At 35.1% G+C, this 144,179-nt stretch overlaps 3 protein-coding genes across 6 annotated transcripts in view; 1 reads left to right on the top strand and 2 right to left on the bottom strand.

Moving 5' to 3' along the window:
- LOC136034574 (tetraspanin-15-like) overlaps nucleotides 1–50,353 on the bottom strand; it is a 117,292-nt gene extending 66,939 nt beyond the window's left edge. The window contains exons 1-4 of one of the 4 annotated variants that reach the window (XM_065715819.1): nucleotides 50,017–50,179; nucleotides 20,848–20,928; nucleotides 11,093–11,194; nucleotides 1–53 (exon numbers count right to left, since the gene is read on the bottom strand). The exon at nucleotides 1–53 is cut by the window's left edge and continues 22 nt beyond it. In XM_065715819.1, the coding sequence (XP_065571891.1) occupies nucleotides 1–53; nucleotides 11,093–11,194; nucleotides 20,848–20,928; nucleotides 50,017–50,103 (323 nt within the window). In that variant the 5' untranslated portion in view covers nucleotides 50,104–50,179. Of the gene's footprint in view, nucleotides 54–11,092; nucleotides 11,195–20,847; nucleotides 20,929–50,016 lie in introns of all 4 variants that reach the window. The other 3 variants (XM_065715820.1, XM_065715817.1, XM_065715818.1) reach the window with 3 other exon arrangements.
- Nucleotides 50,354–75,600: 25,247 nt separating this feature from the next.
- LOC136034571 (ubiquitin carboxyl-terminal hydrolase 10-like) lies at nucleotides 75,601–115,572 on the bottom strand. Its single transcript, XM_065715814.1, has 9 exons — nucleotides 115,422–115,572; nucleotides 108,789–108,948; nucleotides 101,469–102,173; nucleotides 97,759–98,070; nucleotides 92,790–92,994; nucleotides 89,576–89,807; nucleotides 87,779–88,030; nucleotides 86,545–86,782; nucleotides 75,601–77,616 (listed from the first exon to the last, which is right to left on the bottom strand). The coding sequence occupies exons 1-9, from the start codon at nucleotides 115,452–115,454 to the stop codon at nucleotides 77,366–77,368; spliced, it is 2,388 nt and encodes a 795-aa protein (XP_065571886.1). The 5' UTR covers nucleotides 115,455–115,572; the 3' UTR covers nucleotides 75,601–77,365.
- Nucleotides 115,573–115,577: 5 nt separating this feature from the next.
- On the top strand, nucleotides 115,578–137,757 carry LOC136034573 (small nuclear ribonucleoprotein-associated protein B-like). Its single transcript, XM_065715816.1, has 5 exons — nucleotides 115,578–115,723; nucleotides 120,898–121,093; nucleotides 126,327–126,497; nucleotides 130,713–130,889; nucleotides 137,659–137,757. The coding sequence occupies exons 1-5, from the start codon at nucleotides 115,721–115,723 to the stop codon at nucleotides 137,679–137,681; spliced, it is 570 nt and encodes a 189-aa protein (XP_065571888.1). The 5' UTR covers nucleotides 115,578–115,720; the 3' UTR covers nucleotides 137,682–137,757.
- The last annotated feature ends 6,422 nt before the right edge of the window (nucleotides 137,758–144,179 follow it).

Raw genomic sequence — 144,179 nt, 5'->3', positions numbered from 1 at the left:
GTTGCTATTCCTCCGATTTCTATTGCCATGCATATAGCTGTTAAGATCAAAAACTAAAAATAGAGGAAGCAAGTTAAAGATTGAATTAAAATATTAGTTAAAATAGGTTAGTTTGAACATTTTAATTCGTGTGTAAGACAATAACAGTTGTAAAATATAAAAAGAACCTAAGTACACACATGAGCAGACGTACATCCTTAGAATACGTTGGTATTACAGAATAACAAATCTTAAATATCACGGAAAACACAAGGGATTGCTATTTTGAAGGGCCGATTTCCCTGTACAGGAAACAGGTTTTGGCATCGGTGTAATTCAGTCAAAATCCTGGGCAAACCGAGGTCTGTGAGGGGTGGTCCCCTCCACTGCCCCTTAGAAAGTTACAATCCTGGATTTTGGCACAAAGTGCCACATAGGGTCGTAGACTTGTGCAATTTGAGCAACCAATGACTTTAAGGATTTAGGAATGAATTAGTGCATTCAACATTGAAAGTGTTTAGGCCGGTAGAATAATAAAATTATGAAACTCAAACCATCAAATTCAGCATACCAGAGAACCCTACTGTAGTTGTTTCAAGTTCCTATCTGCAAAAACGTGGAATTTCGTATTTCTTGCCAGAAGAAAGATCATGTATACGTGTTTATTTGTCTTTTTCTTTATTTTCAAGGGTCATCGTATCGACCCAGTGGTCCTTGATTTTTGGGAGAAGGCTCATCCAAACGGAAATTAGAAGTTATAGTGACCTTGTCAAGTGATCCTGGTTTTCTCAAAATCGTCCGATCAAAATTCTGAGATAGCCATTTTGTTCAGCATAGTTCGGCCTATCTCCAAAGGCCGAATAACTAGGCCTTTGGAGATATCGTTACCGCCCACAACCCCTGGAAAAAGGTTTTTTCCAGTCATTTTTAAGCCTATTTTAGCACCCTGAACTCGCAAAACCTCTAAAAATTCATTCATTTTGCTCACACTTTCATCTAATATGCTTAAATCATCAGAATAATCTAAGTCCAGGAGCGTTTTTCCTCCCCATTTGATTCCGTGGTCTCCAATTGCCTTTCCTGTGCTCCTTAAGACGAAGTCCATCAGAATGATCCATATAAAGGGGGAAAGAACACAACCCTGCTTAACTCCTGATTTAATACAAAACCAGTTGCTAACCTCATTTCCTACCTTAACCGCAGTAGTATTATTCTCGTACATAGCACAAATCACTTTAATGTATGTTTCTGGTATATCATATAAGGATAAGACCTTTGCTAACGCTCTTCTATCAACAGAATCGAAAGCTTGCTCATAATCGATAAAACTGAGGACCAAAGGTGTTTGACAACGAAGGGACTTCTCAATTATTAACCTAAGAAGGAAAACTTGGTCGACACATCCTCTACTTTTCCTAAAACCGCATTGCTCTTCCCTTAAAACTTTGTCTACAGCATCTCTCAGTCTAAAAAGTATCATATTATTCAGTAATTTGTTACCTACAGAGACCAGACTAATGCCTCGATAATTACGACACTCACTCTTGTCACCTCTCTTATACAGTGGTTTAATTAAGGTTTTCCTAAAATCATTGAGTACTTCCCCTTTTTCAAAAATCATGGTCATAATCTTCACTAGCTTATTCCTATATATGAGCTCTCAAACAGTTCCCTCTATGATATTCTAGTTCTGTAGCGCGTCTGCGTGTGATATATCATCTCCTGTCATATTACTTTTACCTAAGGCTTCCGAGGCCTTATTTCAAGGGCCTCCGAGGGCATCTTTACTAAACTCACGAACATATAAGCTGTGCCACGAAAAACACTAACTTCTAGTACACATATTTCGAAGTCAGTGTCAACCCTATTCAATTACAATAATTCATATTATTTTTATACATAAATCTTACATTATTATATCGACATACTAACAGAAAATTTTCTTAAAGGTAATTAATGATAGCCAAATTTTTAAAGGGTTGTCCTAATAAAACTGGGTTTTGACTATCTTCAGTTGCATTAGTAATGCCAGCTTCGTCTTTACGTCTGTCAGCTCAGTGCAACGACCGGATTAAAAGAAGTCTCTGAGCCAATATATTATAGCAGCTACCAGTCCAGTCAAGTAACTGGATGAAAAGTAGTCTCTGAACCAACGTGCTACAGCAGCTACCCGTCCAGTCCAATCAACAAAACTAAATTGGTTTGAATTTCAGGCTTGATGACTTGACTTGAAGACTCTTGCATGATGATTGACTTACCCCTTCACATTGACTTGGTGAATGTGTATGCGGCAGTTCATTCCTACTTTGCTACAGCAGCTACCCGTCCCTCCCAATCCACAAAACTAAATTGATTTGAATTTAAGGCTTGATGACTTGAGTTGAAGACTCTTGCATGATGATTGGCTTACTCCTTCACATTGACTTGGTGAATGTGTATGCGGCAGTTCATTCCTACTTTGCTACAGCAGCTACCCGTCCAGTCCAATCCACAAAACTAAATTGATTTTAATTCAAGGCTTGATGACTTGACTTGAAGACTCTTGCATGATGATTGACTTACCCCTTCACATTGACTTGGTGAATGTGTATGCGGCAGTTCATTCCTACCTTGCTACAGCAGCTACCCGTCCAGTCCAATCCACAAAACTAAATTGATTTGAATTTAAGATTTTATGACTTGACTTGAAGACTCTTGCATGATGATTGACTTACCCCTTCACATTGACTTGGTGAATGTGTATGCGGCAGTTCATTCCTACCTTGCTACAGCAGCTACCCGTCCAGTCCAATCCACAAAACTAAATTGATTTGAATTTAAGATTTGATGACTTGACTTGAAGACTCTTGCATGATGATTGACTTACCCCTTCACATTGACTTGGTGAATATGTATGCGGCAGTTCATTCCTACTTTGCTACAGCAGCTACCCGTCCAGTCCAATCCACAAAACTAAATTGATATGAATTTCAGGCTTGATGACTTGACTTGAAGACTCTTGCATGATGATTGACTTACCCCTTCACATTGACTTGGTGAATATGTATGCGGCAGTTCATTCCTACTTTGCTACAGCAGCTACCCATCCAGTCCAATCCACAAAACTAAATTGATATGAATTTCAGGCTTGATGACTTGACTTGAAGACTCTTGCATGATGATTGGCTTACTCCTTCACATTGACTTGGTGAATGTGTATGCGGCAGTTCATTCCTACTTTGCTACAGCAGCTACCCGTCCAGTCCAATCCACAAAACTAAATTGATTTTAATTCAAGGCTTGATGACTTGACTTGAAGACTCTTGCATGATGATTGACTTACCCCTTCACATTGACTTGGTGAATGTGTATGTGGCAGTTCATTCCTACCTTGCTACAGCAGCTACCCGTCCAGTCCAATCCACAAAACTAAATTGATTTGAATTTAAGATTTTATGACTTGACTTGAAGACTCTTGCATGATGATTGACTTACCCCTTCACATTGACTTGGTGAATATGTATGCGGCAGTTCATTCCTACTTTGCTACAGCAGCTACCCGTCCAGTCCAATCCACAAAACTAAATTGATGTGAATTTCAGGCTTGATGACTTGACTTGAAGACTCTTGCATGATGATTGACTTACCCCTTCACATCGACTTGGTGAATATGTATGCGGCAGTTCATTCCTACTTTGCTACAGCAGCTACCCATCCAGTCCAATCCACAAAACTAAATTGATATGAATTTCAGGCTTGATGACTTGACTTGAAGACTCTTGCATGATGATTGGCTTACTCCTTCACATTGACTTGGTGAATGTGTATGCGGCAGTTCATTCCTACTTTGCTACAGCAACTACCCGTCCAGTCCAATCCACAAAACTAAATTGATTTGAATTCAAGGCTTGATGACTTGACTTGAAGACTCTTGCATGATGATTGACTTACCCCTTCACATTGACTTGGTGAATGTGTATGTGGCAGTTCATTCCTACCTTGCTACAGCAGCTACCCGTCCAGTCCAATCCACAAAACTAAATTGATTTGAATTTAAGATTTTATGACTTGACTTGAAGACTCTTGCATGATGATTGACTTACCCCTTCACATCGACTTGGTGAATGTGTATGCGGCAGTTCATTCCTACTTTGCTACAGCAGCTACCCGTCCAGTCCAATCCACAAAACTAAATTGATGTGAATTTCAGGCTTGATGACTTGACTTGAAGACTCTTGCATGGTGATTGACTTACCCCTTCACATTGACTTGGTGAATGTGTATGCGGCAGTTCATTCCTACTTTGAATAGTTGACCATTTATGCAACATAAATCTGCTGCAAAACACGGATGAAATTTGACGGATCACGCAAAAACATCCTTTTTTTGTTAAAACACTGTAGTGTGAACCTTGGGTAAATTGATTTAAACGATGTTAACCCGTACGGGTTTTGAACGCAATAGTTACAGACTTTGTTTTTACTTGTCTCTATAAAATATTTATTTTTTCATGAATATGGGACATTTCAAAGAGTTCAGAATAAAAAAAAGGTGCTTTGTTAAGGTGCTTATAAATGAATATTTTCTATTTACCATAAATAGTGCTTAATTATTGTTTAGGAGCCTTATCATCCGTTTTAAAATAAGTGTGTCATCACGTCAAAAATGAAAATCATGAGGTTAAATTTCGTACGCTCCAAATAATTTGACTTGCCTTTTCAAATTATATATGTTTGTTAAACTAATGTTTTGAATAATTATTTTAGAGGCACGTTTGTGAAGATGGCTATCTTGAGTAAATAAATAAGACAACTAAAATGAAATTTTTCATTATTCTCTGATATAAAACACATAAATTAGTAAAAAAAATAAAAAAGGTATCTTGTATTATGGATATAATCCATAATATCTGTTATTTTGAGAAGTTCAATCCATAATACAACTCAAAAAACATAATCTATTATATTTTCTTTTATGGACAAGTAAATTGGCTTTTCAGCATGTTGTTTCTCATAAGTGTGTCATCACGTCAAAATGAAAAGCATAAGCTTTAATTTTGCACGCTTCGTGTGCTTTTAATTGCCTTTTTGAATTATTTACTATGTTGGGTAAGATAAACCAAAATTTATTGACAAAATATTTTGCACTAACATGAATTCCCCGAACAGTGAGCTTTAAACTAATAGTTAAGATAATTAATGAATTATTAAAGTAATAAACCAGGGTTCCTGTCGATGGCCTTGCCTTTTTTTACCCCTTGACTAGAAATCGTATTGGTACTTCATGGATAATGCACCCTAAATATAAAAGTTTCAATGTTTTCCTCTATTTGATATGTTTTTACTAGTTTGATGAAGAAAAAATTATTAACATTACCATAAAAAAAAATAGAAAGAAGAGAGGTTGCAATATAAACATCAAGATCAAGAAAACTGCAAATATCGAAAAATACTGCCGATATCGATTTTGACATATTTACTTGAGATCATTAATATGTAAAAGTAGAAGTTTCGTATGTTTGATTTAAAAAAAAGGATGCTGAACACTTTCCAATCATTCAAGTCCTATAGGATCTTGTTTTTTTACTGAAATATTGGCAAAGAAATTCCAAAGTATTACCACAGAACTAAACTTAGAAAATTAATTTATGTATATAGTGCTTTTTCATGATTTCTATACTCTAAAGCTCATATCACAGGAATGCACTGCCAAGAGTTAAATCCTCAGGTCCTTAAGGCAATGCTCTCTCTGAAACAATCGATTTAACGTGTTTCCAGTCTAAAAAGAACGCGTATATAAATGCAATTCAGTATATATATATATATATATATATATATATATATATATATATATATATATATATATATATATATATATAACTTTGAACTGACGAAATTACTACGTATATGAGGGGGGGGGGGCTTCTTAATACCTCATTCTTCTCGCTACGGTTTTTTAGTACTTAAGAAAGCTTGTTATTGTTCTAATTAAACAACCCTTGTGTTTCAGGAGTCGTTCGTAAAGAATTTGGATAACAAGTCAACTTTAGCTTCAAGACCCAGGCATTAAGGAAGGAGCAACCCCCTCGTATGCGTAATAATCTCTGTTCGTATTACTTTTTAATGTTACTCTCTTTTTTCAGTACAAAAAAAAACTGTTTTTTATATTTAGTTTCTGACTGTTTTTTTTTTTAATAATGCTGGGAAATATGACTCACCCGCCACAGAACGATCCACTACACAATTCAAACCCAATAAAAATTTGCCCAGGACAATTGTCATTAACATCTACATATGTAAAATTGATCCAGCAAAGAGAAAATAAGACAAATAAAAAGAATTTGTATAGGAATTCTGGCAAATTCCCCCAGCGTAAAATTTCTTCTGAAATGTTCATCACCCGAAAAACTTCCCTCCCCATAGAAAACTTTCCCGGTGAAAATTCCCCAGGCATAAAATTCATCATCCCCCCAGCTGAAAAATGTATGCTTACTTCCCACTAACAAATACTGTAGCCTATGTAAACAGTGGGCAAATTTTTATAACTTAAAGATCTTTCCCCAGGGGCTGTGCGTGTCATATTGTCTCTAGAAATACAATTATGCTGACCTTTCAATTATGCTGAGCGATATAACTGTCTCAAAATTTTATTCGAACGACTTCGAATTTTTTGGTCGCTTATAAAGGGAACTAGAACTTCTAATTTCAGTTCAAATGAGCCCCCTCCTGATATTCTAGGGCCATTGGCTCGATATGATCGCCCCTGGTGAAAAAAAAATGAAACAAGCAAATAAACATATATGTGTGATCTCTCTTTTGGCATAAAATGCAAAATTCAACATTTTTAAAGATAAAAGTTTGAAACCTCTACAGTTAGGTTTTCTAATAAGTTGAATCTGATTGTGTGGTTTTCATTAAAATTCTTTGACTTTTAGGGGGTGTTTTCCCCCTTATTTGAAAATCAGGCAAATGTACTCAGGCTCGTAGTCTTTGATGAGTAATGCTAGGCTTAATAAATATTATGTATTTGGAATCAGCATAATAAGCCGTTTCTTTTGATATATCTATTGAAATCAAAATCTGTTTTTTAGAGTTCTGGTTACTATTGAGCGCGTCGCTCCTTACTTACAGTTTAATATTCAAACCGAAGGAGAGTAGAGCAACAACATTTAAAACTTGCACAGGGAACATGCGCCTTAAACAAACTTTGAAGAAAATGGATTCATTGTTGGTGGTGATTGTCGTGCATGAATCCTGTGGTGGAAAACTCCAGAATTTCGGATTTTTTTCTTCATATTTTTGAGCACGGGGAATATTAATAATGTCAATATTGTTGATAGCTTCAAGGGGAAGAAGATGAAGGTGGCCACCCCCCCCCCCCCTAGAAGACCAAGGCTACGTAAAAGTTTAAAATTTTGGAAATTCAAAGTCCTTAATGTTTGGTAAAAATTTAATCAAAATTTGTTTTAGTAGTTTGTAGATTAAATTACGAGCCATCATGGCATTAATATAAACAATGGAACATCACGTGAACCTTACTTATATACTTAAAGGACCTAATACTTAATACTTAAGGATGTTATACTTAAACATATACCTTATATTTTTAAATATATACCTTATATATAATTTATACCTTAATATATCTATATATATAAAAATAAGTTGTCTGTCTGTGGATGTGTGGATGGGTCAGGTGACGTCACCTGAAAAAACTGGATCAGGTGACGTCAAAACTGAAAAAACTAAAAAAAGGCAAAAACTACAAAAAAAACTAAAAACTAATAAAAAAAATAAAAAAGCTAAAAAACTAAAAAAAACTATAAAGGTAAAAACCAATAAAAAACTAAAAAAAAAACTGAAAAAACTAAAAAAAGGCAAAAACTACAAAAAAAAACTAAAAACTAATAAAAAAAGTAAAAAAGCTAAAAAACTAAAAAAACTAAAAAAACTAAAAAAAGGTAAAAAACTAAAAAAAATAAAAAATAAAAAAAAACTAAAAAAAAGGAAAAAACTGAAAAATAAGCTAAAATAAAGGTAAAAACCAATAAAAAACTAAAAAGAAAAAAAGGAAAAAACTAATAAATGACGACACTCAAAGAGAAAGCGACCAGGACAAAAGGAATGTTCGATTAGCAATCAACAAAGCACCGGGACACAGGGAGTATAAATGACGACCAGGACATAAGTAAAAAAAAAAACTATCTATATATATAAAAATAAGTTGTCAAACTAAAAAAAGGCAAAAACTACAAAAAAAACTAAAAACTAATAAAAAAGCTAAAAAACTAAAAAAACTAAAAAAAAGGCAAAAACTCTAAAAAACTAAAAAAAACTAAAAAAGGTAAAAACTAAAAGAACTAAAAAAGAAAAAAATAAATGACGACACTCAAAGAGAAAGCGACCAGGACAAAAGGAATGTTCGATTAGCAATCAACAAAGCACCGGGACATAGGGAGTATAAATGACGACCAGGACATAAGTAAAAAAAAAATTAACAAAACTAAAAAGAAGGTAAAAACTACAAAAAAACTAAAAAGAAAAAAAAACTAAAAACTAATAAAAAAACTAAAAAATCTAAAAATCTAAATAAACTAAAAAAGAAAAAAAAAGGAAAAAAATAAAGGAGAAAAACAAAACTAAAAAACGAATGTATATACAGACCGGTACACCGGGATACAAATGACGACCGGGACACAGGGAATATAAATGACGACCGGGACACAGGGACACAACTACAACGGGGACACCGGGGGAAACAGGGGGATATAAATGACGACCGGGACAAAAAAACTAAAAAGAAAAAAAAACTAAAAACTAATAAAAAAACTAAAAAATCTAAAAATCTAAATAAGCTAAAAAAGAAAAAAAAGGAAAAAAATAAAGGAGAAAAACAAAACTAAAAAACGAATGTATATACAGACCGGGACACCGGGATACAAATGACGACCGGGACACAGGGAATATAAATGACGACCGGGACACAGGGACACAACTACAACGGGGACACCGGAGGAAACAGGGGGATGTAAATGACGACCGGGACACCGGGACAGGGAATGGTCGATTAGCAATCACCATCAACAAAGCTCAAGGGCAATCATTAGAATCATGAGGTATAGATCTGAATACAGATTGTTTTCCCATGGACCATTATATGTTGCATGTTCAAGAGTCGGTAAACCTGACAATCTATTTATATGCAAAGACAATGGGACAGCAAAGAATGTTGTATATTCGCAAGTTTTACGTAGTTAAAACCATATATATATATATATCTATCTATATTCACAGGTGGGACATAGGGACACAACTACAATGGCGCGTAACTATTATGGCGCGTAACGACTTACGCGCGCGGGGGGGCTTGGGGGGGCGCGAAGCGCCCCCACCAACTAGGTGTTGGGGTGGCGCGAAGCGCCACCCCAACAGCTAGTATATATATATATATATATATATATATATTATATATATATATATATATATATATATATATATATATACACTTTTATAATATACTTTAGTATATATACTTTAAATATATACCTTATATGTTATACCTAATGCTTAAAGGATGGTGGAAATGTAATCCAATTCGATGAATTGTTTATGTGGAAACTTAATCAACCATCTATGTTTCAAAAAATTAGAAATAAAATTAGAAAAAAGTTAGAAATTAGAAACAGAAGGAAATTAAATTTTTTAATGGAAAAGAACTGTATATGCAGTTTTTGATATTAGCAGGCATTTGGTATTAGCATTTAAAAAAAAAAAGAAAAGAAAAAGAAACGCTGATGAAAAACCAGCGAAAAGTAAGATACAAACATATGACATCAAACAGCTTAAGAAGAAGTAGGAACGCCGACAAAATGTAATATTGCCCTATAACCTTCATACTTTTTTAAACAACCAGAAGAAAATCTTTTAAAAACCGTGATTTTCAGCCGTGAAATAACCTGATATGGGTCAAGGGGCAAATTTTGATGTTGTTCGTACTTTAAGTTTATAAGTGTGTTTTAGAATGCTCTTTGCCAGTTTGGAATTTGAAAAAAAAATTCAATGTTCTGTGGCAAAGAGTTCGTGAGCATGTTTTTTAATCCTTATTTTTAGTTAAAATCCTGATGGTTTAGCAAATTAAACTGTCAGTCAAAGGCTTTCAAGCTAAAATCCTTGTTTTAGGAAATATCCTCATGGTTCAACAAATGAATCAGCAAATCAAAAGCTTTTAAAATCTCAAACAAAATAAAATAAATATTGTAATGGGTCAGTTTGACTTCTGTGAAGATGACTTTTGAAACAAGTATTGTGAATCTAGTGGAAAAAATGAGAAATATTGTGATCGTGTTAAAACTGTTTTTGTTGGTTTCCTATTCAGCATTTAAAGAAGAGGGGTGGAAGGGGGAGTAATTAAAGTGATGACAAAATGTAGTGAAATTATTCAAAAGGTATTGAAGCTGATCGGGAGGCTGGGTTGAGAAAGAGAAGTTCTCCTTCCCTACACACGGCCGGATTTAAAACTTTGACGCTTCTAGGCCCAAGCGTTTTTGCCGCTCCTTTTTTGCGAGATTTTCGGGGAAGTCCCTGTAAATTTGGGAAGAGTGGAATCACTGAAATAAACGATACTGATGAGCCAAAAGTAATGAAAGAAAGTGGAGATACTTATCTAATAGCTGCCGCTCTTGGGACACATCTGACAGTTTATAGGTGACCATGGAATTTCTGTGTTGTTTTAAAATTACTTTTAAGTGAATAGGTTCAGCTGGCACTTTGACGATAAATGACATTGGTCCAGTTTTTGTTAAGAAAAAATCACTCAATGATAATTTATTGTGCCTCAAAGCAATGTGTTGTTTTAACTCTTTTAAAATTCCTGTGTTGTTTTAAAATCACTTTTCAGTAAATAGGTACAGCGGTGGCGGAATACACCTGGCACTTTGAAATCACATTAGTCCAGTTTTTTTTTTTTTTTTAAATCACTTGGTGATAATTTATTGCCCCCCAAAGCATTATGTACCCCTAGGCACGACCCTATTGATAAATCCAAGAATGTCCCTAGACAAGTTCCTTTTCTGACTTTTTATTTTTTATGCAACTTGTTTCGATTTAAGCTGCAACACTTTTTAAAGACTACTTACCATTTTTAAAGTGCATAATGTCTCAGTTGTAGATCCGATCCATCCAATTAATCCAGTGAAGAAAAGTAAAAAGCCAAGTGCCATTACGGTATACGAAAATACCTGAAAGATAACGAAAGGATGTTAAGACTAATTACCGAAATACTTATCCATTAATAATATTCCTATGCCAAGAAATCGCAAATAGCAATCCTGATTTTAGTGGATTTTTATCCATATTGCTTTTTCATCATTTCTGAAAAAAGCGCTCTCGTCGAATTTTTTTGCTTTGCTATCTTTTCTTTCTTATTCAAAGAAAAGTTCTACGGATGAAGGATGACAGATTACCAAAGATTGTCCTTTTTGGCCAACTGTCTGGGGCTACACGGAAAGCAGGTCGCCCTTGTCAGGGTTGGGAGGATGTCATAAATAAAGATTTAAAGGAAATGGAAACTTCCTGGGAGGGTGTAAAGAGGGAGGCTTTAAATAGATTAGGTTGGAGGAGGAGCGTGCGTAGCTGTGTTGGCCTCAGGTGGCTTGGTGCTGCAGTGAGTTATTAGTAGTAGTAGTAGTAGTAGTATTTTAATAAATAATTAATCAGCATTTAAATTACTATTATTATCATGTATGCACATGTGTCTGACTGTAGTCCTGACTGTACTGTAGTGTATGTGTGAACTGTAGTCCTGTGTTAAAAACCGATAAGAAAGAGGGGGTAGCCTCTGTGAATGAAATATTCAGTTCATAGCAAATTCATAATACTTGGCTACAAAGTGGGGAACTATGCTACAGATTTTTTTTTTCACGCACAAGCATGAAGAAAATGAATCCACTTATTTCTTAGGCCATGACTTTCAATTTTGTATTGGTGAGGGATTCTTCAGACAAATCTTCGGGGGAATTCCTATGCGTTCAAATATAGTTACAAGAAACTAACAATATCGTATTTGATTCATGCAAAAAGAAGAAATTAACCAATGACTGAATTTGAGAATACGGCATATTTCTTATAATAACCCGTCATAACTAAAAATTAACAAAAAAGGGAAATGTCTTATGCATTGTAAAAGATTAGCACCATCTGAGGCATATATTTTTGTTTCTTTTCTTTAGTCAGGGTTTCAAAGAAGCTAGTAAATGATCTTTGTTGACTTTGAAAAAAAATACCGTAGAATATAAATTAATTTCATAAACTGTGATTGAGCTATTCCTGTAGCAACAATTTCTCGCATTTTCGATTGAAATAAGAAAGAAACAGATGTGACGAATGGCTAATTTAATACCTTGTTAGGATATCCCCAAACAACCTAAAAAGTACTACTCTTTATAATTTTATCCGACTTAGCTGACTTATCATGGCATCTAAGCCGATATTATTTGTTTCTTGGAGAAATGCGACCTCGAATTTTTTCAATCTTTTTATGTTATCGAATTTCTAAGAAATTCTTTTTTCCAATAAAATTTGAAAATGCTCATAAAATTTTTTTTTTCAAGAGTTGAAATTGATCTATACCAGATTAAAAATTGGTTTCTACGAAAATATTTGATACTTTAAGAAAAAGATGGCCTATTTGTCAAATTTGATTGATACACTTTAATTTCATCAAGAGAATTTTAGAACTATGTACTATTTTGATATATAAAAGGAAGAGATACAAGTATTTATTTTTAGGAACGCCCAGGTGCAAATATCGAGTGGCCTCTGCCCTCTCCATGTGTCTTTTCACTCTTAAAAGACAACTCATCAAAGCACAAAGTTACCTGGGGCTGAAAAATCTGCACACGCTCTTTCTCTTTTCTGCTCACAGCTCCACTTTTGAACTTCCTTCTTTTCATTTCCTTCTTCCTTTAAATCTTTCCTTGTGACCTCTTCCCGCACCGTTTGATGGTGTCTCGTTCTTCATTGCACACCACCTGAATTTTCAAAAAAAAAATGGTTCGCCACCTACCTTCATCCATAACAAATGACCCAACTATCTTAAGTTTTCTTTCATTGAAGCCTAAGAAACTGGGATCGAACCAAATTCTTCCTTCATTACTGTAGCAGTGATCTTTACTTTTAACATTTAATTTAAAGTTTTTTAACATGATCTTTAATTTTTCTTAGCATCGCGTCAATTTTTTCTTTACAATAAATTGTAAACTTACAATAAAATGATTCTGAGTAGATTATTGTATCTAAAAAATCGTAGCAGTGTACAATTTCAGATAGCCTAATCTTGATCTTTTCTGTTCGTCCCTATAACTCTATGTAAATTTCCTCAAGTCACAACTATCTCCGTTGGTCTGTTTTACGGAGCCACATTGCTCTTTTTAGTAACAAGTGTGCGGCTAGAATTCTACTATCATCGCTTTTCCAACCTAAACAAGACTTGGAAGCTTTCTTATTTATGATGAGTCCCAGTCTCTGCCTATATGCCCCATTATTCATATAACTAAATAGACTTTATATCACCTAATTCCATGTTTTCCATGCCTGTAAGAGTTTCTGAAATTTCTAGCAAGTTCAGTGTCTAAATTCATTGATCGTAATACCCATATGTTAGCTGTCTTTAAATTTCATAATGTTCTTGTCACAATTTGTATATTTTTCAAATAAAATAAAAACTAAATAAAGCGTTAGGGCCTTAGCAAAAAATGCTAGGATCTCCTGTTCAATGTAGGTTTAGTTCTATCCTCTGCAAATTTCATTGCATATCACTGCATGTCGCTGAGTAGAACAATGCATTCCTATCAACAAAAGTCGATACCCTGCATAAGAAATTCCGGCTTACTACATCTGACTAATTATGTGATATTTCTGCAAATATTATATTACGATGCAAAACCAACTCATAATAGAATGACAATTCAAGGACTGTTTCATGCCAAGAGTTCAAAAAAGACGACAAAACGAAACCAGAAGGACTGTCCATTAAAAATCCTCTGTAATGTCGTGTCATTAAAAAGGTTATAATTTATGCAAGGGTCACTCCTCACAGCCAACCCAAAGATCATGAACAATTTATAAGAATGGAAACTGGTGCTAATATTGAAAAGAAAAATCCCCAACGCCATCTAGAGTTTGACAACCTAATTGCTGCATACTCGTTTTTTGGAGGTGCTTTGAAATGCAATACAGAGGGAAGGGGGCGAAAAAAGTAGAATTCTGTCCCTAATAGACCTTCTAGACTAAATTCAGCCTACTTTACCAGCCAAAATTTGTCCAAGTCAACCCACGCCTACTTCTCTGTACATTATTGTGACTTAAAATAACCCTTGAAAATAAAAATGCGGGTTGATTAACACTAATCGGGAAATTTAAATTTTAATCCATTTTCGCTATACATTGGTGATATTTACGTCTAATTCTCTTTTAAATTTTCTTCTTTTTTAATAAAGCCACCAGACGCCATAGCGCATGTCGTGCTACTAGTTTTCAATTCCTATTTGTCGATGCTAAATGACCGACGACCCAACTCATAGAAGTTCCTCGTTTTCTTTAGGCCACCCTGTAACGCTGTTTGTGGTCATGATTCTTGTTAAGCAAGCGTGTGAAAGTTTCACCCTGACGCTACAATAAGGTTACGCAGACAGGGTCATCTTTCTGGGGATAGAGACAAAAATAGAAGCTTGAGAAAGAAAAGATCCCCACAAAAATTTTATTGCGCTGGGTCAGATCCAGTCTTTTTTGCTTCCTATATTATTTGTCTGTTTAAATTGTTTTGAAGAATTTACCACTCACCCACGGAATAAATTCTTATATGTGTGCCTGTCATTTTGAGTAAAACCAATACCTACATTTTATGAAAATCAGTTCTACCCCACGCACATAATAGTTGATAATTTCATAAAAAAAAGTCCGTAAATTTTTTAATGCAATGTGTTTTTTCTTGGTTTGAAGATAACGCCTGTACCGAGGGGTCGATCTCTCTCTCTCTCTCTCTCCAAAATCATGTACACCAGTTGGCGCTTTCCAAATGCCACGGAACTGTGCCGAGAGTTTTGGGAAGTGTTACTGTCAAGCATTTTGGGGACTATTGCCAAGTGTGCCGGAACTGCGCCAAGCGTGATTCAACTATATGGCAAATATGGCGTTCCGGGATGTTTACTAAGCGGTGAGAACTCCGCGCCCCCTCAGCTTGTACAATAGAAACAGGACCTTGAAATAGCAAAATATCGTTTTGAGAACCTTGCATCAGCACTAATTTGTTCCCAAACGTCTACTAATCTTATCCCTTTACATTTTCCTTCAAATATCTTACAGAAAGGGAAATTGCTGTTCGAAATTTCCGTCTTTTAAGCTTCCACAGTTTCCAAAAAATGATACGTTAAATCTTTACTCTGATTGGTTAATCGTAAAATTTACGCACAAAAGTCGAACACTGTTGAACTCAACAATCGTGAACGAGATAAATTATTGGGGCTGTAATGTTCGTAATTTGGGATTTATTCACAAACATGACTGTATTGTGGTACGGCTAGTAGCGCGCAACAAGAAAGTAGTAGAGGAGTTTCAGTTCCGATGACAACACCCTTTCCAGATTTTTTATGGCAGGTTTTTTTTATGTCGGTCTGCCTGTCGGTCTGTCTGTCGGTCCAGGTTTTGCTACTTTAGGCACTTCCAGGTAAGCTAGGACGATGAAATTTGGCAAACGCATCAGGGACCGGACCAGATTAAATTAGAAATAGTCGTTTCCCCGATTTGACCATCTGGGGGGGGGGAGTGGGAGGCCCGTTAATTCGGAAAAAATAGAAAAAATGAAATATTTTTAACTTATGAGCGGGTGATGGGATCTTAATGAAATTTGATGTTTGGAATGATATTGTGTCTCAGAGCTCTTATTTTAAATCCCGACTGGATCTGATGACATTGGGGGGAGTTGGAGAGGGGAAACCTAAAATCTTGGAAAACACTTAGAGTGGAGGGATCGGGATGAAACTTGATGGTAAAAATAAGCACAAGTCCCAGATACATGATTGACATAATCGGAACGGATCCGCTTTCTTTGGGGTAGTTGGGGGGGGGGGGGTAATTCTAAAAATTAGAAAAAATGAGGTATTTTTAACTTACGAACGGGTGATCGGATCTCAATGAAATTTGATATTTGGAAGGATATCGTGTCTCAGAGCTCTTATTTTAAATCCCGACCGGATCTGGTGACATTGGAGGGAGTTGGGAGGGGGAAACCTAAAACTTGGAAAACACTTAGTGGAGGGATCGGGATGAAACTTGGTGGGAAAAATAAGCACAAGTCCTAGATACATGATTGACATAACCGGAACGGATCTGCTCTCTTTGGGGTAGTTAGGGGAGGGGTTAATTCTGAAAAATTAGAAAAAATGAGGTATTTTTAACTTACGAACGGGTGATTGGATCTCAATGAAATTTGATATTTAGAAGGATATCGTGTCTCAAAGCTCTTTTTTTAAATCCTGACCGGATCTGGTGACATTGGAGGAAGTGTGGGGTGGGGGAACCTAAAATCATGGGAAACGCTTAGATTGGAGGGATCGGGATGAAACTTGGTGGGGAAAATAAGCAGAAGTCTTACATACGTGATTTACATAATTGGAACGGATCCGCTCTATTGGGGGGGGGGTTAATTCTGAAAAATAAGAAAAATGACGTATTTTTAACTTACGAAGGAGTGATCGGATCTTCATGAAACTTCATATTTAGAAGGAACTCGTAACTCAGATCTCTTATTTTAAATCTTAACCGGGTCAAGCGTAATTGGAGGGGGGCAGTTGGGGGGACCGGAAATCTTAGAAAAAACTTAAAGCGGTGAAACCAGGATGAAATCAGAATAGAAACCTGTCTAAGATACGTGACTGACACAACCAGACCGGATCTGCTCTCTTTGGTGGAATTGGGAGGGGGGTAATTTTGAAAATTGAGGTATTTGTAACTTACGAAAGGGTTACCAGATCTTAATGAAATTGGATATATAGAAGGATCGTGTGCTTTAAAGTTCTAATTTTATATTCCGACCAGATCCTATGACATTGGGGGGACTTGGAGGGGGAAATTGGAATTCTTGGAAAACGTGAAAATTGGGGTATTTTTATCTTACGAATAGATGATCGGATCTTGATGAAATTTGATTTTTAGAAGGAATTCATGTCTCAGAGCTCTTATTTCAAATACCGGCCAGATCTTTTGACATTGGGGGGAGTTGGAGGGGGAAATCTTGGAAAAACACTTGGAGTGGAGGAATCGGGATGAAGGTTGGTGGATAGAATAAAAAAATGTCCTTGATACGTGATTGACAAAATCGTACTGGATTCGCTCTCTTTGGAGGAGTTGGGGGGAGGGTTTCAGTGATTTGGCGAGTTTGGTTCTTCTGGACGTGCTAAGACGATGAAAATTGGTAAGCGTGTCAGGGAGCTGCACAATTTGACTTAATAAAGTTGTTATCCCAGATTCAACCATCTGGAGGGCTACAGGGAGAGGAAAATTTTGAAAAAACTAGGTATTTATAACTTACGAATGGGTGATCGAATCTTAATGAATTTTGATATTTAGAAGGACATCGTGACTCAGAGCTCTTATTTTAAATCCTGACCGACATTAAGCCTCTTATTTTCCTTTTTAAATCAATCTATTGATTCATAGAATTTTGTTAGAGCTCATACCATATGATCTCTTGGCTCTTAGCTCTTCTCGCCTCGTCACAAGTGCCATATGAGCTCTTAGCTCTTGTTCTGTATTCCATGTGTTTTTTGTGCACTTATCTTTCATTCTTACTTTTTTCCCACATTCCTCCCATTTTCTGTATTCTATTTTCCTGTGTTTATTTCTGTGTTCCCTTATTTTTGCTAGTAGAAGTAGAACTCACTTTTTCAAGTTGAAGTAACTTCTCCCGTGCTTCAAATAGAGTTTGGGAAGAAATCTAAAGAAAAAAAATGGGGAATAAAACAGAAATACCTTCCAAATAAACAATAATATGAGTCATTGTCGTTCAGTTTTAAACATGGGATCGATAACTGGTCAGTGGAATCATTTGTGCATTGATTCTTCCGTAACGTCTCACTGACTTTGATGCCCAACTTGACCTGTCTTTGTCTAGCTCGCATCAAACAATTAATAAATATGGAACAACCAGGTGTGCAAAATAGACCAATAATAAATAATACTTGTTGGCTGCTAAAGCCAGGTTGGAATTAGTTACTAGGGTCAGGCGTCTTGAAGAAAGCCTTGAGGGGAAAACAAGTGTTATTGACACGTGAAATTACGTAAACAAGGAACTGGTTGCTATGGCTTTGGCATATGTAAACAATCAACTATTACATAACAACCAGGTGCACGTAATAGATCAATAATCAGTAATACTTGCTGGGTACTAGGGCGTAGTGACTTGTCTGATACACTTTCCCCTATGGCAACGGAAATATGTAGACATTAGACGTTATTAATAATGTTGTTTGAATTTCCACAAGTAAATATTTGACTACCGTCTTGAAACATCTTAAGAACGTCTTGAAGAAAATTTTCTCAAAAAACGTCTTGAAATGCCTAGAAACGTCTTGAAAAATGTTTTGAAGGCTTTCAAGGCCCAAATGATTTAAGGCCCATCTCAAAGACATCGATCTTCTCTAAAGTCCTGAAAGGAATTGTTTTCAAATGACTCTTAGAAGATATTGGCGATCCGCTTAATCCGCCCATCTCAAAGACATTGATCTTCTCTAAAGTCCTGGAAGGAATTGTTTTCAAATGACTCTTAGAAGATATTGGCGATCCGCTTAATCCTCGTCAATACGGCTTCCGTTCAGGCCACAATACTGTGCTCTACCTGGTTCGCCTCATTAGAGACATCCTGGAGCCATTAGGAGCCGAGACATCTGGAGAAAGACGGCACTTATATTGACTGCATCATCGTGAACTCCGTGAAAGTGTTTGACTTGCTCGACCACACAGTTGGTATCAACGAGGCAACATCTCTTAATGCAAGGCAAATCGTCTTACGAATGGTTCGCAGTTTTTTTGACGAACCGAAAACAGAATGTTCAACTTCAAAATGGCGAAGTATCTGAACTCAGGGAGCTGACATGCGGTGCGGCACAAGGGTGGAAGCTAGACCCTTTAGTTTTTCTCATAGTAATCAAAAAGCTTCTGCGCGAAAGCACTGAACGCTACAGATGACCTCTCCACTCTCCTCCCCAGACTACTTCACAGAACATACAGCAAGATTCGTTCCTTACAGCAATGCAAAAGATCGAAGAAGAAGCAAACCAAGTAAAGCTCACATTCAGCCAGGAGAAAACTCTCTTATTCAGGGTTAACTTCCTTAAACAGCCAGTTCCAGACCCGCCATGCAATGAGCCGAAATCTATAAAATTGGTGAAGATTCTAGGTGTCCACCTGGACTCTGACCTCAAATGGAACACCCACGTATCATATATTGTCTCTAAAATCGCCTACCTCTTAACATCTTTCGCCTACCTTCGCCGTTTTGGCTTGACAATTCAGATCATGGTTGTATGCTACAAATCTTACATTAGACCGAACACAGAATGTGCTTGCCCAGTGCGGCACAGCGCACGGATCATCAACCAAAGCGACAAAACATAAAGATTGCAGAAAAGGGCCTGCAAAATAATATTGTGGGTGATTATGGTGACTACGAGACTAGCATCAAAGTTCTAAAGCTGGAGTCCCTTAAAGAGAGAAGGCATAAATTGGTTGTGGACTTCGGTCGAAAAATCCCTGACTTGGAAACACACCGTGATCTTCTTCCGGCTTTTGAGACACGCCAAACTCAACATTCCACTAGGCTCAGAGAGAGAACAAAAAACGATGCAAAGCTGGAACAACCACCGATCCACTCATCAGAGCGGTAACTGAAGTCATTTGGTCCGTACTTCGTAAATCATTATAATGGTGACTTGAAAAATAATTCTTAATAAACTATATGTAAATAATTTAATTTTGTAAGTGTTTTAAATCGTTTTTGACCTCCGCTGTTTTCTTTGTAATTGACAAGATTATTAAGGCAAAATAAAGTGAATTGTCTTCAAGGCAAAAATGTGTTATTGTATAATGTCTTCAAGGAAAAATGTGTTAAAAGTGTCTTGAAACGTCTTGAAAAATGTCTTGAAGTGAAAAAAGAGTAAAATTGCTACTATTCAATTTTTTGAAAATAAAAATGTTTCGAAATCGAAAAATGTTTTTTCTTGTTAAATGTATTACTAGATTACCACTCCTCACTTTAGGGGATCAATTTTTTTACAGCCGGGGGTTCCTCACTTGATTAGCGGGCCTGAAAAAAGATGTCTTGAAGAAAGTTTGAATTGTTCTTAAATATTTGAATAGGTAAACAATTAACTTTTACGTAACATCCTTGAAAAAATTTTTAAGAAAAACTCCCACCTTAGTATTACGTAACAACCTGGTGTACATAATCAATAATACTGGCTGTTTGCAAGGACCCGGAACTGGTTGCTAGGACGCTGGGATCGGAACTGGAAACCCTCCACTACTCTAGAAGTTCTTATATATATAGGTTTTTATCCATCTGTTGAGGAAAATTTATTTAACCTCAACAGAATGACATGATTGGTACAAGAGACTGACATGACCAGGATAAATATTTTTTTTTTCCTTATTTGGATAGCAATTATTGTCTAATTCAGGTTCTATGAAGTTTTCACTATATTTATTTTCTTGTTAAATGTTTTACTAGATTACCACTCCTCACTTTAGGGGATCAATTTTTTTACAGCCGGGGGTTCCTCACTTGATTAGCGGGCCTGAAAAAAGATGTCTTGAAGAAAGTTTGAATCAGGATTCTCACCTTTGTTTCAGCGACAAATTCACTTCCTACGGTTGTTGCGAGCACCCATGCCATGTAACTCAGAATAATGCAAGCAACAATCTGAAAAAAAAAAACAAAAATAAATTGAAATCTTTTTGCAAAATATGTAGTCCCTCATATGGGACTTATTTTAGGGAGCTCGAAATTTTAGGCAGTAGAAATGTATAAGAAAATTAGACAGAATAGACGACATATACAGTTAATGTAAGATTATTACATGAAAATGGGGCCACCCTTCATTTAACTGTTAAAATGACGAAATCAACGAAAAACTTCATATTTTCATTGTGTTATATATCTATAAATGGAAATTTTCCATATTTGAAAACGTCCATTGAAATTATACAGGTCCCACGAAGTCTTTCCTTGATTTCTTTTACCAGCTGACTAACATCCATCACATCAGCTTTTTAAATATATTCTACAAAGGTTTGATAAGAAAAGATCTACACTTGCTAAAAACTGAAATGCTGCGCAATTAACTTTTTGGTTTTTGATTAGCTAGCCAAAGAGCTCATTTACAAAAATTAAAAAACATATTGCAATTGAGTAATAATCATAAATACAAAAAACCAGCATACATATCTCTTTCTAATGATTACTAATTTGTTGACAAACATTCCTAAATGTTGTATTACATGGCCCCTTTAGATTTCTGGATATTTAGAAATATGAAGTAGTCTCCATCAGTGGCGGTTTAAGGCCTGGAGGGGGGAATAGTATCCCCTCTTTACGTCCTACAACGGCCCTCTCAGGGTGTACCTTTGGAGTTACCAATCCCTCGTATCCTCTTTCTACGTTTTAGGACAGGCCTATCAGCTGTACTAGTGGAGTTATCAATCCCTCGCGTCTGGTCTTCGATATAAGAAGAGTTTGACATAGACAATTTGAAATGGTTTCTACGTAAATTTGAGAGGTTATTAGGAAACGATTGCATCAAGCGAATATTTTTGTAAAGGGGTATAGGACAATAGGTTGCTAAATTGGTTAAAAATTTTCAGACTTAAATCAAGGATTTGTCTTGAAACTGGCCTGTTCTAAGTAAATATTTGATATTACATGCTAGAAACAAGGTTGAACCAAGGAATCTACCCCGAAAAACCTTCCTTGATTTTGAAAACTGAAGGGATTTTTAACATGTTCATATTAGAATTGGACGTGATATTCTGGGAATGAGGTTGACATAGACATTTTGAAATGATTTCTACGTAAATTTGACAGGTTATTAGCAAATGGTTTGGTCAAGGGAATATTTTTGGAAGGGGGTCATGGAACAAAAGGTTTTTAAATTAGTAAAAATTTGAGACTTAAATCAAGAATTATATTGTAACTGTCCTGTATTTAAAGAAACTTTTGATGTTACATGCTAGAAAGAAACCTGAATCAAAGAATATGTCCTGAGAAACCCTACTTGATTTTAAAATTTGAAGGGATTATTAACAGGTTCATATTAGATTTGGACAGGGTGTATTGGTAGAGGTTAACATAGTCAATTGAAATGATTTATTAACAAATGGTCTTGTCAATGGTACATCATTTGAAGGGGTCATAGGACAGTGGGATGTTAAATAGAGAAAAAATAGGCAACTCAAATCAAGGATTTGTCATGTATCTCGCTTACTTTACGGAAATCTTTAATATTACATTCTAGAAGTAAGCTAGAATCAAGGATTGTACCCTAATAAACCTATCTTGCTTTTAAATTTGATGAAATTATTAACAGATTCATATGAAAATTGGACATGGTATACTACTAATGAGATTGATATAGGCCATTGAAATGATTTACACGTAAATTTGACAGGTTATTAGCAAACAGTTTTGTCAAGTGAATATTTTTTGAGGGGGAACCACAGGACAATAGATTGCAATATCGGTAAAAATTGCAGACTTAAATTAAAGATTTACTTGCAATTGGCTTGTTTTAAGGAAATGTTTGATGTTACATGCTAGGAACAATGAATGTACCCTGAGAAATCTTCCTTAATTTTGCAAATTGAAGGAATTTTTTGAACATATTCATATTAGAATTGGCCACGGTATTGGTTGGCAATGAGATTGACATGGACAATTTCCAATAATTTCTATGTAAATTTGAGAGGTTATTGGCAAATGGTTCAGGCAAGTGAATATTTTTTGAAGGGGGCCATAGGACCAAAGGCTGTTGACTTAGTAAAGATTTCAGACCTAAATCGAGGATTTGTGTTGCAACTGGTCTGTTTTAAGGAAATGTTTGATGTTATATGCTAGAAACAAGGGTGAATCACGGATTGTATTATGAGAAACCTTCCTTAATTTTTAAATTTGAAGGTATTATTAAAAGGTTTATATTAGAAACGGATATGGTATACTTGTAATGAACTTAATATAGGCTATTTAAATGAATTATACGTGAGTTTCACAGGTTATTAACAAACCGTTCTGTCAAGTGAATATTTTTGGAAGGGGAACTGTATGACAATAGGTTGTTAAATTGGTAAAAATTGTAGACTTAAATCTAGAATTTGTCTTATAACTGCCTTGTTTTAAGGAAATGTTTGATGTTACATGCTTTTGAAAATTGAAGGGATTCTTAACATAATCATACTAGAGGACATGGTATGGCGGTAGTGAGGTTGACAAGAACAATCTGAAATTATTCCTACGGCAATTTGAGGGGTTATTAGCAAATGGCTCTGTAAAGTGAATATTTTTGGAAGGGGGCCATAGAACAACACGTTGTTAAATTGGTAAAAATTTTAGACTTATATTAAGAATTTGTCTTGCAACTGGCTAGTTCTAAGGAAATATATGATGTTACATGCTAGAAACAAGGTTGAATCGTGGAATGTATCCTGAGAAATCTTCCTTGATTTGGATAATTGAAGGAATTTTTAACAGGTTCATATTAGAATTGGACTTTTTACTCACCTTTGTATAAATCTTCCCCCAGATTGTGATGCCTAAAAACAAATTATAAGGCCTATATACCCTCTTAAGGCCTTATCCAGATTTTTCTTCGGGGGGGGGGGAGGGGTTACGCACGATTTTTTGGGGGGTTGGGTTACACGAAAAAAAACGCAAAAAAAAATGTTTATATCCATTTTCATTACATTTTAACGAGTCAGGCAAACATTTCAGAGGAGAGGGGGTTAAAAAGTTTTAGAAAGCCATTTTGTTTAACATAGTTCAAAGGTTCAATAAATATGGTTTTGATGATGATAAAATCCTCTATAGTCCCTATGGAAGGACTTTACGTGGTATTGGGCGTATCAGTATCGCAAGTATCGTAGCGAATCACAGCCCTTAGTGACCAAAAGTTAAAAAACGCGTACAGAAATAATCTACCAAGTAAAATAAATTGCGATCTGACACTGATTCACGAATGTTAACTATTATTTCGGTTCGTCTTAAAATTAAAAGTTTATTGCGAAAAGAAATTTATGGTGATTTCAAAAAAAAAGCCTAAAACCCCTTAAAAATGGCGTCGAATCGAAATGAAAATCACACCATTGGAATCAGCATGATCGAAAACCTTGAATAAGGAAATTACGATCCCCCTCCTTGAACAACAAGGAAAATCACTTTTTTGCATGGGTAGAACTTTTGCATGTGTCTCTCGTTTTTTTTTTTTTTTTTTTTTTTTTTTCACCAGGGCTAGCGAATGACCAGAACATCATAAAGAGATGTTTAATGGCTTATTTGAACGGAAAATAAATTTTTAAGTGCCTTTTTAAGTGACCGAAAAGATTGGAGGGCAACCTTCCTAAATACCCCCTCCCCCAAAGTCGTCCTATGAAAATTTCGAGATAGCAATTTTGTTTAACATAGTTCAAAGGTCGAATGACTATGGTTTTGATGATGATGTACCCTCCATAGTCCCTGGGGAAGGGATGTATGTGGTATCAGGCGTATCGGTGTCGCACGTATCGGTAGCAAACCACAGCTCATAGTAGACATAAGCTAAAAATCGTATTTAAAGAAAAATTTTCCTAGTGAAGAAAAATTGCCATCTAACACTAATTCACGCATATTAACTATCGATTACCGTCGGTTCGTCTATATCGGTTCGTCTTAAAAGTTAAAGTATATTGCGAAAAGAAATTTATGGTGGTTTAAAAAAAAATCCTAAAACCCCTAAAAAATGGGGTCAGATTGAAATGAAATTGTACCATTGGAATCAGCATTGTTGAAAAACATGACTATAGAATTACAGTCACCCTCTTTGAGCAATAAGGAAAATCACTTTTTTGTATGGGTAGTACTGATCTGTCTCCCATTTTTTCTTTTTTTTTACCAGGGCTAACGGATAACCAGATTAAATTCTCTAATGCCTTTTTTAGTGACCGAAAAGACTGGAGGGCAACTAGCTCTTGCTCCCGAAAGGCCCCCTCCCCCCAAAGCCGTTCTATAAAAATTTTGAGACAGCCATTTTGTTTAACATAGTTCAAAGGTCCAATAAATATGGATTTGATGATTAAATGACCCTACGTAGTCCCTGGGGAAAAGCTGGACATGGTATCGGGTGTATCGGTATCTCACGTCTTGTTAGCGAACCACAGCCCATAGTAACTCAAAGTTAAAAACGCGTTTAACATCAGATGTAAAAAAAATAACATCTGACATTGATTCACGAATGGTATTTATTATTTCAGGCTCTCGTATTGGTCCTTTCATAACCAAAACGAGAGCCAGTCAATGAACTTGGCCATTGTGCACATTTGATACCAAATAAACGTAAAAAAATAAGGCAACAATCTTAAAATGGATTGCTGCTTTATCTTAAAAAAAATTGATCTTAAAAGGGATTGACCATATTTCTATTCTGTAAAAAGTGTCCTTAATTGGTTTGCTTTTACTGTACAAAAACTCCTGAAGTGCCTTAGGTGTTAAACACCTTTGGTCCTCAGTTTTATAGATTATGAGCCAGCGTTCGATTCTGTTGACAGAAGAGCTTTAGCAAAGGTCTTATCCTTGTATGGTATACCAGACGAATAAACTAAAGTGATTAGTACTATGTACGAGAATAACACTGCTGCGGTTAAGGTAGGAAATGAGGTTAGCAGCTGGTTTTGTATTAAATCAGGATTTAAGCAGGGTTCGGTTCTACCCCCTTTATATGGATCATTTTGATGGACTTTGCCTTAAGGAGACAGGAAAAACAATGGGAGACCACAGAATAAAATGGAGAGGGAAAACTCCTCAGGACTTAGATTATGCTGATGATTTAATCATCCTAGATGAAAGTTTGAGCGAAATGAATGAGCTTTGCGAGTTCAGGGTGCTAGAATAGATTTGAAAATTAATATTAAGAAGAATAAGTCACTAAGGCTAAGAATACGTGAAGATGAAAAGGTGACGTTGGGTAACGAAAAGATCTATCAGGTGGACAGCTTCACTTACCTTGGTAGTATTATTAGCAAAGACGTTGGGAGCAGTGAAAATGTTAATAGCATAACAGCCAAGGCTCAGGGCGTTTTGTCACAGTTAAGAAAAAGTTTGGAAGAACAGGAAGATAAGTCTGCAAACCAAGATTAGAATGTTGGAAGGTACAGTGATGACAATGGTCAAATATGGCTCTGAATCATGGGCGCTTTTAAAAGCGGATGAAGACTTAATAGATTTTTTCCAAAGAAATTGCCTACGGATTGTTCTGGGTTTCCGGCTGGCTGACCGTATTTCAAACAGTAGCCTGTGCGAAAAATGTGGTTCTATCCCACTTTCTAGGGCTATAATGAAAACAAGGTCGAGATGGCTATAGCGCGCTCTGTGGATAAAGGATGACAGGTTGCCGAAGATTGTCCTTTTCAGCCGACCGTCTAGGGCTAAGTGGAAGGCAGGTCATCCTCGTCTGGGTTGGGAAGGTGTCATAAAGAAAAATTTAAAAGAAACACGAACTTTCTGGGAGGGTGTAAAAAGGAAGGCTATGAATACATTGGGATAAAAGAGGAGCGTGTGTAGCTGTGTTGGCCTCAGGTGGCTTGGTGCTGCGATAAGTTGTTGTTAGTAGTAATAGTAGTAGTTTTCAGTTAAGCGCTAGTTACATATTGATAAAAAATTAAAGTATAAAAGTATAGGGTAACATATTTATTTGGTTTATTTGTACTATTTTTATTGGTAAATATTAGATAGGCTGTGAAGTAATAATTTTTGTTCGTTTTAAGTTTTAACTTCGCTCTTTACTTCCCTCGGAAAAACTTTGTTTGTTTTTTAATTAATGCATGGGTAGTACCAGAACATCACAGAGATGTTTAATGGCACATATGGCACATTTGAATGAAAATTAATTTTTGTCGTGCATTTCCTAAGTGACCAAAAAGATTGAAGGGCAACTAGCCCCTCTTGCCTAAAGGTTCCCTCCCCCAAAGTCCTCTTATAAAAGTTTTGAGATAGCCATTTTGTTTAAAATAGTTCAAAGATCCAATAAATATGGTTTTAATGATGATATGGCCCCTCCATAGTCCCTGAGGAAGGGCTCTACGTGGTGTCGGGTGTATCGGTATCATACCTATCAACAGCAAACCACAGCCCATGGTAACCAAAATTAAAAAATACGTTTTGAAAAATAATTGCCTAGTGAAAAAAATTGCCATCTGACACTGACTCAGGAATGGTAACTATTATTTCGGTTCGGTTCGAAGAAAAGTCTGAAACCTCTGGAAAACGGCGTCAGATCAAAATGAAAAGGGTACCAAAACATATATATTTTTGTAAAGCATGGAAAAGAAACTTTCTGTTTGTAACTGTCGAGGTTTTCTGCAGTTTCCTTTAGAGTTGTCTTATCTCCCCTAGATCGGTGATGATTAATTATAACAAAAATTGACTGAAAGTAACGAGTGGCGTAAGAACTTGAAACAAACAGAAATTATTTAGTGTAAATAAAAAAGATCATGGCAGTGTTGTTTTTACAATAAATTTTAATCAAAAACGAGCAAAAATTAATTTTAAAAAATGAAGTTTTTCCGAGGGAAGTAAAGAGCAAAGTTGAAACTTAAAACGAACAAAAAATATTACTTCATAACCTATCTAATATATATATATATATATATATATATATATATATATATATATATATATATATATATATATATATATATATATAACAATAGTAAAAATAAACCAACTAATTACGTTTCCCTATGCTTTTAGGATTATAGAAAACTAGCGCTTTACTGAAAACACAAAAGTCAAGTATACAAACAGGAATATTTATTTGAGAGTCAAAATTGAGTATGTAGCCTGACAACAATAAATGAATCTATAAAGCTTTTCATAGTCTTACACCAGTTGTGATACCAGTAACTTTAAGTATAAAATTAAGATTATCTTAAAAACTTAAGTGCAAAGTTAAATATATTTTTAATAGCCGCGACGTAAACGAACAGCATACAGAAATATTGGATTGATTTATCAGGTAGCATTTTGGTATCACCAGCTATAATACCAATAGTGTATTATACAGTCTAACATAATAGTGTATTATAGTGTGATATACAGTCTTAAATTGTAAGAAATAGGCTTTAGAATTACTTGAAATGAAGATTAAATAAGACATAATATGAACACAGGAAACGCAATTATTTCTCTCTGTACAACAGTAAATTTCAAGCTATGTTACAAATTCTAAAGCTAGTCTATAGTTCTAATACTATCAAGATAAATTTACGAACTTGTACACAAACTGGTCATGACATGTCCTTTCCAGAACCAAAACGAGAGCCAGTCATTGAACTGATTGAACTGAGCTCATTGTGCAGAAGTGATGCCAAATTAAACAAAAAAACAACAATCTAAGAATGCTTTATTTTTATACTGTTAATAGTTTCTTTAAATGGTTTACTCTTACCGAACAAAAACTCCTATATTATTTTGTGTATTCAGTAAAACGCTAGTTTTCCATAATCCTAAAAGCATAGAGAAATATAATTAGTTGGTTTATTTGTACTATTTTTGTTGATATATATTATATAGGATGTGAAGTAATAATTTTTGTTCGTTTTAAGTTTCAACTTCGCTTATTTCACTATTATACCGTCTAGCCGTTTATTATACCGCCTAGTATACCGTCATCTTCCAGATCCTCGGCAATTTTATCCATGACATCCATTTCACATCTGCTTAGTTCATATTTTAATGCTTTCTCCACTGTCTTTACATTCTTTTTGTTTTCATATGGTGTATCAATCAGGTAATTTTTGTGCAAGTCCTTCTCCTCTCTATTAAACAGAAAGCTTTTTCACTAATATTCCTAGCTGCAATCCTAACTCCCTTACCTAAGACACCAGCACCTTAAGAAATTTCACAAATTGTTTTTCTAAAATTATTCCAACCACCTTCCACATTGTCAAATCTTAAACTCTCAGGTTTACTATTCAACAGTTTCTGAAAAGTTTCTGTCAAATTCTCATCCTGGAGTCTACCAACATTATAACTTCCCGGGAGGTAGCTACCCTTCCGAAATTTCAGCTTTAAATTAACCCTAGACACTACTAGATGGCGATCTTTACTTTTAACATCAAAAACAGCACTCCTATATACCCTAGTATCTTGTATTGATCCTCCCGGTCTTCCGTTTAATGTAACATAATCAGTAAGGTTTGTTGTCTTACCATCACATGAATACCATGTTAACTTATGGACCATTTTATTACCAGACACCGTATTAGTTATAATTAGATCCTTATACCGACAAAATTGCAAAAGTCCGTAGCCATTATTGTTTTCTTTTCCTACACCAACTTTACTAAGGTTAGGCTACCATTTACCCCTATTTCTACCGACCTGTGCGTTAAGATCTCCCAGTAAAAACATCATATTTCGACCTGGGACCCTGTCTATTTGCTCCTGTAACTGTATGTAAAATTCATCCGTGTCACTAGTGTCTCCGTCAGTCGGTCCTACAGGGGCATATAGCCTACTGCTATAACTGATACCCTGAAATTTTCAGTCATAAAATGAGTAATTAGTATTCTATTATTAATACCTTCCTAGCCTAAAAAAGAAGTAGCAGCTTCCTTATTCATCATGATCCCTACTCCCTGTTTATGAACTCCATCATTCCTGCCTGAGCAAACAAGTTCTACATCACCTAATTTCATGCTTCCTACCCATGAGATATGAGTTTCTGAAACTCCTGATAAGTTCAGTTCGAATCGTCTGAATTCGTCAGTCAAAATATCAATGCGATAGTCATTTTTTAACGTCGTAACATTCCAAATTCCAATTTTTTTTATTTTTGATTATGATTCGTATCATCTTAGAAATGCCGATAAGCTAGTAAACGAGAAGAGAAATACAGTGAATGCAGCTCATGTGTTATGTGACATAGGATTATACCATTGTTATATACTGTTCCCCCTAATACTGTCTATTCCGGATAGCATTAGTGGCTCTGAATTGGTTTCATCATTTGAATCCCAAGACAAAGGGTTTCTCCTCAGTCGAGATGCAGGGTGGGTGCAGGTTCGATGTGGCTACTGTGTCACATTTTTTTGGTCTTTTGATTATGTGATTTAATTAAATACCTGAGCTAGTGCGCACAGGTCATTTGGTCTTCTAGAAGAGGTTATGTTTATATTTCATTGTTTTATTACTCTTGTGCATTATTGAAAATAAAGATGTCATTCAATTTGATTGCAAAAACTATAGTTTGAAAATAAAAATCAACCTATGTTGCAATATATTCAGTAATGGAGTTAAATGAAATTATTTCAAAGAACAATAATATAAGGTAAAAAATTGCTTATTTTATTTATGTAGTTTTTTTTTACCCACAAAAAACAGAAACAGTTTTGAAGTTTGTTCTTAGAATACGGTATTTATTTTTTTTAGTTTATTTTCATGCTTTGACTGAACACACATTCAAAGGACCAGACCTTCGGGCCTGGTCCCCACTCAAAAATTTCAAGATGTGTTAGATTTCGCCAGTAATTTATTGCATATTCTATGTGAATTGCTTTTTCTTGCTAGTTTCCAACCTACCCCTTCAAAATACATTTTTGCATACTCCTGACCAAACAGTTTAGACACCCGATAGCCGAAGTGTATACCTACTGCTTAAAGCGAGCAAACTTCACCAGGTTTATTGTAAGCCAGACCAATTTACGATTTAAGATGAGTATCAATTACCCTCAAGTTTTGCCCAAAATTATATATTACCACTTATTTTCTAGATGTAAAAAAATAACAATAGCTGATTCAAGGTCAACTAAAACAGCAGGGTCTATATTTTGAACTGATACAATTATTGTCTTTCCTTGATGAATAAAAAAACACAATAAAACCACTATCCTACTCTCTATTTCCAGAAAACATAAACAGAATAAAAGCGATTTGACACAATTAAATTCCGATCAGATAACATCTTCTTGTTCTAAGAATTCAGTTCAAAAATTTAATGCTGGGAGATATTCAATATCAAAACTGAGGTATCTATATATCGGGCTGAAAATTAATACCCGATATTAAAACGTAAATATCGATACGGGAAAAGATATTTGGAACTTTCTGTTTATTTCCAGTTTTTTCAACCATAGGAAAAGCCATTTTAACATATTACTCGTTACTATGTACTGTAAATTTGAAGTTCTAGGGAGGAGGCAGCTCCCCCTTCCCTTTCCCCCCTTTCCTTATCCCATGCCTTACTTCTTTTCTGCCAAAAAATAAAATAGCTTTAATTTAAAAAAACTAATAAACAAGCTGAGAAAAGTTGGACTAGCTCAGGGCAGAAGTTATGAAAAACTTCATCATAGAAGTAAATAAAAACAAAAAACAACAAATCAAGAGTCAGTGGACGCAAAAAGTTTTCAAAAACCAACATTTCCAGTACTTGTATATAGAGGCGCCATTTAGGAGGGGGGTAGGGGTGGGCAAATGCCCACCCCAAATTTTCCCGTGGGACCAAGCTTCCACCACAAAGGGCCCTTTGCCGGCCATAATAATTCATTACGTCCAACGTAATCCATTCTGTCCAATTGATTGGAAATTACTGCACGCCTATTAACCATTAACATATTAATGTTCCGACCCTTGGGGTCGGATCAGAATCCGCGACAAACAAGGGAAATTTCGTCGAGACGTGCAATCTTCTCGCAGAGTACTCTCCTACGCTCTTCAGCAAGCTGCAGAGATTGTACGGTCACTACACATCCCCTGAATACAAGAACGATCTTATTTCGGTGATCGGTTCCAGGCTTCAGCGCACGACAGTATAAGAATTAAAAAGCGCCAAAGACTTTGCAGTGTCGACGAAACGAAGGACAACTCGAAGAAAGAGCAGCTCGCCATTCTTCTTAGGTACTTCGACGAAGGATAAGTAAAAGAAAGACCGATCGGATGCTATCACATGAAGAGCCTGGATGCTGAAAGTCTAGCAAATTTCATTCATGACACAGTGATAAGAATTGGACTCGATTGGAACTACTGTGTCACACAGTGCTATGACAGAGCAAGCGCAACGAGTGGACTATTCTCCGGTGTTCAAGCTCGTTTGAGAGCGAAATCGCCACAGGCAATCTACATTCATTGCCATGCACAGAAGCAAAATTTGGTCATTACGAGCTGCGTTGAATCTGTCGGCACTGTTGGTTCTTTTTTCTCACTGGTCCAGACTCTATACACATTCATTTCCAACAACAACACTCGGCATCAGTTCTTTGTTGATGCCCAGAAAGCTGCCAAACTGCCAGTTTGGGAGCTGGAAAGAAGTGCTGCCACACGATGGTCTTACTGGTATCGATCTATATCGAAGGTTAGACTCCGATATGAATGCAGTTAGCTGTACTGTCCGCTATAAGCGAGGGAGCCGACGGCGAAGCACGGGCAGAGGCAGCTGGGCTCCAGAATAAGATGGAATCGTTCTTTGTTTTATCTTACTATTGCACTACATAGAAGCAATTATGCGAGCGACGACCTCGCTGTCTCAGCAGCTCCAGGCCGTCGACTTGGTTATTTCCTGATCGCGCACCCTGATTCAGGCCACAAGAAGCGAACTCACCAACCTGCGTTCAAACGCTTCAGTCGTATCGCTTTTCGAAAAGGCCAAAGATTTTGCAACAGAACTCGAAATCGAAGTACCTGCTGTGAATGAACCCGCGACTAGACCCTCCTCTGTTGGTCAGAAAGGACGACTTCGAAGAACTCAAAAGATCACCAAGCATCTGAAACAATTTGTGACAACTTCGACGCTAGGAAAGAACTTCATCGAATCTGGCAATCGGACTACAACTTTGGCGGATGAAATGAAGCGAGAGTACTTCGAGACTTTCGACGGTCTACTAGCCGGATTTGACAGAAGGTTCACAGATAACTTGCCAGTGCTGAGCACACTTGAAGCCTTGGATCCAAGCTCGACCAAGTTTATGGACACAAAGTTGCTCAAGCGTTTCTCTGCTCTTTACGGCGAGCTGGATATCGACGAAATTCTTCTCGGATCTCAAGCTGACATTGCCAAGCGTTTCTTGCTGGATGAGAAGAAAAAGCTGGAAAACTTACTAGACATTGTCGACCATCTTCAGGCATTACCAGTGGCTTACTCAGAAGTAATTAAAGTACTTCGTATTGCTGCCACACTTCCTGTGATAACAGCGAGCAATGAGCGGTTGTTTTCTAGCCTAGAAACAGTGAAAAACTACCTGCGATCTATAACAGAAGATAATCGTCTCAGTCACCTCCTTTTGATATATACAGAGAAGGATTTAGTAAAAAGATTTGGACTGCGGCCAGGTTGTTGACGATTTTGCAAAGATGAAACCTCAACGGTTCCCCTTGTTACTTTGAGTGTTGTAATATTTTTTTCTGTCGTTATGTTTTTCCTTTTTGTAAATATATTTGATCTGGATTTCTACTGAAGGAAAACCGAGATTTAAGTTACAACCCTCAGAATAACAATGGAGGTTACTTTCACCGACGTATTGTTTACTTAAATAAGAAAGTTTCTTTCTGAAGAAGGCCAGTCTGTAGTCTGGTTGAATTTTCCACTTTAAGTTTAATCACTTAACCTCGTTGATTGTAATCTTCGTTGTTAGAATTAATCTCAGAGGTTAGTGTGGCTGAATTCCATATTCGGTTACAGTACATTTCCAAGCAACACACGGGTGCTGGAAATACGTTTTTTACTTAGAATATTCGATCGATGTGCTGCCAATACCCGCATTTTTTCTTACACAACACGAAGTGAATCGGGGGGGGGGCAGATGGAGTTCATGCCCACCCCAAGATTTGTCCCAAATGGCACCTCTGCTTGTATAGTCCAGGGACAAAGTGAGGGCCCATTATTTTTTTTCGGAAAAAAACAGTCAATGACGGATATTTATCCTAGTTTTGTGTATTTTTGAATCAGGGTAATCCCTGGGTTAAAACCCTCGATGAACATGAAGGGGACTTTGGGTTGAAAACCAAAACTATGCAAGATGCTTTGACAAAAGTGGGGGCAGCTTTGAATAGAGTCAGAACCGTCGAATTATGTGCTAATATGGGAAATCACTAGGAAATTCTTTAGGTTTTAGAAAGGCTATGTCGAAGACCCTTGTGTGTACGTATCTGAAGCGATATTTCAAACTTTTGGGATTTTCCTACTATCACCTCTACAAGTACAGGCTCCACTGATAATAAGTGAACTCTCAGCTTTAACTCCAGTAATAAGTTTAAATAGCTCCCTCAGCCATATATTACTGGTTAGCCCCAACTTCACAACGTATTTCAACTCCAACTCCTAAAATGAAACTCATCACTAATCTGGGGGAATTTGATATGATAAGCCGCGAAAGGTTGCTGAAACAGCAGATTTGGAGAGGTCATACTTGTGGAGGTGAAATTCTGGAAATCGAGACTAAACCCTTTCAGATTTCTGCAAAAATTAATAGTTAGGTCTTATTTCCTCGACCTTGCAGCTTTTCATTGAATTTTACAATAAAAACGAACTAAATGTTGCACATATCATTTCACATATCATTTGTTTAATAGCATTGCCATGTTCTAAACCAGTGACAAGTTTAATAGGATAAAGTGGTTAAAAATCAGCATGTAAAACTATACTCTTTTTTTTATTCAAGGCTGATTTTGTTTGGCTCTAATAGTCATTGACAACTATTAAAATTGACAGAGAATGACTAATCAGAAATTGCTGAAAAATTGAGTATTTTTTAGCATGATATATTCGCAATCGATGCTTGAATGAATTCTTCACGCGTTTCAATAATATGAGTTTTTGGCTTTTTTATCCTTTAAATTTTACGTACGTATTTATGTGTGCCTCAGGCAGCTTTAAACCTCATTGAGTTGTTAGTAGTAGTAGTTTGACTTTCACGATTTCTTTAAAAATTGGGTAGCATTGGACATTAGCTAATTAGGGCAGACACATATCTAGAAAAAATTTAAAGTTTACGGAGGGAGGGTCTTTTGTAGATCCTTTTTATATTAAAGATAACTTATTATTATATATTTAAAAAGGGTGGCCAGCGTTTACTCCCTTTTGGAAAAAACCCCCCAGCGTTTACCCCCTCGTCCCCCCCGGAAAATATGTCAAATAAAAATAAACTCAAATAAAATTCTCAAATTTGGAAAGCCTTGTTTTCCACGGGGGATATTTTTTGGGGTATTTTCGGGGGAGGGGAGGGGGTATTTTCCGCGGCAGTGGGGGGATTTTGACATTTTGTACTAATTCTTTAAAAATGATTCCTGAAACAGAATGGTGGTTTAATTAGAATGATAAGCTTTGTTTTAAAATTAAAAAAAAAAACTTTAGATCAAAGAGTAAGGTCTTGTGATGGAGGCAACTCCTTTTTTATACGTAATAATTCATATACGTATTTGTGGAATTCTAGAAATTCATATATTTATAGGTGAAATTCTGGAAATCGAGATTAAACCCTTTCAGATGTCTGCAAAAATTAATAGTTAGGTCTTATTTCAATGACCTTACAGCTTTTCATTGAATTTTACAACAGAAACGAACTAAATGTTGTACATATCATGCATTCGTTTAGCAGCATTGCCATGTTCTAAACCAGTGACAAGTTTAATAGGATAAAGTGGTTAAAAATCAGCATATAAAACTATACTTTTTTTCTAGTCAAGGTTGATTTTGTTTGGCTCTAAAAGTCATTACAAATATTAAAATTGACAGAGTGACTAATCAGAAATCGCTGAAAAATTGATTATTTTTTAGCATGATTTACTCGTAATCGATGCTTGAATGAATTCTTCACGAGTTTCAATAATACAAGATTTGGATTTTTTTTTATCCTTTAACTTTTACGTACGTATCTATGTGCCCCAGACGGCTTGGTGCTTCATTGAGTTGTTAGTAGTAGTAGTTTGACTTACACGATTTCTTTACAAATTGGGTAGCATTGGACATTAGCTATTAGGGCAGAAACATACCCCCAGCGTTTACCCCACCCCCAATGAATATCCCCCCGGAAAATCAATCAAATAAAAATGAACTCAAATAAAATGCTCAAATTTGGGAAGCTTTGTTTTCCACAGGGGTATTTTCTGTGGGGGAGGGGGATTTTGAAATTTTGTCCTAGTTCTTTAAGAGTTATTTCTGAAACACAATGGCCGTTTAATTAGAATAATAAGCTTTGTTTCAAAATTCTATGAAAAAAACTTTAGTGTAAAGAGCGAGGTGTTGAGAAGGATACAATCCCTTTTATACACTTAATAATATCTGTTCGTTTTAAGTTTTGATGTTGCTCCTTACTTTCAGTTGAAATTGTTTTAAATTTAATTTCTGATTGATTTTAAATAATACCGTGAAATCTGGCTCTCTTTCCATGACCAATTCAGGCTCTTGTGCATTATACTCCAATCACTCCAGTTTACGATGTGTAAAACTCGAGAACAAACCGGTTTCTTCGTTAGTTTCTTCGTTATTTCAGAAAAAAAATTGGGATATATATTTACACATTAGAGGAGGGGGGGGTAAAGTAAAGTACGTCTCCATGCAAAACGCTTTAGGTACAATTATTCTGCAAATTATGGAGTAAAAATTTGTTTTCAGACGTCAAACTGTCAAAACACCTTACCCCCTCCCTTGTGTCCAAATATATAGCCCAAATTATATATTTCCCATCTATTCTGTCACTTGTCTTTGGCTTGTCTCACGCTAAGCTGAAAGAAATGAAGGAAGAAGCCGGTTCGTTCTCGAGTTTTACAGAGCGTAATCTTGAGTGAGTAGTGTATAATATACAAGTACCATAATTCCTTCCCCCTACAGAACAAAAAAAAACTTATTTTCCTTATTTTCCACATTCTCATTTTCCCTTATTTTCCACAGGGGGGTATTTTCCGGGGGGGGGGTGTTTACCAGGGGGCATTTTTTGCGGGGGTATTGTCCTCGGGGAAGGGTATTTTACGGGGGTATTTTCGGCAGAGGGTATTTTTCTTGGGGGGGGGGGTTAAACGCCAGGAAGGGCTATTTTCTACAGGGGGGTATTTTCCGGGGGCAGGGTAAACGTCTAGAACCGTTTAAAAAGATTTTCTTGTTTAAATTACCTAGTTAATGAATTGTTATGTTGAAACTGAAGAACATTACAAATAATGGCAAGATAGTGGCCATTAAGAACAACTGTCCTATTTTGATTTGCCCACGTTGCCCACGTTGCGTTACTGGATGTAGTAAAGGCATATATTTAACATGAAATATATTCAGTGTCCATGATTCTTAATATCATAGGACTGAACAACCAAAAGCAATTCTTCGGTATAGAAATATATTCATTGTAGATTTTATCAAGGTATTTAATTCGTGTTTGTAGGCAGCTTTTGCCTTAAATAGTTAAGGAAATCTTTGGTGGTTCAATGAATCCTGTTGCATGCAATTCCTGACAAAATTTGCACATAGCAGACGCTGGTGACAATCGTTTACAAAAAGAGACAATGTCCACCATAAAATATTTATTGGGAAAAGTGATAGTGGGATTCAGAAATTTTGACTTTTTTTAGAAAATTGACTTTTTTTTTCTTTTTTCAAATGGTGTAGATTGCTTCTGCGTTTTACAATCCATTTTTGATTTTATGCCTATTGTGGTTTTTGAATCGCTATATTCTGCTCAAAATTATGTGTCTACTTAGGGATTTCCTTTAGAATTTCATGCCAAATCACTTATTTGACGACCAACAGACCGACGATGCCAACATTTGCGCATTAGTTCACCAACAAAAACTGTTGACAGCTACATTGAGCAATAAAGAGGGCTATGCAATGTGTAGCCCAGTTGTACTAAATATTTCAGTTTAGTCAGATTTAATAATTTAGTGAAAAAAGATGGTTTTCTTGAATACAATGGGATGACATTTTCCTAAACTTAACGAAGTTCGTGATTTACGCAATGTAGCACCCGAAAAAAAAATACTGTCTGTAAGAACCACTTTCGATCGATTGAAAATTCAGACGCGAAAACGAGCCAAAAAGCCATGTGGCACTAATCGTTCTTTCCTTTCTATTATATTAAGATTTTATACAAAACTAATGATTGTTTCTTTTCAACTTTCTTTATGGTCACAAAAATATAATTAAAATGACTCAACAAACCGCAAACGCATGTAGCATTTAAAAGAAACAAAGACATTTTTCTGTAGTCACGCAAGGGTGTCAGCAAATACGAACATGTGGGGATAGTGAAAGTTGTAGTTTGCCTTTATATTCATGTCAATGAAAGGACCCAGCCGTCAAAAATAGCCCATGACATTGAAAAATTCTAATTTGACGGAGAGCCTATGCTAATGTTGCCACTTTAACAGAATTCGTGTTTTGCACTGGTGCAATGAGCATGGAAAAGTGATAAGATAATTGGTGTTTTGATATGGGTTTATTAGAAACTAACTGCTGATTGTGCCACTGAAAGTGCATTGTTTCCAAGTAGAATTAGAAAATTTCAAAAAACTCAATATTCATTTGCTAAAATCAGAATATCCCTCAAAGGCTTAAGTCCAGATTCGACTTGAAATTGCCTTCAAGTAAGCAGATACTATTGTGTTTAAATTGCCAGTGTTGTCAACTCGCGAAAATTTAAGGGGAGGGGTGGCGAATGTATTTTTCAAAACCTAAGAGGCAAATTTGTCGTTTTCTTCAATTTTTTCAATGCAAATACCAAGAAATTACATTTTGGATTGAAAATACCCCTCAAAATAGGTACTTTCAAAATATAGCGGGGAGGACAAAAAAGGGGCTCATACCCCCCAATCGATGCCACTGTAAAATTTCTCTTAATCATTATAAAAAAGACACTGCCAGAATTCTATCCAGATCAAAGGTGATTTTTAGAAAGAACATACAAAATTTTAGAAGACACACATACATACACAAATATTAGCTTAGTACACATACTATTGGTAAATTATAAATATGATTTCTGACTAAAGCAATGAACCCAATAAGGAAAAGACCAATGAGGCCACTTTAGATGAGTGAGCGAAGTAATTACAGAGGCATAGCTTGATTTCTAAGGGAAAGACATCACTTAGCATGAAGATACTTAATGGACTAGAAATGTTGCATATAAAGTTTAGAGACGAACTGCTTGCTTTTAAATAGAATAAAAGATGTATCCATCAAATCTCATAGACACGCTTCAATTAGGCGTGTCTGAACAAGCAGATCTCATTAGTTTTGAGTTTGAAATTAAAAGAACATAAACTGAACATAAATTTAATACGTTTTAGCGAAACAAACCTTAGTGAAGGTCCCATTCTTATATGATATGCCAGATAGAGCACTGAAGTAGTTGGTGCCATGTACAAAATGTTTTTTCAGTAGTTAAAGTATCAAGTGAGGTTAATAGATTATCTAATGCGGAATCAAGAGTTAAGCAGGGTTGTTTCTCATCCTTGTTTATATGGATTATCTTAATGGGCTTTGTTTTAAAAAACAAAGCACAGACTATGGGAGTGTTTGGAATAAAACTAACTCTGCTTATGCGGATGGATCGGCCTATATATATATATATATATATATATATATATATATATATATATATATATATATATATATATATATATATATATATAGCGAGATCGGATAAATATAGTGTGGATCTGCCGTAAAGTATAGCGGGTCTGCATGCAAGATGTGTTAGCTAAAATTATTCTGCCTATTATGAAGTAATAATTGTTTTTTACCTTCACGCCGTCCAAATACTTTACCCCCCCCCCCTAATGTGCAAATATATTGCTCAAATTGTTTAAGTCTAATGTATCCTGTCCCCCGTCACTTGTTTTCTACCGAGCGTAGGCTAATTGTCTCTTAATACAGATGGATGAAACCGGTTTGTTCTCGAGTTTTACACAGAGTGATTCTTGAGTGGGGTCACTATAACAGATAAGTACCAACAACTGCTTAAGATGCCTCACACTAAGCCGTTTGATAAAGCACCCAACTTTTAATCAGATTCTCATGGATGAAAAAATCTTGGAAAGGTGTTACGCTAGATAAATGAAACTTCAGGGATGGATCAACAGCCCACATTTGAAATTAAAATGGAAAAAGAACAATTTCTGTATACAAAATTAACAAAATACTTCAAAATACTATTTTGCAACCTGGTTTCAAATATTAAGAATTCATTAATTTTAAATTTACCCATCAAAATTTATGTTAATATTTAGAATCATCACAAACATTCATTTTGGTACCTTCTGAGATTTGATTAAAATCTTAGGTATTTGATAAAATGACTGGTTGTATTACCTAACTGCATCTTATTAAAGAGTAAATAATAATCATATCTTATTTTCTATTTTAATCAATTAATTTCATTTCACGAACTATACATTTGAATTGCAGCAGAAAAACAAAGACGAGCTGCTATCATCAATGCAAATAGTGAATTATTTTGAAATTGGGAAAAAGTAGTCTTTGTACAACGAGATAACGAAATACTTCTTTCATAAAACTATTCCAAAATTTCAGCCTTTATAAAAATTAAATAAAAAAAAACAAGTTTTTTTAACTGAAAGTAAGGAGCGACATTAAAACTTAAAACGAACAGAAATTACTTCGTATATGAAAGAGGCTGCTTCCTCATCAACGCCCCGCTCTTTACGCTAAAGTTTGACTCTGTCTCTCAATTCTTCTTTTTAAAACAGTAAAAAACTTTAGCGTAAAGAGCTATCCTATTTTCTAAAATAACGCAAATTTTCTCAGGCTCGTAACTTTTGATGGGTAAGACTAAATTTGATGAAACCTATATGTTTAAAATCAGCATTAAAATGCGATTCTTTTGATGTAGGTATTGGTATCAAAATTCCATTTTTTAGAGTTTTGGTTACTATTGAGCCGGGTCGCTCCTTACTACAGTTCGTTACCACGAACTGTTTGAAAAACAAAACAAAAAAAACAAACGACAAAACACCACTTGGGATGTGAGTGTGGCCTACTTTCAGTGTGTGTATAATCGTGCAAAGGTGTCAGTAAATTGAAACATCTGCAAGGTGGTGAAAGTTAGTCTAAACATATGAATATCAAGAAAGGGAAGCGGGACTAGGAAAATAACCTTTGACTTTCAAAAGTCAAATTTATGCTTATATCAGACATGCAGAGCTAATTGATGAGATTTGAGAATATATTATTTTGAAAGATAAACGAATCTGTTCGAAGTTCAGAGAAGATAGCTCTCTTTTTTCGTAGTAATAAAATTCTTAGCATGGTTTTCTCGATACATCTATGATTTCCAGTGTTGGGCCCACATCCCACCAGTGGGACCTGGCAACATTTTGGCGGGTCCTGTGCAGCACGTGCAGCCCTTATCTGACTATACTTTAGAGCCTTAATTTTGAATAAAACGGAAAAATCATGTGAATGACGTCACATTTAAATGCATATATTGTATAAAACATATATTGTATAAAAGGTGTTGTTTTCAGGCGTAATTTTTCTTTAAAATAAAATATGTCTAGAGGGCAACCCCAAAAAGACACTAGATTAACGGTTTTTAAGCTTCATTTACACTTTTTCTCCTTCTTCATCATGAGAAAAGCACCTACAATCCTAAACGGGATCCTTTTGGCCTTCACCTGCATGTTTTCACAGTCATAATACGCATAATACATTGCAGATACGCTGCGTACATTAAGATATTCATGATACATTTCATGACAATATATATATATTGTGATTTTCTCGTCGGAAGTCCAAGCACTTGAGTTGCCTGTTTCCCGCAATTTAAGGCTTACATGCCGGCTGGCACCAATATGGCTCTTCCTGCTCATTCTAGCTCTCTTCTGCACAAGGTAACAATAATCAAAATTAAAATATTATTTTTCGACAAAGAAAAAAATAGTAAAATTACATAATCATCGATCGACCCCACAGAGCGTGTCATTAATATCAAATAAGTTTTTGAAATATCAGTTGTCTGTCTGTAAAATGCTTTTTCGACAGAAAAGGGTAAAGGTGCATCCACAATCAGGTTAGCATTTGGCGGAACTTTATACTTCTGAGGTAGGTCATTCAGTTTGTAAATTCCAGGGGTAGCTGTCATGTATTCAAAGAGGACGTGTTGCAAGGTGTATTTAGCCAAGCTGCTTCCATCTGCGTTCTTTTCGTCTCGGCAATACTGCTAAGTTTTTATTTTGAAATAAGCCCAAGTGTATTCAAATAAGCTACTTTGAATGTTGGAAACAAAGCTTGAGAAAGCTTTCTATAAGGATGGTGGTTTATAATTGCATCTTAAAGCGTGATTGAACACTTTTGATCAAGTTGTGGGTTGATAAACTTTGCCGTCTCTTCAGACGTTTTTACGATAATTGATGCCTACATGACTAGGAACAGACCAGAAAACCATTGCTATCTTAATCTTCAATAAATAATCAAGCAGCTTTCTTAAATCCTTCAAATGAGCGTCCCTTGTATTCCATGTTATAGACTATATAAGTTTAAGAGCAGTTTGACAATCCAAGAAGATGGCTACTTTACATAAGTGGGAAGGTATATTGTTGACGGCCTTCTGTGATTCAACTAATGCTGCCAGTTCAGCCGTCAAAACTGTGGAGTCCACTGGAAGAGGCGATGGAAATGCAGGTACCTGTTGTCTCTTCAAAATAACTCTCGAAAAAACACTCCTTTGAATGTTTATCTAAAAAAGAAAATTATCCATAGCACGTGTTCACCAATGCATAAGCAGAAACCTTATGTTTATTTTAAATACAGTTTTGATCGTTTCAGCAGAAAGGAATATTCACCTCCTGTCTGGAATAGAACCGGATATTCATCCTAAGGAACACGTTTTGTTTTATTGAGAAGTTTGAAACCCGGCTGCCGAGAGGAAATTTGACTTCTATCAAACTTACCTTAAAAATCGCTGTTTGTTTTGGGTGTTAAATTAGATAGGAAATTCAAATTAACAATGCATCTATTTTTTTGAGAGGCAACGCTAGAGCGTTGCGTATAGTAACGGCCATACGTCTCCAATGGTTTATATATTCACTATTATTATTTTCAGAGGCAATTAAGTGGTAGGGATGTTCGTAAAAACTTCCGAGGGGAATCATTCGGAAGCCAACTAGCCTACCCCACGCCCTTTTTTCTCCAGAATTTATCTAATAAAAATTTTGAGATAGTGAATGGTCTTTCGAATGGTCAAGGAGGTATCTGGAATTATTGCTGCTGTGGCGGGTTTATTCCTTACTAGGGATTCATCACTATAAACAAGTAGATGACTCTTGAAATTTGTAGCTTTTTCTTTAAAATTAAGATCTTATTAATTTATTAAATAAAAAAAACAAGTTTTTTAAATGAAAGTAAGGAGCGACATTAAAACTTAAAACGAACAGAAATTACTCCGTATATGAAAGGGGCTTTTCCTTCTCAACGCCCCGCTCTTTATGCTAAAGTTTGACTCTTTCTCTTAACTCTACATTTTAAAACAGTAAAAAACTTTAGCGTAAAGAGCGGGGCGTTGAGAAGGAAAATCCCCTCAAAAAACTCTAATAAACACAGTATTGATAACAATGGATACAGCAACAGGATCAAATTTTTATGGTTATCCAATTATGTAGAATTCGTCGAGTTCAATATTACCTATCAAAAATTATGAACCTGAGAAAATAAACCTAATTTTTAAAACGGGAAAACACCCCAAAACATCATGAGATCTTAATGAAAATTACGCCATCAGATTCAGCATATCAGAGAACGCTACAGTTGAGTGCTGGACCCTAGTTTTGTTCAGAACTTGGTCCTTGCATAAGTCTTTCGTGGGATGGAATGTTTTGATGTGTATAGCTTCATAAAAGTTTCCTGGGGAAAGCATTTAGTCAAGCGAGTTTGAAAGGGATCTCGAATTTCACAGGGATCGACAGCAGTAGTTGCTGCTTCAAAACGCTTCAGAACTGTCCAAGGGAAATTAAAGCCCTAGTGCGATAGGTGGACTCTTAAACTTCAATTTACAGATACTTGAGAGAGGATATTTGAGTCTTTGGTGCCTACAAAAATCAAGACAAGCCTAGACAGTCGGAAAATCTTCACTTTATGCTGATTCCAGATACATCATATTTATCAAGTTTATTCCTATCCTCCAATAGCAATTCAACTGTTCAGAGACGTGTATGACTAAGTTCATAAAACAAATCAGAGAAATATTTTGAAAAGAGGATTTGCTAGAGGCTTTGGTTTTAATCCACCATTCAGCCGATTGAAGTTACTTTTTCGTGTTGGTATTTGTTCTTGAAAATATTTTCTTTTTTCGGAACACATTTACAAGTTTTTTGTTACTATAGGCTTCAGTTCGATCTTTACTAGGTTTCGGCGGATATCACAGTCACGAAAAGGCTATTCTATGCAACGGAGTTAGTTAAACTCGTTAATAAGCCCCCCTCCCTCTGACCGGATTAAAAATCATGGGTCTAATGCTGCGTATAACATCGAACTTGCTAGGCTTAGAGCAATAAAATCACGGAATGAGAAACCCCTGTTTGCCTAGTGAGCCAAAGGAATTGTCTTGTTAAAGAAGTTGCTTCAGCGCGAAAAAAGACAGAAAAAAAAACAGGTTTCTTTTAACTGAAAGTAAGGAGTGACACCAAAACGTTAAATGAACAGAAATTATTCCGTATACGAAAGGGGCCGTCCCCTCCTCGACACCCCGCTCTTTAAGCATAAGTTTTTTATTGTTTCAAAAAGTAGATTTGTGAGAAAGTCAAACTTTAGTGTAAAGAGCGGGGAGTTGACGAAGGGACAGCCCCTTTCATATGCGAGATAATTGCTGTTCGTTTCAAGTTTTAATATCGCTGCTTACTTTCAGTTAAAAAAAACACTTGTTTTGGTATTTAATTTCTGAACGTTTCTGAATTAATGCAGATCTTGGCTCACTGTACATGAAATATTAAAGAAATTTGCATATTAATTTTAATTTTTTGGGTAAATGGTTTTTCTCAAAATTTGATCGGACGATATAGAGAAAAAAGGGGTAGGGGAAGGGGCTTAGTTGCCCTACATTTTTCGGTTATTTAAAAAGGCCACTAAAACCTTTAATTTTAATTCCGAACGTTTTTATTAGTATTAAATATACGTAACTTACGAATTAGCTTACGTTACGAACTTCTGTATTCGTATATTTTATTACGTGTATGAGGGGGTTCGCCTCATCGTCATTAAACCTCTCTTTACGCTAAAGTTGAATTTTGTTCCAATTCGTTAAGGATGACCCCTGAATCACAAAGGTCGTTTAACTAGAATAAATAGCTCTCTTGAAATTACTAAAAATACTTCAGCGTAAAGCGCGAGATATTGAGGAGGGGACGAACCCCCTCATATACGTAATAATTTCTGTTCGTTTTAAGTTTCAATGCTACTCCTTACTTTCAGTTGAAAAAACTTGTTTTTATTTAATTCTTAATTGTTTTTTAAATAATACAGCGCCTCCTTCACGGAAATTCTCTTTCCCCATGAAAGATTACTCCATGGAAAGATCCTCCCACGGAGCCCCCGACCTTCCCTGCCAGAAAAATCCACCCGAAAACGTCTGTATGCTACAAAATAACCAATGCTATACGAAAACAAGAGCTAAGAGCTCATATGGCACTTGTGGCGAGGTCGGAAGAGCCAAGAGCCAAGAGTTAATATGGCATGAGCTCTAGCAAAATTCTAAGAATCAATAGAATGATTTAAAAGGAAAATCAGAGGCTTAATGCCGGTTGAGATTTAAAATAAGAGCTCTGAGACACAAGGCCCTTCTAAATGTGAAAATTCATTAAGATCCGAACACCCACTTGTAAGTTAAAAATACCTCATTTTTCTAATTTTTCCTCTCCTTTCAGCCCCCCAGATGGTCAAATCGGGGAAAACAACTTTATTAAGTCAATTTGTGCAGGTCCCTAACACGCCTACCAATTTTCATCGTCCTACCATATCCAGAAGCACCAAACTCGCGAAAGCACTGGACCCCCCCCCCCCCTAGCTCTCCCAAAGAGAGGGGATCTAGTCCGACTACGTCAATCACGTATCTACGACATTTGCTTATTCTACCCACCAAGTTTCACCAAGATCACCCATTCGCAAGATAAAGATACCTCAATTTTCACGTTTTCCAAGATATCCGGTTTCCCCCTCAAACTCCCCCCAATGTCACTAGATCTGGTTGGGATTTAAAATAAGAGCTCTGAAGCACGAGATCCTTTCTAAGTATAAAATTTCATGAAGATCTTAATTTATCGGGTTAATTTTTAACCTGTTCTTAAGCTACAAGTACCTCATTTTTTCGAAATACCCCCCCCCCCCCCCCAAAGAGAGTAGATCTGGTCCGGTTATGCCAGTCACGTATCTGGAACTTGCGCTTATTCTTCCCACCAAATTTCATCCTGATCTTTCCACTCTAAGCCTTTTCGAAGATTTCCGGTTCCCCCATCCAAACTCCCCCAATGACACTGGATCCGGTCGGGATTTAGGATGAGATATCTAAGTTACGAGGTCCTTCTAAATAAGAAATTTTATTAAGATCCAATCACTCCTTCGTAAGTTAAAGGACCTCATTTTTTCTAGTTTTTCAGAACTAACCCTCCCCCAACTCCCCCAAAGAGAGCAGATCCGTTCCGGTTATGTCAATGACGTATCTAGGACTTGTGGTTAGTTTTTCCATCAAGTTCATCCCGATCCCTACACTCTAAGCGTTTTCCAAGATTTTAGGTTTCCCCCTCCAACTCCCCCCAATGTCACCGGAACCGGTCGGAATTTAAAGCAAAAGCTCTGAAACAAGATATCTTTCCAAAGATCAAATTTTATCAAGACCAGATGACCTGTTCGTAAGTTAAAATACCTCATTTTTTTCTAATTTTTCCAAATTAACCGTCCTCCCACTCCCCCCAGATGGGGGGAAACGAATATTTCTAATTTAGTCTGTTCTGATCCCTGATGCGTCTGCCGAATTTTATCGTTCTAGCTTATCGGAAAGTGCCTAAACTAGCAAAACTGGGACCGACAGACAGACAGACCGACAGAATTTGCAATCGCTATGTCATTTGGTTAATACCAACTGCCACAAAAATGGGCGAATTTCATAGCTTGCAGCCCTTCCCCCAGGGATTGTGGGGGAATAAGTCGTCCTCAAAGACATAGTTATTGGATTTTTCGACTATGCTGAACAAAATGGCTATCCCAAAGTTTTGAACCTGTAAATTTGGGAAAAGATAAGCGTGGGAGGGGGCCTAGCTGCCCTCCAATTTTTTTGGTCACTTAAAAAGAGTACTATACCTCTTAATTACCGTTCAAATGAGCCCTCTAGCGACATTCGAGGACCACTGGGTCAATTCCACATTTTTGCAGGTAGGAGCTTGAAACCTCTGCCGTTAAGTTCTCTGATACGCTGAATCTGATGGTGTGATTTTCATTAAGATTTCATGACTTCTATGGGGTGTTTCCCCTTTTTTCGAAAATAAGGCAAATTTTCTGGGGCTCGTAGCTTTTGGTGGGTAAGATTAAACTTGAAGAAACTTGTATATTCAAAACACAGTATAAAAATCCCATTCTTTCGATATATCTAGTGGTATCAAAATTTCGTTTTTTAGAATTTCGGTTACCATTGAGCCGGGTCGCTCCTTACTTACAGCTCGTTACAGCGAACTGTTTGACACAAGTTCTCGAGTTTTATTATATAACCGATAGGTGCAGAATTGACTTAAAAGCTTTATGTTAACACCTTATTTCAAATGGCTTGGTAAAGTGGGCAGTATGCAGCTAAGGATATAGTTTTATTGTATTTTAATGTAAAATATTCTACTATACTCAATAATGACATGAAAGTTGTTTAAAGCAATGGCCGTGTGTTTACAACTATATCCAAGATTTTCGCTAGGGGGGGGGGGTTAAGGCAACACCCCATCATGGACTGCGTCTAAGAACAAACATTTTGGGGAGAGGGACTCAGACCGTTGACTTCCTTGGAAATGACTTTGTATACTAGTCTTAAAGTTGACATCTTTGGATACGAAATGGTTTTAACAAGGGCTACATAGATTGTGATTTTTACAAAGGAAAATATCCAGAATTCCAAATATCAAAAAGAACTAATATTGGTACTATTTCTTATAGCCACCCCACTCAAGTTCTTGGTCTGACAAAACCGGTTTCTTTCTGTATGTACTCGGTGATTATCAGCTTAGCGCGAGAGAATGTGCATACACTACACTGTAGGAATGTTTTAATTAAATATTTTTGTTTATATTTTAGTTATGTTAGGTCACAGCGTAGATACCAATATATACCAATATTGGTATCTAAGCTGTGGGTTAGGTTAGGCTACGTTAGAAACCATCTAATATAATGTGCTATGGGGGCCTGATTTCTATATGTCTCTTTTGTAGCTTCCATAATTTTTTACTAAAGTGTTTTATTTTCATCATACTTAAATATATTTCATCAGGATTAACTTCACTTCTTGAGTGGGGTAGCTGTAAGAGATCAATACCCAAATAGCAATAGTGTGACACACTCAAATTTGATATTGATAGATCACAATGCACAGAACCTTTAATGCAGGCATATATAATGTTTCTTTTTTTGGGGGGAGGGGGGACTTAATAATAATAAAAGAAAATTATTGATAATTTAAATAAGAAGTGTCCTGCAGTTTCGAAAAACGTTGGATTTCAGGGGGTGGGGCTGCCCTCTGTCTAAGTTTCTTCGTTGATGCTTATTACCGATTTTATTTATTTGCAAATTCGGTACTTGTTAATTATAGTGACTACACCAGTATTTAGGCAGCGTGAAGTTAAAAAATAATGCTTACTTCATAATATGCAGAATAATTGTAGCTAACACATTTTGCATGCAGACCCGCTTTAATTCCCGGTCAATGTTCCTATTACCTAAACAATTGTTCAGGGTCATAAAACTATTGTTAATAGATGCATTTTGACTTTTGGAACATCTTTTCTCTCTTGCAAAATTACCGCAAACTCACCGTTATGGAGTTACTATATATTTGCACATTAGGGGGGGGGGGGTAAAGTATAGCATATATTAAATACAGCAATGGTTAGTTTACGTATTTAATATATGCTATGCTTTACCCCCACCCCCCTGATGTGCAAATATATAGCCCAAATTTGTGTCTAAACTATTACAGATCCGCGATTCCAAATATCCGGTCAACGAAAACGGAAATGATTGCAATTCTATATGTGTAAATACAGGATATTTGGGCCGGAATAACTCCATAACGGTGAGTTTGCAGTAAATTGCAAGAGTGAAAAGATGTTCCAAAAGTCAAAATGCATCTATTAACAATAGTTTCATGACCCTGAACAATTTTTTAGGTAATAGGAACATTGACCTAATTCCCCCCCCCCATTGTGCAAATATATAGCCCGAATTATAAAAGTCCAATGCATTCTGTCATTCGTCATTTGTTTTTCGGGTTCTCTTTTTGTCACAGTAACTTAGGCACAAGGGTTAAAACAAGAGAGCCGCATTGGGAAAATAAATGGGAAATATATAATTGGGTTCCATTTGCACATTGGGGGGGGGTAAAGTATAGCGGGTCTGCATGCAAAAATTGCTAGCTACGATTATTCTGCATATTATGAGGTAAGAATTGTTATCCAGATTCGAGGACATGATCCCTTTCTGAGTTAGTGATTCAACTATAAACCAACCACGGTTTAGATTTCCCCAGTAGTTTTTCCGTATATGGTCACAATTCCGAAATCCTGTCTTTGAAGAACAAGAAAAAAACTTACAAACACTGCAACACACACTGCAGTCAGTACGTATCTAATCCATCCCATTTCATATTTCTTAATTCTGAACACTTTTTTGATATCCATTCTGTTTCAAATCCTATTGCTACTATGTTAAACACATGCAATAGGCACGTTAAAAACTAATACTGGTGGAGAGATAAGCGAAAATTTCATTCCGAAAAGCCTTCAAGCGGGTGGCCTCGCTATTTTTGTTACAGATGGTAAAACTGCCTAATTAACAATTTACTTGATTATTCATTTTCACCAGTAATCACCGTACGTGATTACTCTCCTGAATGATTCTTGTGTGATTTTACTAATTTTCTTTCTGAACATAGAAGATTAGAGCTTGCTTCTGAAACAACATTTGCTTGCCGTTTTTAATATATTTCCTTTATGAAAGGAAGTAACAGAACAAAGAGGTGGAAAAGTAAACAAAAGACTTTATACAACACGGACACCGAATAGTGCTAAGAAAAAGTCTTCTGTGTTAATCAGTGGCATCAATTTGTGGAAATTAGGGGGAGGGCAAAAATCTATGTTCAGAATCTAAGAGGTGGGTGTTAGTTTAATTTGCTGTTCAATTTTTTGTAATTGAAGTACAGAAAAACGTTTTTTAGTGATAATCCGGAAAAAAAGATGTTTTTTAAAATTGGAGGGGGAGGTGGTCCCCCTCCAATTGACACCATTGGTGTTTACATATGATATTTTTTTCTTATAAATAATCTTCAGTGATATTGTTTTACTAAATAAATATTATTAAATTTATCTTAGATCCTTTCAAACAGTTCGTGGTAACGAACTGTAGTAAGGAGCGACCCGGCTCAATAGTAAACGAAACTCTAAAAAATGGAATTTCAATGCTAAAAGATATATCAAAAGAATCAGATTTTTATGCTGATTTTAAATATATAAGTTTCATCAAATTTAGTCTTTGTCATCAGAAGTTACGAGCCTGAGAAAATTTGCCTTATTTTAGAAAATAGGGGATAACACCCCCTAAAAGTCATAGGATCTTAACGAAAATCGCACCATCGGATTCAGCGTATCAGAGAACCCTATAGAAAAAATTTCAAGGTCCAATCTACAAAAATGTGGAATTTCGTATTTTTTGCCAGAAGACAAATCACGGGTGCGTGTTTATTTGTTTTTTTGTTTTTTTTGTTTTTTTTCCCCAGGGGTCATCGTATCGACCAAGTGGTCCTAGAATGTCGCAAGAGGGCTCATTCTAACGGAAATGAAAAGTTCTAGTGCCCTTTTTAAGTGACCATAAAAATTGGAGGGCACCTAGGCCCCCTCCCACGCTCATTTTTTTACGAAAGTCAACGGATCAAAATTTTTAGATAGCCATTTTGTTCCGCATAGTCTAAAACCATAATAACTATGTCTTTGGGGATGACATACCCCCCACAGTCCCTGGGAGAGGGGCTGCAAGTTACAAACTTTGGCCAATGTTTACATACAGTAATGGTTACTGGGAAGTGTACCGACGTTATCAGGGGGATTTTTTTGGTTTGGGTGTGGGGCTCAGGGGAGGGGGCTATATGGGAGGATCTTCTCTTGGAGGAATATTTCATGGGGGAAGAGAAATTCAATCAAAAGGGCGCAGGACTTTCTAGCATTACTATAAAAAAACAAACAATGAAAATATAAACATGAAAAAGTTTTTTCAATTGAAAGTAACGAGTAGCATCAAAACTTAAAACGAACAGAGATTATTACGCATATGAGGGGTTCTAAAAATACATTAGCATAAAGAGCGAGGTATTTAGGAGGAGATAAATACTTCACTCTTTATGCTAAAATTTTTTTAAGTAATTTCAACTATTTATTCTACGGCCTTTCTGATTCGGGGGTCATTCTTAAAGAATTGGGACAAAACAAGATTTAGTTTGAAGAGCGAGGTATTAACGAGGGGACCAACCCCCTCATATATATAATCAAAAATACAAGAATATAAAAGTTTGTTGCGTAAGTTAATTCTTAAGTTGCGTATTTTTTACTAATAAAAACGTTCGTTAAAAATTAAAAGATCTAGTTGCCTTTTTAAGTAACCGAAAAATTGGAGGACAACTAGGCCTCCTTCCCCACCCCTTATTTCTCAAAATCGTCTGATCAAAACTAAGAGAAAGCCATTTAGCCAAAAAAAGAATTAATATGCAAATTTCATTTTAATAATTTATGTACGGAGAGCCAAAATCAGACTTGCATTAATTCAAAAACTTTCAGAAACTAAATAAAAAAAAACAAGTTTTTTGAAATGAAAGTAAGGAGCGACATTAAAACTTAAAACGAACAGAAATTACTCCTTATATGAAAGGGGTTTTTCCTCCTCGACGGCCCGCTCCTTGCGCTAAAGTTTGATTCTTTCTCGCAACTCTACTTTTTAAAACAATAAAAAACTTTAGCGTAAAGAGCGGGGCGTCGAGGAGGAAAAACCCCTTTCATATAAGGAGTAATTTCTGTTCGTTTTAAGTTTTAATGTCGCTCCTTACTTTCATTTCAAAAAACTTGTTTTTTTTTATTTAATTTTTACCAAAGTTCATATGCTATTTTTGAAGCAAGCTCCGGTTTATGTGGGTTGTTTATGTATTTATTTGTAGCTTAGATAGTAGTAGCGTCAAATCATGAAAATGTAGAGGGGTAAATGTAGAGGGGTAATTTTTGAAATCTAGGGGAGGAGATTTGTTTATTTCCATGAAAATGCCAAAAAAAAAGTATTCTTCAAAATCTAGAGTGGGACTGCAGGGAGGAAAATCCCCAATTAACACCTATGGAATGTAGATTGTTTAATTTGAAATAACCCTTTCCCTGGCTTTTTGTATGACCAGTTCCTTTTTTTTAATTCATCCAATGCCAAAATGAAATATAAACTTCGGACAGTTTCAGCAACCATTTATATGATGCTACTTTTAGATTACCTTGAAAACGGCTACTTGAAGCACATACCTTTTTGACGAAACTGCTTCTCTATTACAAAGCTGCATGAGAACGAAATCTTCTTTTTTCTTAGTGGGGGGACCTAGGGGGCGGGGGACCTGAGTTCGTTGCATTGAGTCTAAATCATTACATAACGCTGAGGGCAAACAATTATGAATCTCGCAGAAGGTCTTCAAGTTTTTTATGTGATGGCTGAACCCTCTAGAAGTGTTTTTGGAGTGGTTCTGGACTCTGCCCCTATAGGTACAGAAGAAAATGATAAATATTCGTATATAAATTTTATTAAAGCATAGCCACTGGAAGCCCTTTTCCCACCTGCTAATTGAAAAAATTAAAACAGACGAAACTAAGTGGTCTTTAAACTAGCCAAATAGAGTTGGGGACTACAAGCATAAAAAAAGAAAGAAAACTGTAGTATTTGCTCTTTTGTAAGATCCAAAAGAAAATGTTTTGTTCCCTCCTTCAAAAACGGAATTTTAAGCGCTTTTAAAATAGAGACCTCAAATAGAGACATTGTTTTAAATAGAGATACTGGAAGTATTCCTATAAACCCGATTTACAACAGCTTAATATTAAAAGATTCAAGTAAAATATTTCCTCAGGTTAAATTAAGGTCATCTGACTTGATTTTTAATAAAAATCACGTCAGTAGGCAAGTTAAATCAATCGCTAAGCAGAAAATTCTTGCCCAACCTAACTGTTGGATAGTGTTTATTCTGGCCTAGTTTTTCTGGTTTGTTTCATTCAGTGTTACTTTTGCTCTGTGGGAGTTTTCTTCAAAAGGTTAGTTTTCTTCTTTTTTCGGACACTGAAGACGGCTTGGGGGAGGTTCTTGCTGGAACCTTTATTTTTGTCATTTTCGCTTTTTTGTCCACTGGCTGACATTACCCCACTATTCTTGGCTAATTAATTTTATTTGTGGCTAATTAATATTTTTCTTGTTCGTCGTACGAAATGAAAAGAAAAACGTGCACCCCCTTAGTCCCTTTGATTATCAGAAACCCACCGAAAGAAATTTTTCTGGTATAATATAAAATTGACTTTACGTAGTGAATCTCACTGACAACATGGCTCTTACTTGATACAACTAATGCTGGCAAACTATCGCAGCACCAGGGCGCTTGAGGCCAATAAAGGTGAGTCTTCCCTCCACGATATTCCTATCATCTTTGAATACTTTTATTATGACCATTTTGCATCCCACTCAAGGCTGTTTTGCTTTTCGTTTGGCCTAGCTGAATAAATAAAATCTCAAAAAAATTAAACTATAAAACGATACATAATCGTGTTGATCTTACTTTCATTATAGGCCTAAAAATTTGGACGACCGAGCATTCACTCACACCAAGGACATCCAGAAGTTAGGCGACTCTGTGCTTTGTATTTTTGATAACCCTGTATTTAGGGCTATATCTAGAGGAGAGGTAGGTTACGGCTTTGAGCCACTCCCCCTCACCAATATTTGTCTAATCTGAAATCGGTCGTAAAATGCAGATAAAAAGACTAATTCACCTAAAAGAAAAATTATTCTCAGGCTCATAAGAGTTCATACAAATACAGGTAAAAAAAAACTCTTACCTCCCCCCCCCCAATAAAGAAATTAACCCTTCTGCCTCTGAATAAAAATCGTGGAAGCAGCCCTGTCTGTATTAAATGTAATATCGCAATTCCCATTCACAATTATTTCTTCAGTCTTTTAGTATGAAAGTTTTAAATAAAAGACATAACTGTTTACTAAGCCTTTTCACTTACATATAATACGGACATTTGACTGTCTATTTTTAGATAAGCCTGTTTCGTCATTTAAAGTAGCTAACTAGACATACCATCTGTTAACTTGTCCTATTAACACAGCTTCGCTGTGTTCGAAGATTTTAGACATTTTTCATTTGTAATGAAGAGTTTGCTATTGGCAACGTTCCAATTTAGTACCACCATACACAAAAATTCTTATTTGTTATCATCCTTCGATCATTTTATAAATAAATCCGCTATTTTTACTTTAATATTTTATTGCGAATAGTATAAGCAAAACTATCATCCGCCTCCAAAAAATGTTATTTTTTATCTAAGTAGATTTTCCCCTCCCCTGCCAAGCCTGATTTCTTTCTAAACACGTTTTGTGTTCGTAATTCGTGCCGGTTTCGTGCTTCTTTAGGCTTCTTAGACAGTGCTTTGACTTTAGTCCCTCACCCCCTATTATAGGATTTTTTTTAGGTCTTCTATGGGTAAACTTTTTTTTAGGGTTTTAGGATTTTCTATGGATTTTTACGAGCTTTCTGGAATTTTTGGGATTTATATAATTTATTATTTTCAATTTTTCGTCATTCAGTCGTTGTTTTTACGTTTTTTTTTGTATTAATCTAAAAAAAACAAAGTTTTTCCGTGGGAAGATAAGAGCAAAGTTGAAACTTAAAACGAAAAAAAAATACTACTTCACAGCCTATCTAACATATGTCAATAAAAATAGTACAAATAAATCAACTGTTGATGTTTCTCTTTATTCGTAGGATTATAGAAAACTAGCGTTTTACTGAAAACACGAAACAATATAGGAGTTTTGGTACGGTAAAAGTAAACCTTTTAACAGAAAGAGAAAGTATAAAAGTTAAGCATTTTTAGAATGTTGTCTTTTTTTCGTTTAATTTGGCATCACTTCTGTACAATGATGTTCAATCATTGACTGTCGTTATGGATCTCAAAAGTAAATTTTATTATTATTTTTTAGACAAGTTCGAAGTGACGGAATCTTGTTAGCATTAAGACTACAATCTCGCCTTAGAATTTGTATCACAACTTGAAATTCTCACTTTTATGGAGAGAAATAACGGGATTTCCAGATTTCATATTATGGTTTATTTGTTCTTCATTTCGAGTAATACTAGGTGAGACCGAGATGTTACCTGATAAATCAAACCATTATTTTGTATGCTGTTTAATGACTTTAAACTTATTATTTTTATACCTAAATTTTTAAGATAATTTTAGTTATACACTGGAAGTTACTGATATCACAGCTCCTGTAACACTATGAAAAGTGTTGTAGATTAGTTTGTTGTTTTGAGGCTACGTACTTACTTTTGACTCCTAAATAAATATTTTTGTTTTTTATGGCTGTCTTCTGTGTATTCAGTAAAGCGTAGTTTTCTGTAATCCTACAAACATAGGGAAATATCCCCAGTTGATTTATTTGCAATAGTTTTATTGATACATGTTAGATAGGAGTAGTATTGGAGTAGTAATTTTTGTTCGTTTTAAGTTTCAACTACACTCTTTATTTCCCTCGGAAAAACCATGTTTTTTAAAATTAATCTTTGCTCGTTTTTGATTAAAATTTAATGTAGGAAAAACACTAGCATGATCTTTGTTATTTATACGGTATAGTTTCTGTTCGTTTTAAGTTTTTATGTTGCTGCTTAGTTTCAGTTGAAAATTTATTTTCCTATAACCCTTATATCTTTATATATATCTTTATAACCCTTATTAACCCTTATTAAGAAGCTGAAGGAAGAAGCCGTACAAGAATTGAAGGAAAAAATAAGTTTAGAGTAAAAAAGACAGAACATAGTGCCGTTTCTTTTTGTAAAAAAAAAAAAAGAAGAAAAAGATCTTTAATTCTTTGTTTTAAAAAATTAAATTTAGTAGCACTAAAGAAAGTAGCTCCAGATGAGTAGCTTCGACATGAATGGTTAACTAAGCTGACAGGTCTGCATATCGACATACTTGTGAAAAAATTTTCTAGCTCGACAAAAATGTGCCTTTAGGCTTAGGGAGTTATTTGACCTGTCCCTAAACAGAAAAGGCATTCATTACTTAGAAATGAATCGAAATTTCAAAAATGATAATTTCTCTTGTAGGTACGATAAATGGTATTATAAACTTAGCTTGTTTTCATTTAAAACATTTTGGGAAGAAAAACCTGAATTCTCCCACAAAAACTGTTTTCATTTGTCTTTCTTCCTCTTTGGATATTAAATAAAAAAAAAAACACCTTTTTTCTAACTGCTAGTAAGGAGCGACGTTAAAACTTAAAACGAACAGAAATCACTCCGTATATGAGAGGGGTTGTCCCCTCCGCAACGCCTCGCGCTTTACGCTAAAGCTTGACTCTTTCTCACAACTCTACTTTTTAAAACATTAAAAAACTTTAGCGTAAAGAGCGAGGCGTTGCGGAGGGGACAACCCCTCTCATATACGGAGTGATTTCTGTTCGTTTTAAGTTTTAATGTCGCTACTTACTTGCAGTTAAAAAAACTTTTTTTAATTTAATTTCTGAACGTTTTGAATTAATGCATGTTTTGATTTTGGCTCACCGCACATGAATAATTAAAACGGAATTTGTATAATAATTTTTTTTTGCTAAATGGCTTTCTTATAGTTTTGATCAGATGATTTTGATTTAAAAAAGCGTGGGGGAGGAGGCCTAGTTGCCCTCCAATTTTCGGTTACTTAAAAATGCAACAAGATTTTTTAATTTTTTGTACGAACGTTTTTGTTAGTAATAAACATACGTACCTTACGAATTAACTTACGTAATGAACTTCTATATTTGTGTATTTTATCATGTATATGAAGGGGTTTGCCCCCTCGTCAATACTTCGCTCTTTACACTAAAGCTTGAATTTTATCCCAAATCTTTAAGAATGACCCGTGAATAACAAATGCCGTAGAATAAATAGTTGAAATTACTAAAAATACTTTAGCGTAAAGAACAAGGCATTGTAGAGGAGAAAACGTCTGTACACTTCATAATAACCATCACTATATGTAAACAATGGTCAAAGTTTGTAACTTGCTGCCCCTCCCCCGTCGACTGTGGGGGATTAAGTCGTCCCCAAAGACATATTTAATAGGTTTTCGACTAAGCTGAACAGAATGGATACCTCAAAATTTTGATCTGGTTACTTTGGGAAAAATGTGCGTGGGAGGGGGCTTAGGTGCCCTCCAATTTTCTGGTCACTTAAAAAGGGCACTAGAACTTTTATTTTCCGTTAGAGTGAGCCCTCTCGCAACATTCTAGGACCACTGGGTCGATACAATCACCCCTGGAAAAAAATAAATAAATAAACACGCATCCGTGATCTGTCTTCCGGCAAAAAATATAAAATTCCACATTTTTGTATATAAGAGCTTGGAACTTCTACAGTAGGGTTCTCTGATGCGCTGAATCTGATGGTGTGATTTTCGTTAAGATTCTATGACCTTTAGAGGATGTTCTCTATTTCCTAAAATAAGGCAAATTTTCTCAGGCTCGTAACTTTTCATGGGTAAGACTAATCTTGATGAAACTCGTATATTTAAAGTCAGCATTAAAATGAGATTCTTTTGATGTAACTATTGGTATCAAAATTTCTTTTTTTAGAGTTTCGGTTACAATTGAGCCGGGTCGCTCCTTACTACAATTCGTTACCATGAACTGTTTGACACAATCTTACGTATGGAGAGAATATTAAGATGTGATTACCTAGGGGAAATTTTCAGCGGGGATCAAATTGTCTGGCAAGATTTTTCCGTGGAAAAACAATTATGTCCCCAAGGGTGCTGCAAGGTGACACTTCCCTTCCTATTTCACAGAAACATTTCTTGTGTTTATTTTCATCCTTTATTTAACTGAAGTTATTTGCTTCATAATTCAGTGGTCTACTATTAACAAGGGCGGTAGATCCGTGTGTAAGGAGGAGGAGGATGAGGTCCTACACAAAAAACCCTCTATACAGTCTTTTGCGCATAAAGGGCCATATGACACCAAGAGTTATACTTCAGGTGCCATTTCCGGAATAAAATGGCTGGGAAGAATAGAATGGGTGCTACTATAATCTCAATGGCTCAAAATCATAATTCTGAGGTTCACAAATTCTAATTAATTTTTTATTCCTTTTCCCAGCCCCCTTGATATTAATTATAAACAAAACACGAGTAATGTCCACAAGAGTGCTGCAAGGTGACACATATTTTGGGAAGAATTACCTGAATTGTGCCACAAAACCGTTTTCATTTGTCTCTATTCCTCTTTGGATTCACAATTTTAATTATGGAGAGAATATTACAGTGGAATTGTCCCGGGAAAATTTACAGTAGGGATCAATTTGTCTGGCATGGGTATGTTATTATAAATCACCTAATGACTAGCAGAAATTAGAAGGCTACTGTAAAAAACAGAGAAGACCTACTGTTAGAGAAAAACAGAAGAGAAGGCTACCAGAAGACCATAAAGAGGTAGGTGAGGACTCATTCGAAAATTAGCGTTTACATCTACTTTTCATCTACACTGCTTTTTAATTGTCCAGGGAAAATTTAAAGTAGGGATCAATTTGTCTGGCAAGATTTGTCCATGGGAAAACATGGGTATGTTATTATAAATCGCCTATTGACTAGCAGAAATTAGAAGGCTACTGTAAAAAACAGAGTCCGTGGAAAAATATGGATAATGTCCACAAGGCAACTGTAAGGTGACACCTCCCTTCTTATTGCACAAAAATGTTTCTGCCGTTTATTTTAATGTCTTATTTAACTAAAGTGATTTGCTTCATAATGCAGTGGTCTATTGTTAAGGAAGGGTGGTAGATCTTTGTGTAGGGAGGGGGGTAATATCCTACAAAAACTTAGATTGTAACCTGACAACGAAAAAAATGCAAATAGGTTTTTAGTGCTATGATTTCTCTATAGGCTGTAAATTACAAATAGTTTTATCCTGTCAATGAAATAGTGAAAATTAGTAAATAATTTGAATAAGTACGTATAACAATAAGTAATCCTTATTTTAATATAAAACTTTGAGTGGTTCCAGAGCCGTATGTCTACAGTTCTCCAACCCCTAAGTGGCAAGGAATTGGGATCAGGTGCGTAATTTGATTTTGGACATAGGGGACAACTGTACCGTGTTTTCTTCGTAATTTGAAAACTTCACACTATGATGATGGTTATTGGTGCAATAAGCTCCCAGTTTTCCATCAGACCCCCGTTCGCCACCCCCCTCCACTGGAATTTGTTTTCTCCAAAAATACTGTCAAAATTAAGATGAGCATACATTATAAAACATCTTTACCTTTTCTTGTTACTATATGGCTCTTTTTTCAGTTTTCTCTGTCATTTTCACTTGATTGGGAAAACTGGCTCCAAATTTGACCCTACCTCCCTCTCGATTTCAACAAAATTAAGCCATTTGTTGGGGTATGGATTTAGTGACCACGTTGCAAACCATGAACTGGATGACCTTTATTACCTTATGAATAACAATTCTTGACAAAATATCTTACCGGGACAAGCTTTAAAAAATCAGTGTATCACATTTACAAAACAACGAAATTATCTGAAAAATAATCACATAGAAGTGACAAAACCGTGACTAAAAAAAAACGAAACAAGCAGGAATCAAACTCAAAATATTCTAATTTAAAGTACAACGCTCTACTAACAGAACCACGGCTCTAATAATCTAATTTGATATATTGGTATTTGTACCTTAATTACGTAGATTATTAAGTAGGCTTGGAGGAGGAACATACGGGAGGTGTTCGTAAAGACCTCCAGTAAAAGGTTTCGGACCATAGTTATTATAATGATATTGTTTTTTACTTCCACGCTTTTCTACTTAAGAAGTGATACCAATGTTTTAGTGCTATATGACGCTTACAGATGGTAGAATTAATAAAAATCATGTATATATGAGCAATAGCTTTCAAATTAGCTATTAAACTTCAATTTAAAAAGTTCTGGTATCCCACTAGCCCCAGCTGTTTAATTGACTCATGACACCAAAAGTACTGTTTTTGGAATTTTTGCCCTTTGGAACTTGCTGATGGTGAAATTTATAGGAAGGACTTAGATATGGGCAATATCTTTTATATGAGCTATTTAAAATCTGTCTAGCCTGAGATGTTCTGGTAGCCTGCTAGCCCCACCCCTTGAAAAATAGCACAAACAGTGCCATTTTTAGCGCCACATGGCACTTCCAGATGGGGGAATTTATAAAAAGCACGTAGATAGGAGAAATGGCTTTTTAATGAACCATTAAGTATCTCTCTATGATGTTGTGGTAAACTCCTAGCCCTGGAAAAAAAACGAAAAAAAACGGGAGACAGATCAGTGCTACCCATGAAAAAAGGGATTTTCCTTGTTGTTCGAGGTAGGGGACTGCAATTTCCCTGTCATGGATTTTCGACTATGCTGATTCTAATGGTACAATTTTCGTTTTGACTTGACGCCATTTCAAGGGGTTTAGGTCTTTTTTTCAAATTCACCACAATTTTTCTGGCAATAAACTTTTACTTTAAAGACGAGCCGAAATATTAGGTACCATTCCTGAATCAGTGTCAGATGGCAATTTGGTTTCACAAAGCAGTTTGTTTTAAACGTGTTTTTTAACTTTTGGTTACTATGGGCTGGTTCGCTCTTTACTAGGTTGTAACTACTGCTGCAACCAAGACAAGGGGAAGCGAATATCAAATTATCAATCTCTCGTGTTACGAAACTGGGACACTTTGCCACTTTGTTTTATGCTATTTAGTGCAAGAGATTTAGCATGTGAGGAGTAGGAGGCACTGTTATTTTGAAAATAGCGATGAAGACCACGCTGCCTTTCCATATCAAACAAACACAAAGTAGAAACAATAGGGAAATTTTTTTCCAAGACTGTGGAATTCAACTAAGTAGATATTTCGGCCCTATGTCCAAGGGCAGTTTTAAGGCTGGACGCTCCTATAGAATTTATACTGTCTTTTCAATTCTTTTTCAATCGCGGTATATCACACAAACACTCAAGGTTATCAGATTTCACTGACGTTATTAAACTCAAGGGGTTTCTCACTGAAAATTATGATTAATGTATATTCATTCTTCGTAATTCGACAAGTAAATAGGAATATTTATTTGGAAAAGAACTATTATTCGGGGAGAAAATTAGAGAAATTATTATTCGAGATTTTTTTTTTGGAGGAGGGGGGTTCAACTCTTACGAAAGAAATACCAGGAAAACACAGGAAAATTAAACATTTCGCTGAGAAAATTAAGCATTATACAAATTTAAGGTGGGTGAATCCCTCGCCTGCGTGTGTACCTGTGGTCTGGTCATCATTATTTGCCAGGAGACGCGGTATAAAATTGTGGAAATTACAAATAAATAGTACATATTTTCGGGTTTTTACTTCATGCAGACCTATTTAGAAAAATATAATTTAAATAATTGCTCGCAGCGAAGTGACAAATTTATTTCATTTTATCAAAAAGTTCGTGGTAACGAACTGTACTAAGGAGCGACCCGGCTCAATAGTAACCAAAACTCTAAAAAACGGATTTTTGATACCAATAGCTACATGAACAAAATTGCATTTTAATGCTGACTTTAAATATATGAGATACTTATCTAAAATTACGAGTCTAAGAAAAATTGCCTTATTTTAGAAAATAGAGGGAAACACCCAATAAAAGTAATAAAACCAAAATTACACCCATCCGAATCAGCCTATCAGGGAACCCTACCGTGGAAGTGTTAAGCTTCTATCAGCAAAAATATGGATTTTTTTTCCAGGGGTGATTATATCGAACCAGTTGTCATAGAATGTTGCGAGCGGGCTCATTCCAACGGAAATGAAGTTATATACAAGTGAATTATATATAAAAAAATGAAGTACATAGCACCCTTTTTAAGTGATCTAAAAAATTGGAGGGCACCTAGGCCTCTTCCCACGCTAATACACTAACAGAATACAAAAGTTCGTTACGTAAGCTAACTCGTAAGTTACGTAGATCTTTTACTAGCAAAAACGTTCGTAAAATATTAAAAGTTCTAGTTGCCCTTTTAAGTAACCAAAACATTGGAGGGCAACTAAGCCTCCTCCCCTGCTCCTTTTTTCTCAAAGTGATTCTATCAAAATTATGAGAAAACCATATAAATATGAAATTTCGTTTTAATTATTCATCTGTGGAGAGCCAAAATCAAAACATGCATTAGTTAAAAAACGTTCAGATATTAAATGAAAAAAAGACATGTTTTTAACTGAAAGCAAGGAGCAACATTAAAACTTAAAACGAATATAAATCACTTCGTATGTGAAAGGGGCTGCTCCCTCCTCAACGCCCCGCTCTTTACGCTAAAGTTTTACTCTTTTTCTCTCAATTCTACTTTTTAAAACAGTAAAAAACTTTAGCGTAAAGAGCGGGGCGTTGAGGAGGGAGCAGCCCCTTTCATATACGAAGTGATTTCTGTTCGTTTAAGTTTTAATGTCGCTCCTTACTTTCAGTTAAAAAAAAACTTGTTCTTTTTATTTAGCTTATCCATACGGGTTCATTAAAAAATATTCTAAAGTTCGATTGTTGCTTGAGTATTTGTATGTCTGAATTTGTATTCGGATAAGACTGTAATGACACATGATAACTACCCATACCTAGCACAGTTGGATTTATATAAACGGTTCTCGTATCTCCATACTTCTTGGCAACCTTCCGTCGACAATTTCGGGTAACAGTGCCTCAAAATAAATTTTTTTTTAGATTTGGCAGCATTTTGTTAGACCAGAATTCACGGTCACGACCAATCTTTTCATAATATAATTCCTCTTCCCCTAAAAATATTACAAAGTATACAAAATCAATGTCACAACATTACAATTGCATTTGAATTTGGTAATAGTAGTCATGTGTTCTTTTCAGCTTTATTTCACTATTAAATTTCTTTTCTAGACATGTATTTTTTTTAAGCGCTATCCACTCTTCCAATGTAAGCCCTTTTGCTGTCAAAGGGCACTTCACCTCCAAAAGAGCCTTCTCACCCGAAGGAAAAATTGCTATCCCGTCCGGACTGGCCCCTAGAAACCCATATTCCTTGTGAATGAAAAGCCCAGCAGAGTTCACAATGCAACCCATTTTCTCTGCAAAAGCTGCAATAGCTACAGGCTCATACATCTGACCATGCTCCATTGCCTTTGTTTGGCGGTTTCTGGGATACAGCAGCTGCCGAACTAATGAGCCCACAGTCTTCAACCGCCTTTTACAAACAGCACCAGCTACGGAAGCTGTAATTCTGTTTTTTCTGTATTCTATCCAGCTATTATCGATAGAATTTCTCTGAAGCCTAGTGGCTTTTTCGATACTGAGGATATCTGTTGCAGTACATTGGAGACGAGTCAAAAAATCTGTTTTTGCAATTTCGAGCGCACTGCAATCAAGATCCGGAGCAGTTGCGTTCGAGCCGTAGTTTTTGTCTGCTCCGGTTGGCTCCCTGATTTCTTTTGAAGGGAGTTTTGTGGAAGCATTAGTGAAAAGGCGCTTTTTAGCAGACAGTTTTTTACGTCGAGCAGTAGTCATGGCCCGCTGTTGTGCAAGTTTTTTCAACTGCCTACTTGGTGTAGATCCTACAGTTCTTCGAAATATTTCAAGGCGAGCTGAGTGACCTTTCGTAAATCGGATTCCTGCTGCTTTAACACGGGTGGTATATCGCGCACTTTGGCTAACCATGATGTTTTTGCCACCTATAAGCCTTGCAACTATGCTCATAAAATATTCTGCCAGGTTGCTCGTGTGGTTTCCTATCAGTAGACGAGCCCTTCTGGTCAGCGTATCAAAGGCTGAATACACATGGCTGAGAAAGATGTTGCTAGGGGTGTCTTCAGGATTGACCTGTTGAACTTTCCCGGAGAACGAGCAGCGTGTAGGACAAAATCTATGGTCGCCACGGAAAAAATGTAGAGGAATTGCCTTCAGCGCACTGATGAGATCCTTCACGCTTTTCTTCTCTGTGGTGGCACATACAATTGCATTTCTGGCAAAATCACACATTTTCTTTATTATTGCGGCACTAAGAAATCTTCTGCATTCGGCATTTTCATGCTGCTTCTTATATAGTCTGTTTTTCAAGCATTTGCACGCATGATTAGCACACTCAATTTTTTCTACATTTCTGCCATATGTTACCCTTGCTATAATTTCAGAATGGGTACTTGAATCGCCGTCGGCAACAAATCGAGTATATCTTAGATTGTGCATGGATGTTGCTATTCGGAATGCGTCAACTAATATATCTGACTCCATACCTGTACTGGGCCCCTGCCAGTTCATAAAACATGTATGTTCAGGAACAGATCTATTAACTTGATGCCTGTATTTCACGCAAGTACAGCAATATTTGTTCCTAATTCCTAGATTTAAGAGTTTCTTCGAATAGAAACCTATCACCAATCCACAGCCTGAGAGTGCACGATATCTATTCCCATAACTTCGTGTACACCAGCTTCCATCAACTATAACACATGTCTCTACAGCTCCATTTGGGTGAATTTTCTCACCTGCTTCCAGTGCCATCCTTCGCTCGGTTTTCCCATTTTCGATAAGATAGTCATAGAGAACTTTTTCCAATTCTACGCAAATTTCTTTCTCAAATTTCGTAAAGACTTTTTGAGACGGGGTATTTATTCCAATGGTAGAGAAAAGTTCTTGAACCTGGGCGTGAGTCATTCCACCATTTATTGCACCAACCACTACCTCTTTGTTGACACTTACTGTTCCTGTTTCTGTTTTGTGTTTCTTTCTGATAGTATTCACACTATCAAAATCAGTCCTTTTCCGTTTTTTGACTACGGTTTTCGTTGAGTCTTTTTTTTTAAACCTTCTAGGAGCAAGGGGTTTTTCTGTGTGAAGTGTGGCTTCCTCATGACATGATTCGCATTTGAAGATGAGTCTTGAGCGCAATCCAGCTCTATGTTCTTAGAAAACATCATATTTGAAACCAAATTGATGTCTTGGCACCTGTAAATAAAATGGTAATTGGTTGTGAGGAAGTAAAATAGTAAAGTAGCGATTTTATTGTTTTGGTAGAAAGGAAAGTGCTATAGCTTCAAAAAGGATAGGTAGTATGTAGAGTAGTGAGCGATGTAGGGTAATTAAAATATGAAATAAAATATAAAATATAGCTAGAAATGGGTGAGAAGTGAAAATTATACGATCTAACCGAAAGTTTGTTGTATTTCATTGTCAGATTAAACCACCCAATTTTATTTATGTATGTAACCAAGCCAAAAACTGTCCTGGAACTACCAATCAGGAAAGCCGAGTATTTCAAAATTTTACAAAATCCTTTGGGGCATGACAGGAAATGCCCTCTAAACAGACCCGTGTCGATTTACCAAATTCAAACGGAAATTACTAACCAAATTCCAAGAAAAATTAAGTCTCACTTGACTCCCTAAAATCAAATTCAAAGTAAAAATCTGTGCCCCAAATTCAGTTGCATCTCAACTATCATTTAAATTTTTATTCGAGTAATTCACAAAGTTCTTATTAGTACGATTAAAAATACCAATATGCTTTTATGAGTTAGGAGGATCAAATTAGCTAGTTTATTTCTCAAATCCTTTAAAGCCTTTGCAGACATTCTTTCAGAACCTTTATCCGTACTTTTTAATGATTAGATAAAAAAAAAAGTATTTTAAATGAAAGTAAGGAGCAACATTAAAACTTAGAACAAACAGAAATTATCCCGTATATGAAAGAGGCTGTTTCCTCTTCAACGCCCCACTCTTTACGCTAAAGTTTGACTCTTTCTCTTAACTCTACTTTTTAAAACAGTAAAAAATTTAGCGTAAAGAGCGGGGCGTTGATGAGGAAGCAGCCCCTTTCATATACGAAGTAATTTCTGTTCGTTTTAAGTTTTAATGTCGCTCCTTACTTCTGTTAAAAAAACTGTTTTTTTTTATTTATTTAATTTCTGAACGTTTTTGAATCAATGCATGTTTTGATTTTGGCTCTCCGCAGATGAATAATTACACCGATATTTTAATAGTTATTTTTTTGTCTAAAGTGCTTTCTCATAGTTTTGATCGAATGATTTTGAGAAAAAATGGAGCGGGGGAGGATGCCTAGTTGCCGTCCGATTTTTTGGTTACTTAAAAAGGCAACTAAAAATTTTAATTTTTTACGAATCTTTTTATTAGTAAAAGATATACGTAACTTACAAATTAGCTTACGTAACTAACTTCTGTATTCTCATGTTTTTATTACGTATACGAAGGGGCTCACCTCCTCGTTAGTACCTCGCTCTTTACATTAAAGCTTAAATTTTGTCCCAATTTCTTAAGAATAATCCCTGAATCACAAAAGCCGTAGAATAAATAGTTGAAATTACTAAAAATACTTTAGCGTAAAGAGCGAGGTATTAGGAGGAGGTGAGCCTATCGTATGCTTAATAATTTCTGTACGTTTTAAGCTTTAATGCTTCTCCTTACTTTCAGTTGAAAAAAGCTTTTTCATATTTATTTTTTCATTATTTTTTTTTAAATAATACTAGAAAATCCTGGGCTCCCTTCATGAAAATTTTCTTCCCCCATGACAAATTCCTCCAAGGAAAGTTCCCCCAAAATATCCCCCTCTTCTTCGAGTTACGAGTTTGGAAAATAAGGGGAAACGCCCCTAAACGTCATAGTATATTTTTTTATTTTTCAAAATGGCAAGTTTTTTTTTTTTTTAAATGGAGAGTTGTGAGACAGAGTCAAACTTTAGCGTAGAAAGCAAGGCGTTGAGAAGGGAACAGCCCCTATCATATACGGAGTAATTTCTGTTCGTTTTAAGTTTTAATGTTGATCCTTACTTTCAGTTGAAAAAACTTGTTTTGTTTTTTTTATTTCAGAATAGCGCGACCCATTTTTTCTGCCGATTGATTAGCTTTCGTCATAAATTAATACAGAAGTAAAAAGTGGGGCTATTTCAAAATGTAATGGGGAAATATATAATGGGCTTATAAACTGTCGCTTAAAGAGGGGCGAGGGGTGGGGTATAGCAAAGCATTCGCTCTTAGGAATAGTATAAGTAGCTACTTATGGTTGTTTTAAGTTCTTTTCTGAATTTTTAGGCCTTCCTTCAAATGTGCCCCTCTCCTTATTTTTTACCAAAAATATAATTTAAAAGATCTACTGTTTAATACTGTAAAAACTTTAGCGTAAAGAGCGGGGCGTTGAGGAGGGAACAGCCCCTTTCATATACTGGGTAATTTCTGTTCGTTTTAAGTTTTAATGTTACTCCTTCCTTTCATTTAAAAAAAATCGTTTTTTATTTAATTTCTGAACGTTTTTTTAGTTAGTCCATGTTTTTATTTCGGCTCTGCGCAGATGAATGATTAAAACGAAATTTGAATTTTTATTTTTTTTTGGCTAAACGGCTTTCTCATAATTTTGATCGAACGATTTTGAGAAAAATGAGCGGAGAAGGAGGTCCAGCTGCTCTCCAATTTTTTGCTACTTAAAAAGGCAACTAGAGCTTTTAGTTTTTTACGATGGTTTTCATTAGTAAAAATATACGTAACTTACAAATTAGCTTACCTAACGAACTTCTATATTCGCATGTATCTATTACGTATATAAGGGGGGCTCGCCCACTTGTCAATACCTCGCTCATTACACTAAAGCTTAAATTTTGTCCTAAATCCTTAAGAATAACCCCTGAATCACAAAGGCCGTAGAATAAATAATTGAAATTACTAAAAAATACTTTAGCGTAAAGAGTGAGAGATTAGGAGGAAATGAACCCCTTATATGTGTAATATTTTTTGTTCTTTTTAAGTTTTACCGCTGGTCCTTACTTTCAGTTGAAAACACTTTTTCATATTTATTTTTTCATTGTTTTTTTAAATCATGCTAGAAAATCCTGCCCCCTCCCATTCATGGAAATTTTCCTCCCCATGACAAACTCCTCCATGGAAAGTTTCCCCAACATAACCTCCTCTTCTCAGCCCCTCCTTCCAACCAAAAAATCCCACTGAAAACGTCTGTACACTTCCCAATAATCATTACTATGTGCAAACACTGGTCAAAGTTTTTAACTTGCAGCTTCTCCCATGGGGACTTTGGGGGAGTAAGTCGTCCTGAAAGACATAGTTATAAGGTTTTTCAACTATGCTGAATAAAATGGCTATATCAGGATTTTGATGGCGCTAGAACTTTTCATTTCCATTTGAATGAGCCCTCTCACAAAATTTTAAGACCACTGGGTCGGTACAATCACCCTTGGAAAAAAGAATTAAATAAATAAACACGCATCTGGGATTTGTGTTTAGGCAAAATATACAAAATTCTACATTCTTGTAGATAGGAGCTTGAAACTTGTACAAAAAGGTTCTGTGATACGCTGAATCTGATGGTGTTACTTTCTTTAAGATTAAATGACTTTTAGGGGGGTTCCCTTATTTTCGAAAATAAGGTAAATTTTCTTAGGCTCGTAACTTTTGATGGGTAAGACTAAACTTGATGATGAAACTCACATATTTAAAATCGGCATAACAGTGCGATTCTTGAGATGTAACTCTTGATATCAAAATTCTGTTTTTTAGAGCTTTGGTTACTATTGAGCCGGGTCGCTCCTTACTACAGTTCGTTACCACGAACTGTTCGAAATTACCTCTACTGGTAAGTTCGCTTTATGTTGGAAAAAAAAATGATAAAAAGAAGTTTTTTAACTGAAAGTAAGGAGCAAAATTAACGAACAGTAATTACTCTGTATATCAAAGGGGCTTTTCCTCCCTCAACACCTTGCTCTTTACGCTAAAGTTTGACTCTTTTTCTTAAGTTTACTTTTTAAAACAGTTAAAAACTTTAGCGTAAGGAGCAGAGCGTTGAGAAGGGAGAAAACCTTTTAATATACAGAGTAATTTCTGCTTGTTTTAAGTTGTAATGTCGCTCCTTACTTTCAGTTCAAAAACTTGTTTTTTTTTCATTTTATTTCTGAACGTTTTTGGATTAATACATTTTTTTTTGTGTTTTTTTTTCTGTTTCTCTGTTTGCCATTCTGGCATGTCCAATGAATTGTGGGACAGAATAGAGGCAGTTCAAAAAACGTGTCTAAGAATTATTTTCAAACAGGGTAAAGGGCCTTACATTTCCCTTCTTCAGAGAGCAAATCTAGTCACCCTTAAGGAAATGAGAGTACAAATTTCCTTATTATTTTGCCAACAATATCGTGCATAACCCTTGTACTACTTCTCCTTTCCCTAGTGAATATTTACCCACCCGCCACGTCAGGGGCGGATCTAGGATTTTTTTTTGGGGGGGGGTGTACATGAAAGATTACTCCGATAAACTTGTGGACAAAGAAATACCAACAATTTAAAGGGAACTGCAACAATTTCTAAGTCGTGGGTAGGTAGTGGACATGGACTTTAATTTAATATAAAATCTGATGAGTTCTATTGAAATTAAAGTCAATTAGAAATATTGCTACAAAAAAAGTAGGTTTATAAGAACCACCTCGCCATAAAACACAATTAAAAGGTTGTTCACCCTCTACAAAAAAATAATATATTAAATCTTTTCTGCATAATTTTTAGCATTTGCACTTCTGGCGACTATAGCGGGTTACTTAAACTTTGTATTGTCAAAAAAAAAAAAAATTAGTACCATATTTTGGTATCATACATTCTTTGGAACTAATTGTTGGTTAAACATTAAAATGAAAGACAAAGAAAAAACTTACATGTGGCGAATCACGAGCTTTTCATAATTCTCAAAAAGGTAAGGCAGATCCACAATCCAGCGTGAGCCTTTTAGAAGGTCTGACCCCAAATTTCTTCCAGAAGTGATAACTTTAAACACAAAAGGGGAATTTGTTCCAATTCCTTCGGAACTTGATTCGTCGTGAACCGAAGCATCCGTTAAGTCTTCTAACATATATTTTGGTAAACGCGGTCTGCCTCTAGCCCGATAATTTAATTTCAACTTTTCACGATGGGCCTGCACATTTGGCAAATGGAGCCCTCGTATATTTCTTTTTTTTTCCCATGTTACTGTGGTCAATAACAAGAACTATATAAGAACTTTATTAGGGTTTTGACCATTTTTATCGGGGTTCACTTACTAAAGGGTTGAATTGTTTCTTGGAAAGGCCTTGGACTTGAGACTGGTCATTTGACTGCTTTAGTATGGGTAATTTTTATTGGGGTTTATTTACCAAGGGGTGGGATTGTTTCTTGGAAAGGCCTTGGACTTGAGACTGGTCATTGACTGCTTTTGTAGTTTACTTTGGTAGTTCTACAGCAAGACTCGGGTTTTGCTATAACAAATTTAAATATTCTGGGGACATTTTGTTTCGTTCATTAGTTATTTTGTTTCATTCATTAGTTATTAATTAGCTTGTTTTATATATTTTTAATTCTTATTTCAGTACGAAGATTATGCAAAATTGTACTTATACTACAATACATAAATTTGTCCTGAATTTATTTTAATTAAACCAAAACGATAGATCAATCTTTTTAAAATAAAACCATTGCTTCTTATTCGGCCCTTGTGCTGTGTTCAATTTATCTCTAGGATTAGACGCAGCTTATCCTTAATTATTTATACAATACAATTTTCTTATATATTTATTAACCGGCAGTTTGGTGTCTGCACCTTACTTCTTCTCTAGACTCTGTTTAAACAGGTTAGAACTAAATAATGCTTGACTGAATCGCTCCTGAACAATCCGAATGGTTAGCCCCTTGGTGTATTTTTTGCATTCTTAGATGCTCCGATTACAGCTCAATCTAACCTTTTGAGGGGAAATTTTGATTTCGGAACACAAATATGTAAAGTATTTGAAGGGACTGCAGCCAGGAGGTATATATTATAGAAAAAAGCTTCTTATTGATGAATAGAAAATTTTTTGCTCTATTTTTTGATACCCACAACAACAATGTCAAGCTTAGCAATCTAGAATGCAAACCCGAAACAGGTTTTATAATTATTTTGGAATTATAAAAAAAATAATTGTCGGCTTTAAGATTTGATTATGCCAAAATATTCACCAGATTTTTTTACTTCTATTGACATAAAAACCGCCAAAATCACTAATTCAGGAACGTCAGGCAAACTCCAAATGTTTAACATGGGAGGTATAGGAAGATTCTTTGCGAGTCCGTCCAGCCTTAAGCACAACACCAGAAAGAATATATAAAACTACTAATGTTTTAAAACAGCCCTAGAACGAACTTTAACCAGGACTGATAAATAAAATGGTTTAAGATGATAAATTCATTCAAATAAAACAGAACAAAATGATTAAATGCAAGTTTTCAAAGCTAATTCTTAGATTGGGTATTCAGATTATTTACTCCAACAAAATTAGGCGTCAGGTATTGTACAAAAGTAGGAAGAGGAGTTAGACAGGATAGGTGTTATCTCCAATTCTTTATAGATAAATATTAATAATTTGGCTAAACTCTCTGGTTTTGCTGATGTTTTTCACATTGGATAGTCTGAAGACCTGCTTCTGATGCTGTTCCAAAAATAGTTTCGCCCGAATAATTTCTGTTGTTTCTCTATTTTTTTTTTTTTTTACTTCAAGTTTTTCTCTTATAGTACCACCACTGTTTCTGCCATTCAACGTAATAATTTCACTGTGTTTGTAAAGTTTCCCTGTTTGCATTAGCGGACTGTTTCGTTTCTAGCGAAACAATAGATAGATCATTTAAAGAATATTACAAAGAAAGAAAGATATACGTTCAATATTTCATTGAACGGTATTCAAATACATGATATTGGTAATACATCCACAGTTTTATAATATTTGTTATGATAATAAATAAATGTCAAACCCAAGAATTCTCGTGACACAGCGAACTTCATACAAATTAGCCATTTCTACAAATATATATATGTATATATATTAGACAAGTTTATTTGATGTGCTTTATAATTTTTCTTTTATTACTCTGGGACTATGATAGATTTTGTATTTAATTATCATTATTATTGAGTGGATAGTCTATCAAAAATCAACTATATGTTAAATTGTATAACAAAAGTATAACACAATCATGAATTGAAATCCAGATGGTCAATGACGTGCTCTGGGCCAATTTTACTCAATCTTCTGTGATCATTTTCTTCTTTTTGCGTCAAATAGTTTACCTATTCTTAAGACAGGTAACATGGAATCTCGATAAATTATTTTTGTTTTTTTCTTTGTCTTCCACCTTAGTCATACCACAGGAGAAAAAACTGGTCTCTTGCAAGTAATCTGAACTTAGCTGATTTAATTTCAAAGTTCGATATATACACAGAAAACTCTAAGGTATGGCTCATGCTTGTTTATCCCCTCATCCATATTGATTTTTCGTTGATTGTTCCTTCTTCTATTTTCTTCCGCCATTTTTTACTGTTTTGTGTCTGCTATAAATTAACAAGCAGTAACGTTTTGTTTTTCTTAAACGATTAAGTGAACGCATTTCTGAAAATTCCATAGGTCTGGACAAGTTCATTGCCTACTAATATTGCTTAACTTCAGTGATTATTTTCACATACATGAGGTTGCATGCATAGGAACTATTACCATATTGAATGGGATGGTAATCAAGATCAAAGAGTTGTGTTGCGAGAGCAACACTGGTTTTGTCGTGTTTTTTTTTCGTTCCTAGCACCCCGATTTCAGCTTATTCCTAGAAAGTGGTAAGGGTCTAATCACTGCGGTTTTTACGGAAAGTGTGGACCTTAGACCGGACTGATGAATATGACTTTGCATTTTGGAAAGCTTCGTAGAATTCTTGCCTGGGGCCAAAAATCTATTGTTTCTACCCATTTCAGTTCGTGATTTCAGCTGAGTTTATTCGGTTTTTTTTTGCACATGGGATTGCGGTAGAGAAATAGTATCAGATTTGCCTCTTAAACTTTAAAAGTTCTCTGATTGCTAAAGAAATTAGAGTTTATCCTTTGCTCCATTCTAAGTGATGACGTTAGAAACTTGGCCTACAGCAAAAAAGTCAACTTTTGAACTAAGACAGATAGATTTTTTTCGACGGCAGTCAATGGCTCTTGTTGAGCTGACCAAAGTGTATTTCATCCATTTTTTTGTAGAAAAATTCCTTCATGAGATATATCAGTTTGAAAGTTTGAAGGGGTTGACAACTTCAGTAGTAAGGTACTCACTGAAACCAAAAATAGACCGATACAGAAATGGTATCAGATGCGCCTCTTAAACTTCATTGCTAAAGAAAGTTTTTTCATTTTCATTGCTAAAGAAATTAGTTTATCTTTTGCTCCTTTCTAAGTGATGACGCTAAAAACTTTACCTACGGCAAAAAAGTCCACTTTTGAAATAAGACGGATAGATTTTTTTTTCGACGGCAGTCGATAGCTCTTGATGACCTGATCAAAGCATATGCCATCCACTTTTTGGTAGAAAAATTCCTTCATAAGATATACCAGTTTGAGGAGTTGACAACTTCAGTAGTAAGATACACACTGAAACCAAAAATAGGCCGATACCAATTGTGAGACATATAGGGGAGTTTTAAGCAACAGTCTTCTGTTAACTCATAATCATCTTCGGCAATGAGGGGTTCGCAACTTTTGCTAGTTGGTGTACCTATTATTTTTTTTCCGGTGTATTTGATGGTAAGACCAATTTGGTTCCAATGGTAAGACGTGCAGAAGGCTTGTAAGTAATAATCAGCTGTTAGGCTAAAATAATCTTCAGCGATGCGGGGTTTGCAACTTTTGCGAGTTGGTAAACCTAGTATTTATTTTAAGATCCTTACAGATTAACAACTTCAGCGTTTAATGGAAGCGAGGAAACAAAACCAAAGTGATGCTCTCGCCATACTTTACTCGGCGAAGCCGAACAAAGGTAGCCGCAACACCTCACGTTGCCCATGCAACGTAGGTCTAGTTTCTAATGTTTTTGAACACGAGGCAAAAATAAACTGTTCAACACTCTACGACTGCTCTCTTACAATGATTTTTGCAGCACGGAAACTGATGTATTTGTCGAACCATTCGCTGAGATTCTTCGTTTATCGGGGAACTTACAGGGAAGTTACAACAAATGGAAAAAATCAGATTTATTGACGATTTGGTAGACAGATACGCTATCTATGTAAAGAAGAAATCCCCCCAAAGTTACCTGAACACTGTCGAGCATGCGTCAAGAAATCAGTTTCTTGAAGCATCGACCTTCAAAAGCTGGAGCCCTGCTAGACCCTTGGTCGGATTAAGGCAGCAGTCTTAAACTTCTTGCAGAGTTTCAGTCGATTGCATATATGTATCAACTAAATTTCTAGCGAATCTTGCAGATGTCTTCGGGAAGGTAAACTTTAAGCTTATTTAGGTTGACTTTAAGGTTGATGGTACTTGAGCGGTTGAAGAGTGTATTGAGAGCACTTGGTTCATTTTGGTTCTTCAACCATATACATTGAAAGCCCCCCGGGATTTTGTTTCAAACAATGTGCAATATGCCAATCTATTTTCAAAAAAGTAAGCGGTTAAAGAGTGTATTAAGAGCCCTTGGTTCATTTTGGTTCTTCAACCATATACATTGAAAGCCCCCTTCCGGGATTTTGTTTCAAATAGTGTGCAATATGCCAATCTATTTTCAAAAAAGTAAGCGGTTGAAGAGTGTATTAAAAGCCCTTGGTTCATTTTGGTTCTTCAACCATATACATTGAAAGCCCCCCCCCCGGGATTCTGATTCAAACAAGCTCGTACGTCTGATTCAAATACACAGAAACGACGCTAGAATAGTTTTCACTTAGCTTCCTTATCTCTAAGGTTTTATCAAAAGGTATACGCAATATTTAACTAAGAAAAAAGAAAGATGATTGCAAGTATTGGCAGTATACCGTCAGATGACGGCACCATGAAACCTGATAAAAAAACAAAAAACTTCTTAACCTACAAATAAGAAAAATACTTTGATGTGAAACAGGCTTTTATTTGAAACTCCGAAATCATACAAACTCACCGCCTGTCTTCTGTATCACAGAAAGGGTTACGCACACAGAAAACTTCTTTTCCGTGTCCTCCCTATTTAATTTACATAGTGTTCATCTGACTTTCTCTCTGTTATAATCAATAACACTGGAACCAATTTCACATATTCCAAAGCCAGAAACTTGGATAAACATTAGACAAAAAACACGGGCCAAAATTTAAAGGAACAAAACAAAAATATACTAATAGAACGGCCAACAACCTTAAAGTTAGAAAAAGACACTCGGTTCTCACACGGCAAAATATTTGTTTTCATTCACACTAAAATTAGACCGTATTAAAGACAAAAATAAACCTAAGTGCACTTCCAAAACAATTAAATCTAATACACATCAATGACCGCATTCATTAACTGATATACATATTTACATATCTCGGAATTTTTTTTTGACTGCAAAATGCAAGAAGCTTTTGTAGTTACAGAGCACTGTTTTAAGTTAACAAATAAATACTACGAGTCTATTATAGCTACGGCACTGATTTTAGTTTGCAGATCTTTCTAAGCCGTTCCTCTTTTGGGAAATGGACTTAAATTATATAAAACAAAATTGAAGGTTTAAGCAATTAAAAGAGATTTTGGTAGCCCTTAAATAGCATCTATAAACGTTGACAAAATGAGAAAAATAACTCCGAACAAGGGAATCAGACATAAAAGCGGAGAAAGGGGTAGCTTCGGGCCGTATCCCCACTAGCTGTTTGAAAATATGTACCAATTTTTCCCACAATTTGGTATAATTTACAATCATTATACTATTTTTTTGCGTTCTTGTAATTTTTGCATGACTCCTCGTAGTAAATATCTAAGCATGTGGCCGACGATTATCAGTAGACGATTGCCTAAGCTTTCAGATGCCTTATGCAAGACAACTTACTTCAGTTAACGATTTCTCTCAAATTCACAATATGTCCTATTGAAACTCCGTCAGTGCCGCATACAGTAAAGGTTTTATATGGTGCCTGAGCGGAGCAGCTGACCTTAGGATATAGTAGTGAGGAACGGCCATAAAAAAAAACTGGATGCGGCCGTAGGGAGTAAGGGATAGCCATAATAACGATACAGGACACCAATTTCAAAACACAAGTAACAGACCGTTAGGAGATAATGGCTAGCTTGACTTTTGCTGAGAGGAAAACGAAGGAGTTACAAAAGATTTTACAAGATGAAACAATTTAAAATCTAAGAGAGTAAGATAGATTCAAGGAAGATAAAATAGAATAAAGGAAGGAAAATAACGAAAAAAAAAAACAAAAAAAAACAGGAAGACAAGGTGTTATGGGCATTTCTGTACACAGGATAGGTTTTTGCCAAGAGATTTTCCAATATGAAAAATTGAATTTTCAGAAAAAAGTGAAAAAGTAACATAAATGGATCTTAAGGCCCAAAACAACCTTTTTTATGCTGAACGGCCCCCCCCCCCAAACAAGACATCACCCAAAGATTAAAACGCTCTCTATAGATAAAAACATTAAAAAAAAACATGCATGCACAAAATGTATAAGTATCTAGTGTATTACACTTTAAGCACGCAAACTTTATTTTAGTTAAAAAATGGCTTACTGGTTTCTATACAAAATCACTTGTACTCTATTTATACAGTCAACTAACAAGAGCATATGCACAGTCTATAAACAAATTACCTACATAAAATTATATCTGGCACACATAAAATACAAAAAAGGCCTATCTAAAATTCCTTTCTCCTATAAAATAAGAGATAAGGTACACGAGGAGGACTATGTCGCAAAAGAGTTTTCTCATCAACCACTTTAATAGCTGCATCGTCATATCGAATCCACCGCTGAAGCTCTGGATGGTAGACGTCGGCCACGTAATGTCCTTTGGTTGCCTCTTTTCCATCATGGTAAATGACAGCGAAAAGTTTATAGTTGCGCTGCTTGTTACTCATTTTAGCTTTAATGTTAGAAGAAAGAACGTCTACAAAAAAAGAATGTTTTTAAAGGCAAGACAACTTGGATAAAAAATAAGATTCATGGGGTCCGGACCTGACGTCTGAAGTCTCATTGTCGTCTAATAAAATACTCCCTACGGCTAATGACTGAATAAAGTTTTATTTTTGCTCTGTTTTAACGTAGTAAATTTAAACAATTTTTTTCAGCTATGACGAAGAAGCAACATTAAAAAAACTAAAAACGAAAAGAAATTATTCCATCTATGAGGGGGGCAGGCTTCCCCTTCCTCAACCTTAGCTCTTTACGCTAAAATCCAAGTTCTGAAAGAATACTTTTCATTCAAATTCCGATGACCCTTGCATTTGAGCAGCCTTTCCTCATGAATTGAAACAGAAAAGCAAACTTTAGCATAAAGAGGGAGGGGGAACCCCTATCATCTACGGAATAATGTCTGTTCGTTATAAGTTTCAATGTTGCTTGTATCTTTAATTTCTGACAGTTTTTCAATCATGCCAAAAAATTCCCTCCCCCTGTGTAAATATTTCCCCTGGAAATTTTCTCAGTGAAAAAATTTATCCGTGGAAAATACCCTTCTCCACGGAAAGCCCCCCTCAAAATGTCTATATATCTCCAAAGAGTAAATACTATGGGAAGGATCGGGCAATTTACGTAACTTACAGCCCGTTCCCCAAGGACTATGGAGGGCTGTGTCCTTCCCAAAGGCGTAGTTATTGAACCTTTCAACTATACTGAATCAAATGAATATCTACAAGTTTTAATTGGATTTCCTTGGAAGAAATGAGCATGAGAGGGGGACTAGTTGCCTTCCAATATTTTCAGTCACTTAAAAAGGACATTAGAACTTTTCATTTCCGTTCGAATGAGCCCTCTCCTGATTTCCTAGGACCACTAATTCGGTATGATCACCACTGGAAAAAACAAAAAAAATCTGATGGTGTGATTTCCATTAAGATCGCTTGACTTTTTGGGGAGTCCCCCTCCTCCCTCTTCAAAAATCAGACAAATTTTCTCAAGCTCGTAGCTTTTGAAGGGCAAAGTTAAACTTAATTAACTTTATATATACAGAATCAACAAAAAAAAAAGCTAATTCTTTTGATGTTTCTATTGTTATCGAAATTCCGCTTTTTAGAGTTTTGGTTACTATTGGGTGGAGTTACTCCTTACTTACAGTTGATTACCACAAACTGTTTTAGGAAACTGCGATAAATTTCAGAGTTACGGAGCCAGTTAATCCAATCTGGATGCCTCAGCTAAACAGAAGGATACCAACGGCCAAGCAGTTAGAAACATCCCATCCATCAGTCCCAAATAGTTAGTGAACAGACGTACAGGCCGAAAATTGAGTAAGAAAGACATTGGATTGCGGAAGCTGATAATTACAAAAGCTGATATTTACACTTTTATTAGTTTGTAAGGTACAATTTTAAAAAGAGAGTATTATTTTACAGCCATACACATAAATAATTCGAAGATTAGTGCAAGATCATGTTATATTAGTGCAAGATCATGTTATGCAAACAAAAACAGTTAACTGCCTTAAATTAAGCTACATTCAAACAGTATTTTACTATTTTCCATCTGAAAAGAAAATAACAAATATTTATGATAAGCATCATTCCGTACCCATAAACACTTGACCCCCCTCCCTTCGAAATCAACAAAATGCTTCAAATGAATTACGTTCCTTAGGTGATATAAAATAAAACATAAGCATAATTTTGAAGTCAGATACGGTCTGAAATTAATTGGTATTTGGGTTAAAAACACAGATTCATTCGAGCAATAAGACGATCCGTAAGGATATAAAACCACAAAAGAAACCTTTTAATTAGCATGCCAATAATTAAATTCTATTAGCAACTTACACAGAGAGAAAAAAACCGGGTCAAACATAACATGCTGTTTTTATCAGTAGCAGCTTAGACCAGAAGATACGTGATATTAGCAGGTAGCAAAACATGAAAATTATATTTTTTGTAGAGAGTTATTTTTTTTATTATTATTATTAGACAAGGCTGATTTCCTTAAATATTAAATTCATTGCCCTGCATTTAATGTTATGTTAAAACTCTATCGATTCACACCACTGACCCTTCTCATAGTTATCAGATACAACCTAAGACCACATCGTGTTGCTCGTGTGGACACCTTCTACGCGACATTTTAAGCGGAGTTTAGCTATAATGCCTTTCACAAGGCCATATCTAGGTTGGGGGGGGGTGATTGTTTGGATCCCCCTGCCCAAAATGTTTGTTCGACTCGTATAAACATAACTAAAACAAGTTTTTTGTACCTCCCCCCCTCTGAAGAAAAATCCTGGATACAACCCTAGCCTTACATGTGCAATTTTTCAAGTTGTTTTGAACGGAACACCCCAAATAATTCCCAAGATTTAATTGAAAAGACATCACCAAAATTAATTCCCCTGTATGTTGGTTTACAGTTTTTTTTTTATTATTATTATTATTATTTATGCTGGTGCTTTCATAGTGCATAGATATCAACATGTAGCAAAACATAAATACATCCAAAACAATATTTCTCGTAGAGATTTATTTGAAGAAAAGCACGTTCAGCCAAAATTTCACGCACAAACTCATACTCGGTGGATAAAGATTGTTTCCAAAAAAAAAAAAAAAAGGAATTACTTGTTCAAACTAGGCAGGTAATTTTCCCAACACTGGAATACAATTTTCAATCTTGATTAAGGTTCACTATTTAATTACATTTTCACTAATATGTCACTTTAAATAAGCCCACATATATGTCAAGCTTTAAAAAACGTTCTAGGTAGATTTTGTGCTGATTAACTAGACAGGAGAAACACTTTCTTTTGAGATAAGAATAATAGAAAGATAAATATGGCAAACGAAAGCTTTGTAGCAACTTTTCTCAAATGATGTATTTACTTCCTTTTGATATATAGTGAATAATAAAAGAATCGAATATTTTTGGAAAAATTAAGGCTTTGGTGCAAGAAAAAAAATCATTGTTTTCTTTAAATTGGAAATTATCATTTTTATTTAGGCCTCATGTTCAAACACAAGTTATTTTAAAAAATGTTTCAGAGCCATGCTTAACCACTCTCATTGCCATGAATTCCAAATCTTATAGTTCACAGCTTATCTTCAAGTCCAACTTATTTCCACAGGGGGGGGGGAACAAAGTATTCTCTTGTGGAGGCACGAGTGCGAATTCTTCAAAATAGAAAAACAGCAAATTATATAAAAGTTAGAGGAGATTATGAACCTATAGATAAAAAAATTTCAGGGGGATGGGGGGGGCTGATATATCGTTGAAATCACCTCAACTATCTTTTTGAAAGTTTTCAAAAGTAAATGAAAAAAACAGAGAAGAGCTATAAATACAGCCACCTGAAAATCGGACTATATCTTAATTACCTTCTAGAAACTACCAAGCTCGAACCTACCTCTGTACGAGTTGCATCGTTTTTTTTTTCAATATTAACTTTTTGACACTAGATTTCCGTTAGATTTTCGAATTTGAGCTACAACCCCCTAGACCTAGGTAGTCTCTGTGAATCCGTAAATCGGACATTATTTCGCTCAAATAGTAGTATATTCGACAATTATTGCAATCGGCAATTATTGCGATTGACATCTCAAATAATGGTGTAAAAACTAGCCATAACAAGTCAAACGAAATGCCTTTAATAATAATTGGAGAACATTCCCTTTTCATCAATTTAAAATTCCTCTACAGTAAAAAATAACGTTAACAAACAATCTCATCTTTTCTAGAAACCAGGCATTCCGAATTTTCGGATATTTTCTATTTATCTATCATGGTTGCATTAATATCTGTAGCCCAGTAAAGAGTAAACCACAGCTCACAGTAACTGAAAATTATAATGCATTTTTTATATGAATTTTCGAATATAAAAGAATCACAATATGACACTGATTCGGGATGGTAACTATTGTCCATTTTAAACTTAAAAGTAAAAAGTAAGGAAAAAGGGGGGGGAATTTTAACAAAGATCTTGAAACCCGTCGAAAATGTTAGTGGCACGAACTAAGGAGAATACCATTGAGATTTTCATATCTAAAAACCGAAATCCGTAACTGTGGGCTTTCAACCCCACCCCTACAATTTGAAACCCAAGACCATGATATTTTAGCTTAGCCTGTGTATCACTGATGCGTCTTCTTTCGTTACGGGGCTAGCGGGATACTGCAACACCATAAAGAACTGCTTAATTGCTCATTTGAATAATATTACTTATGTTTACGCATAAATATGGCTTGATGGCACTAAAATAAATACAATTTTACAAAAAAACAAACATATTTTTGAAGTTTTTTCAGTATTACATCTAAAAAGTGAAAACATTAGGATTAGCACGGTCGTGAAAACTCGGGTTTATGAAATATAAATAAATATATTTATCATTATTTAGTCATCTTTACTGATCTTCATAAAAAACTAGTGATTTTTTTTTTTTGCTTTTATTAGTAATTTTTTTCTAAAATTAAGAATAGACTTAAGAAACAAAAAGCATGTGGGTGGACCACATACATTTAGAACATAACTATCACTTTGTTGATCAATTATCAATTTGTTGATAAATTACAGTCCAATACCAAGACCAAGGATGGTTCAGTTTCAGTAACAGATCAAGAAACAGGCACTTAAAACCACATAAAAAATACTTAAATAAATTACAAGTGCGGTACCAACGACCAGAGTGGTATAGCTTTGATAATCAAGTATTAGATAGACAAACCTGTTTTTCTATGAAAATAACAGAGTCGGATATACTAGAGTTTCTAACAAGGTTAGATTTTAAACCCAAGGGGGAAGGTGAAGAAGCTACTTCACGAAGTTGATGAAACCTAAATTAAGTTTTGACCCATGTTTGTGCGAATTTTCATAGATAGTGCTAAAAACAAACGATTGCCCCGTCTTTTAGCTAAAAACAAACGATTGCCCCGTCTTTTAGCTTCATCTAAGCACTAAGATTTTATAACTAAGATGTTACTACTTTATGATCAGATCATCATTTTTTCCGTCATCTAAGTAGAGATCTGGTAAGATATCGCAGCTCACTGATTTAGTAAAAATTTAATATTTCTGTCAAACAGAACATTGAAGAGAGAACTTTGATTACAATCTCATCGAAGTTCTTAGATCACTGATCCGAGTAGAATGACAAAAGATGTAAAAAAAGGGGGTGTAGGGTTCTAAGAAGTAAGTTCAAAGTATTCAAATCTCTTTAAAATCCTTTCCTGTGGTAGAATACGAAAAGATGTTAAAAAAGGGGGTGTAGGAAGTAATTTCAAAGTACTCAGAGTTCGTTAATATCGTCTTCTGTCAAAAGATGCAAAATCTTAGCCCATCAAATTGCTAAAAAAAAGGGGGGCAATATGGTAAGCAACGGAATTGAAGTTATAAAAAAGTCGGCGATAGAAACGTAGTTTAGTCGTTACAAAGGATGAATCAAATCGTCGTTCCATGTAAACTAAAAGGAGTTGTTGTACATGCTTTATTGAAGAGCTGGTCGGAAGATCAAAGTAAGTTTTGTGATCAACTGCCTTGATCATACTACTCCAAAGAAGAATTTCTTCTGGTAAAGCTAGCTTCCAGTTGAAGAATATGACTTCAGACTTTCCGGTATTAAGTTCAAGTTAAAGCTTCGTTTATTCGAATTACAACCATGCGAAACCGGCGTTAAACCACTGGATAGTGTGAATCAAGTTGAGATTGTCGTCTGGATAAAAGACTAGCGAATAATTAAGATCTTTGAGGATGATAGACAAGAAAGCAGCAGGTTGTGGAAGCTACAGTGATAACAGTGGTTAAGCGTGGTTCAGAAGCGTGGGTGCTCTGGAAAACGGAGGAGGATTTGCTAGATGTATTCCATAGAAACTGACAACGGACTGTTTTGGGCGCCCGACTGACTGACTGTATCTCGCAGTAGGCTGTATGAAAAACGTGGTTCAATCTCGCTTTCTAGGGCTACAATGAGAGAAAGGATGAGATGGCTGGGACGCTTTCTGCGGATGAAGGATAACAGATAGACAAAGTTTGTACTTGTCGGCCATTCGACTAGCCCCAAACGAAAGCAGGTCGTCCCCGAATGGGGTGGCAGGATATCGTAAAGATTCAAATGAATCGAGAACTTCTTGGGACGGTGTAAAAAAGGAAGGCTTTGAATAGATTAATATGGAGGAGCGTGTGTGACTGTGTTAGCTTCAGGCAGCTTGGTGCTACAGTGAGTTGTTAGTAGTAGTAGTAGCAGATGGGAAGAACCAGCGCCTGTTATTTTTCTTCGATATTGCTATCGATCACACAATAAGCCTGAAAAACTTAACATATATTGAAGTTTGCCATTGCATCATTGAAAAAAAAAATATCAAGTGGAGTTAATTTTTATACGTCACAAGCCCGCCAAATTTACATCTGCAAATCCCTACAGACTAATTTCCATTAATTGAATTTCTTTACCCATGAAGGACAATTATTGAATTAAGGGAACTCGATACCTAAAAGAATCCCCCTATCTTGTCCTTTACACAATTTCTTAGTTTTGTAGGACGGTATTGCCTGAACTTGTAGACCTTGAATAAGAGATCTAAATAAATGACAAAAAACTAGAAGCCGACGCCTACTTTACCAAAAATCTTGGAAAAACCATATAACTTCTCCCGTTTTGTCCCAGAGGTAAAGATATCCAGTTTAATGACACTTGGATCATTAGGAAGTGTGAACTCACTTTTTTCCATTAAACGGAGTAGAATATTCTTTTCTAAAAATGTCTTAGCCTATCTGCTAGGAAAAATAACAAAGACCTGCTTGAAGGAAACACTTTTGAAGAATTTGGCAGTTTTAGAGGACTATGGTGCTACCCACTTTGATTTAAAACCTTGCCAACACAAAGGACGTGAAATTTCACTGCCTTTTAAATCAAATTTCATATTCAACCCAAAGATTCTGAGTAGCACTCGATGGTGGCTAGTCCCCTAGAAGAATTCACTAATGGACCCTTTATCCTTGAGACGGCCAGCCGACGCTGAGACTCAAAAAACAATTTTAAAGCACCGAATCTCCTTAAATTCAATAGGCTATCGCTTGTTATTGCGATTGTCCAGAATCAACAATTACATTAAGAAACCAAAGGCTTTAAAGAAGGGGATTAAGAGTAAACCATTTTTTTCCAGCAAGTATTTATAAATAAAACAAACTGAAAAGTTAAACAAGAGAAAAAAAAAATCCAAGACCTAGAACTGAAGCAAAATTATTTTACACACCGACCTAATTGCTAAAAGTCAATACTTATCTAAAATATCATACTAAAAACTTATAAGTAACAGATATGACTTCAAGGCATTTTTAATAATTGATAGGAAAGCTAAATTAATGCAGGTTTTATGGCTGCGGTTAAACTTAGCGTTTTATAAACACCAAAATTACTATCAGCCACAAAAACATAAATCTTTCTTTACATTACCCCCCCCCCTCCCCACCTCACTGTCGCCGTAAAAAAATTTGACTCTGCGCATGACTTAGATGGACATCACTTCAATAATTATTTTTACTTCCTTTGATAAATTTCAAGATAAAAGTTCATTTAACAAGAAACTTTCTACTATTCAGAAGTAATTATAAAATCTTTATTCGGGTATATATTTGCTAACGAATAATCAGATAAGTATCCGATAACAAAAAGTACCTCCGTTATGAACCTAAAATTATCATATTTCCTATGAATTCTGACTGGAATGTATTTATACTTTGCATGATTGGCAACAGCGCGGCAAACGAGGTAGCTTCTCGACCTTTATGGGAACCAAGACAACGAGACATTTCAATGCTCCTAATACTCCTGACAGAGTGACATATAACATCCGGTCTCTTTGAAAACGGTTGAAAACTTCCCAATAAAGGCCCCATTTTGGGTGAGAGAATGGCTTTAGCCATTTTCCATCAACTGCCGATGTCCTGGTCGACCATTTTTTCATAATAGCACAGGACAGAGTTATCTTGGAGGCAGAAGTTCTCAATATTCTGGACAATGCACCAACTTGAAGTCACGAATTTTGACAGCGTACTTTGCGGCATAAATATAATTTTTCCATCAAAAATTCGAACTTGTGTCTACCTCTAAGAGCCGGGTTTAAATCGAATTGGAATTTACCTAATTTTGTACCTAAATAAATATAAGAACACAGCATGAAAGGTGATGTATTCGGTAAGGCTGTTACCATGTTGCTTCCTAACTTGTTCTTTTAAGAATTTCATATATTCTCTGGCAGGTAGTGTCTTTATTCTACCCTTTCTTGACAAATCTACCTTTTCTTGGCAACCAAAGACTCAGTAAACTTACAATTCAACCAATCTTGTTAAGTAATGTCACAAGTTAGGAACACTAGTAGCATTGATAAGCATCTACAATTTGCATGAAATTGTAGATGACTAAAATCTCTTCTAAGGATAGGGGTTACGACCACAGCATATCATGGGGACAAACGAATAACGTACACGCTAGATACCAATGAGAAAGCGTAAACAGAGTACACGATTAGTTAAGTAAACCAACACAATCTAAATATTCCAGAATCATCAGCCGAAGGGATATAATATGTACTAAAATTATCATATGAATCCATTAGTTCAGCTTACTATAAAGGACGAATGTCTTGGAAAGTGGCAATACTGACCCCCTGTGTAAGGTTTCGCAAATTCAAAAGAAAACTACTTTTAAACAAAAATACTACTTCATTAGCATCAAATTACTTTGTTTGTGTGTTTGTCACGTCTGCACTCCTAACCAGAAAATACTCCTTTATAATTCAGAAAAAGTATCTTTCACCCAAACTGTTCAAAGCTGTAAGAAACTGGAACACCATCTTTACAAAATTTAAATACAAGAATAAAATTTGTTACTTAAAACTAGATATAGATGGCCTACCTCTCGGAATCTCCAACTCCAAAGGAAAATCAATCTTTTTCATAAGCTTTTGGCAGCCTCCGTGTTTATCATACAGGAAACATTTTAAGTGGAGCATCAAAACAGGAGGAAGTGCTTCAAGTGTCGTTTGGCGAGAGGCACTTATCTCCTTTTTATTCTTTGGATCAATGTATCCAACTAAAGGTTCTTTGACTACAAGCATGTCCAAGGCTTCGTTGACTGTATTGACTTTCTCATTCTAAAAATTAAAAAAAAATTAATGGTCCTGTAGTGGCGAAGTTGGTTTCATCTCAGGTTGGTAATACAGCACTCAGAACAACCAAAACATAGTTACAGCCTGACAGTGGCGCCAATTCGCAAAAATGTTGGAGGGGATAAAATGTATTTTTAAAATATAGGGTGTAGGGACAATTTTATTTTTCTAATTTTTTCCGATGGTAATACTATAAAAGGGTATTTTACATAGGAAATGCCCCTAAAAAATTGTTTTCGAAATATATAGGGACAAAAGACTAGGAAGGCGAATACCCCCCCCCACCATTGGCACCAGTGCACCCTTGTTATAAAAAAACTTAGTAATAACATCAAAATCAAAGATTCAGTTTTAACGAGAAGATTATATATATATATTTTTTTCACTGTCTTGTGGAATATTAGATTTAAACTTTACGGAAATAGCAAAATATTTTGCGAGCAAGTTTAAATGTTTTTATTTTGACGACAGAACGCTCCATGTCGGCTATGGAAAATCATAACACAAATCCCAAAGTTGTATCGTGCTAACTTCGCCAAATAAGACAATTAGCCCAAACATATCGACCAGTGAAGACTGAAAAGATCACAAAGTATGAATTTTTATTTACTGTTATCCAAAACACAACTTACTGTTATCCAGAACCCAGAATTCGACTCAGCAGAGGCAACACACTGCAGGGCTCAGAATTTGGTCCTTTGATGAGTTTATTTGAAAGCTTCGCCATGTTAATTCAAAACAGAAGAAGAAGAAAATTAACACAATGGGATGGACCAAGCCTCTTTTTTGGGCTAGCAGCGCTTTAATGAAACCGTTTTTTTTTATAATAAATGTTGTTTGTAACAAACAAACAAAAACATATACAAACACTCAGGATCAGAACAAACACTCGGAAGCAAACAATCATTTGAAAAAAAAATTGCACAAGAAACATGTCAAATATATAAAGTGAGACAACTTATAGATAGGAGAAGAACCTACCTGGATATCCAGTTGCAGAGTAAAGAAAGGCTGAAGCGTTGCAGTACACATGCCCTTTTCAGTTTGAAGAACCGACCTCATTTGACCAAGGAACAAATCACCAACTGGAGTTCTACAAATTGTAGCTGAACGGGTTACTGTTCCCTTGTTTTTAGGCCCAATAACTTGCCACTCTTCGGGCTCCTCAACATTACCATTCTCTACCGGTTTGTCTATGCCATTCTGCACTGGTTTGGAAACTAGTTTTACGAACTAAAAAAGATTATATAATTTTAGTTAGTATTAATCGCATAGTGAATCTTAAGTCAGCATACTCAAGTCAAAACCATAAAAAAATATGTATCAACTTACAAGATCAAAAATCAAAATTAGATATAATTAACGCGAAAGCAACAATGTCTCATATAAAAAAAGAAAAAAAAAAACATTCAGTGGCGATTTTACAACTACAAATCCCAAATATAAGTCCTAAAAAAAAGATATCTCATTTTTTCACTGAATAATTGTAGAAAAGAGCTAAATCATTAACTGACAAGTCCTTAGCTTTTCAAAGAAGGAGGCATTCGCACACTGACTACCAAAGCATATTCCCACTGAAAACCCTGTTTTAATTTTGTAGCTGTTTTATTGAAACCTTTGAAGGACCATATAAAACTACATTACACATTATTTATATAACTTATATAAAACTACAACTAGTATTCCTCAGAAAATATAAATACTACACAAGGTATTCAAAACCAGACAACTCAGGCTAGCCTGCGATTAAGACATTCACCATAAATAACAAGAGTCAAATAAACAAAATTACATTTGGGTGTCTAAAAATAAAGACATCAGTCGTGAAGTTTAGCCAAAGAAGAATCCAAATAATGGCTAATAATGGCCAAACAGTGGATTTGACAAAATATGCTGAGGGTCACAAAATGATTGTAAGGTATCGAATCCCCTTAAACTGACATTTAACGTTGATTCGAAACACGCAGCGCCAACGTTCTTACTTTGTCGCAAGAACTCAAAAGAATCTACAAACAGGCAACTAACTCATACAACTGTATGGATTGTGTAGACCCTACTAGAACCTGTTCTTTGACTTCTAGTCAGTCCTAAGTGCCTTCAAAAAGAAAAATATCATCCCTATTGAGAAACAAAAATCCAACTTTAAACAGACTTATCAAGGTTTAGGCCGTATGCACAAAGGAAAGTGGGGGATCTAAAAATTAATCACCTATGATCATTATTTCTTCCTTTTGTTCTCTGTACATATATATATATATATATATATATATATATATATATATATATATAAAATAAAAAAAAAACTTGGGATATCTCCTCAAGGATTCGGACTTTCAAATTTTCGACAGCTAAGTTTGTTAACTGACAGTCTAGATCAGTCTTCTTAAACGTTTTTGCCCTCGAAGAGCCCATAACTCAAATATATGCCACAAGGAACCTCTGCAGCTTAAATACCACAAATCTGTTTTTTAATTAATTCACGTGGTTTCGTCCAGTTCGCAGCTTCTCAACGAATCTCCAGCTGTCTTTTGCGGAGCCCTCAGCTTCTGTAGATTCGGCAATAAAATAAAAATACTTTTTCTACAAGTTAATTTTTCAATAAAAAACATTCGTACATCATTCGCGTTACAAAGGAGTTATAAGCTGAAATTCATAAAGAAGTTCAAAGAAGTTAAGCTGAAGTTATAAGCTGAACAAGCTGAAATTCGGATGATTGTCATGACTATTTTCTGCACAAAGTTGATTTCTACTAAAAATGGAAAAACAATGATTTCATACCTCAATCATTTCATCATTAAGAGCATTCAATAAAACAGTGAGTAATTCTTCGGCATCCTCTTGACGCCCCATTTCTTTGAAAGCATTAAAAGTCTGCATCAGACTATACACTATAGATGGTTCAAATGGCAAGCCATGACTGATTTCAGTTGACGGCTTCATTGATTTCTTGGCTTTTGGATTAGGCGATACGGGCGGAGGAAGGGTAACAAACTCATTCACAAAAGAAACCCTGAAATAAAGTAAATGCTTCATCAAAAACTACATAACAATGAACACAAACAAAACACTGCTAAATCAGGACACTATGCAGCTCCCCCTCACATCACACAAATTGACAACTATAATGTATCCTTTCCAATTTTGGAAACTATTTGCAAAACTTCCATAGTATGCTTAAATTCACTTGAAAATTTACACCACTGATCAAAGTAGAATAAAAAAAAGGCTATTTGCAAAAAAAAAAACAGCCTAATAAGTAAGATCAGAAGAAAGAAATAAGTTTTCAGTTTCCTTAAAGCCGTTTTTTATCAAAAGATGTATACTTTTTGAAAATTGTGGTAATCTTTTGAAAACTGACAGATAAAAGGTGTTGCTAATGTACTGGAAAGGCGCCAAACAAATCTATCATGATAATGATTTAATGCTGTGAGGTTAGGTGATAAAACATAATAAGTGTCATGCCCCAAGAATGGGTGTCATCCCCCCCCCCCACATATACACAATAAAATCGTCGTCAATTTAAAAAAAATATAATTTTATTATAGCCGGAATGAAACCGCAGAAATGAGTGTTTTGGTCGCAGAAGTAGAATTCCAGCTTCATTCTAAACTTCGTGAACACTATTGACTAACATCGTTCCCAAGCGTTCACTCATCGATTATAAAACTTTAAGAGCAAGTAAGGAGTAAGGAGCGACCCACCTCAATAGTAACCAAAACTCTAAAAAACGGTATTTTGATACCAATAGTTACATCAAAAGAATCGTATTTTAACTGATTTTAAATATATAAGTTTCATCAAGGAATCATCAGGTTTTTTACTAAATGAATTCATTTGAATTGCTTTCTGAGGCTTGAGAATGCTGCAGTTATCAAATTCAATAGCCAGTTAAGTACAAAAGAAAAGAAAAAAACATTGACTTCATCTGACACCAAATTACTTTGCGTCGTTTTTGCTCTAGAAGTACCTGAGCAATAGGATTTGTAAGTATTTTTGTAACTATATTTATAACTATCTTCTTGCGATATGTTCTGTAGCTATTTAAACATTGTCAAGCCTCAGAAAGCAATTTAAATGAATTCACTTAGCTTTTAAGAAATTAATTATAATAAATGAATAGTTTCATTGTCAATTTTTCTGGGAAGGAGGAAGGAATACCCCTCGACCCCTCTATAAAGATATGGTCTACGTTGAGGCGAATCTATTGTTATTTGTTTAACTTGCGTACTTGCACAACCATTCATGTGTAAAAGCCCATAGCATCTACAGCAACCTTTAGACTTATGGATAAACCTAGAATTAAGGGAAAAGTCTAGTTAAATGATATATATAAAAAAAAGTCCTACCAAATTATTATCAAGAAAACACGACTGAAATACATGTCGGATATATTCGCCTGGTTCATAGCCGCATGAAAACATAATAAATTTTGAGAAAACCTTGAAGAAGGGGAAAAGGTCCCAATGGCATACATTCTAGAAAAGCGTTATAATGAAAAGATGGTATTGTTTTATCTTTGTCAACAAGGAGACAACAAGAATGATAATCCTAGCTGGAATATTTGAGTTTCGCTTGACATTGTTCCTAATAAGTCATTTTTAAAATAGGCGAATTCAAATACACCGGTGAACCGTACTACCCTGCCACCAGCTTTAAGCCACTGCTTCTCGGGAACAACCACGTACACAAAAACTAATTTAGACGGGAAGAGGGGAAGGAGACTACAAAAAATTGCCAAACTATGCGGAGACTATTAGATATTATAGACATGACCATTAAAATTTCGAGATTTCCTGGTAGGGTAGCGTGGGTCCCGCATATATGCCTTGTAACATAAAGCAAATGCATATACTTACTTTTATCTTTGGGCGGCTGTATAGATCTTGAGCAAGATTTTAATGAAAACATTGAAAAAAAAGTATGCAAAAGCACAAAAAAAATATCACTTGGAATGAATTCTAAGTGAGCTTCGCTGCCTAAACATGACCAAAAGTCCCTAATATGTGTTAGTACGTCACAAAAAAAATTTATGTTCTAGGACATAGACACAGAGACTTGTAATAGAATCTATCTTATTAGAGCATACCAAACATATCATGATTGTGATAAGTAGTGTCTTAAAGTGAAAAATTTGACTGTCTCTCTTAGCCGAGAGGTTGGTACACCGGACTTGTAATCTTATATCCTTTAGGGTAGGTGTTCAAGACCCGTTGCTGCTGATTATTTTGTTTGGGGCAAGGTTCAGCGGTATGAATCTGTAAGCTCAACCAGAGTTGACCCAGCTACAAAAGGGTGTCTGGAGAAGTAGTGGGGAAAACACGGGAAGCATTGGATGACTTACCCCCAACCACACGTAGCACTCCCATTCGAATGGCAAAGAATAAGAGGATCTGTATCTGAGCTATGAAAGATCTTCGGTCAAGCACGCGAAAAAAGAGTTTGAAAATGCGTATTTGAAAATATGCATTATTTTCATCAGTTGAACTATTAGTTACCACCAGGGACTTACATTTAATGGTACTGACTAAGTTTTATATTTGTACGATTCCTTTATTACCTCTTGATTTATTTTTTTAGTATTAGCTCTTTTTTGTTTTTACTGATAGTTTTTATGCTTAACTTGTCATGACAATTTCCAGTTTAATAACTGACTAAAGAGTTTTTTTTTATAATTTAAATTTCGACATTTTTTTTTGTACTTAATTTAGTTTCCGTGTCTTTATGATTTTTTGTCTATCATATTTATACTTATTGACTCCGAAATTCGAATTCGGCCCTTCAAGGCTCGTAACAGTGATTTTTTATCTATCTTACCAGATTTACATTTTTTTTTTAAGTGTTAATGTTGTTCTTTACTGAAATTTCAAAATAAAGCTTTAATTTAACAAGAAGTTTAAGAAATAATAAAAATAATAAGAAATCCAATAGGATCAAAGGTTAAACTTCCCCAAATTTTCTAGGATCAGATAGAGCTAAAGCGTTAAATACATACAAAGTTTCCATGACAGGGGTAGGTTTCGCTGACGCATCCTTCATTTTAACGATAGGCTCGATGGCTCTGATCATATTATAAAATGGTGGACAACCCATTAAACCCTGGAGAACGGCGTTGATGTAACAGTAGTTGCCTTTGTTCAGCAGACCTCGGGGCTGAAGATTAAGACCCTCGTGTACCAACGCATAATTATTCAAGTGCACTGAAATAAATTGATTAGTTAATCGCATATGAGCAGCTATAGTGTCTAATCATTAATGCCGGTAAAAGTAAAAATCAACAAAGAATAAACCTTTCTTTTGATTAATATAAAGTAATTACCCGTTGGATTAACTATTTGCTTTTTCTTTTGTTTATGTAAGTGTTTGCTTATATGTTTCAGTTCTGAAGATGAGCTTTATTGGCACCTATTTTTCCTTTTTTTTTCTTTATTTCTTCTCTTTATATTTCTTTATTTCTTCTCTTTATTTTTCTTTTGTTCTATTTTTGTAAGTGTTTGCTTATATGTTTCAGTTCTGAAGATGAGCTTTACTGGCGCTCATTTTTCCTAAGGATTCTAAATAAAATACTACGTGATGCCACTTATTTTGTAAGACCTTCTTAGCCTAAAATGATGACTTAATGCATCTATTCTAAAGAAGGTAGCAACTTCTGTTTTTTATTAAATGTGGTTTAATTTCAAAGTAGTGGCAATAACTATGTCTCGAAATCTTTATATTAAAAAAAAAAAACGAACAAAGAATAAAGAGTGCTTGTCGAGTATTAAGTTTAGGCCAAACATTAAAGTTATTGTCACAATTCAAACTATGAATGAATGAATGAACTTTATTACCCGTAAAAGTATAAAAAACACAAAGTACGGAGTATTATAAATAAACAAAAACAAAAATGATAATCAGCGAATTACTATTCTCTGTTTCTGTTGGCTGTCTCTATTTCATGCAGTAATAATTGCCAAAATGTTATGTTTCTCTGCTGACCAAAAAGAGAGCAAACAGCTTTTTCGTCAAAAGACGACAAAGGTCGTCAAAAGACGACATTTATGTCGTCTTTTCATCGTTTCTACTGTTAACATAAATTCAACCCTAACGAAAGAATTTTTCAGTTCGGTCGACAAAACTTGTGAATTGAATGAAGCTGTAACTGTACATCGAGAAAAGATAAACTGAATCAAGAATCCTGTCCGGGGGCGCGAGTTAGTCGTCATCACCGAAGAAGTCAATCCGAGGCTATCTGCTGCTGTTTCTTGAGTATTGCGGTTTTTACGGCGGCGGGTTACTAGCCCTCCAACCAAAAAAAAAATTTAACCTTCATTTATCCTTTAGTTTATATAATAGTCGAATTTAGGCTATATATTTGCATACTCATAACCTAACCCCCCCCCCCCCCAATGTGTAAATATATAGCCCAAATTATATAAGTCCAATGCATTCTATCCCCCATCACTTGTCTTTGTGGCTAAGAAACCGGTTTTCTGAAACCTAAGCGTAATTCTTGAGTGTGTTTCGGTTACTTAATAAGGACCAAGTTTAAAAAAAATGGAGCTGGATGCCTGCATTCAATATCGACATAAAAGACATTCCTAATCAAGTGAAAACTGGGTCTGAGAGATCGAGTGATTGGCCTGAAGGACCCCCTTCCTTTTCCACAGGAGTTCTCTTACGACCAAGCAAAATCCATTTTTAGCTATACAATTCAATAATCTTTAAAAGTTATATTCCTTTAAAAAAAAGGCAAACGTACATACATGATCTGTATATCTATATAATGACTTCCAATCTCCATCTTGGCTTACATCCCTTTGAGTGTCACAACAGGATTCACTTCTAAGATATTTTTCAATTTCTTTTTAGAAAAATGAAATCCTATATATATATATATATATATATATATATATATATATATATATATATATATATATATATATATATATATATATATAAGCATCGCATCAACCCTGTCGAAAAAAAACCCTTCAAACCCACCCCCAAGAATATTGACCTAACATCAAACCAATGGAAATCTTTTTTTTTGCATCCCCAGGGGTGCGTGCATTCCTGGTTGGCAAGCACCCTGATATAGAAATTTCATCCCTATTAATAAGTCTAACGTCTGGTGTATAGGAACATCGTCTTACAGTCATCTTGCCAAAACTGATATATACAATCTAGTCTTATGTTTGGAAGTTTTGACACAGCAAGACATAAAACATTCAAGACCATTTTGCTAGTACAGGGTGGGGAATATAAGCAAACTTGGGTTCAGGTTTCACAATATGGGGAAAAGTGCACAAGAGGTAGCTGTGTTGCTGGCTTTCAATTGTACTAAAGGTACAATGAATCAACTATTATAGCTAGAAGTAGTCAAAGCTGTTCTTGTTCTTCAAAATAAGCTGTAAGATCCTACATAAATAAAGAGCCAGTTAAAGTCACCTGTTTTACTTAAATGGTTGGAAGTTAAAACTTTTTAATAGTCTCGCCGACATTCTAGCGTACAAAGGGAGAGCTTTCCCTCCCTCCAAGACCGATTGGAGGATCTTTAAGGAAATGTGTAATTTCTGAGACACTATATTTTCCAACAAGGGGAAAGTTGGTGTTTTGACAACAGGTTCGGACGTCTATAAATCTGACGTCAAAGGAATAGCTTGTTAATTTCTGTACCCAATAAGTTTAAAACTATAAAAAATTAGGGATGCTAATAGCTAATTTCAATACACAGAAAAAACAGTAGAGTAATACTGTATAGGGTGATAGTATACAAATAGGTAATATTGGGATAATAAGTCGAAAGAACTCTTACTAGAAAAACATTATTCAACGTGTAGATGATAAAAAAACGAACAGGGAACAAACATTTGTAGATGCACTACCCAGATAAATAAATCCTCTCAGAAAATACGAATCAATGACGCATGATAAAATGAAGAAGTTACAAATAAACGCATTAAACAAAGAAGTTACAAATAAATACAAAATATTCTTGCTTCTTTTTTTCACGGGCTGCAAATGTACTTCATTTTTTTTTTCACTTTGACAAATAGCCAAGTAATTAAGGGAGAAATAAAACTACTGTCTTTGGAAAGCATTACGTTAGTAAATATGGTAAGGCTCTTAGCCAAAGATTGTTCTGGATCTTTTTTCATGGTTAAAAAATTAAAGTAAGTCAAATTTCACGGAGGCTTAAATAACAAACACAAACATATGCTAAACTTACTATCTTTTAAACCCACACAGAAGGTGAGATACTTTTACGACGACATTCTATGGAGCGAATCGTCAAATTCGCTCCAAAAATTTGCATCTAGATGAAAGAGGAATGTATGTATGTTATGTTATGAACAACAAGGGTCCAATTCCTGCCCAATATGTGAATGTTTAAATGAAAGTAGGTTCTTTTCGGTGTTTGATACGAAACATTAACAGATTTAAGAGAAAATATCCTTGGATGTCTGAAATATGTTGAAGAGCCCTTATTTAGTCTGTTTAGGAGTATATATATATATATATATATATATATATATATATATATATATATATATATATATATATATATATATATATATATATATATATGCTAATGCTATAGTCTATAGGCTAAGTTTTTCTCTCTAGTTTGTTTGTGTCGTCGAAAGGTTCAATTGTTTGTTAATATAGTCGACTCTATAACTCGAAATCCTCAATATCTTGAATTATTTTCAATCCCCTTGGAAAAACTACCTCTATAAGTCGAAATTCAGTAAAATGTCGACATTTAACTTTCACTTTACCTCCACAAGTCAAAGTTTACCTCTGTATCTCAAAGTTGTTCCAACGGACCTCTGGTAGTCGAAACCACGGTATACAGGATGCAACGTGTAAACTTCGATGTAAATTACTTTGTTTTAACATATTTTTGTATCAGATTCTGCTAATGTTCAGGTGTCTATTTTCTAACAAACTGAATTTATTATTGACCTTTGAAAGTCAAGTCTTGATATGTCAATTCTCTAATACACTAATTTAAGTTATTCTTAACTTTGTAGTGTCTGTAGGGAGTAAATTTAGCGATTTTGTACCTCTTTAACTGGAATTTTCATTTGGCCTACCTCCATAATTCCTTACCTTTTTAAGTCGAATTTTACATAGAATGTAATAACTCAATAACTCGAACTATACTTAATTCGAATAGAAGATCGTAGTCCCTTGAATTTCGTGTTAGCGAGAGTCGGCAGAAGTTAATATTATTGTGTTTATTGGCATAGCCATGTGGCTTCCTCGGACTAATATCACATCCTACTATATTTAATAATTATTATTGTGTTTATTGGCATAGTCAATTAGTCATATGGCTTCTTTGGGCAAATATCGATATCCTACTATATTTAATAATTATTTTATGTGTATTGGCATAGTCATGTAGCTTCTTTGGACTAATACCATATCCTACTATATTTAATAATTATCATTGTGTTCATTGGCATAGTCATATGGCTTCTTTGGGCTAATGTCGATATCCTACTATATTTAATATTTACTATTGTGCTTATTGGCATAGCCATGTGGCTTCTTTGGACTAATATCATATCCTATTATATTTAATAATTATTATTGTGTTTATTGGCATAGGCATGTGGCTTCTTTGGACTAATATCATTTCTTACTAGATTTAATAATTATTATTGAGTTTATTGGCATGGCCTTGTGGCTTCTTTGGACTAATATCCTATCCTACAAATTTTAACCATTATTATTATATTTATTGGCATAGCCATGAGGCTTCTTTGGACTAATATCATTTCCTATTGTATTTAATTTGTTGAAACACAATTAAAGCAGTAGCAGAAAAAAAAAACTTCGCAACCGAAAAAATCTAGTTACTGCTGTTCCCCAACTAGTCTCTGACACAGGTCTTTAAATTACAATTAAAAGCGAAAAGTAAAAATTCTAAACTATTTCTAGAAGATAGAAAATGAAGACATTGAACTTACTAGCTAACTTGTAAGTATCAGGATCACAGTTAGCTGGCGGAGGCGTCACAGCTGGTGGTGTCTGAACTGGTGGAGGGACCGGTTCAGTTGACACTTTTGAAACAGCTGGTGCTTTGAAGAGACTAGCCCACGACTTCGGTGCGGGCGCAACTGGCTCTGATGGTGTTGGATCAACTTCCACTTCGACAGGGTTGTCATTTCTTTTTCTTGCTGGTGGGAATACCGACGACAAATGTTGCTCTGCTTTCACTTCCTTTACTTCTTCAGTTGCTTCAAAGCCCGTTTCGTTGGAAACTGAAGAACACTTGACTTCTACAAAAGAAAATACGAATAAAAGACTTGCAAAATATCGAAGTTTACAATTAGGCTTTGCGATGGTTTTAAAGCACATTTGTATGTCCCCCCCCCCCCGAAAAAATCCTGCTTTTTAGTTTTTATTGAACAAAACCTTTTTATTAAACTAAAGGAAAAAAGCTTATAAAGCTCCGTTTTTATGGCACTTGGTATTAACCAAGTGACATATAGCAATCGCAAATTCTGTCAGTCTGTCGGTCCTGGTTTTGCTACTTTAGGCACTTCCAGGTAAGCTAGGACGATGAAATTTGGCAGGCGTATCAGGGACCGGACCAGATTAAATTAGAAATAGTCGTTTTCCCGATTTGATCATCTGGGGGGGGGGGAGTGGAGGGCCCGTTAATTCGGAAAAAATAGAAAAAATGAGGTATTTTTAACTTACGAACGGTTGATCCGATCTTAATGAAATTTGATATTTGGAAGGATATCGTGTCCCAGAGCTGTTATTTTAAATCCCAGCCGGATCTGGTGACATTGGGGTGGGGGGGAGTTGGGAGGGGGAAACCTAAAATCTTGGAAAACACTTAGAGTGGAGGGATCAGGATGAAACTTGGTGGGAAAAATAAGCACAAGTCCTAGATACATGATTGACATAACCGGAACAGATCCGCTCTCTTTGGTGTAGTTGGGGGGGGGGGGGGGGTTAATTCTAAAAAATCAGAAAAAATGAGGCATTTTTAACTTACGAACGGGTGATCGGATCTCAATGAAACTTGATATTTAGAAGGATATCGTGTCTCAAAGCTCTTATTTTAAATCCCGACCGGATCTGGTGACATTGGGGGTAGTTTGGGGTGGGGGAACCTAAAATCATGGAAAACGCTTCGATTGGAGAGATCGGTATGAAACTTAGTTGGAAAAATAAGCAGAAGTCTTAGATATGTGATTTACATAATTGGAACGGATCCGCTCTATTGGGGCGGGGGGGGGGCTTAGTTCTGAAAAATTAGAAAAAATGACATATTTTTAACTTACGAAGGAGTGATTGGATCTTCATGAAACTTCATATTTAGAAAGACCTTCTTACTCAGATCTCTTATTTTAAATCTCAACCGGATCCAGCGCCATTGGGGGGGGGGGAATCTTAGAAAATACTTAAAGCGGAGAGATGGATGAAACTGGATGGGAATAATAAAAACCTGTCTAAGATACGTGACTTGACATAACCGGACTGGATCTGCTCTCTTTGGTGGAGTTGGAGTGAGGGGGAGGGGGTAATTTGGAAAAATGAGGTATTTGTAACTTACGAAAGGGTGACCAGATCTTAATGAAATTTGATATTTAGAAAGATCTTGTGCTTTAAAGCTCTAATTTTAAATTCCGACCAGATCCTGTGACATTGAAGGGGAAACCGGAATTCTTGGAAAACGTGAAAATTAGGGTATTTTCATCTTACGAATAGGTGATGGGATCTTAATGAAATTTGATATTTAGAAGGAATTCATGTCTCAGAGCTCTTATTTCAAATCCCGACCAGATCTTTTGACATTGGGGGGAGTTGGAGGGGAAAATCTTGGAAAACACTTGGAGTGGAGAGAAAACACTCTGGATGAAGTTTGGTGGATAGAATAAGCAAATGTCCTTGATACGTGATTGACATAACCGTACCGGATTCGCTCTCTTTGGGGGAGTTGGGGGGAGGGGTTCAGTGATTTGGCGAGTTTGGTGCTTCTGGATATGCTAGGACGATGAAAATTGGTAGGCGTGTCAGGGATCTGCACAAATTGACTTGATAAAGTCGTTTTTCCAGATTCGACCATCCGAGGGGCTAAAGGAGAAGAAAAATTAGAAAAAATTTAGGTATTTATAACTTACGAGTGGGTGATCGGACCTTAATGAATTTTGATATTTAGAAGGACATCGTGACTCAAAGCTCTTATTTTAAATCCTGACCGGCATTAAGCCTCTGATTTTCCTTTTAAATCAATCTATTGATTCTTAGAATTTTGTTAGAGCTCATACCATATGAGCTCTTGGCTCTTAGCTTTTCTTGCCTCGTCACAAGTGCTATATGAGCTCTTAGCTCTTGTTTTTATGGGCAAAAGAAGTATAATAAAATACTAAATGTGGACTACCAAACATTTATCCCATTTTATATGGCTAGGACTTCGGTCATTCTTAACTTTAGAGTAAAGCCACCTTTGTAATAGAAGCTGTGCAAGGTTCCCCCCAGACACAGCATGTTGATGGGTCATTCCTTCCTACTTATCTTTCCTTGAAATGATAAAATATTTTAAAGAATCACATTTTATATATGGAAAACTAAATTACTGAATTACACAAAAATAGAGGTGGGAGGAAGAAAAAAAAAATAAGCACAAATCATAAAAAAATTCGCCGAAGAGCATGAGAAACTGATAAGAAAGGAATACTCAATAACACCCAAGAAAAAACAACTAATGTTATCTAGAATTACCCAGCAGAATTTTAAAGTCATTCGAATGAAATTAATAGTGATATAATTATTAAAAATGGTGTAAAAAAGATTAACTTGCTCATTTTTTTTTTTTTTTACAAAATTTCAACTTGGATACAAAGCTAAGAACGTCAATCAAAACTTAATACTTTAATTGCTTTAATTTTAAGCAATTAAAATAAATTCAATTTGAACCTGGTTTGAATTTCTACTTCAACTGGGTAGTACTACACTGTCAGTGGTCCTAGAAGCTTTTAATTTATATTGAGCCCACGTTAAAGTGCTTAACTTTCTTCTTTTACAAAATTTCTAGTCTCTTTGACGTCAACACTATCAATCTCTAACTGGATTAGAGCAGTAGGCTATGCACAAAAACATTACGAAGAATTGGTCATGCTTTAAGCTTGAGAGGCCGAAAAAATTTCTTTTAGCAAGCAAATTTTAAAGTCTTCAAGCAAGCAGAAAATGCTGAAAATAAGACTATATATGGGACACATAAATAATTATTTTTTGCAAAAAGTAATAGCAGCTGTCAGCATTTGCCCAAGAGCGTAATAAATTATCTCACGAATATTGGTAAGAACAGTCATAAAGCTAAGTGACGGATTTGACAATTTAAAAAGCAGAACAGAGCCAGTTACTAGATGAATTACATAAATAAAACGAAGAATTTTGATATTCACTACAAGGCTAAATAGCCAGAGACTTAGTTATAGAAGGAATTCAAGACAAAAAAATCAAATATCTTTCAGACAATAAAATGAAAAAATCAAATCATTAAGAATTTAAGGATTTTTTTAAAGATAGCCATAAAAATGGAAACTAATGTGATTTACAATCTGACAGTGGGATGCTGGTTTCAACTTAATAAAAGATAAAGAAGCATAGGTTAGTAGTCAGTTTAATTTAATGCAGAAAGCAGGTCATCACAGGGACATACCATTTTTGGCCTCTTCTGCCTCATCAGGAAACCCGTTCGAGAGGCTTGCTGCCTTCAGTTCTTGAGTAGTGGCAATGTTTGTTGCTTCCATGGTGTTATCTTTCTGCGTAATTTCCTTCTCATTGCTATATTTTTCTTTCTCCTTTTCAACATATCTGTGTTCAGCGACTATCTTAACATCTTTTGGCTTGTCTTTTTTATTATATTTTGAAGTGGATGCAGGTTTACCTACTCCTGTTAAAACCGAAGTGGTTGGTGGTGTATAGGGCGTCATTGTCACATAGTATGGTGTCTGAATAATATATGGTGCGCCAGTTACAGATTGCGGTGTTGGGTGATTAGGATGAAATACAGTCTGTGGCACAAAGGCGGGACTAACAAATGGCGGTGGCCCATGAGTATACCCTGGAACTTTCTGTTCTGCCTGAATTTTTTCCTGATCAGTATATGGTCGGACATGAGGCATAACATAGGGTATACTCTGGAGGCTAGGAGATACTGTGTTGACTAATATGTTAGGCATTTGTGGGTAAAATCCAGGAGGCATGACAGGAGTTGCCACACAAGAGACAGGATACTGCGGATGGAAATTGTCTTGAAGAACATTTTCGACTGGAAGTTGCTGATACTCGTGGACTAAAGTACTGCCAGGCGTAATATTGGAGTCTTTCTGATTATCTTCAACTACATTTGGTTCTTCTTGTTCTAGAATACAAGAAACCAAGTGATTCTTAAACTACTATAGGCAAATATCAATAGATGCTATTTACTTGACTGTAATTATGTTTTAAATACTATATTATTAAAAGATGTTCGTTTTAAAAAAGAGTTGTCGGTCAGAAAATTTAAAATTAAAAATTATGTGTGGCTAAAGAAAAGAGCAAAAAACAAAAACAATAAGAAGTGATAACATAACAAGCCTAAGGCTAAGTTTTATTGAAAAACATAGCACACTGGGAGTTATTTTTGTTCCTGGACTAAAATATTTTCAGTCTAAGAATTAGAACATTTCTGGTTATCTATCATTGTATTTGGTTCATCTTGCTCTATAAAAAAAAAAAAAAAAAAAAAAAAAAAAAAAAAAAAAAAAAAAAAAAAAAAAAAAAAAAAAAAAACAGCAAGAGATTTTAAACTGACACCAGTGAGTATCAAGCAATACTATGTTACTAGGTGAAGACCAATTATGCTCCAAATACCTAATTTTAGGTTTCATGAAACAAATATTCCCAATAAAGAATTTAGGTGTGCTTAAATACATACAAAAATAGCAAGCAGTAACAATGCAACAAGCTTTTAGCTTTTGAAATAAAAAAATATCAATACTGTTTAGGTAAACAAGAGCAAGATCACATTTCAACCATGAGTGCAAAAATATATTTCAAAACATATGTAACCTCACCTAAGTTAATAGTTCCATATTATAGTAGAAAATGTAGAGAAACTTGTAAAATATTGTCTACCAAAAATAAATGATCAACACTTAACCCCTTGCTATTTCTTTTTACAATTCTTCAAAACCATTACTGAACTGGCAAGATATTTGTTTATGAATTGACTAATATTATGTTGGTTCATGGATAGGCTAAGACGATGTTATTAATATGGAAATTCTTGTTATGTTCCTGTGTTAATATGTTCTCTCTGAAACAGGTGAATTTACGACAAGCCTCCAATTATAATATGCACCAAAGCACACAAGACTTGTATCATTGGATTCATTAGTCTCAGATCTATCCATTCACCAAAACAGATACTATCAACACTTTTTTCAGAGACAATATTAGGGGGAGGGCTTGCCCCCGGGGGCAAAATTTCAAATAAATAATCTAACGGCTATAATCATTATGTACTTTTCGATTTCTTTTATTAAAATAATGTAGAGGGCGCAGTTAATTATGTTCGGTAGCGTCAAACATAACATAAGCATCAAAGGGGTAGTATTTTCAAGCTAAGCGAGGCCCCATTAGTAGCTACGTCGTCTAAACACACAAATGGGTTCAAGGCAAATTTAATGGTATTCACACCCCTTCAACAAAAATTCAAGGTTTAGTGACTTTTTCTATAATTTTTTAGATTCTTCATACAAATTGTCTTTTCTGCATTTTTAAATCTTGAGCTTAAATGTATTCATCTCCCTTATGTTCGCATTCCCCAAACAAAACTTCAAGGTTTAGCGACCTTTCTTATGTTTATTGTTTATTTCTTAATTTTTCTTTATTTCTTTTTCCTTATATAAAGCTGGAGCCTTTACTAGTATTGCACATTAATATAAATGAGATTGTCTGTGTTTATCCTTGTTTAAATCAACAATTTAGACGACTAATGGACAGATCTGTTATAATAATAATAAAAAAAGAAAAGAAAAAAACGTTACTGGTGCTTCTATTGTAGCAGTTTGTTGTGCTTGTCATGTCTAACATTCCCTCAATTTGGGACCAAAACAATCAAAATTAAAATTTTAATTAGACATTCGAATTACTTGGACGCCCTCCCTATTTGAAAATACCTCAAACCAATAGTAAATGATATATACAACAGGCACTTGTCATTATTAGTTTTCAACTTAACAAGATTGGTATGTGATGAGTAAAGAAGACTCGGCCAAAAAATAGGGGGGGGGGGGAGCAAATGATATTCGAAGATAATTTGAAACACATACATACATAGTATGCCACTTGTGAGAGCACAACTAAAATGCGCTTTTACACCACTATTTTTCAACTTTTTTGAGGAAACGCGTCACTTTGACCAATCAAAAGGGTACCTCTTAAGCACTAATAAATTCCCAAGGGCTTCCAAGCACATGCTGCTTAGGTATCATATTTTCCCTCTTGAAACAACATTTTGACTAACTTAAAATCAAAGAATTGTAGTAGGCAAAAGATGGATGTTAGAACAAACATGGCACCATATATGACCTTAATAGCATAAAAAAAAAAAAATGAAAACGATGAAATAATGAATTAAATTTAAAGATAAAAACTGGTTATTAGGCTTGAAGCAAACTAAAAAACTAGAATTGGAACGAAATCTGGTTTCTAATTACAATTTTAGCAATGAAGGATGAAAGAGGCATTTTTCCAGCATACTGGGGATTGTCATCAGTTGAGCAGTTGAGACAATGATATATGATTATGTAAAATGATAGTACTTACATACAACAATCGAATGAATGTAATGTAGAAAAAAAAAATCTTGGTAGGACAATATTTTTGGTGGGACACATTAACAAAAGCGATTAGAATGGCAAAGCATGTAAAAAAGTATTTCTGTAAAATAATAATTTGACAGAATTAAGGGCATACTGCACAGTTATGAACAATTGAATAAAATACTGCCGAAAACTCAATATTATACAAGAGTCAAGCTTGATATGAATAAGATAGTATCTGCAGAAATATACACGTCAGAAGAAATACCATGCGATTCTTAATTCTCTAGGTACGTCATCTGTGACATACCAGCTACAAGAAACCCTTCCTTCGAATATCGTTCTTGTTAAAAAATGCTAGCATGGTACATGCACTGCAACAGATGGAGACCCACTCTACTTAAAGCATTTGGTTGACCAAATAAATCCAATTCCCAGGCTCTGTCATTCAGATCTTGGGCGACTTTAATGACTTGATGGCAAGCTGGATGTTAAGTTTGCTTTCACTTACGCAAGTTGTCTAAGTCCCAACACGTCAAGAGGAAGTTCTAGACCTTATCTTTGCAAATATTGAGAAATACTATAATCCTCCCTACACTCTCCCTACAATTGGCGTGAGAAAACATTTGACTCTAACATGGAAGAGCAGACAACCCACAGACAGTTCTCAGCCAATGGTTAAGTCCCCACATACATTCAGGAATAATTCCACATTTTACCACAAGCACCTCAATAGGAAAAACCGGATGAATTCTTTGATTTGAAAAATGACAATAGTATGATGCAAGAGGTCACTGCTTAGCTTTTCCATGAATATAAAGTAATTTTTTCTGCTAGGACAATCCTATTCAAGTCAAAAAATAAGCCATGGATCGCAAACGGTATTAAGGATCTCATTAAATCGACAAATGAGCTTTATGAATCAGGATATCCATAATAGGTTGAAAAAATGCTCAATATCATGTGCCTTAAAATAAAGAAATATGAAAAGGAATTTCGTGCTCAAGTGGTTAACAAGCCCTAAAAGCCTGACTCTTTTACATTTCATCAAAAGGTCCCAAAGATTACGGGACAAACTCAAAAGCAGCTGACAATCTATGGCATTGATAGTGAACCTCTAAGTACTGATCAAATCAACTAAGATTTTTCCAACATATGTCATCCATATTCATCTCTAGATGGGCTACCTGAAACAAGACCCATCAAACAAATTTTGATCATTCACACCCACGAAGTATGGAAGATGCTCAAACATCTTGGCAGCAGGAAGAGTAATTAGTCCCTAGAAACTCCTATTGAGTTGACAGCTGATTGCTCGGAGGAGCTTGGTCCTATTTTGGCTGACTGTTTCAATTAATGTCTGATACACAGTACTTTCCTGGACAACTTCAAGAAAGCTTATACAATTCTGATTACTAAAGTGAGAAAGAAAAGTCCCCATGCCCCATGATTTGCACCTGAATTCAAAAACCCCATGCCTTTCCAAAGAGTTTGAGGGTTTTATTCTCAAATATCTACTTAAGGAAATTGAAGCTAATTTAAATCCCTGGCGATTGGGTTCCAGGCCTGAACAAAATACTATCTACTATCTTCTATGTCTTCTTGACAATCTGATATAACATCTCGAGAAAGAAGAGACATAAGCAGAAATCCTACTCAGCAACATAATGAAGGCTTTTGACAGCATCCAACACCTGATAGCTATTAACCAAGCGAAAGGAATTGATGCTTGGCAGGTTATTATGAGAACAGTTATAACTTTCCTCCAAAATTGGAACCAAAATATTCATTCATGTAAAACAAAATATCCAAATTCCAAGAAATATGGCATGGAGTTTCTCAGGGGACATAACTAGGACCTCTTATCTTTTTCATTATTTTCAACCCTATTTTAGAGCAAATACAAAGTTGCAACAAGGTTTCTGATGACCTACCAGACATATTACTTTGCATATCAGCAAGCTTCTCGTTTTCCTAGCTAAAGCATGGTCTTGCAGTTGTTAGTGAAATAAAGAGCTAACTCTATGAGCTACCTTCTTAAAACCCAAAATTCCATATGAAGAAAACATGAGACTTACAACTAAAGATAAAATAAAAATCCTTGGAGTATTTTTTAAAAGCATCCTGAAATGGGATTCACAAATATGAGAATATCATCCAAAAAATCCCCTAGGCCTAAAAGCAGTTGTATGCCTCACTTGCTTTCAATATCCAAATTTTCAGTATGTGCAGTCTATGCTGTCTGACCACAAACCAAGCATGTTTGTCCCGTTTGGCACCCAGATATAACTGATGTTCAAACAGAAATCACTTGAAAAGATACAGAAACAAGTGTGCCAAATAATGTTTGGGGCACCTTACACACCCCATAAGAACAGCCTGCAGACACTGAGGCTTTAAAGCTATCTGACAGGCCATCTTATTATGTGTTTTGGAAAAAAAATAACTCTGATGTCCACTGAAAAATTTTACCAGATTTACAAGAACCAAAAACCTTCTTGAAAATACTGTGTAAATTTTTGATAATCCATTTCAATATTTATTTCATTTTACTGTGTCTTGTATTTTCTTGTCACATGACGTCCTCTGCTAGATGTGTAATATCATGGCAATAAAGAAAATTTATTGCTTATCAATTCTGATTGCATGCCAATTGAGGTGGGTGCACTTCAAGACAGAAAAAAGATGTACAAGGCCCTGATATACCATTTCATTTTACTTTGGGACATGGGGACACAAAGCCAAAGGTTTTTCTAGAGAGAGCAACTTAGACTTATTAAAATATTATTTTATCCGGTTTTCAGATACACTTTTAAATGTGGAGCCCCCTTCTTGCAACACCTTACCTTAATCCATCTGAGAGCTTTACAGTCTTCCAAACCTGTAGTGTTCTTGAATTTATTCAGATAAATAACAGTTATTTATTTATTTATTATTATCATCAAAAACGGTAAGTACACAAAGCTTGTTGTTAAAAATATAAAGGCATGAACAAGGACATTGAAAAAAAATCATGAGGAATATTCTATATCTCTAAAAAAAGGTTATGACATCAACTCTATAAAGTTGAAAGTATCAATAAATATGGATATCAATTGGAAGCTTTGGCACACTTTCTGGGCTCAATCTTAAGAACACTTGTTACTTCTCTTCCATCAAACCCTTACTTGAATAAAATTATTTACTAAAATAAAACTACATTTTGTAGTTGTTTTGATCAATTTTCCCTCTCTCCTCAAGTTACTAAAATGTACTTAATTTGATGACCAGTGAATTCAAACCATTAGTTGCCTTGAGAACATCTGTTCCTTGACTATTGAGAACATCTATTCCTTGAACCTGTTTGTCTCCCTTTTCTTTTCAGTTCCAGTTAAAAAAAAAAAAAAAAAAAAAAAAAAAAAAAAAAAAAAAAAAAAAAAAAAAAAAAAAACCTATAGAGAGGTATATAGACTATCATCAAGTCCTTTCACCTCTTTGACTCCTTCATCAGAAAAACTGGCCACTTGAGGCACTATTATCCTCCAGTCAACAAACAACGAATGCACACTATTATATACATTAATATATTGTTATTGATTGTGGGAACTGTGGGTACCTGAGTTGCCTGTCCCCAGCAGTTTAAAGCCATTCCTTCTTATATATAAGTTTTCAAACATTTTTTTTTATGTATACTTTTCCCTGTATGTGTCTTACAAGGCCTTACACATAGCAATTACTTGTCGAGGTTTTATATATACTACAATTTATACATTGAATTACTCTGATTGGCCATGCCCAAATTCTAGAGTTAACTATACCCATACATATATTTGAGCAGACAGGAAGAAAACAGAAGAGTACAGGAAATATAGATTGACAGAAAAATCTGTCTTTAGAATACCAACACAAAAAAGAGAAAATAGTCTTATGGGCTAGAGTACCATCACAGGCAAAAATTTCAGATCATTAATTGTGTTTGGGTTCCCTCACTTTAAGTTGGAAAATTACTGGGTAGAATAGTAAAATAAATTGTTGTATGACATTTTTTAAGCAGAATATTTTAAAATGACAAATTCTTCATCTGTGTAAACAGTGAGGAGGATATTCATAATTTAAGGAGTAAACACTACTTAATAGATAAGTAGAAAAAATAAAAAGCATATACTGTTCTCTATTATTAATAATTCTACCTTCATAATCCTGTTGTGTCTCTTGCTTGTCCTTTTCTTTCCATTTATACTGATCCTGAAGAAAAAAAACAGGTCTATCCCTTGAATTGTCCTTTAATACATTCTTTATTCTATTGGCCTCTTCATCTGGGATGTTAGTCAAGTCCAAGAACTGGAACCCCTGAAAAATAAATTTTTACAACTCATTGCAGTACCAATACACCTGAGGTCAGCACAGCCACACATGCTCCTCCACCACCCCAACATATCAAAAGCTGCACTTTTGCTCCTGTTCCCAAGAAGTTCAGTCCATGTAGGGCCAAAAAGATAATTCATGTCATCTGTGAACCTTTACCCCCCCCCCCCAGATATTGAACAATACATTTTTGCTCCTTCCACTCCCATTTCTGTGAATTAATACCACTGATGCTGAATTTTGTAACCATGCAGTTTATGTCCTATTCTAAACTAAACACTGTATGAAACCTTCATTATAAACATATTGAATACACATAAAGTGTTTACTTCACAGCATGAACTAAAAAAAAGTATAAAACCAGTTCTTGCTTCATTATCTTCATAGAATTTATGTTTCAGACTTTCAATTTACTTCCTCTATAATAGACTCCCAGGATAAGCTCTAGATTCTACTCTAAATTTTCTGATTTTGTTGGGGTTCTCTTTGATTTTATTGCATACCCACAAGTAAAACAATCAAATTTTGGAATTAGAACTTAAACAAGAAGCATGCCAGCTCTAAAATTGTGATGCTGGACTTCTACAAGAGGTTTATACATTCCAAGAAAGAACTTCTCTAGAAGTGTTTAAAGGCTGCAGCAAGATAAGTCTGGCAAAGCTGGAAACCATTCAGAGCATGGCAATAAATTTGGCACTGGGTCTACAGCAAGAGCCAACTTTAAGGGTCTACTGGGTCTGCATTTAAAGGCTGCAGCAAGATAAGTCTGGCAAAGCTGGAAACCATTCAGAACATGGCAATAAATTTGGCACTGGGTCTACAGTAAGAGCCAACTATAAGGGTCTACTGGGTCTGCATTTAAAGGCTGCAGCAAGATAAGTCTGGCAAAGCTGGAAACCATTCAGAACATGGCAATAAATTTGGCATTGGGTCTACAGCAAGAGCCAACTTTAAGGGTGTACTGGGTCTACATTTAAAGGCTACAGCAAGATAAGTCTGGCAAAGCTGGAAACCATTGGCACTGGGTCTCCCAAATCATATGCCAAGGTATAAATTAGAGTTCTCTCTGGAATGCCTAGAATATAAGACAGAAGAAATATGTTAATTATTTTTGAAATAACTTTTGCCTCTAGTCCTTACAAAACAGATATTCAAGTTAGGTCTTGTATACTCTTTAAAGATCTAGTTTTGATATGGAAAGATGAGATCATTCAATTCCAACATTTTCAAGATCTACCCACATGTAAGTTTGAACCAGTTGAAACTTGCTTAGAGTTTATTCCATGCAAAAGCTATAAAGTTATCTTCCAAAAGTTATCAAGTTATCTTCCTAGTCAAGTGCAAGGTATTTTCAAGTAAAAAATGACAGCCTCCTTCAGGAATTTCTTGCAAATATTTACGCAGATGGGTCACCAAAAAGAAGCAAATCCTGAACACAAACTTAATGAATCCACTATGCTTCCAAATGACACATCCATCCTTACAGCTGAGCTAAAGGCTATAATTGAAGCTCTAAATATTAATAAAAAAACCCATAAATCTATGCAGGTAATCATGCCCACAGACTCTGAGTCTGCATTAGCCAGTTCCACTGGTCAGTCAAATACTCCAATATAGAGTCTACAGAAAATAATATAGAGCATTTGAGAAAGAAACATCAAGCTTTTTTTCCATCATGTGACAAGTCACATAAATAACAGTTCAAATAGGGATAAATCTTTTTATTAGACAGAAAAAACAAGAACTAAATTCTGGATATTTTGCTCACATATACAGCAACCACCATTAGCAGATACTCTGCTGATGATTTTCACCATATATGTGATTGAAATATCCAAAAAAAACTTGTCATTGTTTTCCACTGTCTAATGAAAGGATTTATCCCTGTTTGAGCTGTTATTTGTGCATCATGGAAAGGAAACATGGTTTTGAAACCTGTTCCAGGTCACCAAGGAATTAAATGCAAAAAGATAGCCAATTCATTTGACTTGCAAACAAAACAGCTGACATCTACATAGACCCAACACTAAAATCAAAAACTCTGTGCAACCCAATTTGGATCCACCATAACTGATACTCATTTTCCTATCACATGAAGAATTTGTCCTATACTTCAGAATTCAAAGTGATACATTGGTCCTAAAAAAAGAAGTTTACTTGGCATAAGCAAACCAATCCATGCTGCTCCAGAATCCTTGAACCAATTTAATTTTTGAATGTCAATTCATCCAACAAGATGTAATTAATATTAGGAAAATATTCAGTAAGGCAAATCTCCAGCCTGACATCAATGTGCTGCTGCTCTCAAGCCTGCCAGCTGGCACTGAAAGACAACTGTAAAGAAGTATCTTCAATTTCCTGCCACATAATAATATTTGCAAGCAAGACAGATAATAGCAAGACTCCAGATCCATCATTGCCTGCAGATAGAAAATTACCATGAAGGCAAAAGGAGACCAAAGTGGACTCAGGAATTCTGTCATTTCAAAAAGAAGAAGAAGCAACTATAAAGGAAATCCAATTACAGCATTTTCTAAAAATAATGAAATAAAATAATTGTTGACAGTATTGTTAACCAGAACTAAATTCTATTAGCACCAGTGAAAGTGTACCACCATAATATGGTTATTACCTACAATAGTAACAACTAGCAATCAAGATAAATCTACAGCTGCTGTGATAGAGGTGATCAGGTTCATCAGCAGCATTATACAAATTTCACAATGTTTTTTTTTTCCTCAGTTTATTTTTCACACATCAATATTAGGGATACTTGCTAGTTTTCTTGATAAAGAAGTTGTGTAAATCCATATCAAAATTGGAAAAAAAGTTTTTCCTCAATTCTGTGTTTCCTCTTTTCCAAAAATACTTATGTGAGTGACTTATTGTGTTAGCAGTCCTGTCCTGCTGGAAAGCAATTCTCTAAATTTCAGTAGCTTATAAATTAATATCAGTTGAAGTTCTCAAAACAAGACTCTAATGAGAATGGAAAGTCAAACATTTTAACTATAAATAAGACCACCCAGCCATTGTCTTATAATTAGCACTATTTTGCAAGCCCAAGCTAACAAAAAGTCCATTAGCAAAGTCTCCCAGGTGACTAAATGTCATAGAAAGATGTTGAGAAGATTATGGTTGGATGTTAAAAGTTGAGCTTCACATCCCTTTCATCAGTAAGCTTGTCAACCAAAGAAAGTGACATCTCAGGGAACTCCCAAAGTACCCAATTACTCAAATGATTATTCCTTTTAACTGATTTTTAGCTTTTTTTCTGAGATGATATACTAAAACATTTTCAGGGACCATTCTTTCCTAAAATCTGAAAAAATTCTGCTCCACTTAATGAAAAAACAATTACACTTTTTGAAGATAAAAGTTTCATTAATTGAACATTTCTATCTCTGGCATAAAATGGGGAAGCTGAGGTTTTTTTTAATTTTGGGGAAAGTAGGTATTAGCTTTAAGTCTTCTGAATACTTATATGGATCTCTTATCCAAGCTTTGTAAGTTATACCAAGGCTGTCCTGTTGGTAGCTCAAAGGACACTTTTCCACTCAAACCTCCATGACTTAATTCTTGACTTGGATGCAAAAGAATAAGGTCACCATTTTCTCATGCATACTATTTTAGCCTACTATTTTAGGTCAAATTCTACTAAAGGGAAAATGTTCACATTTGAACAGTTTTGTTACAGTGATAGGCAACCAAACAGGCATACTTAATGTTAATTTCTTAATAATGAAGTTTAGTGGCATCCCTATTGGTTTTAAAATACATTTTAGGTATTTTTATTGAAAAAACCTTTATTTGGTATTTTGTTGAGTTTTTTTTATAAAAAAAAAGAGAAGTTTGTCCCTGTTGGTGTTTAAAAATGCATTCCCCCCTAAATCTTATTAATTGTTACCACTGTTTAGGTATGAAAGATAATCTATTCTTCATAAATTCTTACTGGGGGCAACTCTGAAAATCATTTCACATGTCTGGTTGGCTTTAGAGGCAGCTGTACTTGCATGGCAGTCATACTTAAGCGCTTTATCTATAAAACCAAAAATCTCTCTTTGCATCCCTTACAAGAAGAGAAATTCATCATCTTCATTTAAGGTCATATAATATAGCTGCATTTGAATCTCTATTTTTTATTCAATTACAATGCATTTTTGGATATTGAACTGCAAACATGAGAATTCTGCCAAAATAGTAGGCATATCAATGTCAAACTAAAGGAAAGAGTAACTGGAAGCAGAAATAGTCTTATGTTTAAAAGCAAAGACTCACATTATTCTGGACAATTCTTAGTACACTTTGTACAAAAACGATGCAAAGTGCTGGCCCTAGACTGTTTCTAATAGAACTCTAGTCCTACTTTGACTAAGAGTGATATACTACTAACAACTCACTGCAGCACCAAGCCACCTGAGACCAACACAGCTATGCATGCTCCTCCTACTCCATCTGACAATCTGTCATTCTTCATCTACAGAAAATGCCCTAGCAATCTCAAACATTCTTTCATTATAGCCCTAGAAAGCATGATTGAACCATATTTTTTGTACAGCCTACTGTTTGAAATATGGTTAGTCAAAGCCAGGTACTCAGAACAATCTGTGTAGCATCCTGCCAAACTTGCTTGCTTATTAGTTTACTGCTGCTTTTCTTATGTGCTTATATTGATGTAGCATCCTGCAAAGTTCACTTGCTTATTAGTTTAGTGTTGCTTTTGTTATGTTCTTATATTGTTATTAAATAAATAAAAAAAATTTTTTTAGCTGAAAGTAAGGAGCAACATTAAAACTTAAAATGAACAGAAATTACTCCAAATATGAAATGGGTTGTCCCCTCTGTAATCCCTTGCTCTTTATGCTAAAGTTTGACTCTTTACCACAATTCTACTTTTTAAAACAATTAAAAGCTTTATATTATTTTCACCATTCTTTTTATAAACCTTCACTTGCTTTTTTTCCTGACACAAAAATTGTAGACTAACTGTATGACCTCAAAGTAGGCCTATTTTATTGTGCAAATTATTCTAAATGAACTGAGCCTAGTCACAAAGACAATTTTTAGACCAAGCCAAATGTTAAAAAATACTCCCTGATCTAATCTATACAACACACCTTAATCATAGAAAAGTGCTGTGAAGAAGACTAACAGTGTTTAAATAGCATACACTATGTTTAAGGGTAAAAGTAAAATTCTAGTTTAGCTACCTTTAGCTTTCTTAAAAATAGGTTAGTTAGGAAAATAAAACTGTCAGGGATGACTCTATAAACCAAACTATGTCCCAGGAAGGTATTTTGAGGTACCCTACCTACCTCTACACTTCTCTCTCTAGAGGGCAATGACCTTTAAAATCTTAGTGTTATGAAGCTGAAACCTTGCAAAACAGACCTTCTGCTTAAACGCAGGGTACTTGGGAAATATTCAGAACATACTCAATAAGTGAAGTTAGGTTCTTTAGTGAAACAAACCATGATGCAAAAATCTGGTTTCATAGCCACAAAGACAAGACTCAATTTAGTTTGCTATGTGTAGTGATAGAAGATAGTGTCTGAACATGGATTTTGAAATGAAGATTTAGGATTTGCCAAGGACTGAAAAATGACATTACTGCATTCTGGGTACATAATTCTAAGTTGTAATTTTGTAATTTTCCTAATAAAGTATTATATTTTGTTTTATTTCATTAGCTTTATGAAAAGTTTGGGCTATATATTTGTACATTAGGGGGGGGGGGGTGCATTATACAAAATACCTAATTTAACCTAACCTAACCATCTCTATATGTAAAATATTTAATTAAAAATGTACCTGCATTGTAGTTTGTTTCACAGAAGAACCTAACTTTACTTATCAAGTGGGTTCTGAATAATACACAAGTAGCCTACCAAAAGCAGTACTAGAAAATTACTAGCAGGCCTACTACTACTAGTAAGGGGCAGGGGGAGGCACCAGCTCCCCCCCCTGGCTGAATGATGCAGCCTCATATTTTTGCTATGAGATTTATATTATATGGCAATGGAAGTACTGATTAGACTAAATAACCCTCCCCTCAAATTCTGCTTATGAGCTAGCTGGGACACACTACAGGCTTGTCTGTAGATCTAATCCTAAAAGCTTCATTTTTTGTAACCTAACCCCTTACCATGATGGCAAGAATTAACGTTTCTAGAATTTTACTTTTATAAACAGTGGCAATACCCTAGAACATCTGACCCAGAGTCTAGCTATTCCATATGGTTTTGAAGGACTAATAGATGCATCATCAAGTGGTGAGATGGCATTACAAAATAAAATGGTCTTTATGAATATAATAAAGTGAAGAAGCTAAAGAACTTGATGGGAAAACAGACTGTTTGCCTTGGCCAAAAATAGCCTATACGCCTTGCACCATTGGAAACATTCATTTCTCAGCAGAAGGCCTACGAAATTCTAAACTTGAACAATAAATTATAGGTTACCAAATTCATGTCTTTGGTGATGGAATCAGTCATTCCTGGCCTTATGTAATCTGTCCATCAATGATTAATTTTTTTTCGAAATTAACTCAGTGTTCAATGCTGCCGGTATTGATGAAAATGTATCACAACAAAGATGAAAACGATGAAAGATACAAGAATTGAGAATTGGAATTGAAACCGGGAAAATAGAAAAAAATCATCACAGCCGAGTTTGAAATTTTAACTGGGAAGCAGCAACGAGTAAATAGCAAACATCTAAAAGGATCTTTTGACAAATTTGAATCTTTCCATCCTTCAAAATGGTACGCCTCCTTTGTTTATGTGACAGCCTCCTGGATTTCATGATAACAGTTACTGGGATCCCTTTGAAGGAATCCTATATAAAAATTGCTCGAAACAATCAGGCTACTTATCTCACTCCTAAAGGCACATTGCCCTACTGTGCCCTTTAATGGAGAAAAATATATTATAATGATAATCTTTTCACAGTAACTGCTAGGCGAATCAATTGGTAGGAAAATAGTTGCAGTTTGTTTTGTAAAGTATGGGAGTATGCCCTGTAGAATGCAAAAATTATATCCAACCATACTTAAGTTTTGCATAGATTATCCAGTAAAATTCTAGTTAATTGACTTCTTGCTATCTCAGAAAGGGTTTAGGTTAGGAAAATGAAACTTTCAGGGATGAATCTACATACTAAAGTATGTCCTGGGAAGGTGTTTTGAAGCAACTACCTCCACTCCTTCTCCCATTAGAGGGCCCTGATCTTTGATGACCTTTAAAAACGTGTCTATAATAAAATTGAAACCTTGCAAAATAGATCTTCTGCTTAACTGAAGTACAACAAAATTGTTTTTAGCTTCATAACTTTGCTCAATTCCATTTTATTAGGTTTTAAAGATATACAAATACATTTCCTAAATTTTGAAGAAAAAAAAAACATTGATATGGCTCAAAATTCTACTCAAATAGCCTAACAGGAATTGCATTTTCAGAACTAAAGGCAGCAACTAGTAACTGAAAATTAAGGTAAAATGTTGTTTTGTCCAAATTTCAATATGTATAGACCTGTCATATAGGCAAATTTCAGGGCCCTCTAGAGGGAGAAGGAGTGGAGATGGCTTCTTTAAAATACCTTTCTGGAACATACTTTAGCCTGCACACCTATCCCTGAAAGTTTCATTTTCCTAACCTACACCCTTTCCAAGATAGCAAGAAGTCAATTAACTAGAATTTTCAACTAGTTAGCCAGTTTTGTAGTCTTTTTGAGCAAACAAGATATTAGACAACTAGAAAAATAGTTATAATTAAAAAAAAAAATAATTCCAGCCCACTAACCAGATATAATAAAGCATGAGAGCCAACTTAGTGTCTCTAACTAGGTGGATAATACTTTACACAAACTCTTCTGATGTATATTTATCTAGGCCAATAATTAAATTCTTCATGCAAACTTGTGATTATATCCAATGTAGGCTAGCCAGATCTTTTTTTTTTTAGCTTAGAAATAGCATGAACATCTAACTAGGCAGATATAACTTTCCTTCTGATATATATCCAACCAGGCAGATAAGTAAATTCATAAAGCAATTTGGTGATACTATCCAACTAGCCAGATAATTATTTCTTGTAGACATATAATCAACATCTAACTAGGTGGATAATACTTCACTTTAACCCTTACTGATATATTTGAAACTGGGCAACCAATAAAATCCAAAAGCTTAGTGGTAATAATATCCAAGTAGCCTACCAAGCCAATTATTTGTTATAGCTAATTATAGCAAGAATAGTCTATATCTGGTTCAGCAGTAGCCTATAAATTCTTTTAAACATGTGTTGCTACCTAGGAAGATAGATGTCAATGCTTTGCCTGAGAAAAATAATTTTCTGTCTAGTTGGATATTGTCATCTGATTATATTGAGAGTTTACTTTTCTGTCTAGTTGAATATATATCAGAAGGGCTAAGACAAATCACTATCTGCCTAGTTGGATATTCATGCTACACATAAGAGAAATAAATATCTAGCTAGTCAGATATTATCACATCTAACTTCTGGCTAGTTGGGTATTGTCATCTAGTTACATAGAGAGTTTGCTTTTCTGCCTAGTTGAATATTTATATTGGAAAGGCTAAGACAAAGTAGTATCCACCTAATTGGATGTTCATGCTGCATCTAAGAGAAATAATTATCTAGCTGGTTGGATATTCTTGCCAAATTACTTACCTGTCTAAGTGGATAGTATTATAAGACAGGTTAGGATCAAGCATTATACACCTAGGTAGATGTTTATGCAATGCCTAAGTAAAATAATTATTTGGCTAGCCTTTTGGATTTAATAACTAGTCTGCTTAGAAGAGTTAGTTTTCTGTCTAGTTGGATATATATTAGAGGGCCTAAAATAAAGTTATCCACCTAGTTGTATGTTCATGCTACTCATAAGAGAAATAATTATCTGGCTAGTTGGATATTATCACCAAATTACCAAGAGAAGCTACTTACCTGTCTAGTTGAATAATGTAAGACATGCTCAGGGACACATCTATAGCAAAATATTGGGGATGGAGGATGTAATGTGACAAAGGTGCCAATAATTCACAAATTTATTGTAAAAAATGGTGAAAAAAGAAAAAAGCTGGGAAAGAGGGCACCAGATAAAATCTGGGGGGAGGGGTCTGCTGGATCTTCGAGTAGACCTGCTAGAACAAAGTGTTATCCACCTAGCTAGGTGTTCTCTATTTTGCAAAGATAATTTACTTATCTGTCTAGTTGGATAATGTAAGAAAGACTAGGACAAAGTATTATCACCTAGTTAGATGTTTATACTTTACCTAAGGGAAATAATTTTCTAGTTAGTTGGATTTCACCACCAAATTATATACACAGCAACTGCTGATTGTATAATCTCATTATGGTATTTTACATTGCTTCTGTGGGTTTTAGCATAAACAAGAATTCCTTATTTTCCAAGCCAACAGTGATGAAAGTTGAAAAAATTAATTTCCCTACTGCCAGTGAAAATATGCTGCCCATTCAATAATATTTAGCAAAGGTGACAGTGTTTTCACTATCTAATGCACAAAATATTAATTTCTTCTTTATAAAGCAAAAACTTTTCTTTGTGATTGTAAATTTCTATGGAAATTGTCCATTATCTTTACTCGTAATTTATGTTTTCAGTGTTCTGTGTCTTTAAGGGCTTTTTTCATGCCAGCTGTAGAAGATCTAAAATTTAACTCTGATGATATACAAGAATTACAATATTCACAGTAATGTTTTCCAAAGATGTCAGCATTCTTGTAAATCAGTACAAAATACCATTGTAGTCATAAATCCTGACATTTTGAATCAAGTATTCCCAAGAGCAAATTTAAGATTTGGACTTATCAGAAAAACTATCATCAACTGGTCATGTAAAGTCTTCCTGTTCCTAGAGCTTGGCAAGGCACTAGTGACTCCAGTCCTTGATTTTGGAACCTGTCTTGCTTGTCCCTTTGGGGGAAGCACTTTAAAGCTGATTCAGGGTATACAGAGGAGAGCCAATAAATTAATCTTGGGCTTGACAAAACACCATAAAGTAATAAGATAATACCCTAGAGCCACCTTCATTTATATTTCAACACAGGTACAGCAACATACTACTAACATAAAAATATTGCAGCCAAAAACAAGGTCTCTGCATAGCTTGCCATTTAAAGACAAAGATGGGGTCACTCAAAGAAGCTTCATAAGTCCTCAGTCAACCTTAAAATTGTATCAGTCAAGGATACAATTTTTCTTAGCCTAGGTGAGGTCAATGACAGGATTAATTTGAGCTAAGAGACAACATCTTTAAAAGCAGCAGCAGTTTTCAATAGGAGACTCAACAAAGAATGGGATCCCAAAGCTTCAGGATAAAAATAAAACAGCTTACCACTGATTCTCTACAACAGGGGCAGAGTAAGGACTAGACAACCTAGGCAGATGCCTTGAAACTCAATAATTGAGTAGAACCATATACTATATGCTTTAAAACCAAACTACCAAATGCAAAGTATGTGTCATGACTGAAAAAATATGCATAGAGTTACAATGTTATCTAGGGTTCACTTTAGCCTTAGCCCACCACTGCCTACAACTAGGAATAAAATATTTATATTAATATAAATAAAATGGGAGTTATGTCACTGGGAAATAAACACAGTGCTAGCCTATTTTTCATTTGCACAGTACATATAAATTAGCTAAACACTAATCTTATACCTCTAAGTCAAATTAGAAAAACTTACCAAGTGAAGACACCTATCTTCAGAAGTTTTTTAGCTAGGCCAAAGAAGAACCAGAGGTAGGAGTTTGAAATTTCCCAGCTCTTGTTTTGGCCTCCTGATCAAAATTTATATAATTTAGAATTTATTATCATGAAATTTATCTCATGTAGCCTAAAATTTGTTATCATCTAGCACAATAGCTTGTATTGGAGAACCAACTAATATAACTGGATGTGGCTCTATACATATCAGACTTTGCCTTAACTTGATCTTGTTGTGTCCATTCTTTAACACCAGAAAAACTTTTCACAGTTGATCTGTGAGAGTAAATTTTTTGCACTAGATTTGAAATTAAGCAAAAAAATGTCAAGAGCCACTTGTCTTTCTTTGTATACTATTAGAAGTTTATAAAAACAAAAATACAACAAATAACTAAGCAAAGAGCAACTAAGCTTGTACCTTATTTGAAACATTTGCCGTATGAAAATAGACTGCACAGGCTAGGATTGTCAAGTCTTCAATTCTGAAGGGATAGGGCAGACATTATTGACACATTCCATATAATCAAAGGCATTGATAATATAAGTACATCAGAGTTCTTCACATTTAATGACACTAACAGGACCCGTTATCACCCACATAAATTGTACCCCTCACTTTCAAAAAGGAAAATAGGCCAACATTCATATTACAGCAGGGTGTGGAAGCCATGGAATGACCTTCCAGCTGAAACATTTCTAACAGACGACATAAATAAATTCAAAACAAGACTAGCAGAAACAAATTTTCAAAGTAAATCATGTTTAAATAATAATAGTAGGCTATTATTTGTCAGTGTTTGTTGTAGTCATTATTTTCATTGATTTATATGTGTGTACTATGTTGTCAGTTGTATTATGTTGTGTATTACGTTGTCATAACTTCTATTTATTATATTTATTGCGACAAGCTTGAAAGCTTACCGTATTTGGTATTAATAAATAAATAATAAATAACTGTACCATATTCTCTTTACAGACCATTTTAAGCTTTAAAAATTGTATCAAACAAGACACTTTTTTTTATTATTATATACAACATAAAATAAATGGAAACACATGATAATGTTGTACATTCTCTTATTAAAAACAAAGAACATTGATATCCTCCCTCCTAGTTTTTTTTTACTGATGGTAACTCTAGCCCATAGTGAGGAAGTGATTCCTAATTGATCTTATCTATTCTAGACTATAAGCAAGAATAATAAGATGTTACAACACATCAACTTCAGAATGAGAATAATCCTATCTGACAATCGGATTCTAATTGGTACCTTCAAAGCATTTGATCGCCATATGAATCTCATTCTTGCTGACTGTGAAGAGTTCAGGAAAACCAAGCCAAAGAAAGGCACACAAGAGAAAGAAGAAAAGAGAACCCTTGGTAAATTTGTCTGCAGTGGTTTTACTAACTTTTTTTGTCTGTTTTGTTTTAATGGGAGCTGAAACTCTTTATTCTTAACCTTCTTGGGCAATATTATAATTCCTTTGTTTGCTTGATTCTAGAGCTTTAAATTTTGATGAATTTTACCCTGTTTGCAAAGGTGAGACATGATGGCATTGAAGTGAACTGTTATCTTTTATTTTTCCACATGAGTGATTAAAAACATTTAAATTTACTACTCTATAGAATTTCATATATGTAATAACTGAATTTGACCTCAAATATGCTATAAATGGTATTTAAAAATATTACCAACCTTTAAGCTGTAGGTCTAATATAGCTATAATATTAGCCTTTCAGTAGTCAATCTGACTGAGTTTACTTTTCAGTATATCTGAGATTTAAGTGGCAAAACGCTTTTATTGACTCTAAACACCTACATTAAATCTTCTCTACTGTCTGTTTATAGATGTGCTCAGTTTAGCTTCTGAGCAGTTCCTGTTTCAAATTGACAGTGATTGTTTTTACTTGGTTTAATTTGCAAATTCCAGTTATAATTGTCTCTAAGCCGGCTTGGAAAAAGTGGGGTAGCATGGTGACCATGCTGCTTGGCAGTTTTCATGGCCTAGTGAAATTTGTTGGGAGCTATTGTCAGAAAATGCCAGTGCTTCCGCTATCCCCAAATCTCTGTCTTCCTGAAAAAAAAGTCGCCTCCCTGAAAATCACCTGTCACTCAAAGTTACCACCCCTAGTGATTCATCACTAGAGACTATCTGCCCCTAGTGACTGTCACTCTAACTTTACTTGACATAATTTTTTTTACTACTTTCCAAAAGTTTGGTCTCAAATATTTACTACCCATCAAAATCCAGATAGATATTATGGAAATATAGACCTTTCTTCCTATGTTAGTAAAAGCATAATGTTTACGGGATTATACCATTTCATCAAATATTTTGTGTTGCAGTAAGGAATTTCATTTGAACATATTTATGTTCAATGTAATTCTGAACATTGCTGCAAAGAAGGTTATTTTGACAGCTAGATTGTGAGTTTTAATTTTGTTTTCTTCTGCTATTCTGTTACATTTTCAAAGGTCTAGAAATTAAAGAGGATTAGAGTGAAAAGTCATTCTAAAATGAAAAAGGCATTTTTATAAGACCAATGTAAAGTCAAATCATGGTACCTATGCTGAGAGGGTTGGGGGGGATTATATGGTAAATTTTATTATCTTTATTGAGCTATGAATTAGATGAGCATGCCACTTGATCCCTTTTTTATGCCCTTTTCAGATATAATTGTGGTTTTACTCGGAAATTAAATGGGCCATTTAGCATAATATCCTTTTCTCTTATTTTCAGCTATTAATCTTTTAAAAATTACCTTATTTGCTTTAAGCTGTTAGCAACCCTTTTGTTTAAACCTGTAAACTGAACCCACTCTTACGAAATCAAGAACCAGAAAAACTTACAAGAAATATATAATTTTGGCTACATATTTGAATATTAGGGGGGGGGGGGTATGGTAGAGCTGCAATCGAAATGTGTGAACTACAATGATTCTGCATATTATGAACTAAGAATTGTTTTCTTAAAATTTATCTTCTCAACAGTCCTAATTCTAGGCTTGTACCAAGCTGTTGATATAAGAGAGGTAATTTAAACTCCTGAGAATGAATTCTGAGCTTAGAATGTCTCCTTGGGATGTATTTACAAGCTCTTGTCTTTACTCCATCCATAATTTTCTTCCTAAGGCTTAGGGCACTGACTAAAGACAAGTCTATACCTGTTTTAATCTTGGGAGAAAACAAATTTTTCTCTAATTTTAGTTTGAGTCTGATTTTCTTTTACTCTAAAAAAATTTCGTAGAATTGAATTTCTCATTCAAACTCTATCGAAATACAATCTGCTTACCGTAAAAATTGCACCCCGCTCTGCTCGCGCAATGAGGCAAAATTAAGCTATAGACTATATTTAAAGTCGGGCAATAGAAGATTAAAACGGAATCGACCCCAAAAATACAATTCGTAAAAAAATCCAGTATTATTTTTGAAAGTAGAAATTCGGTTATTAGTTCCAGATTGTTTCTTTGTGAAGTTTTATGTTATTTTCAGACTTATTTCTTACAAACTGTCTGAATTTATTTCTTACTCTGCAACCTGATATCTGTGTTTGAAGAATTATTGAAATTATTGTTTTACATCTCTCTACCAGAATACCGCCAAACTTCAGCAAAAATGTACTAAATTACTTTTATAAATTCAACTTGAAAAAGTAACTCGATGGGCTACTTATGATAAATTTCAGGTCATATTCAAAGATAGGTATTGTATATTAATATATGAGAGGAAAGAGGGGGGGGGGGGTAAACTTTCTCAGACTATCAAATTGCAATGTAATACTTAAATTTACAACTTTACTAACCGCTTCTTTTCTGCTTTTAGTAAGACATGTATCCAACTTGAAAGCGCCTTGTTCACTGTGGGCACTGCAAGGTATCTGGCTGGTGTGACACATTCAAAGGCCATATTTTACAAAAACACCCTAATCAGCCTTCCAGATTAAAAGGGGAACACTCAATGGCTAGTGCTTTCACCAAATTTCCAGTCAATTACTGTGGTAGCTTACCTAGTTCAATTATACCACCAAGTTCAGTAGTTGAGTACTCATTGCCTTTGCTTAAGTATCATGTTCACTGAACAGTCAGTAGGTCTTCAAGCGCCCCAGAGCCTATCAATGTAAACCCTGTTGCTATCTTTTTAACCCTCATACACTCCACACCAGCCAATCCCCAGAAACGACCCAGAACCAAAGGCACGCATTCTGCAGTGACCATAGAGTCAGACCAGCTAGCGTTAGTTTATAAGTATAATAAAAGCTCTTTATTAGAAAATATCCAACCTAGTAGTATTAGAGATGCCAAATTTTTGGTGATATTGACACATAATGCCAAAACGACGCCAAGACTTTCAAACGGTTTTAGACAAACATTTTAAGTTTCTAATTTTTGACAAAGAGACTGAGCTTCAGACACGTTTTTAACCTTCACCAACACTAAACCAATCTCTTACAAAGTTATACTTTGAACTTACTTTACCGACTCAAATCAACCTAGGGAGATCAGAAATACCAAGACGAAAATAATTCGGCAATTAGAATCGTAGGCTCATAAACAAAGTTTGCTAGATGACACTGCCAAAATGTCCAAAGCAGATCAGCTTATGTGTAGAAACCATAGAACGGTGTTGATCTGTGGTCGGAATGCTTATCGACAGTTTGAAGTGAGCCTTGGTTCCCAGCTCCCATACAACGGCTATAGAACTTTTGATAGCTTGAAAGGCCTTCCTGTTGGTGAAATGAACAACAGTTGCGAGTTTGTCGCAAGTCTTACTCCCATTTTTGCCAAACTAATTTATTCCCAACTGCAAAGATGTACAAATCTACTTGCTACTTAACGGCCGCCACCGTTTGCTATTATTACCGACTAGATGACGCCAATTAGGCGAACGTTCCAGATTGATGGTGTTATTTCTTTCCTTACTGGACTTCTTGATTATTTCGTTGTGGACTTACCAGTCGTTAGTGGGCATACAGGATTAAACATCGCAGCGGCTATGCTTGAAGCTTTGAAACATCAATCTTTGGTGGTTGAAGATATTAAGCAATAGCTTGTGAGTGGTATGATGGATGGACAGTATTTCACGTGTCATGTGCCCATTCATCTTTTGACGCTTATTGGTCTCTGCGATTTTTCCTGGTATAAATCTAACTGGAATCCAGCACATCGCATTAAATTGGCTTGAGAAGATGCCCGAAACCTATCACAGTGCGTCTCAGGTTTTTGTGACCTCATGTCCACCAGTCACAAAAAGATGGGTTATGGAAAAAGTTACGAAGTAATGATAACCCTTGCCGAGACACAAGATGCCAGTTTAAGGAAGCCATTATTTTTTTTCCTCCATTAGGTTTGCTACATACTCGGCATAAGTTTTCCGAACTTTTGGGGACAACTAACCTTTGGTGTTGTCCTTACTATGCGACAATGAAGATGATTATTTGAATAAAATCTCGCACACCGATTTCGTACTTAGTTTAGAAGGGATTATTGATGTTTAGGAAACCATATCTGTTCTTTTTCCTTTCCCTCTAAGATGGAGCTCCTACCATGGGAAATTATGAATATACTGAACAAAAACATTGATGGCCTCGCCAAAATGAAGTTGCAGCTGTCACCAGATGATCCAGTTAATTCTTGGCAACTTCATTGCTTCTCGAAAGCGGTGTCTTCTTTATTGATAGATTTTTGTACCGTGGTGTTCCCGCTGTTTAAGGCCAGAAACCCTTGATGTCGGGAGGGACGCTTGTGGTTTTTGAGTTGGGAGACTCTGCAGGAATGAATAGAGAGACGGTAGCTCCAACTTCCCTGAAGCTTTGCAGATTCGTAGACAAACTTTTGAATAATCTCATTCCGTTCTTTTCCGTTTCTACAAATAGGTACAACCCAGTTGATAAATGGACTGTCAGTACGGGAAATGTATATGATACTAGCTCGGTTGAATTGACGATCGGAACATCTGATGATCAACTTGGACACTTCTTTGATCTTGCAAATTCAGAGCGTTTTCAAGATTTGCCACGAGGTGCAGTTCTCGACCAGTGCAAAACATGGTTAGGCCGTGTTTCTTGCTTAAATGCAAATCCAAAGCACTCCTCTCTTAGTGTAATTTGTAATTACTTTTGAGTGCGCCATACATGATTTTATTGGATCAGTTGGCAATTTTCAAAAAATCATCCAAGCTTTTTTGGTTTTTTATAATAAAATAAAAATATGCAATATCATTCTCCCCATTCATTTTAGAATTTTCCAAATCATAGTTTTTACTTAATTTGATTTATTTTGGAAGAAAGTACTGCGTACCGGTTTAAAATCTCTAAAAGTTTTTTTTTGTGTTTGTTTATCTCAGCTCCTAATTTTCATAAGAAAAGATTAAGATATGGGTGGATTGTCCCTCGAGATTGGTCCCAGGTATTCCTTTCTAAGAAAAATTAAAAAGAGTTTTTTTTTTCAAAATAGACTGTTGGAGTTGACCCTCAATCCTAAATAAGAAGTAGACTTTGACCTCCCTCCCCAATCCTAAGGGTCAAGCCCAGGGGGAAGATTATCCATGGGAGAGATTTTTTAATGAAAGGAGTAGTTTTGCTGAATATCTCTTATGATTTTATCTATATTTTAGGCTTTGTTTTGTTAAGAGGAGATCAAGTAGTCAATATGACGGTTGAAGGCCCCCCTCCCCCAGAGGAAGGGTTAGCTCGAGTTCCAGTTGCAGGAGCCCCAGCCGGCCCAGGGGTTGGAAGAGCTGCAGGAAGAGGGGTGGCAACCGCAGCGCCTGCTGGAGCAGTTCCAGGTAAGGAAAAGACGGTTATGGTTTGTTCTGATGAACTAGAGTCCATCCAGAAAAAGTGGTTGTAAGATGAAAGATGAAACTATCTGTCTCTGTAGGCTGAAGGCATTTAGTGCCTTCTGCTTTCCTATTTTCTGCGTTTCACTTTACAGTCTGCTTTTTTTTTCTTTGGCAGACCATTATTGATCATAACTAGCAGTCTTTCATTGAACTAGCAATCAGATGGGGCTGATTCAAATAGAATTTTATTGAAAGTCCTTGACGCCTGTTCAGGATTCTCAGACGTATTCAGTTTGATGATGCAGTTTTCATGTCCATTCTTATTCTCTTTATTATATTTTTTTTTCTTTTTTTTCTGAAAGTATGAAAAAGTTGACCACTATTGAACAGCCTCCTTGAAACTAGCTATCAAAAGGATCTGATACAAATATAACACTACAAAGCCTGTTAACACCAGTTCTGGGTCCTAAGGCTTTTGACATGTTAAACTTAAATTTCTTTACAAATTTTTGTAGATGTAACTGATTATAACCAATGTAATCTGTAAAGCTTTAGGCATATCTTTAATGTTGGATAATGCATGAAATCCTATGCTCAAAATTTTATGTCAATAAACCCTGTTATTGCTGATTGGATTCCTGAGTTTATCTTGTATCTTTTTTTTTCTTCTTTTAATTACCCTTAGAAAATGCTAATTACAAATTCGGAGGAAATGTTTCTCTTATTAAACAAACACAAAGTAGAAGCAATAGGGAAAATCTTTTCAAGACAGTGGAAATCAAATCTGTAGATGTTTCGGCCCCATGTCCAAGGGCCGTCTTCAGCAGAATACGAGAAAGAATATATATATATATATATATATATATATATATATATATATATATATATATATATATATATATATATATATATATATATATATATATATATATATATATATATATATATATTGCTGCTAGTTTACCTATTGCTGCTAAAAAGAGTAATATATTAACAGGATAAGCTTGCTTTGGTGTTACTTGGTTGTTCTACATTTGCTGGGTTTTTTTTTCATAGGCATGTATTTTGGGGGTGATACCTGACACGGGGATTCCATGGATATTCTGTGGTAGGCACAACACTTGACTGGGTAGTGAATTTAAAGTGCCGAAACCCTATAGGCAAGTGTATTCTCCTGATGAGCCCTTGTGTTGGGTTGTTGCCTCTGAATTATTTGTCTTTACTGTTTTTATTGTTTGGTAAATGACGACTTATAATTATTGACGACATGAATGGATTATTCTTTATGGTTGATTGTGTATGGCTATGCTGTTTGACCTATGTGGTTGTATGGATGAGTAGGGTTAAGGCCTCATTCAAGTGCTGGTCTATATTAATCACTAATTTAGGAAAACAGTTTTCCCTTTCTACTTTTTTTTTTTTTTAATGTGTTTGTGCGTTTGCATTGATGATTTCTCTTTTCGTTATACATATATATATATATATATATATATATATATATATATATATATATATATATATATATATATATATATATATATATATATATATATATATATATATATATATATATATATATATATATATATATATATATATATATATATATATATATATATATATATATATATATATATATATATTTCCACTGTCTATATTTCCACTTTATATTTCCACTGTCCTGAAAAGATTTTTCCTATTGTTTCTACTTTGTGTTTGTTTGTTATGGAAAGGCAGTGTGGTCATCGTCGCTATTTTAGTTTCTCTTACTATTTCATGATCTTATTATTAGAAGTATTGTTAGATTTTTATTTGAAGATTTAAGAAAGACGCTAAAAATCAGCTCAGAGGAATTGTCATTCGAGCAATTTGGCTACTAAAATTTGGCCGTCTTTTCAGTGAAATTTTACAGTCTAACCACAGATCCTTGACAGCTATCTGATAATAGCTAGTGTCCTGGAGGATTTGCTAATGTCCCGTTTGTCTTTTTGATGGTGATCAGACGCTGAAGTTCTCAAAATAATTTTAAGCTTCCGTATTGCCTCAAGCAAAATAGTTGAACCAGTAGCATCACAACGTAATATAATCGTGGGAGCAGGTAAATTTAACACTACTAAAGCAAGTTCTATCATTTCATTGGGTGGTTTACAATAGCCACTATCATAATTTCCATTACAATGTTTTCTTAAAGGAATAAATGGTTTTTATAAATCTAAAAGTAGGACATGTAACCCAAAACAATGTGAAAAGTATGCTCGCCAAGTATTGACCTTTCGAACCCTATTTGCTATTGCTCGAGCCAGGAGCTATAACCGTGATCGTACATTACTAAACGGTATCCTGTAACTTCTGGAGAGGATTTACTTTATGCGTGATTAGCTGCAATTTACAACTATTTTTGCCAATGATAAGAAGAGAGATGAGACATTTTGGGAAACACAGCAATTTCTTAATATCCTAAAATCAGACAAGGTGCAGGAAAACAGTTTAGACGAACCCGTCCAATATTTCAGTAGGTGGGCTGGAAATCCCGTTTAACAAAAAAAGAATTTCACTTAATTGCTTTTTAGATTTCGGCGGCTGTCATATTGCAAAAAAAAAATCAGATAGGGACTACCCATCAAAATTTACGAGCCTGAGAAAATTTGTCTTATTTTCAAAAAAGCAGGAAACGCCCTCTAAAAGCTATAGAATCTTACACGCCATCTATTTAAGCGTATCAGAAAACCCTACGTAAGTGGTTTCAAGCTCCTATCTGCAACAATGTAGAATTTTGTATTTTTTACCCAGAAGAAAGATTTTTTTTTCCAGGGGTGATAATATCGACCCAGTGGTCCTAGATTATCGCGAAAGGGCTCACTCGATCAGAAATTAAAAGCTCTAGTGCCACGTTTCAGGACCATATTTGACCACTGTCACCGCTGTAGCTTCCAATATTTTAATCTTGGGACGCAGACTTGTCTTCCTGTTCTTCCAAAAAAATTTCAAATGAGAAAATTTTTTAAGACGACTGCCAAGTCGTCTTCAGTGTTACTATTATAATAAAGGACTAACCTTTCAAATAAGTCCATAAATGACGAAACCACAATACTGAGAAATTGAAAAGAAAAATCAAAAGAACAAACCACCTTTGCTAATTGGAAGCGAAACGTTAGCTGAATACCCCTAAGAATATGTACATATTTAAGCTTGGAAGTAATCATTTGAAGTTTGAATTTTGCTTGGGTCGCATCCATGATCATTTACGCAACTAGTTCACTACTCTATTTTGATTCGATCAAGCTTTTTGATCATATTTTTTTACATGGAATGTGTTATGAATATCTTTTAAATAAGATGGTTATAAATGGAGCTTATAAGGATGTCTCCTGTATCTCTGTTTAAAGCTGGACCCCTGAATTTTCCTTTTTCTTTTCTTCTTTCTTTTCCTTTTCATTCTTTTTCCTTGATAATTGTCTCCTGTATCTCTGTTTAAAGCTGGACCCTTGTTTTTCTTCTTTGTTTCCTTTTCTTTCCTTTTCTTTGATACATGTCTCCTGTATTTCTGTTTAAAGCTTGACCCTTATATTCTCTTCTTCTTTTTCCTTTTCTCCTTTTCCTTTTCTTTCTTTTTCCTTGAGACATGTCGTCTGCATCTCTGTTTAAAGCTTGACTCTTGTTTTTTCTTCTTCTTTTTCCTTTTCTCCTTTTCTTTCCTTTTCCTTGATACATGTCTCCTGTGTCTCTGTTTAAAGCTGGACCCTTGTTTTGTGTTTTTCTTTTCTCCTTTTCTTTCTTTTTCCTTGATACATGTCTCCTGTGTCTCTGCTTAAAGCTGGACCCTTGTTTTTTCTCTTTTTTTTCGTTTTTCCTTTTCCTTTTCTTTCTTTTTCCTTGATACATGTCTCCTGTAACTCTCTTTAAAGCTGGGCCCTTGTTTTTTCTTCTACTTTTTCCTTTTTGTTTTTAGCTTCCCTTAAAGGTAATGGTAAACTATTTTCTGTGTAGGCTAAATGTGGACAAAATAGCTCAAAATGGAAAAACTGACTGTTGTACATATTATTTTTGAACTTGTGAGATTTTAGAGAAAAATTATTGTTATTGGGCAACAATTTTAGAGGCTATAAGGGGGATTTCGGTCGCCAAACTAGCATATGATTCTATATATTGACTGATCCTTCTTTTGGAATTTATTTAAGAAAATTTAAGAGCTCAGTTCTTAATCAATGATTTTTCTAGGATTACAAGGCCCAGTCCGGGGTGTGGGTGGCCCAGCAGCGCAAGCAATGGCACCAGGTATGAACCGGGGAGGGATGGCTCCCCGTCCTGGTATGCCACCTATGAGACCAATGATGGGAATGCCTCCAATGGGTATGGGAAATATGCCAAGGCCTGGAGGACCACCCGGCATGAGAGGTGAGTCTTAGGATATTAAAACAATATGATATACATAGCTATAAAAAATACTTTTATTACTTCTAACTGATTTTTTTAAACGATTATGTGCTTAATATCCTAAAATGCTTTATTCTTGAATCAAAATAACTGGTGATGATTTTTATTTTTTTTTTTTTTTTCGTTTTTTGTTAGCTTGACGGAAAGTATCTTACGTTACTTTTAAAGATTCTTGGAGGATTTTGTAAGCGACCATAATTCAGATTCTGTTCCAAAAGAGCATGAACTGGGGATTCAATGTTAAAATTATCCTTAGTCTACGGTTCTTTTGTTGTAGGAACTTCCAATCTTCAAACTAGTGTAATGAATATATGCAAAATCTGGTATGTTCATAGTTACTCCCAGGCCTAAGGCATTGCATCGCGAAAACACTGGTGTACACAGGTCCCAGTAATGGAGCGTATTAGAAAAATTATTTTTCTAATCAGAAGAACGGTTGAAATGCTTAGAAATGGATTTTTAGACCACAACTTTTTCAGTGTTTCTGGGGAGAAGCAAATCCTTCTTTACTTTTACTCAATATACTGGTAAAATACAAGTCCTAGTATGTCACCGAGTATCGCAGTATGGCAGTAATACATGCAAATTCTGGTATGTTCAGAGCAACTGCCATACCTAAGGCATTGCATCGCGAAAAACTGGTGTACGCAGGTCCCAGTAATGGAGGCTATTAGAAGAATTATCTTTTCTAATGCAGAGAATGGTTGAAACGCTAAGAAATGAATTTTTAGGCCACAATTTTTGCAGTTTTTCTGGGGAGAAGTACCACCCTCCCTATTTTTACTCAATATACTGGTAAATTACAAGTCCTGGTATATCACTGAGTAAGCCACTGAGTATGGATATTCAAGTTCCTGTATATCATATTTATGTAGTCTCGACTAGAATCGTTTTACTGGTTGTTACAGAGACGAATAAGCAAACCTTAATTTGAGTCTTTTGTCTGGTGCTTCGATCTGAGTGTAATAGAGATTTATTACATTGAATTCTTTGAGCCAAATATCAATCAATAATATGTCAAATAATGCTCGTAAACAAAGAATTTTGTATCTTCTGTTGTCTAATATTTTCTACCGCAGATGCTTGGTGTGCTAACTGTATTTGAAGAATATGTGCTATTATCATTCTTTGAGTATTTATTTGAAAATTCAAAAGGTAACACTGATGATTTTCAATCATGAGAAAAGTGGTTTAAACAAGAAAAAAGTTATAAGGAGGTCAGTTAAATAGCCGTACTCCGAGTACGGCTCGGAGACCCCAAATTACGAGTAGTCAACGGGAATTTTGCGTTTTTCTGCTAGGTATAGTCTTTTGTCATGGGCGCCGACAGGGGGAGGGGGGCATGCCACCCCTCTTGGAAACTTGGGACTATAAAGTAATTATAAGGAAACCAAAGGGAAAAGAGCAGAACGGGGGGAAACCATGGAAAAAATGTGTGTTGCCCCATTATTGGCTGCCTGCTAATAGATTTTGACCCTTAATAAGGAAAATTTAAGTTCTGCTTTGTGACATAGTGACCCCTTTCCAGTTTTCGACAAACATGTTTCCTATATGATTTGGTTGGAGTAACACAAAAAATTAATTTCTTCATAGCAATGAATGGTAAGTAAATAACGATCCTTGTCAATAACGAAAGTGTAAGAGCCTAACTATTGATAACATTCAATCAAAGAATCAGCTTTTTATGGTGGCCCTAAATATGTATTTGTTTATTAGTAATTAGTGCAGTTATTAGTACACAAGAAAGTTCGTATAATTATAGAAAACATAAGGAAAACAACTTAATAAGGGGCAATTTCGGTAAAAATATGCCGTCAATTTTTGCTTGCAAGAGTACCCATGAACTGATATATGAAACCACTATAATCAGAAATATTTCTCCTGAATAGAATGCTGGGATTTTTTTTTATTTTCCTCCTGAATAGATACGTTTTTTTTGTGTTTTTTATTATCATTTCTTTTTTTCAGGAGTGATTGTATTTATCTAGTTATCACTTTGAAAAATGTTATGAACAGTTATGTTTACAGTTATGAAGTATAAAAGCGTTGAATATATTGGTTTTTAGTATTCAAAGTTAGATTAAAAATATTGAATTAAAATTTTTTACTTGATTTTCTTAATTTTCGTTTTAATGTTTTACTTTGAACAAACTACTTCGACAATGCTTTGCTTTTTATAAACAATTGAGTCTAAAGGCATTAAATATCTTGGTGTTTGATAACCAAGTTCGAAACTGTCGATAATAGTAAAAAAGAATTATTGTTAAAAAAAAGAAAATTGTTTAAAAAAAATATCCGTCCAACGCTTCAGCATTGTATTCAGAAAACTTTACAGTTTCATGAAATGTAATTAAACAAATAGAAAAAGTTTTTCAACTAAAGTAAGGAGCAACTTTAAGAATTAAAACTAATATAAATTACTGTGTAAGGGGACTGCTCCCTTCTCATCACCTTGTTCATTATGCAAAAGTTTTCTAGTGCTTTGAAAAATATTATCTTTGCAATTGCAAATTTTCTTTAAAATTTGAAAAGAGCCAAACTTCACAATAATAAGTAAGGAGCTAAGGAGGAGACAGCCCCCTTCATATAAAGAATAATCTGTTCAAATAGCTTTCAAATCTGATCCTTGCTTTCATTTGAAAAGTTCTTCTTTGATTTAATTTCTGATTGTTTTCCAAATCATACCTAGGCCTAACCAAAATATAATTTGAGGTACTGGTCCCTTAAATCCCTGGCTAATTGCTTTTAAAATGTGTAAATAATAATTGTATGTTGATTAGTACCTTACTACGTGTTAATTTACAATTTCAATTTTGAATAAAATTTGAATATACTTAAAAAATTAATGGTGAATAGTAATTTTGGTAAAAAGTGATTATTAATATTACTTCTCAATAATTTCGGTTGGATGAATTAGGAGTTGGGTTGGATGAAATAGGTAATAATACTTGTAAGGAGTATTATTGTTTGTATGGATGGAAAATCTTATTGATAAATACATTGCTTGTATTTCTTTGAATACATTGTGACTCTGGAAGCTCAGTCAGAGTCGACCCAGCTCTAAATGGAAACCTCAAGAAATCTGGGGAAAGTAAACAGGAAGGGTGTGCGAAAGCACAGGATGGTTGGCCTCCAACCCCCCATTGCACAACCTGGCTGAAGGGCCAAGAAATGGTAATCAGCACCGCCGGTAGGGATTGTAAAGTCTAATGCCGTATTCCTCTTTATCTTACTTCATATAAATAGAAAAAGAAAATAACACCATTTGAAATTGCTGAAAACTAAGTTCCTAACAGCATTTGCCATCTCCAAGAAGTTTCCTGGCGGGGTGATGATGACCTGCCTTGCCTTTTCCACCTCTGTGCTGGTAAATATGGAAGTGTAACATTTTAGCTGTATAGAGAAATAATTTAATTAATTACTACTCCCACCCTACCTCTTTCAACATTTATCGGAAACATCATGAAGAGTAAGCAGTTCGTCCATTAAAATGTATTTTTTGGGGAATCTACCCTATCCCACCTAAACAATGACTCACCCCACCCCCCTCATTATAGCTGCTACGCAATTACAAATTACCAAACATAGCCTAATTTCATTACAAATAAAGTGAATTAACTTGGTTGAATCCAGTACTGCCACCGTGTGGCATTACTTCTTTTGCAACTGGGAAGCTTAAGATATAGTTATTGATACTTTTAAATCAATTACCTCATCATTTTCAATCATTTTTTCAGATTTTTGGTTTTTGGTGGGTAATGATAAACTGAAAGAATTTTATATATTTAGAATCAACGCAAAATGCCAATACTCCCAGTATAGTAATTGTCATGAGACTTCTATTTTCAGTTTTGGTGAATATTGGTCCAAGTCGCTTTTTACTTCCTGTTTTTTAATCACAAACTATTTGATTCTCTTGTGACGAAAAATTTTGTGAACCTGTTCATTTTATTTAGTTGAATAGAACAATAAGAAAGAGGGTTAATTTGACAGCTGGATAGTAAGTTAAAATTTTGTTTTTCTTTCGCTATGCCATTTTTTACTGTCTGACTATAAAAGGGATTTAGGTTTGAGGGGGAGAACTGTCCTGTTATGAAAGAGGCACGTTTTACATGGCCGTTATAAAATCAAAACGTGGTATCTATGCAGGCAGGATGATTATAAAAAAATGAATAAAGACAAGTCTACATTTGTTGTAATCTACAGAAGCTAAATCTTCCTGTAATTTTGGTTTGAATTTGATTTTCTTTTAAAAATTTAACGCAAAATGATTACATATATTATTGATTAAATAAAATGATCCTTTTACCAGAAATCCTTGTTCTTTAAAATTTACTGTATTTTATTTCATTTTGCATACAATTTAATTGCTCTTTTTATTTGAGTTTTTCCTAAAAGTATTTAAAATAAATCTATTTCTACGAAAAAAAAAATCCTGAAATATATTCCCTGTCACCCAACCACCACTGATATTTTGGTGCTTGCCCCCCTCCCCTGGAAATTTTTCTGTCGGCGCCTTTGGTCTTTGTCCGACGTTTAGTGCGTATATAAATAGGCACACTACTATTTGTCATAAAATAGTGTGGATGCATTACTTGTGCAAAAAAACAAAAAAAAGAACAACTCCACTACATTCAACTACGGAGCTATAGTAGTGAAACTATTTTTGAATGCATTAAACATAGTATAGGATAGACTGTATTTTCTAGCTCTGTTGTGGTCTTGAATTTATAATCTGGAACTTTGGTCATTAAATTAAAAGCAGCATTTACGAAAAATTTAAGAATGGCAAAATAATCTTAGGATCCAAGTTTCTTTATGTTTTGTTTTTAAAAATAGATTCCGAGGTTATTCCATAGGTAGAACAGTCGTTTTTTTTTGTAAAGTTAGAAAACAGTGACGTTGTTGGCTCTGTCGCAGTAGTTGCTCAATTGAGAAGTTTTTTGCAAGGCTATGGAGTTGGAGTCTTAGTAAATCTAGGGTTGAGTGGACCCGGTATATTTAAAATGTCTAGAGTTGAAATCGGAGTCGGTTAAAACCTAGTTATTTTTAGGTTCAAAACAGGACTGTGGAGTCGGAGTTTTATTAAATTTTTACTGAATGAAGTTCGAGTCGTTAAATTGAAAATATCTGGAGTCGGAGTCGGTTATAACTTATTAGATGATGCTTTATAAAAGGGTTGTGGACTTGGAGTTTTAGTAGATTTTTACTGAATGGAGTCAGAGTTGGAATCGGTATATTGAAAATGGGTCGACTAAGAGTTGGAGCCGGAGTCGGTTATAACTTATAAAATCTAGTCAATGGGAGGTTTAAAACAGGGCTTTGGAGTCGGAGTCATATTAATTTTTTTCTGAATGGAGTTGGAGTCGTTATATTGAAAATGTCTGGAGTCGGAGTTGGTTATAAGGATTCCAGCTCTAGTTAAATGATGCTTTAGCAGGGCTGTGGACTGTGCAAAAAAGGGCTGTGCAAAAAAATAAATAAATAAATAAATTTAAAAAATGATGCTTTACAACAGGGTTGTGGACTTAGAGTTTTAGTAGATTTTTACTGAATGGAGTCAGAGTTGGAATCGGTATATTGAAAATGGGTCGACTAAGAGTTGGAGCCGGAGTCGGTTATAACTTATAAAATCTAGTCAATGGGAGGTTTAAAACAGGGCTTTGGAGTCGGAGTCATATTAATTTTTTTCTGAATGGAGTTGGAGTCGTTATATTGAAAATGTCTGGAGTCGGAGTTGGTTATAAGGATTCCAGCTCTAGTTAAATGATGCTTTAGCAGGGCTGTGGACTGTGCAAAAAAGGGCTGTGCAAAAAAATAAATAAATAAATAAATTTAAAAAATGATGCTTTACAACAGGGTTGTGGACTTAGAGTTTTAGTAGATTTTTACTGAATGGAGTCGGAGTTGGAATCGGTATATTGAAAATGTCTCGAGTTGTAACCTAAAAATCTAGTTAAATGATGCTTTATAACAGGGCTGTGTTCATGGAGTTTTCGTAGATTTTTAGTGAATGGAGTCGGAGTTGAAATCGGTATATTGGAAATGTCTTGAGCTTATTAATACGACCCTGAACTCGTGAGTTTTAGGAATTTTTGCTGAATGTACTCGGAGTTGGAGCCCGTATATTGAAAATATTGTCACCAACTAGCAAAAGTGGCAAACCCCTCATTGCCGAAGATGATTATAAGCTAACAGCCGTTTCCCGCCCAAAGTGAACCGATTCTTACTTGTAAGTCCCTCTCCCCTGATAGGCATCAAGTTCACCGGAAACAAATAAATGGGTACACCAATTAGCATAGTTGCAAACGCCTCATCGCTGAAGTGGACTGTAGCCTAACAGCAGATTAGTACTTACAAGTCCTCTACATGTCTTACCACTGGAACCAAATTGGTTTTACCATCAAATACACTGGAAACAAATAATAAATACATCAACTAGCAAAAGTTGCTAACCCCTCATTGCCGAATGTGATGATTAACTCACAGCCGATTGTTGCTTACAAGTCCTCTCTATATGTCTCACAATTTGTATCGGCCTTTGTAGTTGGAGTCGGGGTTGGAGTCAGAATTGGTTATAATTTATAACCTCCTCCACAGTCCTGGTTTTTTGTGCTTTTGTTAATCTTTTTTTTATCATTATTGGTAATATTTGTTTAAGTTAAAAGTTTTCTAAGTTTAGGTTTATTCAGTGTAAAAAAAAATAATTTTTATTATGATTTTTTTATAGGAGCTGGAGGAAGACCATATTGAGCTGCGTGACGCCTTTAAAGTATGCATGTGTGATTTGGTATTTTGTATCTGAAAAATTAAAATGAATCCTTTGCTATTCTTGTTATGTGCTTTCTCAGACCAGCCTAAATATTCGTTAATTGTAGTTGTAATTAGAAAAACTAGGTCTTAAGCTCGTCTTAATTGGCATAGTAGTAACTTCTTACTTCACAGTCCCCCCCCCCCTTGCAATTGTAAGCGGAAAATCAAAATAACTTTTTTAGAAGAAATGTATGTAAAAAAAAATATCTATTCAGATGTATGGGGACCAAATTATCTATTCTTTAACTACCCTGTATGTCATAAATTTATTATACTAGTGAAGGGCCTGGCAGGCATGGAAATTGAAAGAAAGTAGCTTACACCGGTTTGTGATAACTCAGCAAAATTCCTCCAAAGCAAAATTCGTAGTCTTCTTACCCCCCCCCCCCCCAGAAAAAAAATCGATCCCTTGAAAAACTAGATCGCTTTGGTCCCCCAGACGCGAGGCAAAACAGTGTTAAAATTGTAACCTTTATTATCCAAAATAGCAAGTAGGCCTGAAACGTTGTTACACCTTATTTCATACAAAATGAGAAAACTAAGCAAATTTTCGAATACTAAGAGTAAAAATCCGGAAAACACTTCTCTCTTCAGGATTTTCACCCCTTTGCTACTGAGTATTATGCTGGAAAGGTCTGGTTCTTTCTACCTTTTTTACGCTTTTTTTGTAACGCAATGTAAGCATGCTTTATTCCACATAAATTGAAGTAAAGAATTGGATGGAAATTACATACTCTTGGAAGCAAGTAGAAACATAAACAAGGTTTCAGTCCACAATGGATATTTGGTATACTGTTTCAGCTCTTATAATTAAAAGTGCGACTTATGACATTTTGGTCAACAATGAGTTATGTATGTGTTGAGTAAACTCAGCATGAGAAACCGAACGGTGCAGTCACAATCATCCTATCTTGTGCCGTTACGAAGATAAAAGGAATGTACGCCAGCTTTGACGGAAGAGTATCCTATGGATAGCCTAATGGCATTTGTCTTCTTTTTTGTCAACAAAAAAAGAAGACATACACCAACAATGGATCACATTTTGAATTCGCTCAGAACACTTCTGACAAGAGGATAGGAATTATCTATAGGAAAAAGGAGACTTGCGCCATAAAATGGGAATAATTTTGGGTTTGGTTAGAATATTTGAACTTAATTTTTACCGCTAAAAAGAGCATAAAAGTTTTGTTTAGAATATATTCCCTATATCTCCATTAGTCTTATCCTTCAGAGTGACCACAGCCGACAAACTTCTGTTTTTGGCTTTTCTGAAAAGTTACAAAATGGTTTATGTTGCACTTATAATGATCACAACCGGTTTGTTCTTCTTGGTTTTTGTTTTTCAGCTATAAACAGTAAAATCTCGTTGAAAAGTCTCATAAGTAATATCTTTTAAAACTAATTGCACCGTTAAAAAATGGTGTAAATTGCACCGTTAAAAATTGGTGTAAGATTTTGAATGCAGGAAAAAGAAATGCACCCTATGCTTTTTTATACGTCTTCTTATAACTTTTTAAAGTTAATATAAAGGTTCTGAATTATAAATCCCTTCTTGCCTTTACCCTAAAACATATAAACCTTTTATGATAATAATAACAATTTGCATCATTCCATTTGTGGAATTATCCTCTTACGCAACTTTCCAAAGTATTTTGAGTTCTCTACAACGAATAAATTCTATGGGATGGAAATGCCAGGTCACTCACCTGCAGTATAATCTATTCCTTATATTAAAATATACTAGATGCAGATGCTGCAATTTAAATTGGCAGTCCTGGAAGAGTATTTTTCGAAACTAGCCACAATAACAACGAAATTCTTAGCTTATATTAGTAACTTAACTCGTTTTAATATTGTTTAGTTGGTTAAAATAAATTTCCTTTTTTATTTTTATAATGCGTGCAGCTATTGATACATTTTTGGGAACTAATTTTCTGCAGTCAATACAAACAAAAAACAGAATTGTCTAAGAAAACTGAATGTAAGAATTATAAAATTTTAGTGCTTTTAACCAAGGAAAGATAAACGTGAAAATTGAATTGAAAGGACAGTTAATGAGGTAATAATGATAAGAATGAAAAAAGATTTTAGTTTATTTTTCAACGAGTTTAGAAAAAAAAATGTTTCAGCAAGATTTATTTGAAATGAAATCTAATTTAACACTGTATAATCATGTTCCACTTATTTTGGGACTTCAAACCATTTTCTAGGTAGCATTACCGATTTTCCAAATTTGTATAATAGGATGCCAAAAGACTTCGTAAGGATTATAATATGGCGCCAGTTAGAAGAGGTGAGATGTTGGGGAGTGTTGTGGCTACTAACTGAAAAAAAAGGAATATAAATATTTTTGCTCTTTATGATTTCGAAAAGACAAAGAATATCGTCAAATTGACTAACAGACGATGCTAAAACTAGCGCTGCTCACCTGTCACCTTTTTCTTTAAGCCTTTGTACAATATACTGAGTAAAACTGTACAATATATCGAGTATTTTTGTAAAACTGTCTGCTAGTAAATATTGGTAATTATCGATTTTTGCTCAGGGTCTCAAAATCATTTGTTATATAGGTTTCAGCACTTTCTTTCACGTCCTGAACTGTACATTTTGCAGCCTTTCTCAACGCTGGGTATTCTGTCATTCAGAGGCCTTAGCATCTTATCAAACATCCTGAATCTTCTTTTAAATGCTAGTAAACGATGACGTGGTCTCGTTTTTAATAATGTCCTTTGTTTTGAAGGCAGATGAACTATTTTGAGTGAAGTTGTATCAAAATACATAAAAAGTCTTATTAAAATCTTGCCTTAATTTTTATTCAAATATTTTTCATATCCATGCAAAGCTGCACAAAAGATCATAAGATTAATTTGATTAACTTTGATCGTCAAATAAATAATTTTGAGCCCCGACCTTGTTTCTCAGACTTGATTTACAGCTGATTCCACGTGCGGCTATATTACCGCTTTCCATATTTTAGCAACGATAATTCCACGTTTCCTCAAAATGTTTCAAATAAATTGGTTTGCCAGCATAATTTACCGAAAATAAAGCAAAGGATCTAGAGTAAAATCTTGGGGGATCCAGTGTGACAAGGCCACCAATAATTGATCAAATTGACAAAAGGAGTGAAAAATCAAGGAATTATGGTTCCTGGAAAATCATTGGTGGAGGGAGGTCCTGGGTCCCCCTGGATCCACCAGTGGAATAAAGAAGAACATTCCCAGCTTTCTTCAAGATGCACCTTTCCATCAGCTGAGAGCATGGGTTACTACGAGACACACGGTTTCTTTTGAACAAATTGCTTTTCAGCCACAAAAAATTCAAGTAAATGATAAAAAAATAAGTTTAGTTAGTAAGAGATGACAGATAGGAAAAGCATACGCCAAAATAGTCTCATAGAACGATTAGCATTAAGCTCCAGAATAAATAAGCAAAATGTAATCGATCGCTTTTAGATATCTAAGCTTGCTGACTTTTTTTGAACGCTATCTATAATTGAATGGCAACAATTTAAAATTTCCTAACACGCGAATTCCAAACCAAAGAGAAGATATTTTGTGTGAAATGACCAAATTAATTGTGTGAAATGACCAAATTAATATTGACTGAATATGCTAGTTATTAATTCGAATGATGTAAAAATTTATAACCTGAGTCATGGCAAATCTTTGCCAGAGGTAAGATAATCACAACTGATCAGGCTATGATAATCTACCATAGGCCTAATAAATCTTCTAGGTTCTTTAGGTTGTCAAATTAAAGCTGGTTCATGCTTTTCTTCAGCTATCACATAATTACCTAAATTAAGTTAAGGCTAGGCATAGTTAGTTTAAAGAACAGAAATATAGATGAGAAAAGAGGGGTGTTAATGCTCAGGTTGTTAAAGATTTGGATAGATAGCCTAGACAAATTTGCAATAGGGAAGGAAATCAGTCATAAACTAGGGTAAGATACCCAGTACTTGGGCAAATAATCTACTCATTAACAGCTAGATCATCTTAAAATTTCTATCATAGCCTAGGCCTACCCTACCTAAAAAATGCATTGTTTCATCATTGAATATGTCAAAATCTTCTTAACAAGTATGCAATTAGCTTGAACATTTTAAATAGGCTATGTTCAACACTCATACTTTTAAATATACCGAGAGACCACAGGGGAGCCTAATCTTGGCCAAACATTTAAAGCTTGGACCTAATCTTAGAAAATGTTGTCTAATCTTTGACACAGAATCTTAAAGATACAAGAACATATCTTATTCACAGACACAGTCAACCTTGCATAGATTTACTATAATCTAAGAAAAGTATTGTGAAACTAATCACTTTAAATAGGCTCAGGTGTAGAGGTAGCTTTTGTCAATTTTCCAAGATTGTAGTCAGTAAATCCTGAATGGTCTATTCCAAAACATCATCAAATCACAACTATTTAACCCCTTTTAACATAAGGTGTAAGATTAGGAGCCTGCTGTGTATATATAGAAAAGATACATTTTTGATCAGAACATCAGGCCAAGTAGGCTACTGGGGATCTTACTATGCTGCAATTTTGTATGCATAGCAATCTAATTATAACCAATACAGTTTTTGGTCATAAAGTGGCCCATAAGTCAACATTGTACTCACATTATGGTAAGACAGCCAATCTCATTGATTTTGTTATTATAAAACAAAGACTGGCAGTATTAATCAAGATACCTGGGTATGTAGGAGTGCAGTAATTGATGCAGTTTATAAGACTGATGCAATGATTTTAAGGACATAGTTTATGAAGTAATAGATCATGTCTTTGGGAAGAATGTTTAGATCACAGCTTTAAGTTTAGTTGAGAAGAGGTGGCTTGTACAAAAAGTACCTGAGTGATAGATAATGTGAAAATTAGAGGAATCTAGAAAGTAAAGAAAGCTTCACAATATAAACTCAAGAGATTGGAAGCAGAGGTCATGGATAAAATTTCTGAAGATCTCAAAGATACAGCCAGATGGCATAAAAGTAAAGCATTGTACTGGTGAATAAAAATTGAGAAGGAATAGTCAATCTGGATCTTTCCTGGTTAAAGATAAGAAAAGGGCCACAACTTGCAATAAAGAAAGAGTTGAAGAGAAATGGCCTTTGAGAATATGCCCAGGTATAATAAACTTACAGGATATTATTTATTAATACCAAAATACAGTAAGCTTTTACCATGCTGCTATTTTGTATGAATAGCAATCTAATTATAACCAATACTGTTTTTGGTCATAAAGTGGCCCATAAGTCAACATTGTACTCACATTATGGTAAGACAGCCATACTCATTGATTTTGTTATTGTAAAACAAAGACTGGCAGGATTAATCAATATACTGGGGTGTGTAGGAGGTACAAAAAGTACCTGAGTGATAGATCATGGGAAAATTAGAGGAATATAGAAAGTAAAGAAAGCATCACAATATAAATTCAAGAGATTGAAAGCAGAGGTCATGGATAAAATTTCTGAAGATCTTGAAGATACAGCCAGATGACATAAAAGTAAAGCATTGTACTGGTGATTAAAAATTGAGAAAGAATAGTCAATCTGGATCTTTCCTGGTTGAAGATAAGACAAGGGCCACAACTTGTGATAAAGAAAAAGTTGAAGAGAAATGCCCAGAAGTTTCTGAGAATATGTCCAGGTATAATATACGTACAGGATATTTATTTATTAATACCAAAATACAGTAAGCTTTATCAAGCTATTTGCTCTAAACATAATAAAAACCAAAGTTATGACAAATGCTGACAATATAATACACACATACAAATCTATATATAACACACTATGAAAACATACAGGTCACAAAACAACTAATAGAAAAAACAAAAAATATTCTCAAAATGAATTGTGATAATACCTAGTATGGAAACCTGTAGAGGCAAAACTACTTTATTTTTATCCAGAACTACAGTATGCTTTAATCTTGTTGCAACAAATATATCAACAACTACAACAAACACTAACAAGTAATACTATAAAGGATTTAAAAATGATTTACTGTGAAAATGTGTTTCTGCTAGTTCTTTTTGAATGTATTTATATTATTTGTTAGAAATGTTTTAGGTGGAAGGTCATTCCATGGCTTCCAGACCTGGCTCTAAAATTAATGTTGGCTTATTTTCCTTTTTGAAAGTGAAGGGTATAAATTATGTGTGTGATAATGGGTCCTATTGTTGTCATTGAATGTAAAGAACTGGTTTATACTTATATTATCAATGTCTTTGATTATATGGAATGTGATAATGATGTCTGCCCTATCCCTTTGGAATTGAAGACTTGGTAATCCTAGCCTGTGCAGTCTATTTTCATATGGCAAATATTTCAAAAATGGTACAAACTTAGTTGCTCTTGCTGTATTTTTTCAACCCTTGCTCTGTCTTTTTTATTTGACTTTTTTATACCATACTTACAAACAATATTCAAG

The sequence above is a fragment of the Artemia franciscana genome, chromosome 13, assembly GCF_032884065.1.
Source record: "Artemia franciscana chromosome 13, ASM3288406v1, whole genome shotgun sequence".
NCBI classification, from domain to species: domain Eukaryota; kingdom Metazoa; phylum Arthropoda; class Branchiopoda; order Anostraca; family Artemiidae; genus Artemia; species Artemia franciscana.
Note: the sequence above shows the minus strand (reverse complement) of the source record. Positions and strands in the feature narration are given on the sequence as shown.

Bases quoted from the DNA above. Each gene is read 5' to 3' on its own strand.
- LOC136034571 (XM_065715814.1), bottom strand. From the start codon at position 115,454: ATGACTGATTCCATCACCAAAGACATGAATTTG. The intron at 98,071-101,468 runs GTATGTCCCTGT...TTTCTTTTGTAG, and splicing joins GGCAGAAGAGGCCAAAAATG to AAGTCAAGTGTTCTTCAGTT. The intron at 88,031-89,575 runs GTATGAAATCAT...AATCTTTTTTAG, and splicing joins TTAATGATGAAATGATTGAG to TTCGTAAAACTAGTTTCCAA.
- LOC136034573 (XM_065715816.1), top strand. The intron at 121,094-126,326 runs GTAAATTTGTCT...TCTATATTTTAG, and splicing joins AGAAGAAAAGAGAACCCTTG to GCTTTGTTTTGTTAAGAGGA. The intron at 130,890-137,658 runs GTGAGTCTTAGG...ATTTTTTTATAG, and splicing joins AGGACCACCCGGCATGAGAG to GAGCTGGAGGAAGACCATAT.